We start from the raw sequence: 139,839 nt of genomic DNA, 5'->3' as shown, positions 1-139,839 counted from the left end.
TCCCTGCCTGCCTGGAGGCAGGTTTTAGGACAATTAAGGGAATTCTATGGGTGGTGAAGAATGTGGAAAAGCATGCTGTGCTGAAACCAGCGAAGTTACACCCCAACATGTCTTTTCCAATCTCAGTGACCTGGAGTAAACGATGTCCCATTGTTATTTGACCCCTTTCTGACCCATCTTTACCTACTTTAGGCAGAGGGACTACCCAAGGTATGGAAATAGTTCTGATACTTGGTGTTGCCTGCTAAATAGTAAGTGTGTTGTGCATAAAACTGATCCAGAATGAGGGCCTGAAAGGGCATCTGTAATGCATGATTATGTGACTTCTAAATCTTTGGCCAAATTGTGCCAGCCACTTCTTTTGCATTAATTCAAAGCAGAGCTGTCTAATTCTGCAAAGACGTGCCAGAGCAGCTGCTTAAACAGCTTTAAGGAAGCATCATTTTATAATCTCCTGAATATTAGCTGTTAATTTGTCACTTTGTGCCACAGTAGCTGGAGTAACTGATGAACTTGGACAAGGTGGTCACTGTCACAGGCTGCTCTGGGTGTGCTGGTGGCCGTTCAGGTGCTTGGAGCAGCACCGTGACAAGCGTGGACATTGCAGAATGGGATGAATTTTACTCGTTTCAGTTCCCAGGGAATGATTTGCTGTGGTGGTGCCTGAGCATTGGTGCTGGCAGGAGAGAAATGGAAGAAATTTCTGGTGCTGAGGGCAGGAGGACAAAACGGTCTCATTTTGGACATTAGTGTTGGAGTCCTTGTAGAACCTCACCATTGGGATACTTGTGGCAAGGCTTTTTCACCCCCACGTGTAGAAGAATTTGGTTGTTTTCCATGTAAGTGGCACAGGGCTCTCCAAACCCAGAAGGGGCTTGGGCTGTCTCCTCTCATTGGTTTATGCCCCCTGAGAGGGGAACAGGCCAAAAGACATCCACTAGGCCTCATTTTAATGGGGCTATTGGTTGTGTGAGGAGCACTAGGAGGAAAAATAATCCTGCTGTGGACAGGAATCTCAAAGTGCTGCTGTGAGAGCCTTTGGCAAGTGATGGTAGGGCTGCTGTTGAGTGAGCTGCTGTGCCAGCAGCCTCACAATCATTGCTGTGTTTATCCTGGCAGGTGTTCTCCAAGGTGACCCAGGGCAATTGCCAGGTCTGAGATGGTCAAGGGGTTCCCATTTGGTCCTTAAATTAAGTTCAACCCGTAACCTGGTTATACAATTCAGTTCTGCCCTAATTCAGGTCAAAGAATACGAAAAGTACAATTTCGCAGCAGTGCTGAGTTTGGTCTATTTAAAAGAGAGCTCAAACTGGGTCCCACCTTTCACAGGGTCCCTAAGATCTGCTCTGGGTGGAAACACCACGTCAGCGAGCAGCCCTGGAGACTGAGCATCCATCACGTGTCCCACGTCCCAGATTTCCTTTGGAGCTGCCGACAAGCCTCATTTTGGGGCTTCAAGGCTTCTTATGCTTCCTGTGCCACTGCAACTTCAAACATGTTCTTTGCTAAATCTCTGCTAGGACACCAAGATTAGAACTCTCTGCTCCAGTTATTAATCTCTGGAATACTTAATGTGCTGTGTAAGACAGCATCTCGGAAGAAAGAGAAGATGCCCGTGAACTGTCACTTAAAATTTAGGATTATCCCTCCAGAGACAGCCCACAGTGATCCTCTGGCAGTCAGTCATAAACCACAAGTTTTGAAGCTTGTGTGGGATGAGCAGGGGAGAGGAGAATGCTGTAATGGATTTAACATTATCCCCAAAGTCATATGGTGGGATTTCCACCCCATGGTGGGGAACGCCAGGCACAGAGCAGCTGTGCTGATCCCACTGCTCACTCCCACTGCTCTGTGCAGGGGATGAGCTGCTCCCTGAGCATCAGCTGCAGCAGAACTTGGTTTTAAATGGCTCAGACCCTAAGCATGGTTTGCCAAGAGTTTTTCAGGCTCCTTTCATTCATTTTCAGGCACTCAGCTTCCTGTGTGTTGTTGACAAACACATTTTCCTCCTCCTTGTTCACATGATCTCAGCCCTCATGTTAGCAACGTGTCATAGTTTCAAGGGATTCTTTTGTTGTTTATTTTTGAGTTATATTGCTTTATTTATACCCTTAGAGGTCTTTTCTTTCTCTTTTTGAGCACTGGACTTGGTTCCCATTTTCTAATGCAGCAGAGGCCATGATGAAAGAACCATTTTCATGGATCCAGCTCATAGCAATGTCTGCTCATGCCAATTCACAGCTGTTGTTCTGTCTTCAGTTCTGTGTCTCAGCAGAGCCAGCCTGAGAGTGGTGCTGGCTGAGACTTTCACAGAATGCACAACTCCTCTGGGGAAGGAGGGAGGTCAAGTGAAATGATGGAGACTTGGTCCATCTGTGCTCAATGCACAGTGTGCCAAGGGGAGAAACCTTCGAACCATTCATTTCCTGAGGCAGCAGAAGTCTCAAGTATGGTAAGGATCACTCTGTGCAGGTATGCTTTTATTTTTAACCAATTGCTCTTCCCAACTATCAGTATGAAGCAAGCTGGGTTTATGGTCTGGCTGAGAAACTTCTGTGCTCTTAAAATTCCTGGGTTTAGTCAGGACAGCATTTTTTTAGCTTTTAAATTACTTCAGAACTGAGGGGAAGTATGAAACAGCTTCTCCCTCCATCTGACAGGAGGTAAATATGCAGTGCTGATGGAGAAAGCATTTTTATGTTGTCAGTGATGTTCTGTGGAGGCATCCAAGTTCCTGCACTTCCAGTAGTCAGGCTGTTACATCAGCTCATCCCCAGGGAAGCTTGTGGCAGGTCTGGCTGGGCAAATGAGCATCATAACATGCCAGGAAAAAGTGTGGCTTTGTTCAAACCTATGTCAAGTGAATTCCAGAGGAGAGAGACCTTTGGAAAGCTCTTCCTGTTCGAGCTTTTTGGGAATATAGTGGGTGATGGACTATTGGATAGCAGGGAGACCATGGTGCCTTGGGTGCCTTCCTTATTTAGGTGGAGGGCAAGGATGCATGGTGGACCTCTGGGTGGGAGAAGGTTTGAGGGATGTTGGCAACCTGCAGCCCCCAAAGCCTCAAAGCTGCTGTGGTGACACTTTCCTGAGTGCCCTGGTGCCCAGGAGGGTTGGGAGGCTGTTGGCTGCAGCAGAGGCTGATTTTCCTCCTCTCTAAATGATCACCCTAAATGATCACCTGCTGTTTCTGCAGCTCTCCCTGGAGTGTGTTCGATGCTCCTAAAGGCTCCTTATGCCAAGTGCAAAAAATGTCCTGTACAAGCTTGGGAGGCTGGGAGCTCACTGCCTTGTCTGAGCTTGCTTGGTAGCGAGTTCCAGTCTGGGCAAACAGTTTTTGGGTGGTCTTATCTTTCCACTAAACATTTTGTGGTGTTTTTTTTTCTTTGGGATGTTTTCATACCCTTCAAAGGAGAATAGTAATGTGTAAAACCATCCTGCCTCACTGACACTTGTTTCTGCCCCTGAGCAGCAGCCCCACTGCATCCAGATGAGGAACAGTCCTGTGGGTCTGATCTTCCTGCTCTGCTCTGAGGGCTTCACAGGGTTTCCCCATAAAAGTTTAGAAATAACTCAGCTCCTGCTAGAATGACCAGAAGTCCCCTGTGGTACCCCCTTGAGCACCAGCTGCCTTTCAGCATTTTGTCTGCTACACTTAGGTGAATCCTCCTGATCTAGAAGCCATCAACTGATAAACTCCCAGTGCTCCAGAGGCAAAATGCCTTAAGAGGGTCCCAAGGTGCTTTCTTGAGCACATCCACAATGACACATCACCCTTAAACTCAGTTTTGTGTTCTTTGTGCATTAGCACATTTCTCCTGGCTGACATTGCTTCTCAGCTCTGGGAAATATATTTCATATCCTCATCCTTAGATCAGTTTGTTTTTCCCACTCTACAACTTGGTTAAAATATACCCCACTCCTCCTCTCACCCCAGATTCCTGCCACATACCTGGCATTCTTTCATCCTTAATGAGATGAAGCAGTGGGGGATTTCAGCCTCCTGGAATTTTAGAGGAATACTAAGTGGATTTCTCATGAAAAGCCCCATTTAGGATATGAGTCTCCCTTGAAAGATAGTCCATGACAGCAAACCTTGCTTTTGCTGGTAATGGTGAGCAGAGTTTTTACTTCCCTATTCTATAAATACTTTCTGCTTGGTTGTTACAAGTATTGTCATTGATGGAGCAAGCTCCCAGTGGATGAAGCAGATTCACATCCTTGCAAAGGTAGATGGGGAGACCAACAGAACTCAGGCTGCAAGGTGGCCAAACTCTCCATGGAGACAAGACACCATAAAGGTGGTTAAGTCAAAACAGTTTCATCCAGACTCCATCATTAAGTTCTATTAATAAACATAGAGGTTTGTTGGATCGAAGGTTCCTCCAGCCTGGTCCTGGAAGTGACCTCCAGGAGACGTTGAGGGGGAAGTACAGGAATAGGAGCAGTGTGCTGTGTGTGTCAGACAGGGAGAGGATGGTAAATCACCCCAGCTGGTCAATGCTCCACAGCCAGGGACACAGAAACACAGTGCTCCTGGAGTCGTTACTTGAGATCCATCCCGGAACCTGTCCTCTCACACAGTACATGTGAAAGCATCCCAGTTACAGAGCTCAGCAAGGATGATGAGTTTGGAGCAGCGACACGAGGCTGGACTGAGCATCATATGGGGACTGCTGGACTGGGGATGTTCCCGAGCCTGCAGTGAAGCAGCTGTGCCAGCCCCAAGCTGTGCCAGCCCCAAACTGTGCCAGCCCCAAGCTGTGCCAGCCCCAAGCTGTGCCCCAGCAGTGAAGGGCTGGGAGGGGTCACAGCCAGCCCAGCTCTGTTCCTGCTCTGCGAGAGGGGCTTTGCTGCAGCTCCGCGGGGCAGAGACACAGCGGGACGAGCCGCGGGTCCCCTTGCCTGGGGGCTGCGGGCTCCTTTCATCCAGCGTTGCTGTGGCAGAAGGCCACGGGCTGTGCTGGCCGCCGAGGAAACAATGGAGAGGAAGGCTTTGATTCCAGCAGTGATGGACACCCTCCTGCTCCAGGGTGGTGCCGATGGAAGGAACTGGGGGCTCGGTTATTTGCTTTCATCCTTTGTTAACCGCTGGTAACTTCTTGTTGTCGGAATTGCTGTGACTCCTCTGGAGGATTTATTTATGCTTTTTGGCTGACGTGGTTCGCAGGAGGCCTTTGATATTGAGCCCCGGGAGTGTCCCCTGGCCTGGGAACGGGAAGAGCTGAGGCTGGCCGGGCTCGGGCAGCACACACCGCCCTGGGGACACAGATCACCCACAGCTGTCCCCAGGCTGGTGATCTGTGCCAGCGCTGCCCTCCTGTGCCGCAGCAATGCCCCTTGTCAGCAGCAAAGGCGACCGAGAGCTGCGGGCGGTGCTGCGGTGCCGGCAGGGGGAGAAGATGCGATCGGGCACTTAGGGGAATTTGCAGTTTTTCTAGGGAAGAACCAGGAGGATACAGAGCTTTTAGCACTGGGTTCGTGCTTCGGGTATATGCCTGGGAGAGGTGGGGGATACCCAATGTGTATGACCCAGGAGAGCTTTGCCCAGCCCTCCTTCCGCAGGGGCTGCACTGGATCCGGGCTGCAAGGGATGATTCCCCAGCCCCTGGGGATTGCCTTGTCCCCGAGCTGTAAACCTGACACATCCACACCTTTTACCACAGTTCCTGTTTACAGGAGGCTGCTTCTGCCCCTTGCTGCCCAGACCCATTTGTCTGGGTACTGGGTGAAAACAGCTTTTATAATGATGCAAAATGGAGGGAATCACTCATATTTATACTCCCCCTGAGCTCAGTCGCCTGAATGCATGCTAGAAATCTCAGTGAATACTGTTTTTCACCACACAACAGATTCCCCAGGCAGCAGAGATGGCAATTCCCAGGAACCATAAACCCCTTGAGTGTGTTTACCCAACTCAAAGTGCACTTTATAACATTACATCACCTTCAACCCACTCTGCAATTTTACATGCTGGGATTTGAAATAGGTACAAGCACTGGTTGTGCTCTGTGTCTTACAGAGAGCTTGGAAAAGTGTTTTTAATTGTGAATTTAGGAGCTGTGGATGGGAGTTTTACAAGCAGTGTCACTTCAGTCACAGGTGCCAGCAGCCACCAACAATTGATTTTATCAGGTATCAAAGTGCACCCTCACACTGTGGGAAGCAGGGCTCAGAGAGGGATTTTATCTCAAGCTCTGGGCTTTATGGGGAGAGGTTAAGTAGGTGGTCACTGTTTCAAGGAGAACTTTAACTTCCAAGTGCTCTCCAACACCCTCTGCACGGTCTGGCAGCAAGGACTGAGCTACAGAACCACGTGGGAAGGGGAGTGGGTTCACGTGGGAATGTCCCTGCTCTGGAAGAAATAGATATTAAGAAAACATCAAAAAAATCACCTCTCCAAACACCACTGTTGTGATTTTGAACCCAAAATAGCCATTTGGTGTTTCCCTTAGAAGGAACCCTCCGTGACTCGTTCTGAGCAGCCCCACTGACCATTTCCTATTTTTCTTCCTTGTAGGCGGCTGTTGGAGCAGCTCCGGCTCCTGAATTGAAGGAAGTGTTTTCCTGAAATGCAGACAGAAATGCTCCTGGGTTTTCTGGCTCAGGAAATCAGCCCTCAAATCTGAGGCTGACTTTGGAGCCACAGGCACCAGCGGTCCCCACCAGGCTGGTAGGAACCCAGCGAGTTCAGCCCTGCCAGAAGTGACAAATTCCAGTTCTCCTGCTTTGCAGACTTCATATGTCCTTGACATATTTTTTGTTTAATGGGCACTGTCAGAAGATGCCCAACCAGGCTGCCCCTTCCTTTCAAATGAAGGCACCACGGCTTAAATCTAAGCAAAAAAACCCCAGGTATTTTATATTATTATAAATATATACATTATTTCAGATCTTCCTGGAAATTAAAGCGAAAGTATGTTTCTTTTCAAAGTGTTTTGCACCTTCATGTTTCTGCTTGAAAATAAAAAGTTTGTACCTCTCTTAATGTGGCATCAGTTTCTTCTGAGATGTACAATTCAAACATTTTGAAGTTAAGAACAAGCCTTTAATGCCACAATTCTTTAGTACCACTGCCATGACTGTTTAGACATAAAAGCCATTTGATTACAGCTTTATGTTAAATGAGGAACCATAATTAATATGATCATGTTTAATTTCTTCCTTATTGAGCAGAACGATGGAATAATTTCTCCAGAGAGAAGAGAGTTTCCTCAGATGAGTAAATGACAAGATTTAAAAAATAATTTAGCTATTGGAAAGAGAAGTTTAAGACATTAGATAGGATTGATGCAGGATATAAAATGGAGCATGCATTTTATATTGAGATGTGGAGAGAGAATCCCAGGGAGCATCATTTCATGCCCACAGCATCCTCCCTCCCTGGTGCTGTGGTTTAAATTCAGCCCCATGGAGCCACTTGCTCGCTGCCCCAGTGTGGGGGGTGAGAGAAAAGTGAGAAAACTCGTGGATTGAGATAAAGGCAATTTAATATGGGGAGCAAAAGTCATGCATGCCAGCAAAACAAAACAAGGAATTCAATCCCCACTCCCCCTGGGCAGCAGGTGTTCAACCCTCCTCAGGTGAGCAGAGCTCCATCACGAGTGCCTGGGGAGGACAAACACTCCAAAAGTTCCCCTTTCCCTCCTCTCCTCCCAGCCCTGTGTGCTGAGCATGAGGCCACACGGTCTGTGTATCCCTGGGGCCAGCTGGGATCAGCTGTCCCACCTGTGTCCCTCACCCACCTCTCCAGCACCTGCTCGCTGGTGGAATAGGAAAGTCCTGTTCAGCAGGAACTGAAACATCCCTGTGTTGTCAACACTGTGTCCAGCACAAACCCAAAACAGGCCCATTTCAGCTGCTGGGAAGAAAACTAACTCTATCCCAGCCCAAACAAGTACACGCAGGTGTGGGTGGAGCAGTGGGATTTTCCAGAGTTCTCCCTTTTCCTCTCAGCGCTGTTCCATGGAAAACAGAATGAAAAGCCTTTGGTCGTCAGAGGTCGACAAGACATGCTCTGTTTTCCACTCCTCTCTCCAACTTTTGTCAAAACTACATTCCCTGGCCATTTTGGGAAGCAGCACATGTGTAGAGAAGCAGCAACGACCCTGCTGTCGTGCCCAGCCCTCCAGTGACCCTTTCCAGAGAGGCTCATAAAGGTTTGTAAACCGTGGGCCTGTGCACACAGAGACATTTTACACTGGAAGGGGGTAGATTTGGATTCAATAGAAGGAATACACTCCTCCCTGTGAGGGTGATGAGGCCCTGGCACAAGGTGCCCAGAGAAGCTGTGGCTGCCCCATCCCTGCCCAGGCTGGACGGGGCTTGGAGCAATCCGGGGTTGTGGAAGATGTCCCTGCCCATGGCAGGGGGTGGCACTGGATGGTCTCTAAGGTCCCTTCCAACCCAAACCATTCCATGACTGGATGAATTTCATTCATCTCTAAGTCTCTGCAGATCACTGTGGAGCACACTGGTGTGGGGGATGCTCTGGAAAGGTGCCCTGGTGTTACCTTTATAATCTGTTCTTGTACTCCAGGGTTTGCTGGCTCCATGCCTGCCCTGCTGTGAGTGAAGCAGCACCTGCAGCTGGCACTGCTGGCTGTCCCTGCAATGCCCTGGTGCATCCCACAGGGATCACAATCCCGGCACTGACGCCTCATCCCTTTATCTCTGTACAGCACGTTCTGCCATCAGGTCCTCGAGCCTGGGCGCCTTTATCTTCTCCTGGTGGAGATCCAGCACTGATGACTTCAGCAGCAGCAGAGTGATGCAGCTGGAATAGGCTTTATCCACACTCTGGTGCGATGTGCCACAGCCTTGTTCTCACATCACTGTTCACCTCTGAGCCACCAGCCCACGTTTTTCGTGTGATGTAAATACAACTGTCCTTTTTCCCTTCCGCACGGCTGCATGCTGACACCCACATGTCCAAGGCCACCGTTACCCTTGTGTTTCAGGAATACAGCTGGGTGTCACTCAGAGGCTCTTGGAACACCCTGGTGCTCCAGAATACGACCTTCAAATTATTTGCTTAAACTTCTGAATGCAGAGGGAGGGGAGTGAACGTCAAGCTCTCCGTCGCTGCCGGGCTGAGAGAAGAAATAAGCGCTTATTTCTGCCTGCAGTTCCTCCCAGAGCCGTTCCCCGGGAGTACTTTGATATTAAGTATCCCTCCCAGCTTCCTGGTGACAATTAGTAGCCACGATGGTCAATTAGGTGCTCAGGGAAGGGAGGAAGGGTGATCAACTGAGATGCCGGTTTCAACACTAGCAGGACAGAAGACAATTAATGTTTGCTGGGCAGAAAGATTAAGATCCTAACAGGGAAGGGAGGAGAAGAAAAAACTGGAAGCCTTTAAAGAAAGAGCTGCAGAAAATATTTAACACTGCTTTTTTTTCAGGCTTGCAGAACAAGACAAATACATTTTCACCTGCTGGCTAAGATTTGACTTTTGATTCACAATTATATAATGTGTTTTGAAGGACATATTATAAGCAGGGCCTGAAGGTAAAAGGATCCAGAGGCCACTGTATTGTCAGGGAGAGGAATGTGGTTTTGTGATAGAGGTGGGAATTTGCAGCAGGTCAGGTCTGGGCTGCTCAGGGATTAGGTCAGTATCAGCTCTCAACACTGCCTTAAGGCAAATTGAATTTTTCACAGAAGAGTGAAAGATTAAGAAAGAAAGAAAAAAAACCCCAACCCTGTAACTTAACTAATCACCTGCCACTAAATAAGGCACCATGAACTATTCACCACCTCCACTCGGCTTTCTACATTACTGCAATAATTACACGGCACATTTGGTTGGAGCATTTCTAATCCTTGCAGAATAAAAGGGATCCTGCCCAGCTGTGCCTGTGCTGTGTTGGTGGGTGCATTTGAGTGCCTGGTGGTGGGCTCAGTCAGTGGGTAAGGTGTGGGCAGGCAGGAGATGAGCTCAGAGTGTGGAGGTTGTCCAGCTGGGAATCAGCTTTATCTCACAGGGGTTTGATTCTCAGCTGTGTGATTTCAGAAACTCTGGGTCTGTTGGTTTGCACTGGTGGCTGCTGTTAGAGGGGAGGCAAGCAGGTCTCTGTGACTTGTTGCTTTTCCTTCTGTAGTGGAGCAAGCCCAGTGAGATCCCACCTTAGGTGTTCCCGAGGAGTCCTGTAACTCCTGTTAGACCCCTGGCTCAACTCCCTGCTTGGTTTAAGCTTTGTGGGATGGGTGGGTGCTGAGGAAGGGATTGGAATGGTATTTCTGCAGGACAGGTGTCTCTGGCCTCTGTCTCCTGGTGAGCAGAGCTCTTTGCAGAACCTTTGCAGTGGTCACAGGCTCCCTTCTGCTTTGCTTAAAGGAGGCTTACTCTAGGTAGAAGAGGTCAGTTTTCCCACAGTAGACAGGGAAGAAAGCTGTGGATATACCTAAGATAATGTTCTACTCTTGAATTAAGAGACGGGTTAATGATGGCTCTGAGAGTGTTTCCTATGCAGCTGCTCAGAGAAGCATCTCACCAGGGATCACCAGGACTGTTTTCCCATTTCACTGCTGGCTGAAAAGAATCTGTAGCATGGATTACGCTTTGCTTCTCCTGCTCCTGGGGCTGGGACTCTCTCTTTCCCAGATCATTTCTGCCATACCTGTGTACGGCCAGGCTGGGCACTGGGGGTGACTGGGGCAGGATGATGGAAGGGAAAAAGCCAATTGCCACCGTGGACAACAGCCTGGTGGACCTGCAGGGAAGCAAAATCTATTGCAACACCTTTGGCAGCACTGCTGAAAGCAGAGCCTGTTTCCCACAGGCTCAGAGCCAGGAGTCAGGGGCCTGTCTCCAGCAGTGCTGTGGGTATGCTCAGGGCTGAAATGAAGGATTCAGGCTGAACAAGTTCATCCAGGTGTGCCAGCAGCACTTTGTGGTCCTGCCAGGTTTGCTGGGGACTGGCTGAGCTGCAGCCTGGCAGGGCTGTGCCACTGCTGAAGGTCTGGGACTGTCACCTGTATGGTGGAATGGGGATGCTGCAGAGGACACAAATTAACAATTTGGGTTATTCTCCTGCTTGTGGTCTCTGTTGGTGTGTCTGATCCCAGGTGGTTTTGGTGACACTCCTGTTTGGTGGCCGCTTTGGCACACTGTGGAAGGCATCAGCTGGTTGGTTTGAGGGGAAATAGGTGATGCCCCCAGTGCAGAACAGGTGGAGGGGTGTTGGCTGACTTCTTGAGAGGGTCGTGCTGCTGGGGGTTCATCCTGTTGTGTGCAGTGCCAGAGCCCTGGGAACCTGGGCAGGAGCGGTTTGGGTTATTTTTAAATTCACAGCAAATGGAGGTGTCCAGGAGCGCTGGGTGAGTTGGCCAGAGGACAAACAAGGCTGGACCCCGGGCAAGGTCCCCGTCTCCAGTGTGCCTCTTCCTGGGATTTCTGACTGCTCCTGCAGCTCCTCTGGACGGGGGAAGGGCTCCTGCCTGTCCAGAGGTAATTGAAGGGTTCTTGGTGATCTCTAAATTTGGTTCCCCAGGCCATGTGAGAGCCCTAGGACACCACATGGACTTTTCCCTTGGAATGCTGCTGTGTGCCTGTGCAGGGCAGAGGCAGTGGAAGCATCAGCTTTCCAGTAATAAGGAATTTATAGCAACCCATTAACTCCATTAATTCTTGTCTTAAGAAATGAAAGGATCTGCCTGCATGAATCAGTAGAACCAGGCAGGAGAGGATTTTTCTCTACCCCTCCCACAGGTGTGAATTGGGAGTGGTGCACCTCAACCCTGCTGTCCCTGTGCTCCCAGGGGAGCACTGCAACATCTCCCACCTCCCACTGGGCTCTGCCAGGCAGCTTCCAGGGCTTTTCCATGGATGTTGCCAAGGCCTGACCCCCAAAGTGAGCTCAGGATCTCTGTGTTCATGAGAGCTGCAATCTGAGTTTGTTTTTATTTTTTTAATAAGTCGAGACCTGAAACTTCAGTTATGCTCCATGGATATATGCATTTTATTTAGGTATACACACCTGAGTGAGGACTTACAGCTTCACCACCCAGAGGAAAAGGCAAGATTTTGCCCCTTGCTCAGCAGGATTTTAATTTCAGGCATTATGAGGAGATTTGTAAGTGTTCAGCCTGATAACAAGACAAATGTTGTTATCTTGTTGATATCTTGGGAGCAGACTTAACCAATATTCATTGCTTTTGGAAACCTTTCTTTTTCCTACTGCATTTCAGATTTAGATTTTTTTCCTCCACTGTTTCATGGTCAGGGATAGGAATATCTCCTTGATATAAAGTAGTGATATTTAAATACCAAACTGCTGTAGTCCAGGTATTAAAATTATTTGTTAGAGTGTGATTTAAGGCACAGCCAAGAAAATAATTTTACTGTGAATACTCACTGCAGCTGTGAGATTTAATAGATATAAATCTGTATTTCTGGTGACTTCACTGATGCCTCATCCCCCCATATACCTCTGAAATATTATTACCAAGAAAATTTAAGACCTTACCAAAGAAACTTGGCCACAGCATTCTGTGTTATGTGTTATTTAGTGTCCTGAGCAGGGGTTTCTGAGGAGGGGATGGGCGGTTTAATCCCACACCTGAAGGCCTTGGTGGCTGGTTTGAGATGGCTTCATCCCAGCTGACAGGCCTGGATGCAGAGTCTGCTGGCACCAGGCAGACCAGAAGTCTCCCACTTTGACCATTGCCCCTCAGGAATAACTTAGCCTGGGTGCCAAAGCAGCTTGTCAAACCAAGGAGCAGCTTCTCCATCTCCAGCCTGTTGTGAAACAGCCATGGAAGCAGCCATCCCTAATTCTCCCTGCACCCAGATCTGCAGAACTGGATTCCTCTTCGAGTGTAAAAATACTGTAACTCCTTAAGAAATCAAGACTACTCAAGTTAACCATCACAAATCCTCCCTTCTTTCCTCCTCCTCCAGAATAATCCTTCTCAAAAACCTTTAGGAAATGAGTGGGGTGAGGCTTGCAGAGCAGTGGGACAGCCAGGTACTGCTGTGAGCTGGCCCTGTCCCTTTTGGGTCTGTTCAGTGCCACCAGTCCCCAGTTCAAGTTCTGCTGGCAACCAGCCCTGAGTCATTACAGCATTAATTCTGCTGAGCCTTCAGAAGTGCTCATTTCAAACATCAGGGCTTTATTCCTTCACCTGTGGGAGGAATTAAAAAAAATTAATTAATGCTAAGCAGTTATCAACGTTTAGCAGTGTCTTGTGTGCTTTGGAATAACTTTATGCAGGGTCCTCTTACATTTCTAGAACGGCATCTTCCTTTCTGCACTTGTGTTTTCCTGGCAGCTTGAGCAGTGTGGTAGCTCCGTGTTTGTCCTCACTACTGAGCCAACACCTGTGATGCTTTCAGACTGAAATAACTGTTGTTTATATAATGTAAGTGGCCAAGACTCCTTTTTGATAACTTTATCCCCAGTGCTGTGAGTTTTTATCCATCCAGTCACCTTTAGAACAGCTGAATAACTGCATGGTTAAACGTGGTTATTGTTAAACAAGCAGCAGCAGTTGAAGAGGGGATGTTGGGCAGACATATGAACCTGAATTTAAGCCCTCTGCACTCTGCCTGGTCAGGCACCAAATCTTCTAATGGGAACTAGAAATCGACAGGTTTATGTCTTATAAAATGGAGAAGTATGTGAGCAGAACTCATCTGTGAAGCAACCGTCATCTTGCTCTTTGTTCCTTTTTTTTCTTAGTATTTATTTTTCCTGGAAGTTCATCTTTGTGTCAAGAAATATCAGACAAACTCAGTGGGGCAGTAATGTCCATGATCAGACTAGGTGGTACAGCTGTGAACCAGACTTTTAACAAGCACTCAGAGCATCAGAGCAGGAAACTTCCAATTAATATTGATTAGAATCATTTTTTCCCCTTGTTTTAAATACTGTAGGACAGTGCATGTTGTCATCATCACTTTTCCTGTTACAATTGTCGCATTGATTTTTTCCTACTCATTAGGACACAAATGAAAAAAATGTTCTTTCATTTGCTCTGTAACATGACCAGGGCTGGTTAACTGGAATACATGTGAAAGCAATTAGGAATATCTTGACCTGCAATAGATGCAGAGCCAAGCCCAAATGAACTGCTGAATGTGCTGGGAAAGGAAAAAAAAAAAAAAAAAACCATTCATCTGCTTTGCTGAAAGGTCGATAAAAGTGGGAAAATCTGGGGGATTGCAAAATAAGACCCAAGTTTGGGGCAGGAGCGACTTATGTGTTCCCATAACCAGGGCATGGGGTCTGCCCTGTGTGCTCTGCTCTGTTGGGTTGTCTTGATACATCATTAAACCAGGTCTCAATAGCCTCGAGGGGAGAAAAAAGGATCCTGATGTTGCTTTTAGTGCTGTGTTCGTTGTGTAATACTGAATATTCAATTAAGGCTGGATACCTTAACCTTGAGTCTGTATTTCTAATGTCAAGGAACTTTGATAAAGGGCTGAGTTTCTGCTGTCTCCTGATGCGCCTTTTGGTGTTGCTTTGTTCTCATTCTCATTGTTCTTAAATGCTGATTATTTAAATGTGAATTCCTGGATTTAAAGAGCAAAGGCATTATGTTCCCTTTTGGAAACAGTGGGCATGAGTGACAGAGGAACTCTGAAAACATAACCCAGGTTATTTGAATGCTGCTGCTGCTGCAGAGCCCTGTGTTTGCACAGCACCATCACTGTCAGGGCAGCTGACCAGTAAAGCCATCCTTCTTACGGAGGAGAAAGTCCTAAGCATGGAATATCTGTGTTTAAATCCCTATAAACCAACCCCTGGCTCTCACAGCTCTAAGCCCAAGCTGCAGCTTTCCTTCCTCAGGCCCTGCTAAAACTCACAGGGGGACTTTCATCAACTGTAGAAACTGGATCTGGCTCTGAAAGATGGACAAAGGCTTCTGACACTCCTGCTGAGGCTTTTATGCCTTCAGCTATCAAATGTGTCCTGTGCAGAGAGCATCATTAAAGATGCATGGCCTGTCAGGATCAGTTCCCAGCAGGGCAGCAGTGCCCGGGCTGGGAGCAGCAGCTCCAGCATTCACAGTCTCCTCGTGCTCCTTTGCCTCACAGATGGACAAACCCTGCAGAACTCGGGGCTGGCCCAGCCAGGTGCAGCTGTCTGATGTGAGGGCTGGCTCAGAGCCAGGGAGGCAGTGCCAGCCTTTCACAGGCTCCTCTGGGGTGCTGCTCCAGGGGACAAAGAGTGTGGTCACTCGTGGGAGAGGAGCAGGACCCGAGTGAAGGCACCAGGTCCATGGGAATGGTTGGAGAGAAATTCCTGTGAATAAACCCACCTGGAAACTGGAAGATGAAGCTCCTCAGACAGCAGAAGCTGAGGGGACTGAGCAGGCTGCAAGGCACAGCATGGCTTGGTCATCCCAAGGGTTAAGTGCCAGAACAAGCCAACGTTTGTGGTTATGATTCCAGAAACGTGTTTGCAGTCTTTCTGTCCCAGAGGGTTCTGAGGCCAAGTTTCTCTCTGAGCTTGGATTAAAAAATACATTGCACAGTTGTATATCTAAACAGAAATGCCAGGCACACCCTTAAACCCTCCAGCTTGTCAAATACCTGAATGCCACAGGGTATTTGTGGCTAAATGTTCTGTGCACTTACTGCAAACCAGATTATTGGACAATATTTACTTTAACTGGGGAGAAAGCTCACAGATAATGACAAAGCACTGATGAGTTTCAAGTCCAGTGCACAGGAGATATTTTAATTAATTCCAATCAATGGCTGCCTAATAGAAGGTGGAAGGCCCTTTAATGGGACCAGTGTGTGAGAGCTGTGTAGAAAATGTCATGGTTTTTCCTCTGGTTGTGCCCTGACCTTCCCTCTAAACCACAGCCCTCTGCAAAAGTGACATTTCCTTTCAAAACCAGTGTTGCTCTTTGTATTTGCCATTACACTTAATCCTGTTGTGTTCCTGTCATCAAGGGCTATATTCTCAGGTCAGGACTTTTTTTTTAACAGATTAAAGAAACCAGAAGTTAGAGAAGTGAGTAGTGCTGCAGGTGTTTGAGGGTGGTGCAGACCCCATTCTGCAGGTGTACCAAACCTGGCAGCACAGCTCTGCCCTGGGTTTCTGGGTGAGTCTCTGCTTTGTCTGGGCACAGTTCCCAGGCTGGAGAACAGGAGCATGGCAATTATTTTCCAAATTCCCATCAGCTTTGTGAACTACAGGTGAAGGCCCACCCTGTTCCACAAGTGAATTATGGACTGGCTGGTCTCCCCAAGGCCAGAAACAGAGAAATTCAAGGATGCTCTCAGGAGTGATAGTTGCAAATAAAATAGCATTGTCTCATCTAAATGCTAAAGCATCTCTCAGTAGCCCAGTGCTGAGATGTTTTAGGAGCATCCTGCTTTGCCTGATGTGATATTTTCTTCCTAAAAGCCTTCGTCACTGACACCAGAGCAGTGCAGAAAGGCCTGATTTCAGGTAGCCAGAGGGTCTTGCTTCTGATTCACTCTTTTCAGAGACTCTGTTTGGAGGTTCCCCTCCTCATGAGTAGCTGTGACCTTTAAACTCCCTGACATGAACTTATTGCCACTGTGTCAGTGCAGTGAGCCTGTGCAGCACCAGCAGTGTTGTGCTTGCGTGTTTTAGTCTGTAATAAACATAAACCAGCAGACTGCTGACCTTCAAAGTTTCCAGCCAAAGTTTCCAGTGCAAAGTTTGTACCTTGAGATGATCTTTGTGATTAATCTCCCCAAACTGCTGTGAAGAAGGAGAGTAACAGGTATTAAAGTGCCATGTGAGGGTGAGAGGAAGGAAACTACAGTAGTACAAATGGTTTTTGTCTCCCCAACTATGGACAGAGAGAAATGCCTGGAGCTGTCTGTGTGGTCTTCCCCAGAAACTTCTGGAGATGGCACTCACCCCACATGTTGCTCTGCTGCAGCAGGAGGGAGGCCCCAGCAGGGATTTGAGGCTCTAGAGAAAAGGTGGGGGGTAGCTGTGAGATGAAAGCAGTGCTGCTGCAGGTCTGCTGCTGCTCTGGAGGGCTGTGCTCCCCTGCAGCTCAACTCCTGCAGGCCGCTGCAGCACCTGTGCAGGGAGGGGGGAGGAAACCACCTCCAGAGCAAAGCCCCTCAAAGCAAACCCCACAGGATTTCATGCCAGGCACCCAATGACCCCACAGATGTGCTCACCTGGCACCAGGGGACTGGCTCTGGCTACAGGCATCCCTGACAAGGTGAGGCAGCCAGAGGATGAGGAGGAGCAGGCTGCTAAAAACTGGGATACAGTTTCACCCTGGGCAAGCAGGCAGCTCCTAACCACAGGGATTTTGACTTGTGGATCTTTGCCCACCAGCCTGTAATATTTCTTTCTTGTCAAGGGTTGAAATCTTCCATAGGTCAGCCTGGTCCTGGCTCTTGGTGGGTTTAGAGAGGTTTTCCTCTCCAGACCTGCTCTTGGGGTTTTGTGTCTGGGAAAGTCCTGGATGTTACACTTCAGCTCTCCCTGCCTTGCGTGAGTGCAGGGGCTGGTACTGAATGTTCTGCCTGGCGGGAGTTGGCCTTTGTGCCTGCAGAGGAGGAGGAATGATTGGCAGCCCGTGATAAGGGTGTGTTGTACAAATATTGGGGATTGATCAATTAATCTTTTTTCTTCTTTTGCTCTATTTACAAGGTATAAACAGCCACTGGCACCATCCCACGTCTTGATTTTTCTGCAGTGGTGAGGTTACACTTGGAGAGCTTGTTGGTCTGTTGGGAATTCCTTGTGCCAGGTTGGTGTGGACTTTCCTGGTGCAGATGGAGTGATGTCCTCAAGGTCGCAGCCCCTCCCACCAGCCTTTGCTAAGCTTTTTACTGATCTGAAGCCAGAGTATGAAATATCAATTACTTTTTACTTTTCTTCCCAGAGCACTTTCTAATTCAGCAGTACAAGATGTATGTACCTTGTTTTTGCATCCTGGTTTATTCTTCAGCTAATCCCTGATATCCTCTCCTGACCTTCTACTGAAATCAGCATGAATATCCCAGATCTACTCCTCTGTCCCTTTTAGTTCCTCAGTTCTGCTGCTACTTTCAGCTTTCCCTTAGTGTCCTCCCGTGTCCTCTCTTTTCTTACTGATTTCCTTCATTTAATCTGCCTTTTTAAGTCAGACTCTGGTTATTCCACGTGTAAGATATTTGAGAGCCTTCCCATGACATCAGCACTTTTCAAGCCCTTGAATCTATTGTTTGTTTGTTTGTTTTACAGAGAATAATCAATGTCAGTGTTTTTACTCATGAATCTTTCTCTAAGATATCGTTTCAACACTGGCAACTGCCTGGTCTGAGCATCATTTCCTTTTCTTGTCCCTGACTTGCCTTCTGGAGAGCCCACACCCCACAGCTGGGTCACTCCTGCCCTCCCACCACCCCGCAGTTCCCCTTGTGCTGCACCACTGATCTCCTCCCACTATCTCCGTTCAAAGCCTGCCCTCACCTGCAACTTTACCCATTTCCTTCTGTTTCCCCATCTCTGTTTTACCCACCTTCCTTTCCAGCACCCTCCCAGTGCCTTCTGTGCCTCCTTTGCCCAGCTGGCTTCACCTTCTGCCCCAGGTGAGCCCCAGCGTTTGGAGCAGCCCGTGGCCACGCACTGTGACCAACTTCTGCCTCCATTTGTTGTCTCACGACTTGCTTCTCCTCCCCAGCCCTCACTGTGCTGCCCATGGGCATTCCCAGAGGTGTTTGGATGTGCAGGGAGGAGAGGACGTGTTCCTGTGCTCTGCAGAGGCTCTTGCTGATTTGCAGCAGGTTGAAGTGAGGACATGGTCTGCTCGCTCTCCATCAGATAGCAGCTCTGAGCTGGAGTCACACAAATACACCAGGAGACCTTGAAACACCACGGAAAGAGAACTTTGCCAGGGCGCTAAAACTGCAGAGATTGGGAGCACAAACTGACGAGGGGAGAGGAAAACACAGCAGCACCCTCAGCCCTGTGTGGCTGCAGCCCAGCTGCTCCCAGCCGTGTGTTTGACGGGCTGACAGCAGCACTGCCCGGTGCAGCGGAGACCACACGAGTCCTGCATGCCTGCAGGGCAGGGCAGGAGTTCTGCTGTCACCTCACTCCTTCACTTTAAACTCCCAGCACGGCCCAGGCGGCTCCTTCTGTGCATCCAAGGCACGGGGACTGCTCAGTGCCCTTCAGCCACTGCAGCTTTCCATCTGCTTGTTTAATCCAGGAGCTCATCTGACTGCTGAGCAACTTGGGGATTATAAAAGCACAAGAGAAAAATCTCCTTCTTGGGTCTGAGTGAAATCTTTCCAGCAAATAGTGGGCTTCCTGAAGAAAGGAATTTGAGCATCCAAAACTACCTGTGAAATTGAATTGAAGGCTGGATGAGGAAGAGAAATCTAGGAACTTGGTCTTTGAAACTGCTGGATGCTTTAGCGGTGCTTTTTCATGCAAGTTCACCTTTGAAATGTCTTTTTTTTTTTTTTTTCTTTTCCTTAACTTAGGCCTCTGCAAAATTTTATTTGTACTGGAAAAGAAAAAAGAAAACTTGATGCAGTGAATTTTGACTGTATTAGTAAACAAACATTTTATTTCTCTTCTAGCTCCAAATCTTTGCATTGGCAACTAAAGCAAAGGCTTTGATTTGCCAGCAAAAACGAGGATGATGCAGATGCCTGCGGGCTCTCAGATGAGCTCAGCCCTGAAGGTCTCCACCTTCTCCAGTGCCAGGCCCTGGGCACTGCAAGATCCTGCTGAGGCTGTAGCTGTCCTTATCTTCCCAATCATAATGCTGATACCCAAATTTGAACAGAAAAGGGAGAGGTAGGGGTGTTGGGGAGCATTTTTGGGGATATTTTAGGTTTTGGGGGTTTTTTTATCTTGTAGCTGTTAAACTGCATTTTGGCTCTTTACGCTGACTCACTGGTCTGGCACAGAGCCAGGGAATTTATGAGACTCCCCCTTCATTTCCATACGTGCCTCAGAAAGCAGCTGTGCTTACAACACAATTTCAATAAACAGACAACTGAATTATGGACTTCAGAGACTGATGTAAAGTTGCTGAGCTCTCCAGTGCCCTGGGCGAAGGCTCCTGCTGCCAGACTCAGGCTTTGGAAAGCCGCCCCCACCCTGCGCAGCCCAGGGCTGCCAAGGTCCTGGCTGCTGATCTAAGTCTAGTCCCAGAGCTGTAATTAACCTCTAACGTGGCTAAAACTTTTCCCATTCCATCCATCCTGCACGGTAGATCCAGTGAGGAGGAGAACACAGATGTGCTTCCTTCTCACCAGCTTTGTTTTCAGATGTTTGCACATACAGAGGCAGCAATAGGACAAGTTTTACAGTTAAGCCACGTCTCTTGGGTCACTTGCTGACTCTCAAACTGTGGTTCTGCCATGTTGCAGTAGTTGTGAGTTCTGGACAGAGCTCTCAATCACATGTCAGAGTAAGCTCCCACTTTGGTCAGACCTTCACCCTGTGGATGTCTCTCACAGTCCTGTCCAACTGCAAAGATTCAGGTTTATTACCTGTGAACACTTACCTGCACCTTGTCCTGTTTCGAGGAGTGACTCACATTTTGAACCTAACGGCTTCTCTTGAGCAGGAAGGGTTTCACTGGAACCCCACACCTCGGTGTCAGAGCTGCTCCCCGTGGATCTGTTCAGTCTGGGAGGAGGCTCTTTCTCAAGGAGAAATAGAATCCATGGTGATTAATCCTCCAAACCTTCTGAAACTCATTTCACCCTGGAAATGGCAACTGATCCCAGACACAATATCTGACAGCAGCATGAGGAATCTGCTCTGCTCCCAGTGGATGAGTGTGGGCTCCCAGTGCCACTCCCTGGCCCAGGAGGCTTCTTGGCTTCTCTCCCAGCTCCAGTGACTGGTTTGACTCCTGGCAGGGGCTCTTATCTGCCTATAAAATTGGCATAAGGCACACTTCGGGAACTGCATTTAGTTTTGGTATCTGTCACTGTGTTCAAAAGCCTGATGCAATGTTACACTGCACTGGGGGGGGGATTTTGGTTCCTCCCAAAAAATTCTCTAGGACCCCATCCCTCACACCAAACCACTCTGTGGCAAATAGGGACCTGCTGCCAGGCTCGGATATTTATGCCAAAAACCCTGGCAAAGCAGTTTCTAAACCGCATATCCGCCTTCCAGCCTCAGTGGGGGCAGCAGCATCCCTCACCTTGTGCCTAGCCAGAAGTCGGGGTAAATCTTATCCACAGGCAGCTGAGCGGGCAGGCGGGGGTGCGACCTTCCACAGAAATTCAATGAGTTGGGTTTGGTTTTTTTAAAATATTTATTTATTTATTTATCTCAATTACCCCTGCCGGCGACACAAACAGCCCCGCCCGCCCCACGCAGACGAGCCCTCGCCGCCCCTATCCCGCAGCGGCCGCTCCCGCAGCATCCCCAGGGATGCTCCGCGCCTTCACCTGCGGGGCGGGCGCCGCTCCCCGCCCGCCCCCGGCCCCGGCCCCTCCTCGGGGCGGAGCTGCGGCCGCAACCGGGGCCGGAGGCGGGCGGGGACCGGGTCTGCGCGGCGCCGCTGCCTCCCTCCGCTTCCCTCCGCTTCCCTCCGCCCGCTCCTGCTGCGGGAGCGCGGGGCCGGGCCCGCTGTGCGGAGCTGCCGCGGTGAGTGCGGGGCCGGGGCCGGGCGGGGGGCGAGCAGCGCGGCTGGGGGCTGGCCCGGCTCGGATCGGCTCGGTCCAGCTCGGTCCGGGGATGCTGAGGGGTTGGCCGGGGTGCCGCGGTCCTGCCGAGCCGCGGGCGGGCGCGGTCCCCGCCGCAGTCACCGCGGAGTTTGGGGAACTCCAGCCCCTCCGCGGGCAGCCCGGCGGCGGCTCGGCACGGCCACCGCAGCCCGGCACATGGGTGAGGACGCGGTTCTTGCCCCGCTCAGGGCCGTTCTCACTCGGCGGGGCTCTCGTCGCTGGTGTCGGAGCGCCGTTCGTACCGCGGGGCACCGTGCGAGAGCCAGCGCGCCGTGGATCTGGATGTTTGGGGCTGTTCGTGGGTGGGTTCTGCTCGGTGCGTGTAGAATTCCTCTCCCTTCTGGCACGAGAGGGGTGTGGATGAAATTTGCTCGAGGTGGCACAAATAGAAGGCACCGTAACTCCTGAGATGGGGCTGCCGGTGGCGGTTTCTGTGTGAGTGAGGTAAGGGCTCCTGGGGACAGTCTCCTTCAGACACCGGGAACTTCGGGCTGAACTTCAGCCCCTTCTCCAGCTGCGGGGCCTGAGGTATCACTGGTGGCAGAGATGCTCTCGGTTGACTGGCAAGCCACCAAATTCTGGTTTATCTCTCTGCTCGCTTATCATGAAAAGATCTTTTCCGCACGGTGAAAACCGCTCGAGGAGGCGGAGGAGGAAGATGGTTCAAGCTGCAGTAGAGTAGCAGCAGGAAAAGTGGCTTTTCACAAATTGTCAGGGGAAGGAGACGGTTCCCAAACGTGGAAATAAAAACCCCAAACCCATCTCTGAGCCCCCCTGGTCCCTGACAAACCCTCAGGGACCCTCGGGAGCAGCGGCTGCCTGGGCTGCCCTCGCTCTCACCTTGACCCGCTGTCCTGAGCCCTGCCATTACTGTTAAGTGGTTTTTCACAGATGGAAGGGCCAAGTGCTGTTATGGCAAAAAGCAGAAGGGTTTTTTTCTGGCTGGAGCAGAACTTAGTCTGGAGGTGGATTGTGTTTGTTGTGCAAGATGTAATGTATTAAATCCTGAAAGTGAAGGATACTTTTTCATTCATGTTTTTTCCTTCCTTTTCAGTGCTATGGGTTGGATCAAAAACTGTGGATGATATTAAAGTACTCTTATTACAGTATTTTCATGGGGTTTGCTTCATGTCTTGAGAGCTCTCATGAGGTTGGAATACAAAAAAAAAAAAAGCTAATTTTCCTTCTGACTGGAAAACATAAGAGACTATTTCATAAGAAAAATAAGGTTTAAAGTGTTGAACTGCAGATATGTGTGATGGATGTGATGAAATGCTGAGATATCACATCTTCTTTTTGCCATCAAGACCACGTGTCCAGGATATGCATTTCTAACAATGTCTTGTTGTTGAGTCAGTTGTTGCAGGAAAAAAATGACTCTGTGTGAATGTGCTGGTACCAATTGTACCAGCTCCATGGTGCTGCTGCATGGCTTCTGCAGTCACTTTGTTGGAACCTTATTTTCCCTTGGTTTAATAATTTATAAAATGCCTGTTGCCTCTAGGCGCATTTCATCCAGCAAGAAGAAAAACATCAACCAGTGTTTACTGGTTACAGAGCCCGAGGTTGACAAATAATGAAGCTTTTGTGGATGAGGGGGTGTCTCATTTTTATCTTATATAAACTCGCAAAAATGCAGGATTTGTGCTGAAAGTCTTGTTGGTTATTACTCTGTTCTTTTCCCCATCCTTTAAAAGGTCTCTTACCTGCTGGTGACAAAGTGGGCTTTAACTGTGACTTTCCTTACCCTCATTTTGGGTCTTCTTCTCCTTTCTCCTTTTACCTGTGCCTGATTTAAGTTTAGCAGCTCTTGAGTATTTAACAACTGTCAAGTAAGATGGCAAAATCAGATCCTACATCTTCACCAGCTGAGCTGCTTTGGCTGAAAGAGATCAGCCTCTTTTTGGGCAATAAATTACTCTCTCAAATCCTCTGCCAGATACTTATGAGCCACTATCATTAACTGCATTTTGAATCACTCATTGAGCTGGAGGGGGGAAATTGGCCTGCAGTTCATCTCATCTCCTTTGAAACTGCTAAATGATGATTCAGTGACCTCAGTGGGCAAATTATATCAGCAGCTAATTGGCCTAAGAAGAAAAACTTGCCTGATATCAAATAAACTGGCTGCTGCTGTTCATTACCTTGAAGAAGATGCTCTAGGTGAAACCTCCAGTTTCAAACGGTGACAGGGTTTTGTTGTGGCACTGGCAAGGGAACACAGTGAGCTCCTGCTTTTGGCCATACCTGGCTGTGGTGTCCATTCCACCTCCAGCAGGTGTTGAAGGAATTGTCCTTTGAAGGATAAAAATCTTAACACTAGAAGCTTGCCTCCCCTGTGGATAGCCCTCTCCTCTTCCTCCTCAGAGGGGAAAACTGCTCACTGGGGTGTGGTGTTTTTGGAGGACTTGGCTCAGGGGGGATCCCAGCAGAGCTGAACTTAGGAAAGAAGAGGAAGCATTATGCAGGGGCCCTGCTCATCACCTTGTCATTCCCATCCTTGCTTTGGCAAAGCCCTTTCCAGGAGCCGTGTGCCACTTCCCAGAGATGCCTGGAAGCTTTGTGGCCCCACCCTGGGGGCAGGGGTCAGGGTTACCCCCTCGTGCTGGGTGGGCAGCTGGGGAGAGCAGGACACTGAGCTCTGCCCGTGCTGGGGTCAGCCCCACCTGGCTGCTTGTCCAAAACAGTTCAGGGCCAGGGGCTTCCTGCAAGGAGAGCTGGAATTGCGGGTGGGTGCCGGGGTAGAAGCATCCAGGTGTGGCCTGTTCAGCTTTCCTTGCTTAAGGAGCTGCAGGAGTGAGCTGGGATGTGTGAAAGGGGTCAGCTGGTGGCTTTTTACAAGGCTGTTAGTCGACTTATACCACCTCCTAGGATGGTCTTGCCAGCTGGCTCATCCTTTAGGGAAGTTTCAAGAGGCTTATCACAATCTTACTAGAAATCTGTCGTCTTCTATTAATCTGCTTGTCTCTCCTTGTCTCCTTCCCCAGCGCTCCCCTGCACATGCATCTGCACAGCCCTGCTGCACTGCTGCTGGCCCACACCAGCTCTGCTGCTGGCCAGAGCCTTCTGCAGGGCATGCACAGTTGGGGACTGACTTTTTACTGTCCAACATGGGGTTTTTTTCTTTATATACAGAGAGATAGTACATTTTAAAATGTCTTCTTTGAAGGTGACACTGCTGAAAGGACAGAGGAGCCGGGGTGCTTTGCAGGCTGGGTGGAGATGCAGGGTGGTACCAGCAGCAAGCTGAGTCCAGCTCTGGTTAAGGCAAAGCCCACTCCTAGGTCAGGTCCTGCTCAGTGTGGAGCACGGGGTGCTTGGCCACCGGCAGCAGCACCAGGGGTGGGTACTGGTGGTGGGAATCTCCTGCACCTCATCCCTGACATCGGGGTAGTTCCTGCTTTGCCAGTGCTGGACTTGGCTTGAGTGAAGAGCAGCAGAGAAGCTGTCAGACTTTGGGAGATGACGGGAATTAATGCAACACCCCGGGTCTCACGGCAAGGTGGGAAAGGGTTTGTCAGTGGAGCTGCTGACACGGGACTGAGTCAGAACTCGGCGCTGCTGTCTGGGGCAAACAACACCTGCAGGGTGATGTGGCTCTTCCTGACAGAGCTTTTCCTTGCAGCTCTCAGGAGCGTGTCAGCACTGGGGTTAACAGCCACGTAGGCACTGAGGAAAAAGAATGAATAGCTTGAGGAAGGCTAAGCCTTAATACCCAAACAAAGCAAAAAAAAAAAAAAAAAAAAAAAGGTGTATCGTTTGACGGGGATTAAGTGAGCTGTGAGATCTCTGGCTCTAGAGGCCCAGCTAGGAAATACACATCCTTTGACAGGGGTGGCTTGGCTGTCCCTGCTTCCCGAGACAGCATCCATGTGCTGATGCAGGTGCTGGAGCCGCCCATCTGCCTCTCCCCTTGACTTTCACAGGGATGCTCTTTCTCCTGCACAACACATTGTTTGCTCTCCTTGAATGTTGCTAGCTGGCAGGGAAAGAGATCAGTCTGTTTTTTTCCAGAATAGTCAGCTGATTTCATCCCTTGGGAAGAGGTTGAAAAGCATGAGACAGGTGGGTTGGCATTCCTGCTTTGTAGCCCTCCGTGATTCCAGCAGGAGAAGGAAAAATGGGAGAAGTGCAGTTGCTGGGTACATTTCCGTGTTTGCATTTGAAAGAGCTTGATAGGCTGTGATTAACGGGGCTAAATGGAAGCTTGATAAATGGTAAGTTCAAAGGAACCTCAAACAAAAAATGGCTTTCCAAGGAGGCCTTGGGGTGTGTGTAAAGGGCAGGCTGTGGCTCTGGTGTGGTGCCGCTTGGTTCTAGTGGGCAGAGAGCACTGCAGGGCCTGTCCCTGCCCGCGTGTGTCCCCTGCACCTGCTGAGGGACAGCCCTGGGGCTGTGCAGACCCTCCTGCAAGGCCGTTGTTTCTTTCTTGGTTTAAGTTCATGTGATGTTCCCAAACTGAGACTTCCACATCTGCACCCCGGAGCTGCCCGTGTCCCCATAGCCAGGCCCCAATTAAGGATGCTCTAAAAGCAGCAGGCCAGCTACCATGGCCTTGCAGATGAGAACCATTGGCCTAATCTATTTTTACAGTGAATTAAACTAGGAAAAGGTACTGCCACTCTAGAATAAGAAGCCACCTGGGGAGTTAACCCAGAATAGTCGTTCTGCTTTGAATTTGCGCCCTATCTCACTTCAAAATAACTTTCCTTCCACATGTGCAGGCCCTGTAAATGCAAAAAATACAGGGCATGGCTTAAGCAGGGTCCCCAACGGAGCCAGGAAAACACCTTCTTTTTCCTGAGGTCTTCTCTGCATCCACACACACTCCTTAACTTAGGCATCCTTCCCTGTCATGGATCTGCCCTGTTTCATGCTCGATCCCCTGCAGAGGACTGAGCTCCTTTCCCACCCCTGCTCTGAGCTCTGCTCCAACACCCTGAGTGCTAGCTCCCACAGCCACCTCTGCTGTCCTCCCCTGTCCTCATGCAGCTCCTGAGCAGGTCACACACAGTGAAATGAGCATCCTGAGTGCTCAGTCCACGTCAGGATTGCACAAAGAGCTTTTCTCAGCCTGGCTGGGGCCTCACCACCTTCCTCAGTGAGTCAGTGTGAGCACCAGCTACAAGAGGCAGCAACAGGTTGTTTTTTGGAGCTGATAACTTGGGCTGGGCAGGGGTGGCAGGTGTAAATTATCTGCAGTGGCCAAAGGCTCTGCTCTGGTGCTGCTCTGGTCTTGTGTCTGTCAGGAGGAGCAGTGGGGATGTTAGCATGATGGTTTCAGTTGTGCTGAGACATTGCTCCTCTGGATTTGTCAAGCTCAAGTTAAATGTATGTAATTTTAACATCTCCTGATTCTTCGGGGGCTGACTCATGCTTTCTTGGCCTGAATGATTCATAGCTCTTGAACTCCATTGCTAAATTCATTATGCAACAATTACAGGGTTGGAAATGCCACCCTGAGTGCACACAAACAAGCTGGCAGCAATCCCCCCCTCCTTTTCTCTCACCCTGAGTTGCCAAGAGACCTTCCTGGTGAGTTTGCTCTTGCCCCTGCTTTGTAGGTGAGGGTCTGCCATGTCTTGCTGCTCTGCCCTTGAGCTGGCAGGGGCCGGAGTTGCAGGTTGGGTATTTCTGGAAGAGAGGAGAGCCTAGGAGGGGAGGATGTGGAGGTGCACAGCTTCATTCATCAGGACCAGTTGCCTTAATTTTGTCCCAGCTGCTCCATGTGATGTTCTGGCATAGCCTAATGGTCCAAATGGGAAAACCCCAAGTCTGAGGGTTTGCTCTTAGGGGGCTCCATGTGGTGATGGTGGATTTTGGCAGCATTTCATGGGCACAGATTCTGGTTGATGACTGCACAGCAGCTCAAAGGTCAAATACTCATCCAAGGAGAAAGACCAAGGAAGGCAGGAGAGCCCCATGCTGGCTGTGAGGTGTCCAGTAATACCTTCATTTTCTGTCCCTGGTGGTGCTGAGATTTAGGGATTTGTGTAGGACTTGGCTTTTTATTAATGAGGTCTTGAGCAGGAGTTCATCTGGTATGTGAAGTTAAGTGTGTTCTGTGCTGGGTGGGCTTTGTTTGCTGCCCTGCTTAACCCCCCAAAGCAGTGGGTGGGAGCAGTGCTGTAGGGCTGTCAGTGGGATGCAGAAGGGCCATCCCCACCATCTGCTGGATCAGATGAGAATTCAGGCTTTAAGGTGCCCCTGCTACCTCAATTTGGCTTCTACACTGGTTTTTCTGCCACCCAAATAACACTTCTTCTCAGGACAAACATTCCGGTGAGGTATCTACCGAGTGGCAGGGTTGGCATCTCTGCCCAGGAAGCCCTGCAGAAAGTCTTCCCCAAGAGCAGCCATTCTTCCCAGCTGAGTTCTGGCCCTTAAATCTTGATGTCTTCAGGAAGAGTCTCTCCTGGGCAGGTCTGACTGTTTGCACATTGGGACTGCAGAGAAGAATGGCTGAACGCTGGGCTCATGAGTGGCTGAGGTTTTTCAAGGTTTTCCTTGGATCTCCTTGGCCTGTGGCAGCAGACCTCTTGTGCTGGTAATCCCAGAAATGGCAGAAGCAAAGAACGGGACTGGTGAGGAGGAGAGCTGTACCAGCAATTCTGGTTCCATGCTTGGAAGTCAAGTTAATCTAAAGCCTCCAAAATCCCATTTTCAAGCTAGTAAGTGGTAAATATTTGATTAAAGTGGATGTCAGAGCAATTGTATTGTCAGAGCAGCAAGTCAAGCCAACAACCACCCCGACTGTGGCCAAGAGGAGATGCAGAAAACACAGAAAGTAGGGCATGTGTGGTGACGTGCGGGTTGATAGCTGCGCCTAAAAATAAGGATCTTCAGAAACAGAAAATCTGCCTTGCAAGCAAGGCAGTGGCAAGCTGCTCCCAGAGTCTGATTTCAGACTGAAACTGGCGATGTTGGCGCCGCAGAGAGCTGTGCTAACGTTTTGTTAGCATTCTGCTAGCAAAACATTTCATTTCAATCTCGTGGCTTGCGTCTGAGATAAGGCGAGTTCCTCTGGAGCAGGGCACGGGCAGAGGTGGAAGTGAGAGGTGGTGATGCCTTTCCCGTGCAGCCTTTCTGCTCATCTGCATCTTAAGGAGCCTTTGTCCTCTTCAAGTGCTGTGATTCCACTTTCTAGAAGATGCTCTTGTGGTATTCCTGCAGGCTTCCAGGGAAAACAGCCTGGATTGCCCTGATCTGGTTTGTGCTGATCGTGGCTGCTGCTGTGAGCGGGCTGGCCCTGGTACCCTACCCTACTGCAGGGTGCTGCAGGAGGCCTGACCCGGTCTGGAAATGTTGCATCAGCAGCCTCAGGGCTCCCTTCTCGCATGCTGGTGTCTAACCTTGACCTGCAGAATCTGGGGGCACCGGAAAATGAATTTTTTGGTGACATGCGCGTGGTTTAGCCGGTCAATAAGTCATCATGGAGTTCACCAAGGTATAAGGGCTAAACCCTAGACAACAAATCCAGATGTTTGAGCTGTCTGGAGCAAAGCATCAGGCACTGTGGCGTGGATAATTAATTGCTCCTGAAGTTTCACCTCTTTGCTCTCCCAGCAGAGCCTGTGGGCAGCCTGCTGGTCTCTGCACAGCAGAGGCAGGAGGGTAACACTATCCTGAGTATCTGTACGGGCTCCCTGATGGATGCAGGATGGGTCAGAGGGCATCTTCTTATGTTATTTTGTTAAGGCCTTTTGAGGATTATTGGAATTGTTGTAGATACGCTCAATAATGTCCATAAGCTTTAGAGCTGAAAGCATTTTGTTAGCAGTAATTAAATGCAACCGCTGCTTAAAACGGATGGATCAGATGGTTGGGAAGAGAATCCTCTCATAAATCTCCCACAAAATCAATACTCCTCCTGTCAGGTGTGTAGCAAACGCTTTTAAATTCTGCCAATCACTGGCTCTGTCAGCGTGATGCCATAAAGCTGCCAGAATCACACCTTTGCCTTGGAAAGAGACGAGCAAGGCAGGACTTTCTTTTGGTGGCAAAAACCCCCAGAAAACAAATAAAAATTGAGGAATGTAGTCCTGCTGGATGATAACTCCCTGTAAGAAGGCACAGCCCCCGGGGTGCACAGCTGTATGGGGCAGGTGGGATTCCCGGTGTGGGGATTCCCAGGGAAAGGCACATCCCTGTCCATAGCTGGGAGCCTGTGTGAGCCGCTGCCACAAGCCACGCTGGCACGGCCCGAGGTGCCTAGGAGCTGCAAATGGAAAATCCAGGCACTTATCTAGCTTGTTGCTGTGCCAGAATAGGGCTGTTCCCAGGATTATTTTATTTTTTGTTTTCCGTGGGCCAAAATATGTGTAAATGGCTTTAAACAATGGAAGGATTTCTGTTAAAAAGAGTGGGGTGAGGGTGCGAGAAGGGCTTTAATTTATATCTTGAGGGAAGGGTGTGGGCTCTTCCAGTGGTGTTTTTTGAGATTCTGTTGGAAATTAGCTTGGGGTTTGCATTTTTTTTTAAATTTATTTTTTTTTCCCCATGTCTTATTTTAAAGCCTGTTTTGAGGGGAAAATTGTTTTCCAAAAAAATTGTTTTCCAAATTACAGATCTCTCAATGCGTAGCTGAAAGTGTCAGGAAGAGGGATGGAGTTTTGGAAGCCTGCACACATCTGTCTGTGGAAGGGTTGATAAAAAATGGAAGCTCTAACCAGAAAAACAAATAAAAAGAGGTAATATCACTGTCACAGATGGGTCGGGCTGCTTTCCCTGCAGGTGTCTGCATTGCAACCCCCACTCCCATATAATGTGCTGTGGAAAAAATAAATGGAGAGCCCAATTGGAGACTTATGCCCTCAATTAATTTTTGTTCCACATAATCGGAGCTGCTGCATGCCTTTCCTTCAATATTTAACTGCCTGGCTCAGAGGATGGGGCTGCTCTCGTGCGAGGGAAGTTGGGATTCGCTTCGTGTTTGCACAGAAATCCCATTCTGATCCTTCTTTCTTTGCCTAAGGGCAGGGATCCTGCTGCTCCTCTGATGCCAGAGATAAATTTTGTTAGCAGACACTTCTCTGCTAAGGGGTGCAAAGGGGAGGAGAGGGGAGTGGTGTGTGCTGGATTCTTGAAGGAATAAAATTTCCTTGTCTTCGAGCATCATCTTCCCTGGAGCCGTCAGTGCTGTCTGGGGCACAGTCAGAGGGGAGCAGGGGAGAGCTCTGCTCCTGTTCTGTGTGCTCAGCCCTCAGCTCGGGGGAAAAAGGAATCAGGACAATTAGTGAGTGCTGTCTGCAGCTTCGCACGCTGTTGAGTGAGGTTTCTCTGTGGCACTGGGTTAAAGGAGAATTCCTTGTTCTGCTGTAGTTTGAAATTGAGCCCTGAACTCACCTTCTGATTTTTAACTCGACTCGAAGTCGCCGTTAAGGTTTTCATGTCCAAGCTGGCAGAAATGCCCCTCTCCCTTCTCCTTGTGGAATTTCATGGCCAAGAGCCCCGGGTGTCTGTTTTTACTGATTCACTGATCAACCTGAAAGAAGAGGGGAACCCAAGGCTTCCCCCTTGGGAAGTACAAAGGGGCTGAGCAGTTTTTACAGCTCCAGCACATCCTTCAGGTTGTTCCCAGTGCCTGGTCTAGGGCTGCACCTCAAACTGGGGCTGGAACTGCCCATTCTGCCCATGGATGTGGAGGAAGAGCCAGTGAGAGTGGAGCTTGGCTGGTAAGGAAGATGATAGGGAGTCAAAATAGGAGAGGGGAGAAGAAACCCCCAAGTATTCGTGAGTGGGAGAACCGTCCACATGGAAGTTCTAGAGCTGAAAATTTCCCCATGCGAGGGCAGTTTAATGCAGAAAGGTGGCAGCTCTGGAGTGCTGTGTTGGAGCAGGAACACAAAGGTGCATTTGCTCTGCAGAGCTTTTCGAGGAAGGTTTGTTAAACGCCTCCAGGTCCTGCTGCCGTGCGCTGGGAACGGGCTCCGGGAGCAGCTTTGCACAGGAGCCACGTGGAGGGAAGCGAGATCTGAGCTGGTTTATTGAGCTTTAATGCTCTGGCTTGCTCCTAAATCGTGTGTGAGCTGTGCTCAAAGCCCTTCCCTGCTGTGCCTGCTGAGCCCCCAGACTGAGCTCCCCAGCCCTTCATGTCTGGGGATCACCACCAGCCTTGTGTCACCTCGGTGCACGCTGGTGTGGGGGAGGACTGCTTAGCACAGAAGGTTTTTTTAATTTTTTTTTTTTAAATTTTCTTAAGGAAGCCCACGTTGAAATATTGATAGGAAAAAGAATGTATATTGTGCTGTGTTGGGTGTTTACAGGAAATATATAGTGAAAATACTGAGGGGCTTTCCAGAAACTGCCAGTATTGTTATGAGTGGAACAGTTGGGAGGACAAAAGAAAGATGCATTTACATTTTCTGTTGGCTCCAAAGAGATTTTTTTGACTTTCTGCTTCACCTTTTTTTTCTTTCTTTTTTTTTTTTTCTTGCTTGTACTTTATTCCTCCTGCTGGGAAGGAGCTCATTGAAGACAGGGAGATTATCTGGAATTAGAGATAAAGCAGCCAAACCAAAATGTTTTTAATTCTCTGGAGAAGAATTTAGCTTGGAATTTTGAGCTTTCTGTCAGGCTAGAAAAATAATTTACAATGATACACCTTCACCACCTTTGCAGCAGGCAGCAATGAAAGTTCCTTTGCTGCAGATGGTAAAACAGTATCTTCACTTTAAGAAGGTAATTGGGACACAGATTAAGTTACTTACTTTGCATACAAGAAACCTGTGGGAAAGCCAAGAATCTCTCCTGAATCTCCCAATTTCTGATGAGGTCTTTCACCCAGCATATTTCTGTGCCTGCTCTTCCCCACCAGCACTCCAGGGCAGATGTAGGAGTTGTGTTGCCTAAGGGGTCCTGGCTGAAATACATGTATATGTATGTATATATATATATGTGTGTGTGCGTGTATATATATATATATATATATATATATATATGTATTTCTTTTTTTAAGTGATGTTTCCTGCCACTTTCCCTGTCATTCCTTCAGGAGGAACCATTCTTCTGGTAGTGCTGAGCATCTGATGCTTAAAGTGTAGCTGAAGCCCTGAGTGAGGAAAGGAGCTGTTTACTTCTGAGATACCAGTGAAATTAAATCAGGCAGCGACAATTTTCATAATTTTCACTCCTCTGTGTGGTAAACCTGTGGGTGCTGTGGGACTCACAGCACAACACAGAGAGAATAATACGGTGTGTGCAGGAAGAACTTGCCACCAGAAGCAATAGCCAGAGCTCTCAGAGTAGCACTGAGGGACCAGTAGGTTCCACCAGCACCTTGTGGCAGGAGCACAGGACTAGAAATAACAATCCTGAGGTGGTGGTATGGCTCTTGCAGTGAGTTTGCTGCCCAGGGAAATGCTAGGAGCCTTGATCTGTGTTCATCTGCTCACCTGTGGATGCCCTTGAGCTCTGGAGAAAGGTTTGTTGCAGATTATTGTGAGGGCAGTGGCTGAGGTGTGTGTCCAGCTGTTGTTTGATGTGCTGCCTTGGGCTGCATTCAGGATTCTGCCTTCAGCCTCACCACCAGCCCTGATGTCCAGAGGAGATGGTGGTCAGTGCCCACCTGTGCCACAGTCCATGCACAGACCCACACAAGGGAGATGGTACAACCTGTGTGGCAGGGCAGTATTGGAGAAATAAAAGTTTAGGCTTCAGAAAAAAAGAAAACACTTGAGGAGGCTGGAAATGCTGCTCTGTAGGAAAAGGGACTGGGACACCACAGGTGAAAATGGGGCTGTGATTCTGTGGGGGAATAGCTCTTGTGATTTGAAATCCCTTTCCCAGTTTGCCATGTGGTCGCTGTTGGTGTCCATCCATCTGTGTGTCTTTGAAAACCCAGTGGCCAGGTCCCTGTTGAAGGAGTGTGACCCTACAGGTGGGGCTTGGTGCAGTGCCCTTACTGATGGTGCTCTGATGAAATGTTTTCCCAAAAGGCAGGAAGTGACAGAGGCAGTTTTATAAAAAACAGCTTTAGGCTGTGGTGGTCTAAGCATGAAAGACCCTCTTGATTGGATGCACTCTCCACTAATTAAACAAATAAACCACAGAAACCTCAGGAGCTCCTATCCAGCACAGGGCTCCCTGTTCCCGTCAGTAGGACAGGAGAGGGGTTTGTTTCCCATCCTGCTGAAGGTGCTGCAGATGAGAGCAGCCCACGTGTCAGTGCTGGGGTGGGGAGAGCCTTGGCAGAGCTGCTCGTTCTCTACAGGGACAGGGCTTAGGAAATGACTTGGAGCATGTCCCTCAGGGAAGGGTGGGAGAAGGGTGCTGCTGCCCTTCCCACCCAGCCTGGGCCGTGGGAGGGAGGGAAAGGACCTCAGCTCCTGGTGTGGGGTCAGCCCCAGGGCACAGCCCCTGAGCCCCCACCTTGTCCTCTCTTGGGGGTGGTTGAACTCCTGTGCCTGCCTTTCCTGCTGCTCCTGCCTGACCCTGGGGCTGTCACCTCCTCCTCTCAGTGGCTTTGTGGCTGCCTGTGGATGGTGTTTGGCTTTTGGGCTCAAGGGAGCTCCTGCCTCATTGGGGACCGAGTGCTGAAGAGCTGCTCTGCTGCTTCCTGCAGCGCCTGGGAGGATCCTGGCCAACAGCAGGAGCACCCATGCAGAACATGGTTCTTTGGCTGGTCTGCATCCCTCGGCAGGGACAATGCTGAAGGTACAGTTTTCCCAAAGGAAAAGCCTGAGAATTCCTCCTTGGTGCCTGTTGCCAGAGGATGGGTCCAGCAGAAGGGCTGCAGTGGGCTGGTCACCTTGCATTTCATGGTGCAGGAACACACAGATTGCCCTTGGCCCTCACAGGGAGCAGAAGAGGTGAATTTGGCAACTCCTCACCTTGCCATGGTGCAGGAGTTGATGTTAATGAAATAAATAAATCAGGCACCAGCTCCTCTGCTGGCTGCTGATGCACTCAGATCCCTGCTGCAGGCTTTCGTGCTTGGTTTCCAATTCCAGTGGGGGGATTAGCTTGGCGTGGGGAGGAGAGGGCTATTTCTGTGTCCTCATGACACTGACTTGACTTTGTGCTGCACACACCTCACCTAATCATCCTGGCCTGTCCTGCAGGTGTCTCACCGTGAGCAATCCAGTGGCTGGAAATGATCTCCTTAACTTCAGAAGTGGCTGCTCTGGGTCTTCCTGTTTTCCCTTTGCTTGAAAGCTTTGAGAAATCTCCAGTCTTTCACTTAGAGGTGTCCCACTCAAGGGTTGCTCTTCTATGGTTTGTGTTTGTTTGGGTTTTTTTTAAGTGGAATAAAACTGAAATCAGTTGATGACACTTAAGTGAAGGACTTCTGTGAGTGTTTGTGTTCTGCATCAGTGTCATGCTGTGCTTTAACTGCTGCCTTGGGAAGATGTGACAGAGGATTTGCAGGTCTCAGCTCCAGCTTCATCCTCAGATGGGGAGATGAGGAGACTCCAGCCTCACTCAGCAGCATTTCTGCTTTAACAGATCCAGCTCCAGCCTCAGCACTGTAATGGCAAACTCTGCAAGTTGAATGGTTTGTAGGAAGGTCAGGGGCCAGCTCTGAGTGTGTGCTGGTGGGGGAAAAGGTTTTCACCTTTGGTTTTCACCTTCGAGGGAGGCAGGTGCCAACCTCAAAGTGTGAAATGGGGAGGACTGTGTGTGTGGGAGACGCCTTCAGACAGGGTTGGTGGCACAAGGTGCAACCCCTGAGTCAGTCAACTCTCACTTCACAGTGAACTGCTGTCTCTCGTGCCGTCAGTGAGTAACCTTGCCTTGAAAGCCCTTTTGGGTTTAGTCAGGTGGGAAAAAATACACAGGAAATGCAAATTTACAAAAAAGCCCCATGATGGTGTTGGCCAACACTTGTGCACCCTTTGCAGGAACCAATCTTTGTCCTGGTCAGAGTGAGCCTTGCCCTGCTGCAGGGAGGGAGAGGGATGGCACGAGTGCCTTGGCTTCCATTTGACCCCTGAAATATCCCCAGTGTCCCTGCAGGGCCAGGGCCTGTGTGTGTGTGGCAGGATGTACTCAGCACATCTGCTGAGCTCATGGAAACTGCTCAGCTCACTCCAACACGAGGAAGGTGCTTTTTCCTCTGCCCCCTCTTCTCTTTAAATAAAACGGAAACCAAAATGTGATGCCTTGCAAGCCACAGACACCCACACAGCCACTTCTGTGTCACTTTGCAGGTAAACAAATGCTGGGGCCTCAACCTGTGCTATAGTTAGCCTGACCTGTTTGTGCCACAAGTCAATGTGCCATTTCTTTAGGCACAGGGAAGGAACCAGGTCACTGGAAAAGAGGCAGCCAGAGCAATGGGGCCAAAGTCATTTCTGGGGCTCTGGGGTCCGTGAGAGTGAGAGGAATTATGTCTGGGAGAAGTAGAACTGTGTCCACTTCAGGAGGTGCTCTCAGGGTGACCTTTTAGTTCCTCCAGAAGTTTATTTGGTGGTTGGATTGAGGACATGCTGGTGTTCGGTACTTCCAGAGATGTCTTGATGTCCGTGGATCTCCCCTCTCCATTTCACTCCCCTTTGCAGAAATCTCCCATTTCTTCTGCTGTGAGAGCAGAGGAGCTGCTGGGGGACGAGGTGCATGCAGGAGAGCTGAAACATGGGCAAGCCCAGCCACATTTGTCCTCGACTTATAAATCAACGTCCTGTTGCTCTTTCCAGGGTGCAGTCCTAAACCCACAAGAAAACTTCCAGCCTATCTTGTGAAACGCTGAAATAAACTTTCCTGCTTTAATAATCCTGCAAAATTAGGTCCTCATTTCTACTCCAGGTGTGTTTTGGAAAATATTTGTTCATCTTTGAGCAAACAATGGCAGAAGTGGCCTGGAAAAGGAGCGAGGTGGGAGTGCCTGTGCGGTATTTCGAGAGGCATTTCCTGCCCTTATCTCCCCTCCTTCGAGGTATTGTAACTGGGGCTTCAGATCCGCAGGCTGTGCTGCTGCAGCAGAGACTGAGATTGCCAACAAAGATACTTCCCAGGAATGCTTGCCAGGGGCAGGAGCTGAGTTCACGGGAGGTGCTGAAGAGCTTTCCAGCCGAGCGCCTGCGCTCGGGAAATGCGTCTGTCCCGCGTGTTCCCAAAAAGACAAGCTTTTTGGGAAGGGCAGTCGTGCATTTGCTGCGGGGTTTCTGGGGACTGTGGTGAGTCCCAGCCCTTGGGGGCTATGGGCAGGGGTCAGGGAGAGCTGTGAGTGGCTCTTGTGCTGTGGAGGAGCCATGGCATACTTCCCTTGCTTTCCGGTGCCGTGCTAAAGCCACGGGTTGGTATTTTCCATCTCAAGCAAGTGAACTGAATTTGAATTTTGAGCTAGTAGCTCCCTTATGAAAAACTTCGCAAGGATTTGGGTTTGTTCCTGTGTGGAACTAAAGCGTTTTTTGGCACCCTTAAATTCTTAAGGGATTAAACAGGGTTTTTGTTTTTTTGTTTTTTTCTGTTCAGGTCTATCCTGAAGTCCTCAAAATAAGGTCTGCAGGTGCTGCTGAAGCTGTCCTTGGCCATTTGCTGGATAAAGCAGCTTCCTGGACCTGCCTGTGTGCTCTGGCTGAGTTTGTTTGTTTGCAATTATCTCTTGGAGGAAATGGCATGTCTCCCTCTCACTCTGCCCAGATATTTATAGGTAAGGTCAAACCCCTGTGGAAGGTCTGTGGCAGTGTTTAATAGGTGTGGGTGCCTCAGCCTTGAGGGTTCCCTGGGATGTGGTGGATGTGCTGTGTGGTGTGGACACTGCCCTGCAGCCCCTCAGAGACTCTCCTTGATGGGCAGCTTTGCCCTCTGGGAGGGATGAGCTCTGACTTTTCCTGCCTCACCTGGATGGGGTAAGGTTTGATATCCTCACCATGGCTCTCAGCTGGCTCTAGCTGCCTCTCTTCGGCTACTTTTCTCATAGATTCTCTGCATCCAGTGCTTACAAGGCTGTTGCTTCCTCTCTTCTGCAGCAGCACAGTTGAGCTTCAGCTGTCTCATTGAGGTTTTCTCAGCTGCTTGTGAACACTTAAGTTCTACAGTTGCCCTTTCTCATCAACACTTTCTCTTTCTTTTTTCTCTGTCCCCTCCAAGCTGGCTGAACGTCACGAGCTCTCATCTCATACCTGGTTATTTGCTGCTTACGTGGATTTTGCATGAGCCATTCAATGTGGCTCATGCAAATTTGCACAGGTCTGTTTGGAAAGGATTAATTCAATTTGCTTGTGAGGTTGGCTTCATTTCAAATGCACTTGTTGGACATCTCCTGAAATCTGGGGTGTGTTTCCTCCTCCCGTGCAGCAGGTGACTGGCAGCTGCCCATGGGTCACTGACTGGTCACTCTGTGGGCAGCCCTGCCCAGAGGTTTCTGTTGTGGTCACACTGAGGGTCAGGAGCTGTGAATTGACTGCTCTCACTGCTGTCCTTGTGGATCCTGAACAGCAAAACCAGAGTGATTTAGTGCGTGGTGAAGAGAAAACCTGAAGGAAGAGAGAAAGGAACACAACGCGGGTGTTTTTGAGAGCTGAGGTTGTTTAAGTGTTTTTAATACCTGGGAGCCAGGTATATCCATCTGTCCTCAGCTGGGGCTGGATGGATGAGGCAGAGCAGCACAGATGATGCTCTTGGTGGGTAGAGTTCCTCTGGGAATGCCTGCCTGGCCTCGGGCACCACAGGTAGCCCCAGATATCTCCAGCCTCTGGCTTCTGGGTCATTTGTGCTGGAATGGCCTTGTCTGGTGTCTGTGACTGCCCTGGCACTGCAGCCTTGGTTCCCTCTGACTGAAATGCCTCAGGGAGGTGGCTGCTGGTGTCCATCAGAGCAGGACTGGGGTGGGGACACCTGGAACCAGGGGTGGTGGAGAGGACCAGCCCAGGGAATGATGGGGCTCTCATCATCTCAAACTGCTCCCAAATTGTCTGACAAATGGTATGGAACATGTGGAGGATCTTTGCTTATTAAGACTTTGTTCTGCTCCTAGGAGAGGGTTAATGTGAGCAATAGACATGAACGAGCTGCATGGTGGAACTTCTGCTTAATCAAGAGGGTTTTGCTGGGATGTTTGGAGTGGGGGAAGGGTGAAATCACCAAGGCCGGTAAGAACAATTAAAGCAATTAGAGCAATTAAAGCACAGTTAACTCAGCTGCCTTTTGAGGTGGTAGATATTACCGGTTGTGTTTTCCAGCAGGCTGAACTCCCAGTGCTTGATGATACCTGACCTCTCCTGCTCTTCTCGTCATTCCAGGTTCCTACCACATCCTCATCCTCTGCCATGGGCCCTCCCCAGCTCAGCCTCAGGATGTTGGTATAGCAGCAGGTGGCTGCCATCCAGAGGACCTGTGGTGGGACACCCCTTCCCACTGGGACATCCTCCCCCTCCCCTCTGTCAGCAGAAGCCATGGATGCCCACGTGGACCTCCTGACTGAGCTGCAGCTGCTGGACAAGGTGCCCACGCTGGAGAGGCTGCGGGCAGCCCAGAAACGCAGGGCTCAGCAGCTCAAGAAATGGGCCCAGTATGAGAAGGAGATGCAGCACAAGAAGAGGAAGCACGAGAAGAAGAGAAATGCTGTGAACAGAAAGAAAGTGTCTTTTGAGGCCAGCGTTGCCCTGCTGGAGGCTTCTCTGAGGAATGACGTGGAGGAAGGTATGGCGCTGGTGCCTGGCAGGTTTTGTCTGGCTGCCTGTGAGCTCCATGTGGTGTGAAGCCCTCTGTGGTGTGCAGAGGCATCTGTGCTGCCATCCATGGACTGCCCTTGGTGTGCTGTTGGCCTTTAAAGTGTTTCCATGTCTGATACAGCTCCGAGGTCCTCAAGGCCCTGTGTGACACCAGCGTTACCTCGGTTGGCATCAGGAGTGGGTGCATGAGTGCCAGGATGGGGCAGGAACTGTGACTGAGGTTTGGGTGAAGCGAGGCAGTTTTCATCTCTTCCCTTCTCACACTTCCTACTTACAGGAGGTGTGAAACACTTCTTTGCCTTCTGGGTGTGCCTCTCAGTGGTTTTATGGAAGTCTGTCGCAGGGATTTACATGTCAGTGTAAATCTCTTCAGCTTCCCTGCTTGAGGGCATGGATTCAGAATACATAATTTTTTTTCCCCCCAAATACTGGGAAGCATGGCTTTGCTTAGTGCTTCCTGAAGAACAGAACTGCAAATCGTTCCAAAATTGGTTTAATTGCTCAATTTCAAAGTGGATGAAAGTGCTTTGCTTCTGCTACCAAATCTGAAGGGAGGAGGGAAAAATACGTCTTAAAGTCAATAACCATTAGCCTCAGCACAGCACGGGGGAAAACCTGTGAGCTCTGGGGAGGCAGAGAGTGCTTCTCTGCAGAGGAGTAAAAATATCTCTTGCAGGAGAGCTGGAGCAGCCTTTGGGCTTGGTGCTCTGCAAGGTAGTGAAATGATGTGACCTTCCTGATGCCTTGGCATGGCAGAGGAGGGTGCTTGGGAACCCTGGCCGGTGGAGCATCTCTGCTAGAGAATGTTGCTCTAGTTTCCAGCACCCTGTACAAGAGGCAGTGTATCCTTGCCTGGTACGTGGGTGCAAGGCAAGGACCTCATCTTGTCTCGTGAAGAATCTCCCCAAAGTCATGTCCCTGTCTCTGAGCAAGCCTTTTCTGCACTGTGACTTGTCCTTGTGTGTGTGTGTTTTGCTCCTGTTGGGAAACAGAGCGTGGACAGTGGTGACCCTGCCTGGGCACTGTCACTGCATTTGCCGAGCCCTGCCGTGGCTCTGGTTCTTTGTGCCTTTGTGACCTCCCTGGGACAGCAGACCTGGGATAATGCCCTGGAACTGCAGGCCTTGATTCGTTCCTTCCTTGCTTTAGAGGTTTCATAGCTCGTTCCAGCTCTGTGCTTCAGTGGTCCCGTGTTTCTCACTGTGGTCTTCTCAGTGGGCTCCAGCAGTGAAGCCAGCTGTGAAGTTGTGACGGCTGGCATTGCCCGAGTGGGCAGGTTTGTGACTTGTGTCACCTCTGCCTGTGCTGGCAGCTATTGCCAGGTTGTGGTTTGGGTTTCACACCCAGCTGTTCAGCTGCCAGTGGCAGTCACAGTGCTGGGACAGATGAGAGTTTGTGTGGTGCTGGTGCCTCTGCTCAGCGCTGTGGCTGTGATGGGTCTGCAAGAGGCCCAACCTCATAGTTTTGCTTTCGGCTCCTTCTGGTTTGGGCTCTGGGCTGTTGGGAAAGAGGAAAGCTCCTGACTGTCTGTCCTACAGATGCTTTCCCATTTTGTGGGGATGCAGGGATGGTGGTGTTTGTGATCGGGGCCCTGGTGAAGGGTGGCTGTGCTCCCTGAGGGCAGCGAGCAGGCAGGGCTGGTGTGTGTCCAGGCTGTGACACCACTGTTCTGGTGGCAGGGTCCTGTGGACAGTGGTCTTTCACCATGTGTGGACATGGATACTTCACTGCTGAAGCTGCAGAGTTGAGCTTTCAGCTCCCAGCTTCACTCTTTTCCTCCTGTGAGGGAAAATCCAGCACTGCAGGTCTCTTTTGGCACCATAACCCTGCTGACCTCTTTCCGTGGGCAAGCCCAGAGTTGTGGGCCTGAACCAGAAGCTGCTCTTTCCAATGTGATGCTGGTGATAAAACCCAAATGTTACAAAGCCACTTCCCTGCTGACAGAAAATCCATCTCCCCACCCTCTGCAGAGGACAGGGGACAGTATTCCCTGGGCACAGGTGCTTCCCAAGCAGCTGGATTTTTCAGGTGCCTCAAGTTTTCACCATGAATTTGTTTCTTGCTCAATTAATTTGAGTCCTAAAAGTACTGTGTGGGCAGGTTCTGTGCCTGCTCTGCCCCCTCTGTGCTGTGGGACCAGGATAAAGGGAGGAGGGGACAGAGTCAAACCCGGGTGCCAAACTGGCAAAATTCCTTATCAAGGCAGTGCAGGAACTCGTGGGCTTTCAGAGGTCCCAGGTGATTATTTTGATACGTGAATCATCTTTTGTTTCCATGTGGGATGTGGAGGGGGAGGTGAAATATAATTGATTAAGAAGTGGATAAGTCAGTGTGAGGAAGGTTGGAGCTGGGGGCGCAGCTGGCACGTGTCACCTCTGAGCTGCCTCTGGTGGCTGTGCCATCACCATGCCTTGGGACTTTGCTGTTTGTTTTTGTCATTCCCACCCCCAAATGGGAGAGGGGATGGTGGTAGGTGCTGTGCAATGAAATCAGGGAGGAGAAAGTGGAGTTGGGTACTGGGTTGGCTCTTTGTCCAGATGATGTCTGAGGCTGTGGGGTGTGTAAACACCTCCTGAGGTGGTAGTTAAATGCTGTAGGATGGAGCTGGTGGGTGCAGAACCCAGCCCTGCTCTTCAGGGGTTCTGGACATGCAGCTTTCACTGTTCTTTGCCTGCCTCTTGCCCAGGTGTATCTGAGAGAGCTACTGTGTGCCAGGTGACATGTGAAAGGCAAGAGGAAATGGCCTCAAGTTGCACCCCGGGGTAGGTTTAGATTGGTTATTAGGAAACATTTCTTCACCAAAAGTATTGTCTGGCCCTGGCACAGGCTGCCCAGTGCAGTGGTTGAGTAACCATCCCTGGAGGGCCTTAAAAGGTGCATCCATGTGGCACCTGGGGACATGGTTTAGAGGTGGCCTTGCAGTACTGGGAGAATGGCTGGACTCGATGTTTGATCCTGGAGGGCTTTTCCAGCCTCAGTTGTTTTGTGGTTCCATGGCCTCAGTCCAAGCAGGACTGAGGGCAGGGGCTCCTGGAGACCCTCAGCCCCGGGGTGGGCAGGAGCTGCGAAGGGGTGATGGCTCCTGTCTGCTTGCTCCTCACATCTTCTGCAACACATCTGTCAAAACATCCCAGGTTTTACAAACAAGCTGCTATTAAAAGCTCCTTTGGATCTCTGCTGGCAGAAGCGGGGTAGGGAGCACACTGCAGACACGCTGGTGGCAGATGTGAGCGGACAGTCAGTCACACTGGGCACAGCGAGGGGACAGGCAGTGACCCCAGACTGAGGGCAGCCGTGCCCCTGGGCTGCAGGGTGCTGCCTGGACCTTCAGTTTGGCAAGCTGGGAAAGCTCCAGGCAGCCCATGGGTGAGCCCTGAGGTGGGAGAGCAGAGCACTCCCAGCTGCCAGGCTGGACCCGCTCCGTGCTCCTCTGTGGGAATGGATGCTGGGGAGGGGCACCACACACCATCACCATTTCAAGTGGAAATGTGCTCAAGCCCTCACCCAGCTCTGGGCTCAATCCGAGCTGGTTTCAAAGGGATGGTGCAAAAGGGAGGGCCCTCAGCCCACACAGAGCTTGCAGGGAGTGTGGTGCTGGATGCAGCCTCTGGGCTGTTCCGACGGCTGCGAAGGAGTTGCTTATAATGCAATAAAGGAATGCTTTATGAGCTACTCTACTGATTGCAAAGGATTTCAGAAGATAAGAAATTGCTGAGGGCTGTGGCCCTCTGAGGCTGTTCTGTGAAGTGATGGACTGAAACCATGGAGAGGTGGCTGGTCCTGCCATTCCCAGGGCAGCACCTTGTCCCCAAAAGCAGCCAGGGCTGTCATGTCCAGGTCTTTCTACATCACTGAGCTTTTCTAAAAGTAGCCCCAGAGCATGGGGAGACGAGCTGGTGTTGTGTAAACTGAAAAACAGATCCCAGGGGTGGGTAAAGTGGCTGCTTGTACAGACGTGTGGCATTTGCTGTCTGGGAGTCCATTTGCACACCTGGGCTGTTTGCAGTGGGAGCTCCTGCTTGAATGACACAAACTGCGGGTTGTTGGCACTGACTTCAGGGTGAGCTGGGCTCCTTGGAGGAGCCAGCAGAGAAGCAGAGACCCCGAGGATTGATTCACCTTCCAGCGGTGCCAGAGGTGCCCTGGTTTCTCCTGCTCTGGGATGAGAGCTGCCTCCCACAAGCACCCCCCGGCGATGGCATCTCTGCAGAGTCCTTCAGCTCCCACCTCCTGCCACTTCATCCTGCAAAACTTCATCAGAGCCAGAGTGTTGCATAAAGCAGAGCTTCTGCAGGAGTTTAACCATGCAGATCCTTGTGGCTGGTGAGCCCCAAAGTGAAGGAATGCTCAGGCTTGGTGACCTTGGACTTGGCATTTGGCAAAACAGTTCCCAGTGACAGAGCAGAAGGCATAAGCTTGGAGCTCAGTGTGTGGGGAGGATTTCCCTGGGGAGAAAGCAACTTATTCCTATAGACAGGCGTCTCTGCTTCTCTTTGTGCCACCCCTCAAATCTGTCCCTGTGCTGTGCTGCCCAGCATGGTTCACGCACCTTTCCAGGAGCATCCCCGAGCAGCTCCCACCATGCTCCCTTTGCATCTCTCTGGAATAAACCCAACCTTGTCATTTGCAAAGACTTTTAAAAGAGGCCCTAATTAGTGTCTATAAATGGCTTTCTTTAACCTTTCCAAGCTGATGTGATCTGTTCCCTTGTTACTTCAAACCCTTTATGAGGTGCCTTAATTTTCCACCCACATTATTAATCTCCTGAAGCTTTTTTTCATGGGGTTCCTGTGTCCAGGTCTGTGAGTAAGTGCATTTAGCTGTCTGAGAAGGTTTTTCCCCTGGGTTTTGTGCCCTTTGAAGGGCTCTGAAAAGAAAAGATCTCTTATCACCATCAGTCTGAGAGTATATCTGAGTATTTGGGAATGGCTTGAGTCAGAAATTAAAAGTTTCTTTTCAATAACAAAGGCATTTCTTGAGTTTTAAACTCACTGAGTGTGGAAATGAGAGCTGTCCTCTTTAGGAAGCTGCATGTGGGAGCCCTCGGCAGTGATGAATTTTGTTAATTTTGTTAATGGGGGTTGGTGTGTCTTCCAAAAGCAGACTCACGGATTTGGCCACATTTTAACTTGGCTTTTTCGTGCAGTTTGGATGTGGTGCCAACGCGGGGTGATTTGCATATGGCAGCTAACTAGAGGCATCTGGGAGCGTGAGCAATATTGAATCAGCAACTTTCTCTGTTGTCATAACAAGTAAATATTTTAAATTTTTTTTTCTCCCCTATTCTCTGAAATTCAGTCAAGTGGGGTAATTATATCCATAGGAGCTTCAAATGCCAACTTTCCTGTCTCTTAACACTGAAAGTCCACCTAAGGTTTTCCTGGGACGAGGCCCTCTCCCTCCCCAAATCTGGAGTCAACTTCAACAATTCATTTGACAATTTTTCTTTAAACAAAGAGTTTGATTAGAAATACTTCTTTTATTTCTCAAAAGTTCGTCATTTCCACATCATTTCATTTTCTGGCTTTTACACTTGTGCTACCTCCCACCATTTCTGATACCACTGAAAATATTTCTGGTGTGTTTTGTAATAGGATTACAGGGTAATGAATAAACATTGGATTCAAACTGCTTGTCCTGCCAGTAAGAATGGTCTGTTTGGGTTTAAAGTGTTTTTAATCAAACAGGGATTGGCCAATCACTGTCGTCAAGATTTTGTTTCTTACAGGAGGTAGCTTAAATCACTTAATCATCATCTAACATTTGGCTACAGTGTGTTTTGGAGGAGAAGCTCAGTGTCTCCTTGGTTGCGTGTGCGCCTAAATACAAACTGGACATTTCCTTGGTTTATTGGTTAACGTGGCCGTGTGTGAGGAGTGTTCCTGCCTCCAAAGGAGATCTGGGCAATAGGGAGGAGAGGCTGGAACTCCTCAGGTTGTGCCTGCAAGGTGCAGTAGGTAGGAGATGTAAGGTCACCATCTGCTCTCCAGCCCTGCCCGGCCAAATCACGGCAGGAAGGGCTCAGGCTGCAGCCTGTACTGGGAACGTCAGACTTTTGTGAGCCCAAGGCAGATTATCAATGGGACCTTAATTCAACCAGGAGCCTGGAGATGGCCCTGCCTACAGGTGCTAAATCAGCGGCATTTAACCTTTCCCTTCCCTGTCCTGGCTGCTCTACTTCCCGTGACGTGGAGGCAGCCCTGCATGCCTGCCTGTTTCCTGGTGTCTACAGAGCTGTCAAATGTCCGAGCCAGGACTCCCAAGTCTGGTACTACTTGCTGACATGTCAGTGCCTCTTTCTAGCCTGTACCTTCCCAGCTTGGTTGTCCTTGTGTTTTCTCCTGAGGGCACCACTGCCTGCTGTGTCCAGGAGGGGGGCCAAGGCATGGCTGTGGGTGGATGGAGCACTGGGAGCAGCGCACCTGGCTCACTGGGATAACAGCTGGAAGGGCTGCTGCTACAGCCCAGCCACAGCCTTGCCCTAGGAGTGGGGTTATGGGTTTTTTTCTTGTAGGCAGAGGGTTTCTTGCCTGCCTGGCTGCCTTCCAGGTGAGTGTTGTTGCCTGTGCTCCGATTCACCCTGTGGTTTGTCCCGCTGCAGGAGCGAGGAATCGGAGAGCGTAAACAGCAGCTCCCTCGGGGACCTCCCGTGTCTTCTGTGTATTGAACAGCACAACCCAGAGTGAAATTTGGTCTGCTTTCTCTCCCTGGCTGGGAGCTCTGAGAGCCAAGGCTCTATCCTGCTGTGGGGCTGTGTTGCGGGGTCTAATCCAGGATGTAGAACACGAGCCCCATTGCTCCCGAGAGCTTTTTGCAGCATCATTCTGTTATCAGGTGTGTTTTGTAAAACAGCCCCCTGCAGAACAACCCACAACCAAAACCGCAGGTCTGCAGCCACCCATCTGATTGTTCCTTGCAAATGAATGTTGGTGGGGAAATGATTACTTTTGGGGGTGAATCCTTCTCGCAGGGTGAAAGCTGATGTTGCTGTTTTTCCCCTGGAACAGCTGAAAATGCATTTCCTGTGAGGAAGAACTTGCCTGTAAGCTGTGGTTGCAGGCTCTGCTTTCTGCTCCGTTCTCCTGGTCAAGGAGAACTTGAAAAGTGGATTAAATCTATTTTTTTTCCAGATTTAAATTCCTGCCTTTCTGGAGTGAGGCCAGCTCAGCTCAGCTCAGCTGGTGTAGATTTCTCCCTCCTAGAATCATGGAAAATAGAGGTTGAGAGGGCCTCAGGAGGTCATGTAATCCACCTCCTGCCCCAAGGCAGGATCAACTGTATCTAAAATGCTTGCTAATGAGGGTGGAGTTAGGTATCTTGGTGTATTTATAGGCATCTCCACAACACCAGAGCACATCTACCTGTGCAAGCAGCCCTGCTTCTCATTCAGTTGTGCATATTTTCCCTACTTGCTTATATTTATCCTCCTTTTTATTTTGCTTTGCGTCTCATCCTTACACTTACTGACTGGGAGTTTTCCTACTTCCGTGAAGAATGCTCTAATTCTTTCTTTAATAGCAGTTGCTATGGCAGCTGGTTCAGGCAGTGCCTTATAGCCTAGTGCAGAGCTGCTTCTACAGACGCTTCCACTGCTTGTTTTTTCCTCTGGAGCTTGGCCAGATCTTTGTGGAACGTTATCATTCACTGCAAATGTCTTGAGAAAAAAATAAAATTTAAGAAAAAATCAGATGCTGGTATACAAAAAATCCCCTAAGCCTTGCCCACCCTCTAACCCAGCACTAAAGGATGCTAAATAGGCCAGGAAGCCAACTGTTTAATTCTGGCTGCTGGTGCATTTGTAATCAAGAGCCAAGATGCAATCAAGCACCTTGCACTCCCTTTTAATTCAGGGAACGAGAGCCCGTGTGCAGCTCTGAGCTCAGATGCAGTTTCCACTGAGGTCCTTGCAATTTGCAACTCTGTTGTTGGATTTGGCCTCTGGATTCCCTGGATAGCATGAGGTAGGCTGGCTGCAAGTGCCACTCATGTGGGAAATGGGCTTTAGTCACTCTGGGGTGTTTCTCCTGCTCTCAATACATTTTTATAACAGTTTGCAGCATTTCTCAGTTTGGCCAAGGTTTTCAAGCTAGGCCTTAATTCACATTTCCCTGGTGGTCTTGTCTGCTGTGCTGGGCTCTGCTTTCAAAGTGGCAAAAAGGTCCCTGCCTTGAGTAAGAGCATCAAGCTCTGAAACATAATGGGAAACTTCCAAAGTGTCGTTTATCTGCCTTTACCTGGGCTGACAAGAGAAATCCCATTAGTTAAAAAACCTACAATCCTCCTCCATAATAAAACCCCAAGCAACCCACCCATCAAACTAAACAACACATTTTTTTTGTCCTAAGGGCTACTGCTATAGAGTTCACCTCTAAAAAAGGGGGACTAGGGCAGGAATTAACCTCTAAGTCACTGTCACACCATTCTCCTTGCCTGCACCAGCCCTGTTTTAGCCTGGTTGGCAGCTGATGGTGCCCAAGGCAGAGTTACTGCACACAGCTTCTGTTTAGTCCTGTGTTACACCTGGACATATCCATGTTTTGAGTGGGTAGGGAAGATGGTTGCACCTTCAGAGTCTTTCCATTTGGAGCAGCAGGAGTTCGAGGTGAGGTGCTGACACTTCCATGGTTCTGGTTGCAGTGATGAAGACTGAGATAGGATGGCTTGGTGTGTTCGTGGTCTTTTAAATTATCTGATCTGAAGCATTCTCTGTGTCAAACCCATCCTTATCAATAACAGCAAATTTTTATCCCATCCAACAATGTTGAATGAAAAGTACAAAGGCCTTGGACAGGAAGGAGCAGCTCTGCTGCACCAAGGTTTCATTGCTGCAGGGTGTTTGTGGTCTGCCCAATGACCTGGGACAAGGTGTTGGGTTATCCCATTTTCTGACCCAGAGATGGGGCTCCTGAGAGGAGTTTAAAGACTTTTATTCCATTTTCAGTCTCATGTGAAGGGTGAGACAGTACAGATGTTACAATTCACACCATCACAATCAGAAGCCAAACTATTTTCTAATTACAATACATTTTAAGTGATTTTTGGCCTATCAGCTTTTGCCACACGATGCTGTTAATGCCTTAAAGCCAATCATCTGAAATTACCCCTCCTGGGTCCTACTACAGTATATCTGTCATAGTTCTCTTTCTCCAAAGCATCTGGTCTATTTGCAAGGCCATCATTTGAAACTTGTTTCTAGTTCCATTTCTCTCTCACCACTGTCTGTCCTATCCCACGGCATTTCTAAGTCAGCACACTTTATCTCAGAGTTTGCATACAGATGCACAAGGCTATGTGAGCCTTCTGTCAGGCTTTGAGAATTCTCTGCAAATCCATTCCCCACAACAAGGAATTCACCTGGAAATCCATCCCAGCTCTCAGCCTCTTGGGGCTGGAAGGGAGCAGTGACCCTGCAGTGCAGAACAGCCACTCCACTCGTGTTAGGGATGTGGAGAGAACTTCCCGGATCTGTCTGCCCACACTGGGCTCAGATCTTACCTGCTGCCAGAGAAGACAGGTGAGATCTGCCCCGGGGTGCTGTGATTAACCCTCTGGAGAGCTCCACAGAGACCAGGACCTCCCTTAGGAGCCTGGGGCTGGGCAGCACACAGTGCTCCCACTGTGAGAGCAAGTTTCAACCTACTTAGAGCTCACACTCGTCCTGTGCCTCTCCAACTTTTCAGACCTGGTTTATTTTATCATTTCAGATCCTGTCAGTTTGTCTTTAATTAGCAAGGCTAGAGCAGGGCTCCGTGGGAGCTTAAATGGGCTTCTTGTTTTAATTAAAACTTCGGTGTAACAGCCTGAAATAGCAGGTGTTAGAAAGAGCCAGAGCTCCAGTGAAGGAGGACAGTCCCAGTGGACCTGCAGTGACATCCTCCTGCCTGTCAGGCACTTATCACAGGGGTTTCTTTCCTCCTGAAGCTGATGCTGTCACAACAGTGATGCAAGGCCTGAAAGGGATATGAAGCTCCAGTCTAGGCTGTAACCAACCTGCTGCTGGATGCTGTGCCAAAACCACAGCGTGTCTGGTTTGGGGGGTGACAGTGGGTCGTGGAGAGGTGCTGGAAGTCCATTTTGCTTTTATTAGAAGGGCAAGTGAGTTTAAAATTTCATCTGAAAGGGCACCTAAGCAGGGTTCCTTATGCTTTCATGGGAGATATATTTCTTATAACTTCAGTCCTGCAGTTGTGAAATAGCTGCAAAAAAGCTGCTGCTCTGTCCCCTGACCCAAATTACTCTCATTTGTGGCAATTTTCTATCACTCTTCTGAGCCAGGAAAGCTGTCATCTGAGTGCAGGTCAGCATTGCATCTGTGGCATTAATTCCAGACTTGGGTCATCATTGCACTGTCTCAATCAGTGCTCCAGGATTTGCCACGTCTTCAGTAATGGGAATGTTTGCAGCATTGGCCTCTCAGTTACCCTACAGGGAACAAGTGAACAGGAAATGTTTCTTGCTTTGCTTACATCCAGAGGCCTGTCTTGTAGCTCAAGGGCAATATTTGTTGGCTGATTTTTCTCCTGTGAGGTGGGATTGCCAGCTTGGGTTGCAGGTAGAGGTGGAAGGAGCTGTGCCCAGAGCAGGGCAAGGCTGCTGAGCCAGAGGTGTGGCCAGCTGCCTTTGCTTGATCTTTGTGCCACTCTCGTGGGGCTCAAAGCTTCCACAGGCACACTGCTCACTCAGCTGTGCTGGGCCAAGCTCTGATAGGAGCACCTTCAGCCACCACTGACTGGGGGCTTGCTGTGAATCCCTGGGCATTTTGGCACAGACCTCTAGAGGTATTTGGGTATTTTGCCTTTATTGCAGTTTGATTTGGTCACCCAAAGCCCTGTGCTCCCTAGGATACAGAGTCCATGTGAAGAACACTCAGCTCCTTCCTGCTGGGTGCTGCTGTCCAGACCACCCCATTCAGCACTGCCCCATGGTGTTAAAATATGTTGACATGGGGTCACCCTGCTCAGAACCAGGAGTTCCCAGCAGCAGTGGAAACATCTTGTGTGTGCCATGGGGAGAAGTGGTTCCCTGGGACAGCCAGTTCCCACTTTTGGAAGCCGACCCCAGTGCTGTGGGCTCCCCACCCTGCTCCTTCCCTTCCTGCAGGAAGGGCCTGTGGGTTTTCCAGCCGTGGAACAGGAAAGAAGTGGGGATCCTGTTTACTCAGCCCCTGAGCTGCTCACATCTGGTTAAAGCTCATGGCTGTGGCCTGGTTTGCCATGTCCTGTCTCTGCTGGACCCTCTGCTGAGTGCTCCTCACGGAGAATCCTGTGGGGAGTCCTGAGGTGCCCCGGCTGAGTCGAGGGGCTGAGCCCAGCACCGGTTCATGTGTGACTGGGCCATGAGAGCAACGGCTTGGTCACCCGGGGATCCTGGGCTGCAGGGCACAGGATCCGGGCTTACTGGCACTGCAGTGGGCAAAGTTGGTTTTGTCCTGTCCCAAAACAGCTTCTGTGTTGGATCCTAATAACGTCCAATGCAGTATCAGCTCCTTGGGAGGTGTAAGATGGTATCTGACACATGCTGGAACGTGGAGGTTTGGTGGGACTCGTGCAAAGTCTCGGCCATGTTTATCTCTCACTAAAATACGAGAGGACTTTGGGCTCTTTTATTATGGGCACTCCTTTGCTCTTGCTGGGATGTCTGAATTCTCCCCAGCTGGGGTAGAAGCCAGGAGGGTGAGACATGGAGCTGTGAGAGGCTTTGCTGGTGGAAATGCTTATGGAGTAGGTGAAAGGGAGGCTGGAGGTGTCAGTGCCAGAGCAGGAGGCACGCGCTGCAGGAGCAGGGTGAGTGGTGCAGCCTGTCCTGCCTCTGGGACAACAAAAACCTCTCTAGACTGGGCACAATTTGTGGTGTAGAGTGATGGTGTAAACGCTGCCCTGGGGGCATAGGTGTGTCACCTGAACAAAAGCGTCACAGGCTTGGTAGTGTGTTTGCTTTGGAAAAAGCTGTGTACCTGTGCCCGGGCATCCCCTGGGACATGCTCAGCTCTGGAAAGCAGCAGGGCTGCCAAGAGCATGCGGGGACACAGCCAGGGTGGCCTTCCCTGAGACTGCTGGTGGCAGGGAGCTTTTGTGCTGTCATTATCTCTGGGCAGTGAGTCGTTCCCCTGGGGTTTGGGGACAGCAGGAGTGTCCTCATGGAGCTTTTTACCCTGGCAGCAGGGGGGGTGTTGCTGCAAAGGCACTTGCCCTGGGGATAAGGAGGAGGCTGTGGCTGTGCTGAGCATGGCACAGGGTGGCTGATGAGGAGCCCAGAAAGTCACTGAGCAGCTGCATTCAGCTGAAAGGAGCCCCTGGACAGGACAGGACAGGACAGGACAGGACAGGACAGGACAGGACAGGACAGCAGTGCTGGCACCTCTGGGTAGCACTGGGCTCATCTCAGAGGCAGGAGGTGATGGCTGGTGCAGGGTCTGTGGGAGCCTTGCCTTGGGAAGGCAGGCACATCCTGGGGTGTGTGCTGTATTCCTGCAGAGTTCAGTGCTGCAGCATCCCAAGAGCAGCCCTGCCGTGCCCTGCCTGCTGTCAGCGACCAGGGAGCCACTCTGGCCTGGCTGCGCAGGGAGCTGAGCATGGCCACAGCCAGTGCTGGCAGCAGATGTGGTGCTGTGTGGAATGGGCTGTGCCAAAAGCCAGGCTCTGGCCACGCATCCCTGTCCTGCTGCAGGCAGGACAAGGTGTCCTGAGCAGGAGGATGGCACTGCCAGCAGGCACTGACTATCACCTACTCTATTTAATTGAATTTGGGAGGCTTTTTTTTATGACCTATTTTAATTTTTTTTTTTTTTGGACAGTTGCTTAACTGGGAAAGTAAACTGGAGAAGAGAAGCTGTCCTTGTTTAAAAGGGTCTACCCTTAGCCCATAAATCTGGGCCAGATCTGCTGGTACATGCTGATGCTTTCTGCAGCCCTAGAAAGGAAAACAGGCATAAATATCACTTTATAGCTGTTCTGCTTTGCTCCATGAATCTGGATCAGTGTCTCTCTCCCTCCTAATCGGGTTAGTTTTCTTTTGATCTACCTCTGTTAAGGAAATCTAAACTGATTTAGCTATTGCCATCCATTTTCCATTTGCCTGATGGCTCTTTCCACAAGGCTGTCTCAGCTCTACCCTAATTACTTCTGAGTTGTCTGATGCTGTAGCAGGTGACACTCCGCTGTAGAACTCTGTAAATCTTAACCAATATTCACTGGGAATTTTTTTGGCAGATGTTTTGTTTCATTTTTGGACAGATTAGTTTTAAATTGGCAAATGCACTAGGCTTAAGGAGAAGACAATTGCTACTAGCTGCCAAAAAGAAAACACTAATTATCAATCATGTTTTATTGAGCCTCTGTTGAACGGATTTGCTGAAGAAAACATAATTTTCTTGTACTCTAGCTTCAGGACATCTGATTTTTGAGAGTTCTGCTCTCTTGATAGCGGTGATGTATGATACAGCATAGAAGAGAGGAGAAAATTAGCTCAGGATTAAAATCTGTGACATCTTGGGGTTTTAATCGCCTGCTTTTTGGGACATAAAACCATTTTCTATGCTGATGTGCCATAAAACCATTGCAGACACATCTTCCTTGTCACTGCTGCATGAAGAGCCTGTCCCTGCACGTGATTGACTGCAGAGTTCAGTGAATGCCATGGCTTGTTTGTTTGCTCTCAATAGGTCCCAGTTTTCAGTACTGTGAGACCAGATAAGAGCAGCTGGGGGAAATCTCAGTGTTCCAGCCTTGCTGTGGGGCCTGGCTGCCCTTCCTGTGGCTGGGAGCGGCAGCAAAGCCCCGACTGCCTCTGGAATCACCCACGTTGTGCCAGGCTGCTGCTGCAGTCATTAAGCAAATCAGGTGTTTAGTCAGTTATTATCCATTGTGCTTACATGTGATGGCTAAAACCTCTCTCACTGTGCTCCTGCTGTCTGTAACATGCTCAAACTGCCCACTGGGAAAGGCAGGTGGGGGTGAAGGAGCATCTTCTTGTGGGTTTTTTATCTTCTTTTCTTCTGTTAGAGCCGGGATTAAATGCTCAGGAGACACAGTTTCATGTTCGGACTCAGTTGTTTATTAATTCTTATCTATAGTACAGTCTCACAAGTTGTGAGTTCCAGCCAACAAGGTAGAAAATGGCTCTAATGTCTCTAACTCTCTCCATAGTCTCTTAAGCACAAATTATCCAATAACCGGATGCTGACTATATTATTTATACTTTTAACCCAATAACCAACCATGGCTGGCAGTGTGGACCTTTTCACCCAATTACAATACACAACCCAAATCCATGAAGAAGAAGGTGAAAGAAGACGAACTTAGCCTATGCCCTAAATCCTCCATCTTGCTTTATATATATTACTATATACTAAAATCTTAAACTCTAAGTTTTCCCACCGTGTAATATTACACACTTCTATTCAAACTACACACCCATAATCCCAGTGCTGTCACTCAATTTTGGAAGCCGTTTCCATGGCCTCAGGTCAAATGCAGTGCTTGCTTGAGGGTCAGTGCCTGTCAGCACAGAAAGCCTGAAATTCTCAGCCTCCAGGGTTCCAACATCTTCCCAACTGGCTCATGCAGCCCCTTCCCCACTGCAGACTGGGCTGGTTTTTCTCTTGGGATAAGTCCAACAGGGCAGCTTTTCTCCAGCTATTTTTCTTGTGAGAGGGCAGTGTCATCTGTGAGGGGAGGTGCTGTACCCTGTGTGCCATGGACACGTGGGAGCTGGCCCAGGAGCGTGGCCAAGCAGGACTGGTCAGTGGGTCAGCACAGCCTGGCCGCTGTCCATCTCTGCTGGGAATGTGCTTCATCAACAGCACATTCCCCTCATTTCCAGCAGGACTGTAGGAAAAGAAGGGATTTCCAGCCAAGGAGCTTGTCATTCAAATCTAGTCCACTCTGAAGAAACTCCTTGGTTTAAATACGCTGCATGGGGAAGGAGGAGTCAGATGGTTCCAAAGCATCTCAGAACTGCTGACAGCGTCAGGACCTCCTTATGAGAGCTCCTGTTCCTTTCACAGTCCCTTGAAGAACCTCCTTTTAATGCTTTTTGGAATTTTACTGCAGAATAGAAACCCAAGGGGAGGCTTGTGCATCTTGCTGAGCTGCTCTGGGACTCAGGTCTGTCCAGATCTGGGGCTGTCCTGGCTGGGGTGGAGGAGGACTTGGCTTTGCCTTGCCTCTTGTCCCCCTCCCAGGGTGACTTGCAGTTCCCAGCTGCTGCGATTCGCCTGTGTGTGCTGAGCTTTCATCTCTGCTTTTATGGGTGCTTTGTTTGTTAGACTCTCTGGTGCAATATATTCTTCCTCTTAATGTCTTTGCTGCCGTGCATCACAGGCACAAAACACCTCAAACCAATCTGGTTTGTTGGCTCTGTGCAGAGAAAGAGCCCTCCTGAGGAGCTGGAGGTTGCACTGGAGAGCAAGGCTCCAGCAGCAAAGAGGTTAAAGCTGTCTGTCCCAAAAACTCTCAGTGTCACCTGGTTGTCACCTTGGTCCTCTGAGGCCACACAGCTGTTGTGTCCCCAGAGCAGGCTGCTCACCCCACCAGGGATGTGTGTGCTGGGGAATGGTCCCTTGCTCCAGGGCTGCTGGTGCCCTGTTCTGGTGGTCCTTGTGTGTCCTTCAAGCCAGCAGTGGGTGGTGATGTGTGGAGAGCTTGGCCACCAAAACACCTCCATCCCTGAGCTGTAGGTTATTGCAATTTATGCAACCAGGGCCCATTTTAACTCACTTTTTGCTGGTGGTCCTCTTCCTCCCAGCTCTGCTGGTAGCAGTCCTGTTGGGATGTGGAGCCAGGCTGGGATTACAGCTGTGGGAGGTGGCAGCAGCCAGGGCAGGAGATGTGTGCAGCCCTCACGTGCTCACTTCTCAAAGGGGAACAGCTAGAATTTGGTTCGGGGTTTGTAGGTCAGGTTTCCATTATACAACTGAACTGGTTGCAGCTGCTCGTGTGAGATCCAGCCCTCGCTGGGTGCTGCTGGTGGGGTGGGCTCCTTTCCCTGGGAAAGCTGCTTTGTCATCAGATGGACAGAAAGAAACAGGATTTCTCTGTTGTAGCACTGATTGGGTGCTGATGGAGGGTTGGAGTGAAAAGTGGGAAACATATCAAAAACATTTTTTACAAACAACTGACTGGAAAAATAATAATTTTCTTTAACCCTGTGTTCTTCCCAAACAAAGGTGAACCAAAAGCAGCTGGGCAGTGATCTTGTGCTTGATCACAGATCTGGCAGCGAGGATCAGATTTCCTGCAGCTCCCAAAACAGACACAAGTCACACTGAGCATGTGGGGGTCTCTGGGGTCTCTGCCCATGCCTTCAGGACAGGACTCCTTGTGTGAGGAAGGTTTAGTGAGGGAGAGTACAACCCTCCCACTTCATTTCACAGGAGATTAAATGGTCCATGGTGTCTCCAGGAGCCAGAACACATGGATTGCTGTCCTCGTGAGGGTCTCTAAGGGCCCTGTCACCTTGGCTCGCCAGCCCTGCTCCTGTTAATGAAGGGCTTGCTCTCAAAAAAGTGTTCCGGAGGATGCTCCACGTCTGGCTGGGTGTTGGTCTGCAGAAAACCAGCAGAAGCTGCTGGAGTTGCTCAGTTACACTCTGTGCTGGAGATGCGGAATTTTGGGGTTGAGAGCAGGAGGAACCAGGGCAGCGCTGGGTCCAGCCCCAGGGATGGCACAGGGCTGCACATCTGCCCATTTCTGTGCATTCCCAGCCAGCTCCTGGTCCCCTTTGCTGTCACTGGGATCCACCTCTGCAGCCTGTAATTAGTGCTGTCAGCAGAGCAGTGTAAGCAGCCACTTCAGCATTAATTACTTTAATGAACTTATCAAGGTGGGTTGAGCTACTAAAGCATTTTGTTGTTCCTCTGAATGTTCAAGTCAAAATATTAGACTGCAGGATTGATGGGGGATGATGCAAAGCTGGAGCCTGGCTTTCCTCTTGTCTTAGTGTTCAAATTCGGGGTTATTTTATATATTATTAATATATATTATTGTTATTAAAATTATATATTATATATTTAGTTATTTTGCTTATAAAATTATTATATTTAGTATTGTTATTTATATATTACATATAATATATGCTCTATATATAATATATATAAAATTTATATATTTATATGTATAACTTATATATCTAATTATATATAGATTATATATAATTAGATATATAAATTCTATATATCTAATTATAAATAGATTATATATAATTAGATATATAAATTATATATTATTATTATTATTATTATTAATAATAATAATAATAATAATAATACATTTAAAAAATTTAGTTGATTTGATCCTGTAGTCTGTCCTCCTCAAGCAGCATGGCAGGTGATAGTAGGGCGGCTCTCTCCCCCTTTACTCCTCGGTGTAAGGGGTGCAGTGAGCACATGGCAGTCTTGCTGTTCAAGCCCAGAAGATGGATGTCACCATTCCTGCTCTGTGACAGCTCCAAGGTGGTCCATGGCACTCAGGCTCTTGGAGTGTTAAATATGTAATGAAAAACTCCCCGATAAGAGGGATCTGCTGGTGAGGGAGCTTTCAGAAACAAACAGGATGGGATAAAATGGCTCATTAACAACACTGGGTTTACTACAGAAATAAGCCGAGTTTTCACTGCTGCTGGGAGGAGAATTGTCCTGCTGCTGCTGGTGGCAAAACTTAATGGGGAATTTTAATGGCTGTTAATTATTTTGGAAACTGCCATTTTATTGGGAAATGTGATATACTTTGGCAAACTGAAGCTGTTCTCCACTGGTGCAGAAAGGAAAACTAGAACTCCTCTGAGCTGCCTCTTGCTGCAGAGGCTGGGGGAGGCTTTTCACTTGCAGTTCTGACGTGGAGACTTGGTCCTTCATCCCAGGATAAGAGTCCTCTCACAGGGATGAAGGGAGAGAAGTCAACAGATGGTTGGACTTGATGATCTTAAAAGTCTTTTCCAACCTTAGCAATTCTATGACTCTAAGTGGGATGTATTGTGCTCTCTCTGCTCCCTGCTGTTGCCTGTACCTCCTTGTTCCCAGCATCAAGGAGCTGTGGCTTCAGTGTTCAGAGATACTGCTCTGATAAATGGGGTGCTTTAAACCCATGGAAGAGCTGCAGGAATGATGTATTTTTTAATCTGGTGGTTTGAACTATGTATTTTGTTAATATATATTACAATAATATATTCATATTACACATAATACATATAATTATAATAAGCTCAGCGTGTAAACACAAAGCAATGAATTAAAAATAAATCAGTGTATGCATAGAGACTGAAGTGCGTGTCTCACGTCAGTGACCTGGCCTGAAGCTCTAAGGCAAAGCCCTTTCTGAAGGAGACTTTCAGTTTTTTCCTCTTTATGTTAAGTAAGAAGTTCTCAGACTGCCCCAAAGGCTGGCAGAGTCCTGAGCTCAGAGCTGCAGTGTGAGCTGCTGTAGGTTTGGACCCCAAACCTCTCCTTCCTCGAGGGAGCATCCTTTTTGCCCTGGCAGGAAATTGAGAGCTTTTCGGTCTCTGCCCATCACTAATCTGAAGGGGATTGCTGAGTTCAGGCTGCATTGTGCAGATGAAAGATTGAAGCCGATGGAGATGGCTTTTGAAAGTGAGGTGAAAAAGGAAAGTGCTGCCAACCCCGTGCTCAGTTCCTTTCTTTTCTGCATCAAAGTGCTGGAAGCTCAGCAGAGGAGAGCTGGCAGCAAAAGCTGTCCTGAGTTCACATGAGGCTGCACTTTGGTGTCTGTGCACAGGGCAGGGATGGGTGAGGACAGCCAGTTGGGCTTTTTTTTTTTGCCTTTCTAAGGTCTAAATGACCTGTCAAGCTCTGGGGCTGCCTCCCTGTGGGCCTCCCAGCAGTCACAGAGCTGTATTGCATCATCCTGCCTGGGAATACTCAACTTCTACTTCTTGAAGTGCTGGCAAGCAGAAGTCACGTGGAGCTGATGGTAGAAGTTGTTTGAGAGAGTTTTCAACTTTGTGTGATGGAACAGATGCGATAATTATCAAATCAAGGTGATCTGTGTGCACAGCACTCAGGTTGGAGACCAAGCCAGGTTGTGTGACTGTGTGCCTGACCAAATTTGAAGGCCTTTTTGCAGCCTCTGTCTCATTTATTGTAAGCACCACTGTAGCTGTGAGAAACCTGCATTTCTGCCAAGCTCCGGTGCTAGCTTTTGATTCCACTCTCACATGGATGAGCTGGTTTCCGTGCAGTCCTGAACACCTTTGGTGATGATGTGCACAGATAAAGCTGACTTCTCTGACAGAAGTTTGTTGGTAACCAAGGGACACTGGACTTTGGGGATTGCTTTGGGATTGGAGGTGTTTGACCTGGAGGGCAAATTTGAATGCATTGCTTTGTTAATACAGAGACTAAATTGTGGGCTGTGTGATTTGTCTGTGTGACAGGTGCTGAAATGAATGTTGAAAGAGCAGTGGATGGAAAGTCTGGGGGAATTGTGAGATTTGATCAGCCCTTAAAAACTGCAAACTTCTGGGACTTGGGCATGTGAGAGTAGGGATAAAAGATTGCTGTTAGCACTGAGGCTTCAGCTGCTTTGCCCAATTGCTCTTGGTTGAACAACAGAAAGGATGAGGGAGAGTAGAGTTTTCTCGTGCTTAAAGGGCAGAGCTGGGACCTGGGCTCAAGGGCAGTGTCACAGCTGTGTCATGGACTGTCACTGTGACCTTGGCAAAGAAAGGTCCCTGAGCCTCCAGAGCCTTGGTCTAACTTGGGCTGAGATGTCACAGCTGTGAAACGAGGCAAAAACTGATTGTAAAATCCCAGGAGATAGCCTGGAGCTCGCTCTACTAACAGCAGCTGCATGTTGGGAGATCTCTGGATGGAAGGTGCTGCTGAAATTCAAATCTCTGAAACGTGTAAGATTTCCTGCTGAATAATTGCAGGTTACAAAAGCAAAAGGGTTGCTAAGGATTGCCAGTGCTTCTCTGATGAACTTCAGTTGCTGCTAAACTTGCATGACAGTTTTTTTCTGTAATGTTTGTGTTTTAAAATGAAATCATATTCTGTCTTTATCTGATATTAAAAAGGGGGTGTAATTTTCTGCCTTTATTTCCCTTTCTGCACTGCACAGCATTTCCAGTTAGAGGCCGTGCTGAGGAGCAGAGGGTGAGGTTTTAGCAGATCACTCTAACTGCTGGCATGTCCCTGGTGGTGTCCCAGGTGGGTAATGGTGTGGGACCCATGGGGGCTGGCAGCTGTGGCACTGTCACACAGAGCTGGGCTGCTGGGCTGCTCCTGGTGTGTGTCCTGGCAGGGCTCACACCACAGCCTGGATCAGCACTGCAGCCATCCATGGGAGCAGATCCTGGCCTGGATCTGTAGCTCTGAAAGATCTCCATCCCCAGTGTGCTCATCTTAAACCAAAAAGAGGCAAATTTGGAGGTGGGGAGAGAAAAAACAACCCAATAAGCAGTGTTGATTGAGGTCAGAGTGGAGAAGATACTGGAACAGACAGAGCAGATGGAGAGAACAGACCAGGGCTCTCTGCAGACCAGGGTGTAGTTAGAGAAAGAGGACACAAAACAAGTCTCTGAAGTGGGGCAGAGGAGGAGAGCCCAGCCTGGCCTGAGCTCCTGGGATGTGGTCAGCAGGCTGTCACTGCAGGGAATCGTTCAGTATGAACTCAGGGCAGCTTGAAAAGCAGATCTGTGTTTCCCCACCCTCCACCACGACCTCTTTTCCGTTACTCTAAGTAGAAAGTTTCCTGTTTTATAATTGAAACTCTTAAAAACATTCATGTGGTTCAGGTCACCATACAGCTGCTTAGCTGAGGCCATAGGATGCCTGAAACACGAGCTGGGGCAGAGGCTGTTGGCTCTGGAACCTAAGAGCACTTTCAAATGGCAGCAGGAACTATTTCCTGCTACATGGAGCACATCAGAGTATCCTCTTGCAAATCCTGACAGTCTGGCTCTGTGTGGAGGGGGCCTTTGCAATCCTGCTCCTCTGATCACCTGTTGGGTTGTTGTGTTAATGTAGCTGGGGAAGCTCTTCACAGACTCAGACAGCTGCAGAAATTTCCCTCCTGACACCATTGCTCCCTTTTATCTAAACACTTCTCAGGCTGTCATTTCTATTAAAGCAAATTAACTTTTATGATGCATTTTCTTTTTGGTTCCCTGAAAGACTTAATTTCTAATAAGCTTAGTGCAGACAGGCGCTGAGTACTCCATGTCTCAGTAGATGGATCTTGGTCCAACACATCAAAAGTTGTTTCTGAACACGTATAGAAGTGAGATCCTCTGTGCTGCTCAGATAAAAGGCACATGTTGTGTTGATTTTGTGTTGTCTGAATGGATTTGCATGTGCTGTCATGACTTCCAAGAAGTGTTTTTTGTAGGAAGAGAGCTGGAAGTAGCCAGAGGAGTAGGAGAACAGGAGGTCCTGGCTGAGTTACTGACTCTGTAGGTGCCCTTTGTCTCGCTCTGTCTGAAACTCAAAGAAAAATGAGATGTGTTGCTCAAACCCAAAATTTCAGGTGTGAACTCAGGAGATGGGGGATGCAGGTGCCCCTGGAGCTGCTGCTGGAGAATGTGACTGTCCATCATCCCTTGCTTTGTGTTGCTGTTCCCTGCCCAGGCCACTGTGGGACCATTCCCTTTGTGAGCTCTCACACCCTAAAAGCCAGCACTGCTCTGCTGGTGCCAAGCTCCTGAGTCATCCTTGGGAAACTTGGCCTTGGGCTGCTTGGTCCATGCCTCCCAGAGTCTGAGTTAATATATTCTTTTTAGTACTCTTTAAATCAGGACCGTTCAAATAACTACTCTGAAATGCCTCGTAAAGAGAGAAGAGGCTCTGTGGCAGCCCAGGTGTTTCTGTCACAGTGATATTGGGGAATCTGCTTTCCTGGCTTCCTGCCCACAGCAATCCTGCTGAAGGCAGCTGAGCCCAAAGGTTATATAAAACACTCATCCCTTTCAAATCCCATCATCTGTTAAAAACCATCCCGAAATGATTTATTTATTCTTCCAAGACCAGATGACAAATGGGAAACCAGGGAAGTAATCTTTGACTTTCATTTTGCTTTATGTATTTAACATTTCCAGTGTGGACCAATTTCACTATTAGTCTGGCATGAGAAGAGGATCAGGATACCTTTGAACATGACACTACATCCTTAGAAAGGCGTGTCAGACGGCAGCATCCTCTAATTTTTCTTTTCCCAGTTGAAATAAATTTGGCTTTGTTTCTGCTACGCCGTTCAAGCACTGTGGCTGCAGATGGGTAACTTGCACATTTCCTTATCCCAGTAATCCAGGTGGATGGCAGCCATTAAAGAAAGATGCTTTATCATCACTGGCACTAAGTGGATTATCAGAGCTTGAAGTCCTGCACAGAACAAGAAGAATATGGGATGCAGAGGGGTGTGGGGGCCAGGCTGTGGCCCGTCCACCCAAGAAGCAGCTGTAGGAGGTGGTCCCTTTGTAGCATTGCTCTTGTTGCTGTGATGCTGCAGTGATGGATAAGGATCAAAGCATAGAGCAAAAATGGATTGAAATATGCACAAACAGGGGGAGAAAGAATTGACTCTATGCATTAAATAAATGTATGATTTGTTGACTTGCTGTTGTCAGAATAAAACTTGTAAAAGCCAGGGCCCCAGCCCTGCAGGAGGAGCCTGCTGTGAAAAACATGCTCCTCGGGGCTGAGGAGGGCTGTGCTCTCCTAAGGAAGAAGCCTCAAAGTCAGAAATAGATTTTCCTTGAGAGCAGCAGCACCTGGGCTGAGTGTGGCTGCGTGCAGTGTCCCTGCCCAGTGAATGTGGCACGAAGCAGATGGGCCTCTGCTGGCCTCTCTCCAGCCTTCCCAGATTTTGTGGGTATATCAGAAGCAGTGTGTGTGCCTGGCTATGAACTGGGTGGGAAGTGTTTAACAGGCTTTGAACCTTCCCAGGAAAGCTCAGTGATCAATCAGGAGGGGCTGTCTCGGTGGCTGGCTCAGCAGGCAAACTGGGCCATATTTATTTTTAGGTGTACTATGTGTTTGAAGCTGTCTGAGTGCAGCATTTCGCTTTCTGTGGGGTTTTTCTGTCTTTTCAGAAAGCTTTAGGGAGCTGTAGAGTTTATCAATGGACCAGCATGGGCTATCAGTTGTACATTGCAGGGAGTGGAGGATAAGGCTGAGTGAGTTTATCCTGTTATTGCTCAGAGTTTAGATATGCTGTAAAATGTCAGTATCATTGTATGCTGGGCTAGGAAGCTGGCAGAGCGCTCAGAGCTTCAGCGCTGTTTTCCTGGCATTGTTTCTCCTGTGTAATAAATATCCCTGCAAAACCACAGCAGTAAACATGCAGCTTTGAAGTAGCTGAGTCCATCCACAGCCCCATGCCCGGCAGGCTGGGATCAGTCTTTGCAGACATTTGCCAACATCCCTGCGTGTATGTCACTACAAATAATGCTGGAAGGTGCTTCTTCTGCTACACTGGGTCTCTGAATAAAGCTGCATTTGAGTGAAAGGGACTTGGAGCAGTGTGTAAAAATGTTTTATTAACCCCAGTGAAACTTCATTTTATGCAGTGGAATCATGTAATCATAAATTATTGTACTGTCATAGAGACCCCAGCTTTTAAAGGTGGCCTGAAAGTGCCTGGTTCACCAAAAGGTGAACTTGGAGAGTTTGGATGATTTCAAAGAGAAATTGTTGAGAAAAAAGATTGAGACACACCTGGATTTTTAAAAAGTAATGGCCTGTCTCTGTGTGTAAACTTGGAGCACACAGGTAAGCCTGCTTGCCAGTAGGGGCAGTTTGCCATTATATATTTTGGGAGGAATCAGGACCTCCTATCAGGAAGGTGTCTGTTGGGGTTTTTTTTATCCCTCCATGGTATCCATATCAGTTCCAGTTGGCTTTTTCTCTTATGAGTTTTTAATGCTTGAGGTATGCAAGTGCTTGCTATAGATGGGAGTGTAACAGTATCCAGGATTTTATGGTGTAGCTTATTGACTTAGGGGAAACTGCACTTACAAAGGGTTGTGGTTTTTTTTTTCTTCATCTGGTTTAGGAGCTTTTCTGGAAAAGCTGCTTCTAGTGCAAACGCAGTGGGAAGTCACACCAATAAAAAATGATAGCACTGTAACACCTTTTCAGGCAGGAGAGTTGATTGCCCCATGTTGAATTTTCCTTAGGACCTTTGCAGTGTTCTTTTTGCCTTCCCCCTGCCTTTTAGTTTTTGGGGAGAAAAAGTGAGGCTGGGAGGACAAGGAGCTCCTGAGAAGTGGTTTGCTATGTTTGGGGAGGAGAATCTTTCTGAGGCTGCCCCAGGACATCTGATGGAGGGCGGCTTAAAACCGAGGCTGTATTTTCACAGCTGTTGTGGGAACTTTTGCCTTTTAATACAGCACAGATGTGAATGATAAAATAGAAATTGAAGATTAATGTACACCATCTTGGTGTGTGAGAGCTTCAATTATAGGCAGAGCAAGGAGAATAATGGAAAATACATTTGAGCGATCGCTCAGTTAATATAATTTGCAATGAATTATTCACAACAATTTGTTCACCCAGCTCTTATTGTGATGGTTTTCATTCCTTCATTTGCCGTGTGCTTGGAGCTGCTTCCCACAACTCCTGCTCGACACGTACTGAAGGATCTCCACGCACCCAGCCCCTGCTCCCCACCTGCCTCCACCTACGTGCCCCGCACAGATCTGACACAGCTCAGCCTTTTTGGCACTGAGCTCTCTAAGAAGTTAATCGTGGTGTTAGTGCGGAGCCTGATGCTGCTGAGCACGCTGGTGTGACCCCAAAGAGCCCCTTCTGTCGAGCTCAGGGGCTTGCAGAGGGCTCATTTCTGTGCTGTTCCATATGGGGGGATTGTCCTTCCACCAGCGGAGGCTGAGGCCTGAGCCGACAGAAGGAGATCAGCTGGTGCTGGGTGATTAATCTGTGTCCTTGGGAGCTGAAGTGTTTGCTTCCTACCTGTACAGCATCAGTCATGCCTGGAGGTGGGGGAGAAGGTGTTGGGCTCTGCAGAGGAGCGTGTGACACCGGCAGGGCTCGAAGAGAGAAGCATTTTTCAGGCTCAGGTCCCTGTAACTTGTGCTGTGGGTGAAGCAGCAGAGCAGGGCGCTGGCACTGCCTCAGGTGAGGGGCCAGCTTCCAGCACTGCAAAGCATCACAGGTGTGCCCCCCCTCTCCTATTCTTAGAGCACTGGATAACCCACAAATGCACATTTTCTCCTGAAGTCTGTCAGAAAGGAGGACTTGTTCTTCCTGGCTGTTTGGGAAGGGCTGTTCCTGGGGAGTGGGCATGGAGAAGGTGTCCTTGTCCTCCCTCCATGTGCCACTGCAGCTCACAGGGAGACGGGGTGGTGGAGCTGCTCTTTGCCACCCCATGCCCTGCTGCTGGGCTGCTGGGTAGGAGTGGGGCTGTGTTCTGCTATGAACTTGGGCTGGTGAACAGGAATGGGGCTCTGTTCTGCTGTGAATTTGGGCTGGTGGGCAGGAATGAGGCCTCGTTGCTCCCTGACCCTGTGCTCCCCTGCCGAGCCCTGAAATGCAGCCTCCAGTTTAGGACAGGACAGAAAGGAGTCCGATCCCTTCTTTGTACCTTGTTTGCCTGGACTCAGTGGCACCACATCCACACCTCGCTTCATTTTCTGGCTTTTCTGAGCCCTTTTCTGGTGTCTTGTGGCTGTCAGTCTTCAGTGTGTTGGGAGACACTGGGAAATAAGGTGAGCTTGTCCCGAGGGCAGAAGGGAGCCAAGGGGAGGTGCACTGGGAACACGAGGGCTGCTGCAGGGGTTGGTGAAGAATTCAAAGCTTCTTTAGGCTAAGATTAAAACTTCTCTGAATCTTAACCCTTCAGGGCCTCTTACAAGCTCTGCCAAGCCGTGATCACAGTGCCTTTGACACAAAACCCTGTAACAAGCTAGGATTTATGCTGCCCCTTCTTCCCACGGAGAGACAGCATTTACAAGGTTAATTTGCCAGCATCTACTTGTCCAAATCTCCATAATCGGGCCAAACATGATTATGGAGCTGCGTGTCATTAGTACACAATGGCACTTAACTGACTTGAGATTGAATTAAAACCCTAATGGCAGAGCATCCAAAGTAAATAAGAGACAAGCAGACCCACTGGTGAATGACAGTCTATCACTCAGCTTGGATTAGGAGAGCTCAGGGATGGCCAGAAACAGTAGAAGCAGAGTCATTAAATTGGATATACTGGCTGAGGTTCAGTGCTCTTATTACTGTTAAGCATGCAAGTGTTGGGGCTGTGAGTCCAGTGTAGGCGTGGGCTTCCTGCACTGGCCTTTGAGCTGGAAAAAAAAAAACAGAGGCTTTGGATTCACTGTGGTGCTGGATGAGTTTTTGTCTTTGCTGTGTTCTGCTTTTTTGCAGCAGTTTCATCAAGCAGGTGTCAATGCCTTGAAATTATTTCCAGCAAAAGTAAATCCAGGCATTCATTCTGAGTTGGGTGAAACCACTCTGTGATGTGTTTTATTTCACTTCTGCCTGGTTTTGCCTTCCTTTGTGGTAACGTCAGAGCAGAGGTTTCCAATCAAAATTTCACTTTGCTTTCGATTTGCCTTTCTTGCAAGTGCGTTTTCCAGATCTTTTAAACAAAGCCTCATAAATCATCACTGATGTCATGGTGGGTGTGTTTTCCATGTTCTGTTTGGCGTGCCAGAAGTGCTCTGTCCCCAGGGACAGCCCTGCAGATGGTTTTCCCAGTGGATGCGCTGGGGAAAGAGCTCCCTCTGACAGCAGGACAGGGATCAGAGGCTGCAGGATGCTTTGGAGTGAGCAGCCTTGCAGTGTTTTTGATTGCCAGCTCTGAGGATGGTTATTGCCCTTTTAGCTCTGTCAGTGTTCCTTATTGTGCGGCTCTGGTTCCACTCAGTGCTTGCGTGCCTGCCATCAAATAAGATGTGACGTGAATATCTGTTGCTGCTCTGGCCCTGGGGAGATGATTATGAACCTCTGGCTTGTGCTTGTACTGTCAGTGACATTTGAGGTAGGAAAAGCATTAGGTAGTGAAATCTCTGGAGAAAAAGCAGGGAATGAGCAAGAAAACAACAGAAAATGGGCATGGATCATCAAGATCTGTCAGCAGTGTTGAATTTGAAGAGTTTCTGGTGTTGCTGTTAATTTATGCCCTCTGCCAACCTTGTTGCTATTGCCCTGTGTGAGTTTTTCACCTAGGGGCTAATGACTTTTCATGTGTTTCAGGAATCTGCATTTTAATAGAATAAATGTTACCCTTTCCCCCCAAAGCAGTGATTAAAAACTAAAGCCTCTGGGAAGCTTTCTCCAAACACCCAGCACCTCAAGTGAAGTGTCCAAAGCAACCCTGGTGTATTTAGATGTGGCAGGGCCCTGAATGTATTTGATTTCTCATCATGGGTAGATTACTCCTTGAGGCAGGACCTCATCCCTCTCATGGTGGAGGGATCTCTCTCATGGTTGTAACTCGGGACCCCAAAATCCCCTTTGGGCTCTCCTGGGCCACAGAGTGCAGAGGTTGCACTCAGGCATTGTGAAGCACACGGCAAAAATGGAGACTGTTCCAGCACAACTGAATGAAAAATTTGACTGTATTAAGAGTCTCCTTTGGAAGCAAGTTGGGGGAAAACTGTGTGCTGGTGCTCTCTGCTGGATAAACCCAGGAAGGCTCTGCTCTCACTGCGGTGACAAGGCAGTGCTGGGCTTGAGGCTCCCGCAGCTCTGCCCTCACTGATGGTGTGAATTGCCCTGCCTTGAACTGTCCAGAGCTGGCTGAGAGCATGTGGCTGCTCTGACTCTCCTCTGTCCTTGCCTTGCAGTGTGTTACTTGCTGAAGAGCAACATCAGCCCCGACCTGTGCAACGAGGACGGATTGACTGCGCTGCACCAGGTGAGGCGTGGCAGGAGCTCACACCCCGTGTCCTGCTCCTGTCCACTGAGCCAACCTCCAGCTTCAACAGGGACACCTCTTGGATTTCCTTTTTTTTTTTTTTTTCTCAGTTAAAGCAGTGAAACTTCACCATGTTGTGCTGGCGATCTGGTTTCTTGGGGAGCAAACTGAGATCAAATCCTTTTCTTGCTGTATCCCAGGCTTTATTCAGTGATAACGAGAGCTCAGGAGTCAGGGCTGGACTTCACATGTGAACGGCATTTCCCCCACCCTTTCATTTTTGTAGGACTGGCCTCTAAACTCTTACAGCAGATGAACTCAAACTTAGAGACTTTGGCAATCCAAGAGTTTTGATGATGCACAATGTGGAATCCACTGCTGCTCCTTGTAGGCTCAGGGCCTTCCAAAGTCTGTATGACATGGCAGTAGCTGGTCACCAGTGAAATAGAGACTTGCTCTAGTGGTGTGTAGGTCTGTGGCCTTCCCTGGAGCCTCTGTGCTGTTTCCACAAGGGTTTTTCTATTCTTTCTCAGGCACGTGGGACTGGCCGTGCCTGGCAGCTGCCGCCTCCACTGCCTGAAACAACAGTGGCGTGGTTGTCACACGAACACTCAGGGTTTTCTGGCCGTAACTCCCTGCTCTGAATGCTCCCATTGACTTGGGATTTTGGATTCTTTTGCCAGTCGCCTGCTCTCTTCAAAGCTGGGTGAATGTTTAAAAATGCAAACTGGCTCCTGGAAGAACGAAAGGTGCCCACCACCTTCACCTCTCCAAAGAGATGTTATTCTGCACTCAGAGAAACACTGACAGCCTCCTTGCTTTCCCAGCCAGACTCTAAAGCCTGGAGAATCCCACCTTGCCCAATGAGAGGTTGTAAAGGTGCATTTGGGGGTTCTGATGGGAGCTTTGTATCCAGTGGAATGAACTGAATCCCTGAGCACAGAGAAGCCCCTCAGTTGGGCACATTAGCATTCCTTCCAGTGAATGTGACTTCCTTCCACTTCCCTGATAACTTGGCTGTGTGACAGGCATGGCTTTAACCCCACTTTCATGTACAAATAGTGAACAAAATAGAAATACCTGAAAGGTCCTTGTCACTCAGCTGCTGAAGTGCTTGTTGTGTGTTGGAATTGAGCCCCATTAACAGCCCCTACTGTGTGCTGAGCTGTGTGGGTCTGCAGCAATGCACACACCACAAAACGGCTTCTTGCATAAGAATAAATCTTATTTTAATGTCTTTATCACATGCACGTTCATGTCTAGAGGTGAACAAGAGGTGGGTCAAAGAGCAAATTCCACCTTCACCAAAGGAAAGAGGTCGAGGCCCTTCTGGCCTGCTGGGCTGTGCTCTAAATGCAGGAAGGAAGCTGGGGTTTTTTTTTCAGGAAATGAAAAGTGCCCTGCAAAGTGCCTCATAATTCTGGGATTCCAATTTGTGACTCTCCAGATAACTGTGGTAGGTAGCCTGAGCTCCTGAGAAGGCTTTTGCTCATCACATGTCAGTGTGTGGGATTTTCCCTAAGAACAGGGAATGTCAGCTTGTCAGCTCATCCCTTGGTATGTGGTTATACTGGTTACATTGAATTTCTGCTATGTTTGCTCTTGAATATGGAAGACCCAGTGGAACAGAAGCTGTGAGCTTGTTTGCTGTTATTCCCTGCTGGTTCTGCCCCCATACCAGAAGGCCTTGGAAAACCCCAGTGACCTTTTGGTCTGTCCAGTGTAGGTGCTCTGCCTTTTTGACCTGCTGGTTTTCAATTTGGTGTTAAACTTTGCTGGAGATGCTCCTTGCCAAGCAGTGCAGGATAAAGTAGCTCTCCATGTCCAGGTGCCCTTTATTATTTTACAGCTGAGCAGGTATGAACCCTCATTTTCCCAGAGTTTAAAAAAAACCCCAATCTGTCTGCATTTCTTCCTCCCCAGTGCTGCATAGACAACTATGAGGACATAGTCAAGCTGCTCCTCAGCCACGGGGCCAATGTCAATGCCAAGGACAACGAGCTGTGGACTCCACTGCATGCAGCAGCCACCTGTGGTCACATCAACCTGGTGAAGATCCTCATCCAGCAGTAGGTGGCTCTTTTTGTCTGTCCTTCCTTCAGGTCTGATTCTACCCACAGCTTCTGTGGATGGAAAGTAGGACTGTTTAGTACCTTGGGAGATGGCAGCAGTGGTGGTTATTCCCTGCTTTCAGGCTGCTCCTGGGGGTCCTTCCTGCTTGGGGGAGAAGGGGATGAAGGAGGAAGAGCAGCAAGGCTGAGGAGACAATAAAACCCTAGATGACTAGGCTCAGTTTCTTGAAGCTTCTGGAGGCTGGGCCAAGATTTGCCTCTTTTTTTGCCTGTTTTCAGGTGTGGCTGTGTGTGCCTGTGGAAGTGTGGTCTCTGTGGGGGTAGAAACAGGAGCAGGCCGCAGGCAGCGGGATGCACCCTCAAGCTCCTAAACACTACTTCAGATCTTGCAGCCAGCCCCTGCCAAGCAGACACCAGTGCAGGAGGGCAGCAGTGTGTTTGTGCAACTCAGACAGCTGGGTGAACTCTGTGACCTGTCTCATTGGTCTTAATTAGTGATCAGTAAACTTCCTGCAGTGTTTGATCTCCAGTGGTGACACTGTGGGGTGCTTCACCAAGTCCCTAAAGCTCAAGTCTTTCTAGACTTGCCAGCAAGGAAGAGGAAACCAGGTGTGTTTTGAGCTGTTTTATGAGCACCTGTGGTGAATCCTGCCTGCAGCAGATAGTTGTGCCTGTGTCTGGAGCCCTCTCCTCCCTTTCCCAGAGCTTTGGGAGTGTTAACCTGCTGCCTGGCACAGCCCTGCCTGCTGCTTCTTCCTCAGGGAGGGAGACTTCTCCCTGTGGTGCTGTCATCTGGGAGATGAGCATTGAAAACTTCGCTCTTCTTTGACTGTATAATGAAGGAGAGAAGAGGATGTAGTCAAGGATCCCTTGGAGGATGTTCCCACTTGGGTAGGGAAATTTTTGGATGAGGGTTATAAAAATGGAGCGGATGTGGGACGCAGGGCATTACTGACTCAGGAAGGAGGTACAGTGTGCTGCCTTGCATCCACTTCTGGAATTAATCTTCTCCATTCATAGCTCCACAGCTTTGCTTCAAGTCTTTCTTATCTCATACGTACTTTGGTGGCATTTGGGCAACTGTCAAATCTCAGTTAGTTTTTCCTCAGCATTTATCCCAGTGTTTGGCACTGTCTGCTCTGGGATGTCTGAGGTCCCTCCTGGTGTAACTCAGTTTTCCCCTTGCAGTGGAGCAGACCTGTTGGCAGTCAATGCAGATGGCAACATGCCATATGACCTCTGTGAGGATGAGCCAACCCTGGATGTCATTGAGACTTGCATGGCCTATCAAGGTAAGGAGATTGAGTTTATGTAAAATACAGAAATGGGTCAACGTGGTACTAAAAATTACCCTGTTTCTCAGCTCTTGATTTGCCTCTGGAGAAAAGCAGAGAGCTGCTCCTGGCATAATTTCTAGGGACCTGATTCCTAAAGATCATGAGGGTGAAGGATGTGGGGTCATATCAGCCAGGATCATAAAGTCTTATTTTACTCACCAGTGGAGAGTTTTACTCAAGCCTTCCAACTGTCCTCTTCCTAACTGGAATTTTAACAGGGATTACCCAGGAAAGGATCAATGAGATGCGAGCTGCCCCGGAGCAGGTCATGATCTGTGACATTCATGACATACTTGCAACTGGACAGGACCTGAACAGGACTGATGCCCAAGGTGCTACACTGGTGAGTGAAACTGCAGCAGCTTCAGTTTTGCTTTCCTTCAGCTCAGAGGTTATGAAACCTGCCCTGGAGCAGGAGTTATACAAAAAGAACAGGTGCAAGTCCCTGAGAGGAGAAATTCCACAGAAAATAACACATCAGCTGACCTGCAGGGAACTGGGCCTGGAGGACCTCCCAGTAACCTCTTGCTTCTCGTGGACTGGTTGGAGTCCAGTGGAGGAGATGTGTGAGCCCTCTGGTTTTCACAGGTGCAGGATGCAGTGCTGAGAACCCTGAGGACTTCCTGCTCCTTCTGCTCTATGTGGGATCTGGCTCACAGAGTCAGTGGCTGCTGTGTTTTTCACAGTGGGTGGCACCTGCCCCTGGGCAGAGGTGGGCACCCAGGACAAGTCCAGCACAGAGCAGCCGACATCTGATTTGTCTGGACAGGGACTGAGGAGGCTGAACAATCCTAGTTCTTTTTACCCCACAAATGTGTCTCCTAAATCGTGGCAGGCCCAGCTTAGGGATTGTTCAGTAGTGAGGTCGTATGTGCTGGGAATTTCACACAACCATGGTCATTTAATGCTTGGGTCCAGACATAACTGATGTACAGGCACTTGGCTCATGTGTTTGAGGGCCAGGCCACGGCAGTGCATTCCAGTTTCTTAATTTAAATGTCACCTTTAGCACACACCAGAAATGTAAGGGGAGGGCAGGCTCCCTCAAAGGTAAGCTTGGATGGTTGAAGTTTTTATTGCAGCTTATTTTTTAACACATTTTTTTCCCTTCAACCAGGATTATATACCTACATTGAAGCAGACTTCTTGGCTCCCCCTATTGCATCACCCCCAACTGATTCCTTATTAATTCACATGACGTCTAGAAAGTGGCATAAAATTGATGTAGACATTAACTGAGTTGCCAGAAAGCATCAGAATTTATTTCCAGATGAAGTTTTAACTCTGTGTGGTGGCATCCTCATGAATTTTTTTTTGAAAAGAAGTTTTGATTCTCCCCTTTAGCACAACTGAAGTAGGAGGAGCTCCGAGTGGAGTTAATCCCTTCAGAGCAGTGCATGGGTCAATGTTTTGCTCAGAGATGCAACAGCAGACTGCAATTATGAAAATCTTCAGAGACATGAAGTTGGGGGACTAAAAGAGACCATTCCTGATTGTCTCCAAAGTGGTGGCTGTAGTTGGAAGCCAATATCTAAAGATCATATTCCCTTAAGTTAAAGTAGCCAAGGTTTAAAATGTTTTTGACTTTCAAATGGTGAAAATAATTATAGTGTGATTGGAAGTGCAATTGCATGGAGAGTCCTGACTAGAGCAGGCTGTAAATTTGACTCAAAAAAATCACATCCACAGCACTTTAGTGGGGAAGAGGAGATGTTCTTCTGGCATGAGGAATGCAGAACTTCCAGTGGATGATGTTCTGCATTGCAGGCTCATGTTTTGATGGTGCTTTCCCTACAGATTGGGAAGCACTTAAAAGCCCTTGATTTAAAATGTGAATACATTATTTTTCTCATCCATACAGCTAAGTTATTCTAAGAAGTGTTAAGCAATTTCCTCTCCAAACAGAATTACATGCAGGCAATGCTGAGCTTTAGCAACAGGAGCGACCTGCTTTTGACCTGGTGCCATCTGCCCAGTGTGAAACGTGCTGCTTGTCCAGCTCTAGGCTCAAACATTAGCCAAGAAAATCCTCTGAAACTCAGTGTATGAAACCATTCATGGTCCTTGCAGGTGGCTCATGCTCTATTCCTTATCTCCTAGCTGCATATAGCTGCAGCCAATGGTTATCTGCATGCAGCTGAAGTGCTTCTTGACCAGGGGGCAAGCCTGGATGTTAAGGACTGGGATGGCTGGGAACCTCTGCATGCTGCTGCTTTCTGGGGACAGGTAAGGATTTCACTGTGTCGTGTGTGAGGGTGGCATTTCTTTCTGCCTGGACAAACTGTGGAATACTCTGCAAATGGAATAAATCTGTGCTGGGGCTGGGCTCTCTGGGCAGCATCAGAGCAGATCCCCTGGGCTCCAAAAAGAACTGGTTGCTGAGAAATTTCAGGCAGAGTATGCCTGTGCAGGTGGATGGTGGGAACAGTGTTTAACATCACACACACACCAGAGTTATTTGAGGCAAGTTGAACCTGTGTGCCACTGCCTCTCACCTTATTCCAACCTTTCAGCTTTAGGGAGGAAAGCTGAAATTGCCTAAAATACCTCTATCAGCTTGGCTTTCTTTCCATTCTTTAGATGCAGATGGCTGAATTGCTCGTGTCCCATGGGGCTAGTTTGAGTGCCAGGACATCTTTGGATGAGATGCCAATAGGTGAGTTTATGAAGCTTAGAGAAAGAAATGGCTAAGAAATGGCTGGAGTCCTCACGTGGTGCTTTCAGAAGCATTAATGTAATTTTTTAGGTATCTTCTTAGAATCAAAGTTGAAGTTTCTTTAACTGGGACTGAAGTTTTGTAGCACCTACTTTACTACAGAAAATGCTTCTTCCTCCTCATTAAAAGAAGGAAGAAAGCATTTCCCAAGCACCAGTTCTTCCTGCTGCGTGTCTTCTTTGTTATCCCTTGTGCTTGGGAGCCTCCCTGCTGTTGTGTGCAGCCCTAAGACCCGGGTGTCTAACTAGGAAGGCACAATTAGTAACAAGGTGCTAATGATAACTGTCGGACAAAGGGCTTGCTCTGTGTGTGCCACAGATCTGTGCGAAGAGGAGGAATTCAAAGTGCTGCTGCTGGAGCTGAAGCACAAACACGATGTGATCATGAAGTCTCAGATGAGGCACAAATCGTCCCTGAGCCGCAGGACCTCCAGCACGGGCAGCCGGGGGTGAGTTGTGCTGTTGCCTGCAGGTCACTGGGGCACTGGCCTGGCCACCCAGGTGTGGCTGCAGAGCACCCTGAGGTCGGTGAGAACAGCCCATCTGTCCTTTCTGAACGAACTCATGAAAGGCAGTAGCTCACTTTGGTTGCTGAAAGCAGAGCTCCTTTGAAGAGTGGGTTTTTCACTAGGAAGAGGTGCTAATTCTTGGGGGGAAAATGGTTTTGTGCTGGTGTGGTTTAAGAGTGCCCTGAGCACAGGACTAAATGGTGAGAATTTACCCTGTTAAACCACTGAAACTGGTGCTGGAAAATCAGTGCTTCAAGTGGATTAACTTGAGCTTTTCAGTAGTATGTCACATGGCCAAGATGCAGTGCTGAGGAACAGTTTGCAGATGATTTATGTTTACTAGACACCAAAGCAGTCCTGGACACCACAAAGCTCCCTAAACAGCCCGTGGGCTGTTTCCCTCTACATTTACTCCACTGGTTGCAGAATAGGTCCATAAGGTGACCTGCATGAGCTCTAACACAGATTGGCAGTGCCACTTTAGAGCTCCTTAAAATTCCTCCCACCTTCAGTATCCATCCAGTGCCTTCGCTCTGCGTGGGTGCCAGGAAGCTGAATCCACTTTCCATTCCAGAGGGAGAGGCTGTGAAGTGTGAGGAGGAGGAGGAGGAGGAGGAGGTTAGAAGAGCTACAGGCTAAGAGGAAATGTCCTGTCCTGCTCACAGCTTTGATGCCTCTTGTCCCTGTCCCACAGGAAGGTGGTGAGGAGGGCCAGCCTTTCGGACCGGACAAACCTTTACAGGAAAGAATGTGAGAAGGAGGCCATGGTGTGGCAGCAACTGGGGGCAGCAGAAGAAGGAAGAAACTCAGGTCTCGTTGGAGAAATTGGAGAGACTCGGTCTGACCAGGAGAATACAGACCCTGTAAGGAATCTCTTCTCTTTCATGGGAGTCACTGAGGAGGGCTGGTGGTGTGGATTCAGTAGCAGTGGGTGGAAGGTGGCTGAAAAGTTTGTAGACCTCATCCACCAGGTGTAAGCAAAAGAAACTGGGATGTCTCACTCAAGTGGAAAGCCTGTTTTGGATTTACAGCTGCATACACAGTTTTGAGATAAAAATGAACCACGATGCTCCAAAAAATATAGTGTGTGCCTTTCATTCTAAAGCTCACAAACTGGTAAGCACAAAAGAATTGTAATCTTGCTTTGCAGTTACTTGTTTTTAATTAAGTTATTGTCATGTTCTATAGATAAGCATATTATTTGTGTGTGTGTGTGTGTGTGTGAGGCCTTCCGAGTTAAGGTTCCGTGTCCTGTTTGGGAAACAGTTCCTGGTTGGGGCTAACAGCATTAGTGGGGGAATTCAATGTTTGTGCTGCAGCACCTGTCTGGTAGAAAGGCTGAGTGTGAGCAGACTGAGGAGGTTGTCCCAGGGATATGAGCCCTGCTGTGGGGAATGGGGGAAAACACCCTTTCATGCCTTGTTGTTACAGAATTCAGTACTGGAGAACTCGTCCCTCCTGCCGGAGCTAGCAAACAAAAGCACACAGTGTGACACAGAGATCCCCCTGCAGAACGGACTGATGGCCTCTGCCAGCCCTTACCAGTACAGCTTTTCCAACGGGGACATTTGGAGCCTGCACGCCGACCCCGACAGTAACCCCGGGCACGTGCTGCCCTACAGCAGCCCCGGGCTGCCCGAGGCCCCGCAGTTCTGGGGCACCTACAAGGAGCACAACCACCAAACGCTGTCGGAACTGAAGCGGCAGCGAGCTGCAGCCAAACTCCTCCAGCACCCATTCCTCAGCACCCACTTCAGCACCGGCATGGCAGGAGTGGCTGAGAACGTGGGCGAGGCCAAGTCGCACTTAATCGAATCCAGGACTTCTCCCTACAGCTCCAATGGGACCTCAGTGTATTACACAGTGTCCAGTGGTGATCCGCCCCTCTTGAAATTCAAAGCTCCCATGGAGGAAATGGAAGAGAAGGTGCACGGGTGCTGCAGGATTTCCTAGTCTGGCCTGTGTCTCACCCCAAAGGAAAGAAGACGTGGGTGGGCTGGTTGGATCTATGGCAGTGGCCAGGTTGTTTGCATTCCAGAGGGAGAGTTTGGTTATGGACATCCTGACTGTGGCAGCCTCGTTCATCTCAAGTTGTACTTTACCCTGCCGATTACTTCCATTGCAGCTGGATGAGTAATGCAGGTGGAGCAAGGCTCTTAGGAGAGGAAGGGATGCACATCAATACGATGTCAAAAGAGTCTCCTTAGTCTTGCTCCCTGGGGAAGAAGGTATGGTGTGCTGCCTCCCCATCCACGGGAAGTCGTGAGATGCCTTGGAGCAAAGAAAGGATCTGAATTTCACATCTTTGTGTCTGAGCCTCTTGCTGTAAGTCACCGAGCAGCTGGAAGGTGACAGTTCAGACCTGTGTTTTCACTCTTGGGTGATGCACATATCCTGGAGGGGAGGTCAGCCCCCACCTGAAGTTTGCAAGAGTGGACAGAGCTGTTTTCCACACAGCTGGATCCAGCACTTCCTGGGCCAGAGCAACAAGCAAACACAGCTGCTGCACTTAGGAAGTTTGCAAGGTGTTACCTCCTTGCAGTGACAGCTCACCATCACAAACTGTGCACTGGCTGGGTCCTGTTCTGCTCATGTCAGCTTGTCACTGCAGACTGCCATCAGGTTTGAAGCAGAACTTTTCCTGGAACAGGCTTCACTCAGTAGGCTTTAAAACTGATGTTGCAATAAAGGGGCCCTGGCAATAGAATTTTACTGCAATAAAATACTGACAAAGGTCTATATTGGGATAAGTAATTTAAAAAAAAAACAACCTTATTTGTACTATTTAGACTCTTAATTTGTTAAAACTGAAAAGACTTTTGTTGATCTCACTTTCCTATTGATTCTGTTTGTTTACTCTGTATGCTCAACACAGATACTAGGGGCAATATGCTTTGAGTTCTGATTTTTTTCTGAATTTCCAGAACCACAGGACTCAGGAGGCATGGGAAGGAAAGGCTTGCCAATACTAACCTAGGAACACCATGAAAGCATTTCTAATCCCGTAGATGTGATGACATTTGCATTAACCTGCAGTCTTTGGCTGAGGAATACGTTTAACCATTGCTGCGGTAGCTGAACACTGCAGCAGGACAGGAGATGTTTTGTTCTGTTTTCCAGCTCCCTTGCTGAAGCTGACAGCAGTGGGCAGCAGCTGGCAGAGGAAGGTTTAAATGCCTCAGTGTCTGTGGGAGTTGCCTGACACCGTCAGTACTTAACAAAGCCTCTCTGCTGTGGAGCAGCTGCAGCGCCAGCACTGTGTCTTGGTGTGGTTCCTGTGAGCTCCGAGAGCCCACCTGGCAAACACTGGCACGGGGTAACCTGGGGGTTTGGCACTGGCTTTGCAGCAAGTTCAGGCTTTGTGTCCCTGGGGGAGGTGAGAGGAGAGTGTGGGACAGCTCTGAGGAACTGTAAATCTTTAACTCCTCTGCCACACACGTAACTGTTTGCCTGCATGAATATGTGTCTTCTTGGGCAGCTTAAATTCCAAACTCTGAAGACATAAACCTGTTTGGGTCTCTGCAAGCCATCAGTGGATCAAATCCAGCTCGTGTAGTTGTGCTTCAGCCAAGCAACAGCAAATGCAGCTTCCACCCATCTTCCTTTTATCTGGCGCCTGTTAGACATCAATATTCCCCTTCCCATGTACTCTCCCTCTGTGGGGATCCTCACGGCCTTAACTTTTTTCTAGGCTATAAAAAGTTCACTGAGGCTGCCAGTGACTGTTAAGTGCTCCCCTCTGCTCCCCACGAAATCCACCCATTGCTGGTGCTGGATGCATTCCCACACAGGGCTCTGGGCTCCTCGAGGCTGCAGAGGTGGTGGCTGTGTGTCACCACCACTGCCACGCTGTGCAGGAGACACTTTTGGACCTGTGAGGTACCAGGCTGACAGTTTAATGGTTTGAATTAACTAGAAAGTGGTGGCAGTTGATCTGGTTCACTTAAAATCCCAGTTCTGCTAAAGGCAGAGTTTGAAGCATTCAGAGAAGTTGCGTTCCCTCCATTGTTGTAACATATGGTAATTTCAGCACTAGAAGATAGTTCTGGTGCTTGACCTTAAGGGATTTTTAAAGTCATTCTCTAGTAGTAAGAGGATGATTTGGTAGCTGGAAAGACTTTACTGCATCTGTGTGTGGTTAACAGTGCATCTTCTGATTACCTTGAGTAAATATTCTGGGATAACACCAAGTGTGGCCTGGCTATTGCAGAACAGGGGAGATGATCTTTCAGGTGCCTCTCTTCTCCCATGGTGGTGAGGTTTGTCTCTCCACATCCATCCTAATGAGATTTCTGAACTCACTCTAACAAATTTTGGTGCCGCTGTCTACCAGGTTGTATATGGTGCAAAATCTGGGCCCAGATGTTGCCTTCCCTCCCAACAAAGGAGGAGTAGGGCCCTTTTCCTTCTCAGAACAACTTTGTGCTAGCAAGTGAATCGAACCCTGCCTAACTCCAAGGAAATTAAAATGAGATCACTGAACGCAATAGTGTAAAGTAATTTGAGGCTTGCTTTCACTGAGAGCTGTTAATACATGAAAACTGCAGGAAACCAGTCCTTTATAGACAAACAGCTTTTTGGCTTCCATTGGTATTTCACAAGAGTAAAACTCTGGGAACTCATCATCCTGGCTGTGAAGTCTAGTGGTGTCTGGTCAGATGTAATCCATTCTTCATCAGACAAGAGAGTTATTAATGGTAAGAGGCAGTAATGGATAAATCTTGCAGGATCTGTTTCACAGCCCTACCAAGTATTTACCTACCACAGGCTTTGGGCTGAAGTTGCACCAGAGCGTGAGCTGGAAGGCTGTTGAAGAATAGCCTGGAATGGATTCATGCTTCTGTGTGGTGACATTTGGGATATAATGGTCACTGCCTGTGGAGCACTGGAGCTGTTGGTTGTAGGTCTGGGATGAGGGATTCTGTAAAGTGGATAATTAACCTGCTTCTGGTGAACTATTTTGTGGAGAAAAACAGGATTTTCGGGGAATAAAAACTACATAGATTCTCCTACATGGGCATTATAGAAGCCTACCTCTAGGAATAACTTTTCACTGTAAAATTTAGCAGTGTTACAACAATAGAGGGGGTTTGATATCTGTGTGCTTTAAGGGTCATCCCAGAGGAAAGCTCTGAGGTACAGAGCAGAGGGCACTTAGCTGTTTCATTGGATCTTAATATGGTTAAAAAGCTGTAGAACCTAGAAATCATGTTGTGACTGGCATATCTTAGTTTATTAGAGGAGCATTTGAGGTTTTTATGATATACTGAATGGTTTTAAGATCAATAAATATATAATTACAGATTCAAGGGCAGGTTAGAGTCCCAGTTCAGTTACCAGTGAGCCGAGTGAGGCTGTAGTTGTTCATGGAGACTGTGCAAAGATCTGAGAATGTGAATGTACTGACAGGTCTGTTGCAGGCAGAGCTGCACAAGAACAACCCTTCCTTCTCCTCACATTTTCCTGTGTGCTGAATTTGTACTGTTTCTAGCAAACTAAGTGGCTGATGAGAGCAGCTTTACATTCCATGTTGAAAGAAATTTATTAGATGGAGAAAAAGGTGTCTTTCAAAACAATGTCTGTACTTTAGTGAGCTCAGCCAAGGAAGCCCCAGCACTGAAAAGTTAGATAAGGGCTTAAGTCCCATTGCTGGGATCTGTTTGAAATCAGACCTGGATCTGTATTTCACATACCACATGATGCGATTTCAGCCCACCTAATTTCACTTCTTTGGTGCTCCTGAATCTTAAAACCCTCCCAATGTTGGGAAGAACTGACTCTAGCTGATGTGATCCTGTGCCATCTTGGAGGTGGGGGTTGAAGAACCACCTGGATGAGGAACTCCTGGTAGGGAAGGAGAAGAGCATGGCAGGGCAATAGCAATAATGACTCAGTGCAATACTCAGTGGAGACAGTGAGTTCTCGAGTTTATTGAGCAGGGTCTTACTTCATGGGGTTGAAATCCCTTAAAAGCTCCCAAATGGCATTACAACTTCTGTCTAGTGTCCTTTTTTCTTCAGTCCTGGAGCTCTGATTACCCACATCATCCCTGCTGGAACAAAATCAGTTACCATGGAAAAGGGAATACCCTGAGAAAGCAATAGCACTGGTCTCCAGTGAGCCTCGGATGAACTGTTGTCTGCTGGAAGGTTTCTCCCTACACCTGGGTTATTTCTGTGCCTTATACTTGCTAAAGGTAACTCGTCTCTGGAAGGTTTTGGTGACTATACAGTTCTTGCTGATCTTTAACTTGGAGACTTTTGCCAGGGGATAGTAGTTCAGAGCATGCCAGATTTTGACATTTTAAATTATTATTTGCTCTTTTGATTTCCCTCATGATCGCCACTTCTCTCTTCCTAAATACACAGAAAGGAAATGCACAGGGGCTTCATGTGTTTTAACAAATCACATTGACTGCTCTGGTGTGTCAGTTCTCTACAGGCAGAATCCAGAACACACTTGCAGCAGCAAGGTCTCACCTCTTACACATTTACATTTTTTGTTTTGTTTTGCTCGTGGCTGTGCGACAGAACAATTCTCCCTGGTTGTTCTCCACCTTTATTCTGTTTTCAAGTTGGCCAAACTGGAAATGGACTTCTCAGTTCCCTCTCACGAGTACCACTGGGCTCTCTGGGCAACGTCTGCCACGGCACAATTCTGACCTAGAATATTTTGCTGTATTTCAACCATGGAAGCTGTAGTAGAGGAGACTCTGCTCAAGATACCTGTTCCCAAAGCTACACCAATGCAATGATCTCCACCCGCAGCTGCAGGGGAGATCCGGGTTTTTAACCAGTGCAGATGCAGCCTTAGTATTGCCACCACCATGTCTTCAGCCTTTAGATTGCAGTGTGGGGTTGCAGGAGTGTGAATAACCCTGGTACAGGCGGGACTGCTGCGTGTACAGGATGGTGAGAGATGATGGCAAGCCTTCTGCAATAACTCATAATTTCATTGATCAGTAGTAAGCGATGTACAAATAAAAACTTGATGAAATGTATTTTATGTGAAAAAAAATAATGTAAGAACTGTATATTGTATTAGCAGCTTTGTGTATAAAATGGCATTTTGGCAATCAGAGTCTAATATATTTAAAACTTTTTTTTTTAAAAGGATATTTGATATTGTATGGAATTGACTTTATTGCTACTGTAAGTATGAAGATGGTTTCTTAACATGTTGAAGCAATGCATAAAATCTTAAACTTTATGTAAAACTCATGCCAAAAGCGTGTTTGACAGTATTAGCACCTGCCTCAGTGTCTTTAATAGAGAGATTGAATTTTTTAATTTAAAAATTATATTAAATTTCTTTTAATAATACAGAAATGCCACTGATTTTTTTTTAATTGGTTTAAGTTGTGTCACTCCGTTAAATATCTTTGTCTCTCAGCTGTCTACAGCCAGGGAATGTCTAGAAGAGGAAATCTATACGGTGGGTGGGTGTAACTTCTTGTTTCAAATGCAGAGCTCTGTAAGCGTTTGGACAATGCTCTCAGGCCCATGGTGGGACTCTTGGTGTTGCTCTGTGCATGGCCGGGAATTGTGATGAGGCTCGGGGACCCCTTCCAGCACAGAATATTCCGTGATTCTGTGAAGCGACGGCAGCTGGAGCTGAAGACAAGCCAGAAAAGCCAAAGCCGTGCCTGCCTTCCGTGGGAGTGTTCGAGGCTTTAGCTCCAGCATTTGTTAGCACGGATCACCACGAGCGCCCTTCTCAGAGGGGTTTGATTCTGTTCAGGGCAAAAGCTCCGCGATCCCTGCCCGCCCTCTGAAAGCCGGCGGGGCTCGGGCAGGGCTCGGGCAGGGCTGGGGCAGGGCTGTCCCGGCCCGGGAGCTCCATTGAAGGCCGGCGGGGCTGGGGCAGGGCTGTCCCTGCCCGGGAGCTCCATTGAAGGCCGGCGGGGCTCGGGCAGGGCTGTCCCTGCCCGGGAGCTCCATTGAAGGCCGGCGGGGCTCGGGCAGGGCTGTCCCGGCCGCGGAGCTCCGTCCCGGTCCCGCCCGGCGGAGGCGGTGCCGCCCTGCCGGAGCCAACGGCGGCGCGGGGCGGGGAAGGCGGCAGCGGCGGCCGCGCTGTTTGGATTCAAACTCGCCACAAAGCGCTCGCCGGGGCTCGGTGGCACGCTCGGGCCATGGCCAACGCGTCGCAGTGTCTGGAGGAGGGCTCGGGGCGCTGGCCGCCGCCGGCCGGGCCGTACAGCGAGGCGCAGCGCCTGGCGCTGGAGGAGCTGGTGGCGGGCGGCCCCGAGGCGCTGCGGGCTTTCCTGCGGCGGGAGCAGCTGCCGCCCTTCCTGTCGGAGCCCGAGGTGCAGGACATCGCTCGGGCCGCGCTGCCGCCCGCCGCGGGCCCGGAGCCGGCGGCCGAGCCGTCGGCCGGCGCCTCGCTCGACGCCTCGTCGCTCACCTACTTCCCCGAGCGCTCGGACCTGGAGCCGCCGGCGCTGGAGCTGGGCTGGCCGGGCTTCGCCAGCGGCGCCTTCCGCGGGCTGACGCGGGTGGAGGCGCATTTCCAGCCCGGCTGCGGGGACAGCATCTACGGCTGCAAGGAGGCGGTGCGGCGGCAGATCCGCTCCGCCCGGCAGGTGAGTGAGCGCCCGGGGAGCGCCCCGCTCGCTGCCCTGCCCGAGGCCCCTCTCCCCTGGGTCTGACACCACATCAAAAATCGGCACCGGCACCGCTAAGCGTTGCCATGGGACACCGAGCAAAGCCAAGTGGCTTTAAAACCCTTGTCGAGCAGACAGTGTGTCATTAAGGAGGACAAGCTCGAAAATACAGAAAACGTGCCTCTCTCTTTGCCCCATCTGCGGGCCCTCCCTTTCCCGGGTGCTCTGGGGGTGATGCGCCAAGAGCTCCCCGCCCCGCAGCACAGCCGCTGTATCCAGCCGATCCTGCTTTCACTCGGAGGAAAAGGTCTCCTATGAAAGATTCCCCACTGATGTGCTCTGCCAGACACGTTCGCTTGCAGGAACGTCCTACCGTCCTTTAAAGGGTGTGCCATAGAAAAAACCTCTTCTATAACAGAAGGTTACCTACAGATATAACACCGTGATTGTATATCCCTTACAGAACTGCTTTTGACAGGATTTTCCTCCTACAGGAGGGGACGCTTTTGTTCTGATGCACAGTATGGCTTGAAAATCACGTGGCGTAGTAACTTGTAACTGTTCCCTGTAACTCATTGCATTCCCGGAGTTTATAACCTCCAATTGTAATCCCCAGCCGGGAGCCACCCTTCTCTTTAGCAGCCATTCCATTGGCTCAGCTAAAATTTAAATGTCTAGCTTCCTTTTTGGGTGGCCAGATGAAGCAAGCCCTGTCTCTTTGTGTAACGTGCATGGCACACCCTGAATTAGCAACCCAGTTTAGTCTCTACCCTTCTGAGGGCAGAAGCTTAGGGAGTGTGTGAGGATGACATGAACGATGGGCTCCTTGCCAGAAACGGTCACAGAGGAAACCCAATTCTCAAACCATCCCTGCGGGTATATGAGACCAGTCTGGTAACTCGAGTAAACACCATAAAGACATTTATTCCCCCCAAAAGCTGTACTTGTTTGTAATATTGTCCCTTGCAGCATCCTGACAAACCCCTTTCCTCACACTGAGCAAGGCAAGCTGCTCCTGCCCCATTTGTGACTGTGCCTGATCCAGGGAGTGTTTTGGTGGACATAAATGGATGTTTTTTACACCCTAAAATTTCCTGAATGTCAGATTCTGTGTGATACTTCTCAATCATTTCTGAATTCCTCAAGTTAATGTGAAGACTGGGAAAACTTCAGATGCTGCATTTCTTCTCTAACTAATGCACTCAAATGCAGTTCAAGTGACTGTTGTGATCTTCCCCTTGCTATCCTGAATGGATGAGTAGAGAAAAGGGTTTTCTCTCTTTCCTCTAAACATTCTGGGCAAGACTATTTCATTGTCAGCTGCTAATTCTGGGACTAGAACTCAAACGTGCTGTAAAATGAGTTGTTATGTGTGAAGGCATCAGTGTTCCCAAGGATTTAGTGTGAATTGTTTTGTTTCCAGGGGCGGTTTTCTTACTTGTCTGGTCTTGTCCAAAGCATCTTACTGGTTTTTTAATCTTCAACACTTATCTAAGTGATTGGGTGGCAAGAAGCTCAGGACACACGCAAGAGGCACCAACATAAAGTAACTTTATCTAGAAATACCCATGTGCTTGTGCATGCTATGTGTCAGAACTCAGCCAAACAGCACCAGTCCCTTAGGGAGTAGGACAGAGGTGGGAATGCAAAGCTCAGCCTATTCCTGTGGGAAAGGTTTCCTGTGAGTACAGGCCATGCCACACACAGAGCGCAGCTGTGTAGCGTGCTTATACACCTTGGGTGTGCTGCAGCAGCCTCCATCTGATAAGGGCAGGTGCCAGGTACCCACTGCAGTTGTACTATCATTGTTCTTTATGCTGGTTTAATAGAAAAGTGGAAAATTCAGTCAAAGCTGAATCCCTTATGCCTTTGTGTCCCTACACAGAAGTGGTTTTGAAGGATGAGAACTCTAGCTCCAAATCAGCGTGTGAGATGGCTCTGAATTAGCAGGAGAAACAGTTCATAAATGTGATATTCTCATTTTAGGATTTACCTTTTTGAAAGAACTGTTGGGTAAGTGGAGGGATTTCCTGTGTAGGTAAGGGATAGAAGCTCAGTAAGAATATAAAAACCAGGAAGAGTCTGGAAATCAGCTGGGGTTTGTGAGATCTGACAGCAAGGCGGCCACTGGAGCTAATTCTCCTTTAGCTGCTTGAAACACTGGGAGAACAGGTGTGGAGATGGTTTGTCTGGAGTCCAGACCCTGCTATGGCAGCTTCCCCAGTTTGGCCACAGTACAGGGGACTGTGTAGGAAAGGAGGATGTGAAAGTGTATGAAAGCTGCAGACAGAGGAAAAATCTCTTCAGGCCTATGCTTTGCATGCTGGGGTACAATGAATTTACAGGAGTGCTGTGGGAATATAGAAATCTTTTAGAACTTGCCAGGGCCTGTGCAGCAGGACAAGGAAATGTACATGAGGCCCTGATGATAGCAGCAGGAGAAATGGCTGGGGGAGGCAGTGGCCTTGTGTAAAATAAATCCCTTGAGTAAATGTTGTGACTTTCCTTGCAGGTGATTGCCCTTGTGATGGATTCCTTCACAGACATTGAGATCTTCAGTGACCTTCAGGATGCCTATAACAACCGCCAAGTCCCTGTCTACATCCTTCTTGACCAGGACTCTGTGCCCCATTTCTTGGAAATGTGCAACAATTTGGGTGTTTGTCCTGAGCAGGAAAGTGTAAGTACTAAATTGAGATCAGTGTGGTTTGTTTTTATTTTTGTGGTACAGTTTATGCATATCAAAGAAACCTTTCTATAAAGCATCAGACTGCCTTGAAAGGCTAAAGCAACCTCTCTGTTGCCCATATGTAGGAGCTACAACCATGATGTGCACCACCCCCATGTTCAGTGTGCACTGGGATCCCTGTCCTGAGGATGCAGCAATTTTCAGGGATCAAATTGTGCAATATTTAAATAGCTTTATTCTTTGGCTCAAGGAACTGCTTGCTAAGGAAAACAGAAATGTGGGAAGCTAAAGGGTGGTACAGTTCTGGAATCATCTGCTTTCTTTCCTAATATTTTCTTTTAAAAGGGTTTGCATGATGTGAACCAGGTGATTTGCTTAGCTGCTGTGAATATAAATGGACATGGCTGTGTTTTGGCTTGGCTTGGATGGACTTCTGTTCATTGCAGTAAAAGTGTGTCTTTAGAGAGAGAAACACTCCTGCCTTCCTGGGCAGTAATTAATTGGAACTGACTCTTCTCACCTAATCTAACAGCAATTTAGCACTGTGTGACTACAAACACTCGTATACAGACTGTATATATATAAAAAGTTAACTTCATTTCATTCCTATCTTCCACACTGTGTGTAGCTGCTTTTAAGTAGAATTGCTGATCCAAAGTTTTTGGAAGTTAACTTAAATCTGATGTTACTTTTTTCCTTTCTTTTCTGAACCAGATGATGAGAGTTCGAACTCTCACAGGGAGCACGTACTACATGAGGTCAGGTGCCAAAATTGTCGGGAAAGCCAAGGAGAAGTTCATGTTAATTGATGGCATTAGAGTGGCAACAGGCTCTTACAGGCAAGTATTGGGGTCTGCTGGTGCCCAGTGAAGCTGTAGAAATGGGCATTTGCTACAAAATGATGTATTAACTTTGCTGTTTGCCTGCTGTTAATGAGTGCCAGTGGCACATGGACTAGCTGACTCAAAAGTGAGGCTGACACAAATCTGAAAACACCTTTGGAAAAGTGGTTTGCACAACATGTTGCTAGCAGAGAGCTTGGCCATGGCTAAATAGAGTTCTTCCTGCAGAAATGAATAGTTTGTTGACTTCTTACCGTACCTTCATTTTTAAGCTGACTCTTGCTGTCTGTAGCTGTATTGTTGAAATGCACTGGAGATTAACTGTGAGTCTTGGTTTGTTTTCAACAGTTTCACATGGTCTGATGGGAAGCTGAACAGCAGCAACTTGCTGGTGTTGTCAGGTCAAGTGGTTGAACACTTTGACCTCCAGTTCAGGATTCTTTATGCCCAGTCACTGCCCATCAGCCCAAAGCGACCGTCCAGCTGCAGGAGCAGTGGCATGTTTGATCACCTGCTGACCAGAACAGAATCCTCTAAAGAATATACTGTGGAAGGCAACTTGAGAGCAGAATTTGCCAGACTAGCTAGCACTCCAAAGAAATTGCTGGAAAAACCAGATCAGACTGAATATACTCCTGCAGGAAAGCTTTGTAACCTGGGGCATTCTTGCCTGTGTGAAGAGGAGTCGTTCAGCAATCAGGTGGCCACAGTGGAACAGAAAAGTGCATCAACTCAAACTGGCCCGTGGGATGAGATGGCAGCTGTGACCAAATGTAACGCAGCCACTCAGGCCAGCCCTGCCACAGCAGACACTAGCACTCAGGCTTCTGTCATGGCCAGAGTGACAGGCACTCAGACATCAATTTTGCTGAAGACTGCAGTGACACAGACAAAGGAAGAGGAGGGCACAGAAACACCCCTCCTTCCCAGAAAGTTGTCAAAAGAAGAGTATTTTCTGCCTGGAAAGGCTGTATCCAGTTCTAGTCTGCAATCGTTGTCTTCATCATCGTCCCAGTGCTCTCTTGCAAGCTCTACAGGCTCAATATCCTCTATCCGGTCCTTCGAATACTCCAGTGGTCACAGGGCACAATATTTCCAGAAACTGCACAAAGAGAGGCAATTCCACTACTCCACCATCAGGTCGAAGCTGAGCCACATGGTGGATGTGCTGTCGCGGCGGGGCCGAGTCCCTGCGAGCTACGTGCCGCAGTTCCCTGGCAGGAGCAGCCTCAGGCAGAGGCGGGACATGAGCGCCAGCCTGCGCAGCCTCCGCGACGCCTCGCTCTTCTCCCTGAATAAATGATCCCTGCCCTGGCCATGCCACACACAAAGCCCGGTCTCAAGTTGCTGTCACTTTGTACCTAAAGATTCTTCCACTACCATCCAGCACTTTCACTTTTTTCATATGCATGTACACCACTCTCCAGCACTTTGTTTTATACTATGCAATGTAAGAGATGAAAAAGAGGTATTGGATAGTAACTACTTACAGGTTCCTCTTGTATGCATTAGTCGTGAAGATCATTTTAATTCTGCGTATTTGACCTCAAAACTGAACTTGTTACTGCTTTCTGAGCTTGCTAATGCCCTAGTTTTAATTTATGTAAACTTGGAAAAATCTGAGTCACACTGAGATTGCTTGGAGTGGCTTTGGAGATCTATCTTCTATCAATGAATTCTCTGTCTTTTTTTTCCAATATTGGCTTTTATTTCTACTTTGACAGGAGAGGAATCATCTTTAACCGAGTCATAAAGCTGATTTTATTCTAACTTCGGTGATATATATGTTACTCTTACACTAAAGTTGCAAAGAGTCTGTTGAAACAGTTGCAGGTTATCTTCAACTGTATCCTTTATCCATTGTTTAAGCCTTCTGAAACAGAATGAGCTAACTAGCCCTTTAGTTAGATCATGCTCCTGATATATCTCTTTAGAGATATATTTATATATGTGTGTATGCGCTTCCTTCTTTGCAGTGAACTCCAAGGCGAGACAGTCACTGGAGGCATGTGACAAAGCCCCTGCTCAAAAGGAAACTGACAAATGCACTACAGAATGTTATGGGTTATGTTGGGTAATGTTTATTTACAAGTAACTGTAGGAGTTAAATAAACCTTTTTTCTCTTTTTAACTGTGCTGTCTGAAATACTCTTTCCTGCTCTATCATTTTTCCACTACTAACTTGATTTGGGGAGCTAAAGTGCCGCTCTAGTTTTTGAAGATACTTCCAGTATTGAGTGGACCTGAGGTTCGATTGCTTTGCAAAGCCTTTATCTGAGAATTTGCAGATTTCTGTGCATGTCTGTGCTCGCTGGGTCTCTTACCTGAGCAGTGTGTGCAGTCTCTCCCTGAGATCTGATCTGTACTGTTTTTCTTTAGACATGCATCTCAGTACTTCAGTGACCAACCACACTGAATTCTGCCAAATCAAATCAGAGTCTGGGTTATGTATTTTTTTATTTACGGGCATGTGTGTCCAGTAGATGGCACATTTCAGCTGTTGGCTTGAATGTTGAATGAATGAATAAAACTATCTATAACTCGAAAAGGCTGCAAGTGTTGAGAGCAACTAACTTTCGCATTTCTGCCTGAAATCTCTAGGGACAAAGAGGCTTAGCTACTTTTATTACTTGGTTTTCAAAGCAGCCACTCCTTCACTAAAGCTGGAGGTAGGGAAAAAAGTTCTGTCTGCACTTGTTCAAAACGATAAGGTAGTTTATTGCTTGATTTGTGGTTCTGGAACACTGGCAGCAAACCAAGTTGCAGGGAAGGAGCCGACATTGCACCTTCAAAGCCAATATGGAGTTGTGTGGAGCTCAAGTCCTGCAGTTCTTGAATGTACGTAGTTACCTTGTTCTATGTGCTTTTAAACTTTATTATACTGTGCAGTTGTTAAGGTACTCGAACAGGAACAAGAAACAGTTTACAAACAAACTCCTTTTTACCATGGGGTTTTCACCTGATCATGGCTGAGCTTTGTTTTGTTTGGCATTTTAAATCGGGGTGACTAAGTCACTTCGTCGGGCGCTCTGTGCTTTCCTGCTGGGGCCATTTGCCCTCTCCGACCTCAGGAGCAGCCTTTTGATGCGGGCTGGGCAGCAGCTCCAGGGGTGGGCTGATCATTCCTCTTTAGAGGCTGGCGCTCCTGCGGGCGCTTCCCTGGGCGTGGGGAAGGCAGCGGGCTGTGCCAGCCGTGACTGTCCCGTGGGCGAGCGGCCGGGAGGAGCGGAGCCGGGCGGGAGGCGCGGAGGAGCCGGCGGAGCGCTATAAAGAGCCGGGGCTCGGTGGCACGCTCGGGCCATGGCCAACGCGTCGCAGTGTCTGGAGGAGGGCTCGGGGCGCTGGCCGCCGCCGGCCGGGCCGTACAGCGAGGCGCAGCGCCTGGCGCTGGAGGAGCTGGTGGCGGGCGGCCCCGAGGCGCTGCGGGCTTTCCTGCGGCGGGAGCAGCTGCCGCCCTTCCTGTCGGAGCCCGAGGTGCAGGACATCGCTCGGGCCGCGCTGCCGCCCGCCGCGGGCCCGGAGCCGGCGGCCGAGCCGTCGGCCGGCGCCTCGCTCGACGCCTCGTCGCTCACCTACTTCCCCGAGCGCTCGGACCTGGAGCCGCCGGCGCTGGAGCTGGGCTGGCCGGGCTTCGCCAGCGGCGCCTTCCGCGGGCTGACGCGGGTGGAGGCGCATTTCCAGCCCGGCTGCGGGGACAGCATCTACGGCTGCAAGGAGGCGGTGCGGCGGCAGATCCGCTCCGCCCGGCAGGTGAGTGAGCGCTCCTGGCTTCCCGGGGCCACCGCGTCCTTCCCCGCTTCGCTTACTCTTACGTAACCTTCCGTTTTTAATTACTCTGCTGTTCTTTATTGTTTTATACCTTTTCCACAATCTCTCGTAGTTATTTTATAAACAGGTTCATTATTTGCCAGTTTTCCCCCACCCCGCCCATACTGCTGAAAGCCGAGTCCGGGCTCTCTGGGTGCCGCTAAGTTCTCTCAGGGAGCTGGCACCTGTGAGCGATACATCCCCAGCCTGCCCATTCCCGGGTCTCTGAAACAGCTGTTGATTCCCCATCCTGCGGAGGATCCACCGCAAACCCTGGGGTTCAGCCCATGGGGAAGATCTGCGGGGGTAAGAGCTGGCTCTCAAGGGATGTTTTACTCAGATCTTGACGTGAAATATGAGAATCTGAATAATAGGGTGAAGATGAACCTGACTTTTATCTTAAACAGAGAGGTGAGATGTAAAGAGCAGTCAGACACTGGCTGTTTGGGGTTTTCTTACTGTTTCATTTCAGATTTGAAAAGTTGAAAGACTGGAGAACTGTAGCATTGGAAGGGAGCTCACCTTTTTCTTCTGGCAATGCTTTTGAGGAAAAGATGTCTGGTCTCAAGAAAAAAAAAAAAAAAACCAAAAAAAACCAAAAAAAAAACAAAAAAAAAACCCCTCTTGCTTAGGAAGAGATCAATTTTGCCTAACATAGGACAAAAACAGGGGTCTAGTTCTATCTCAGGATGAGGAAAAATACTCTGTATCACAGAAAACTGTAACGTGTTCCATAACCACCTGAGAAAAAAGGCAGGGGAGAATATTTAATTTGAAAGTCAATTTTCTCATGTGCCATCTCCCTTGCGATGCTGTGGAAACAGCCTAATGGTTTCTTCTGAAACTCCTTGCAGATGATTGCCCTGGTTATGGATTCCTTCACAGACACTGATATCTTCACAGACCTCCTGGAAGCCTGTAGCCAACGGCAAGTTAAAGTGTATATCCTTCTAGATCAGTCTTCCTTTTCCCACTTTCTAAAAATGTGCAAGGATCTGGGAGTTGACCTTGAGCAGGAAAAGGTGAGCCTCATCATATTTATAGGGGTAGGGAACTGTTCTTCTTATGACTGTCTTGGAGCTGTCAAAAGAAGAAATTATTACACCTGTTGCCACAACTTAAAATGGGTGTTAAGTAGCTCCAGCTCTATCTTGGAAGATTTAACTAGTCTTACATAAGACAGCAATTAATAGAAAATCTGAAACCTTTGTAATTGGATGTTACAGCTGCTTTCTGAGCACAAATACTAATTGAATGTTCAAGGAAATGCAGGGGGAGTGTCCAGTTCCTAATGCATGACTGAAGTTGCTTGGGCTGGCCAAGACTTTGAAGGCTGAGGGAGAAGCAGGTTCTCAGGAGTCTGTGGAATTTGGATCCCGATGATTAGGTGACAGGAATTTTCACAGTCACATTCTGCACAGTCAAGTTATGGGTTCAGCCCTTGATGTCACCTTATTGCCTACAAAAACAAGACCAAATCCTCACTTGGTTCCTAGCGGGTGACCCTTGTGGCAGTGTGCAGTTCACCAGGGATGGTTATTTCTGTGTTAATATTTTAAATGCAGTCTGAACTTTGCAGTCCCCCTGACTCCTGCTGTGTCTTTAACAGCTGATGAGGGTTCGGATTATCACGGGGAGCACATACTGCACCAGGTCAGGCACCAAAATCATTGGAAAAGTCCGTGAAAAGTTCATGTTAATTGATGGCATCAGAGTGACAACAGGCTCCTACAGGCAAGTGCCAACTTCTTTCTCTTGCTTTAACATGATCTCCCTGAATGGAAAATAAAACCAGCTGTGCTGCAGAATTGTATTCCTTATCAGATTTTATGACAACATTTATCCTTTAGGGAACCCACTGCTCAACAGGTGGGTTGTAAGAACAACATAACTAAATGTGATGAAGGAGAATTTTCAGTGAATACTTTCTTCACTGATTGTTTTGAATTAACTCATGATTTTCTCCCTCTCCCTCTGCTAGCTTTACATGGACAGATGGGAAGCTGAACAGCAGTAACATTTTGATCCTGTCAGGCCCCGCAGTTGCACACTTTGACCTGGAATTTCGGATTCTTCATTCGCGGTCAAAACCCGTTAACCTCAAAGAGTTTTCCAGCTGCAAGAAAAACAGGGTGTGGGACCAGCTGTTCAGGATAACAGTGGCTTCCAGAGACGTGAGCAGGGAACACTTCCTGAGAATGGAATTTCTGTACCTGAGAGCGTTTGTAGGAGAGCTGAAGAGGAAGAGGAGCTGGCTGCACGCCTCCAGGGAGGCCGTGCACAGCCCGAAGAACACAATGCACACCTCTCCCCCGCTGACTAAGAGGAATGGCTCCCTGGTTATGGGGCCACACTGGATCATAGAGAGATGAACTGCCTGGCCCTGCAGAGCAGGGAGCAGAACCTCAGGAACCAGCTCTGTCCAGCACTGCCTTGCAGTGTGTTTGTGAGGGCAGCTGGGAAAGAAACCTCAGACTGAGAGAAAGTGAAACTGAATTGTGGCTTTGTTTGAAGAGTACTGTAAAGCCATTATTGACTTCTACTATTCTGTTAAATTTTCATTTCTTGACCTGTTCATGCATGTTTTAAGCTGATGGGTTGGCAGCGTCATAGCTCAGTAGCTCAAACCTTTTTTAAAAAAGAAACCTAGGTATTGAACTGAATATTGCTTGAAAGTTTGTTCCAAGATGAAAGCAGGCTCTGAAATCATCCTTGGTCTTGTGTTGTACAAATTCTCTACCCACTGGTTCATGACACAGAACAGGAGTAACCCTAATCTAGAAACCAGTAGGTCAGTACCACACTACTACTCCTCAATGTTACATTTTCTTCATCCAAAGCTGTGCTGGCAGGCAGAATGAGCTCACGTGTCAGCAAACAAGGCTTTAGCAGTGGCTGAATTTCAAATGGCCTTTGTGTTAGACTGTTTGGATTGCTGGGCGTCATGCAATAAATGTGTGCAAGTGATAATATCCTAAAGGACCCACTGTGTTTGTAGGAGAGGCAAATGAGACCAACTCCTTGGCATTACCAGACAGACTTTTTGTTTTCTTTGTGGCTGCTGCTGCTGTCTGACCTTGTGGGGAAAGCTGAGTAGATCTGAAATCTGTGAAGCTGCTGCCTCTTCACAAAACTCCTAATTCCACCAGAAGTGCAATGACACAGAAGTCAGCAACAGAACCATTATTAAGGTCTCTCGGAAGCTCAATCTTTTATTATTTTTTTAATCCATTCATTTCTGCAGGGGGAAAAAAAAAAGCACCCTCAAATGGATAAGCTGTTCTCCCAAACAGCTGCACATGGTGGCACTGAAGTTCCAGTAGCCTGCCAATGCAGACCCTCATTAGTCAAAACAAAGGTTTTGACTAATTTCTTAATTGTTCTTGTGGCTCTTCTACTGCAAAATACTCAGGAATGTGCTCGTGTGAGTGTCATGTGGGTTCTGGGCTTCAGAGGGGAAAGTTAAAACTTGGCAGGGGAATTTCACATGGGTTTCAGCCAAGCAGCAGCAAGGTAACATTAAACTGGACAGATGGGTCTTACAGGAATGGACATTGCAGAAATGTACTGATTAGTATGCAACTAATCTGAGCCCTCTTTCTTCTGCACTTACAATCATGGAAATGTAATCATTCTGGCTCTCCTAAACTGTAAATATTCAATAGTTTATAGCTTTGTACTATTAACTTCCATCCAGATGTAAAGAAGGTTGAAATATGTATTTTTATTCTTAGCTATATTTTCCATAAAGGCAAACCCCACACAGGGTTGGACTCTATGCAAAATACTGTTTGTGCAATCTTATTTTCATAATTATCTGGATATATTTTCCACTTTGTTATTCATCTCCTTACTTTAATAGGCAGCTCTGTGTGGGATTTTTTTCTCAACAACTACTAATACATTGATGATACAAAATACTGTGAGTTGTGTTTATTTTTGATAGTGTGGATTTAATACCAAAGTACATTGAAGCATACACTTAGAACTTTAAAAACATCATAATTATAACTTAAAAACCTCTTTAAAAACCTCTCATGTGGTTACTCAGCAGAACAAATGACCATGGAGGTAGAGTGTTGTGAGGTGCAGTTTGTGTTAATCACCATAACTGCACTGCTAGCGTGGGAAGTTATGAGAATATGTGATTAGATTTTTATTTTCCCATAAGCATGAATGTATGAGAGTATTACTAAACTTACTAGGAGCAGTTTGGGCTTTCTATTTTTTTATATTTCCTTTAGCTTCTGCTTAATTAACTCAAAGCCTACATTAAGTTCGATTCAATAATAACTTCTGTGGGCTTTCATGGGTCTGTTTGTGGTTTAAACAGGCTGTAAGTAGCCTGTAGTGGGGCACAGGCTATTCACTATGAGTGTGATAATTTTCTTTCTTGTCCTTCAGCTTGGTGTAAAGTGCAGCAATTGTAGTGTGGGTAGTGTGGAGGCATCCTTCACTGGAGAAGGAATCAGCTCTAATTAATTAACGAGCAGGGACTTTTGGACAGTGATCTTTTGACCTCGTTAAATCCTGTGTGCTCCTCCAGGTGACCACAGAACGGGCTGGGCTGGAAAAGACCTCAAAGCCCATCTCATCCCACCCCCTGCCATGGGCAGGGACACCTCCACTACCCCAGGGTGCTCCAAGCCCTGGTGTCCAACCCGGCCTCGGGCACTGCCAGGGATCCAGGGGCAGCCACAGCTTCTCTGCGCCAGGGCCTCACCGGATCCCAATTTGTACCCTATTCCCTTATATTCCCTTGTGCCTCATTCCCACTTTTCCTCGGACAATCACTGCAGCGCTGCCAACGCAGCCATTCTCCCTGCAGTTTGCCGACCACGGGACGTTTCTAAGCGATGAGAGCGGCTCGGTCGTCTCCTGTTTGCAACCCTCGGGCGCCGTGAGGGGAGAAAGGCGCCTCCGCCGCTGGCGGGAAACTCCCGGGGCGGCCCCGCCGCTGGGGGGCGCGGTCTCCATGGCAACGCGGCCGCGTCACGTGGGCGCCGCGCGCCGCTTCCGGCCGCCCTCTCACCCCAAGATGGCGGCGCCCGTGGGGCCGGTGAAGTTTTGGAAGCCGGGTGAGGCGTGTGGGGGTGCGGGCGATGGAGCCCCGCCGCGGGCTGGCCGCGCTCAGGGCTGCGGGGAACGGAGCCCCGCCGCGGGGAATGGAGCCCTGCTGCCCGTGCGGAGGGGTGTGGGGGGCGGAGCTCCGAGCTGTCTGGCCGCGGTGAGGGGTGCGGCGAAAGCCGGCGGCGCTGCCCCCCTCGGCTCTTTGGGGTCGCTGGAGCATTTACACTGAAGGGCAGCAAGGCTCTGAAAGGATTGGAGAACGTGTGTTGTGAGGGGCGGCGGGGGGAGCTGGGTCTGTTGGTCTCCAGAAGAGGAGGCTTAGGGGTGACCTCAGCGCTCCCTACAAGTCCCTGCGAGGCTGTGCTGGGCTGGGGGCCGGGCTGTTCTGCCTGAGAGAACCGGGGAAATGGCCTTAAACTGACACGCGGCACATTCCCATCAGCTGTTATAATTCCTTATTTCACTGTTCGGATGCTCAGGCATTGGAATAATTTCCCCGGGGTGGTAGTGGAGTCCCCATCCCTGAGGGTTTTCAAGAGGCGTCTGGATCTGGCGCTGGGTGATGTGGTTTAGGGGTTACAGTGGTGGTGCGGGGTTGGTGGTTGGACTGGACGATCTTGAAGGTCTTTTGCAGCCTTGCTGATTCAGTGAGGACAGTGGGGGGATGGCTGTGCCCTCACTGCCAAAGCCCGGGGGGTGTTGGTGGCTCCAGCTGGTGCTGCCCGGTGTTGGGTGGCAGGGGAGGGGATGGTTTGTGGGGTGGGTGTGTTGCCCTTCGCAGGGGTCTCCAGGGGATATGAAGTGCACAGGGGATTCTCAAGGAGGTCTGAGGGAGGAGCAAAATCCTGGCCACGGGTGGGAATAACTGTGGTTAACACCAGGGAGAGCAGCTCGGTGGAGAAGCACCTTGGAAACGATATTTGTAACAGAGTAATTGTTGATTTGTGGTAGAGCTGCTTGGCAGTTCTGAAAAGGACTAACCTTTTAACAGCGGGAGAAGGGCAAGCAAGGAAATCCTACAAAACAGGAGAATCCTCCTCTTTGCTCAGACTTTCCCAGCTGAATCTGCAGCTGGAGATGACACATTCTGTTATTCAGATGAGTTTTTGTTTCTAGTTCACTTGCATGATCGCACAGTTTCAGTTCCCAGCAGTTTTGTGATAATTTGCAGCAGGAATAAATCAAGTTTCAGGTCCTGAGGTAAGTTGAGCTGAAGCAAGGGGCATATCCCTTGTTTATTGTTAGGTAATACTTCGTCTGCTTTCACAGGAAACTTGTTTGTTTTTTTAAATATGCTGCCACCCATGATTCCTATTTGTCTGAACCATATTTATTTTGGCTGTATGTGACACACCAGGCAGAGGTGTATTGTTGCAGCTAGAATTCACTGCTGTTGTGCAGGCTCAGAGGGTCCTGGTGTCAGTGTCTCGGAGGAGAGGCAGAGCCCTGCTGAGAGCAGCGCTGTCACTGTCATCTACAACCCTTATGCTTCCCTCTCCATTGAACAGCAGAGGCAAAAGCTGCCTGTTTTTAAGGTACAAAAGTTCTTTTTGATGTATTAAATGTATTGTATGATGTCTGGTTCTTGTGTCTTTTTTTGGGTTTTTTTTTTTTTTTGAAAGAGCAGTATAAAATCACTTTGCAACATAAATAATGATTTTATGACTTTGCTCTCTTTTTATTGGAATTTATTGTCCTGTTTGACAGCTGTAACTGACAGTTCTAAGGGCTTTGTTGAAGTATGTTATTTACTATATGCTGTACATGTCATGAAATCATTTCAAAGGACTGTTTAGCTTTTGGCAGTGAACTCCATGTAGTGAGAAGTTACTGTGTGTGCCAGATATGTAAATATTGTGATTTTAATTGTTTTCTTATTTTTGTACAGTCTACTTTTTATGTCTAAATCTCATCTTCTCTTTCAGCTAAGAAATCACATACTTTACCTGGTGGAGAACTACCAGACTCTGGTGATCATTGGGGAAACAGGATGTGGGAAATCAACACAGATTCCACAAGTAAGTATCTGTTCAGGTTGGTGAAATCAGATGATCCCTCAGGGGATTCTACATGGGATATTGAGCAGAACGAGGTGAAAACACAAAGCTTGGTGTAAGCACAGCATGACCAGTGTCTCTGTTGTCCCCTCTGTTGTTTGCAGTACCTGGCAGAAGCTGGCTGGACAGCCGAAGGAAGAGTTGTTGGGGTGACACAGCCTCGTCGGGTCGCTGCTGTCTCAGTGAGTGTCCCCATCTCCCCAGTCTGTTGGCACTGTAACCTCCAGTTTATCAGCAGGTTTAGCTGAACAGCAGGAATCTGGACCAGCTCCTGAATGAATAGATGTTTCTGCTTATCTTTCTCGAAGAGCTGCTGGTGTTGCACACTGAATTCAACCTGATTAGTGGGTCTGGCCAAACATTCCAGCATTGCAGATGTAGAAGCTTTGAAGTAAAATTGACTGATGTCAGCAGAACTGTGTATGGAAGTTAGGGCTGAGCTGTGATTGACTCAGGACTAGATCTGTGCTTGTGTGACCCTCAACTTCTTTCACAAGGTGAAACAGTGATGTAAGTCTGTGTATAGCCATGCAGCCAGTGGAAGAAACAAGAGGTTGTGTAGCTCTTCCTAGCAATTCATAACTAGGTTTTTAATCTTTTATCTGTGTTTGTTTTTGTTACGGCGTGTGGGATTTTGGTTTCCCCTTGTAAAAATGTCAGGTAGAAGAAGAAACAGTTTTATTGTGAGAAACATTTGAATATACATATGACATCTTGGAGAGCATAACATCATCTGGATGTGCTGTGAGGGGGAAAGGAGACGCTGAGGGCAACGACTTCTCCTGTCTGGTAGCAGCATGCACAGAAAGCATCCAGTGCTTCTTTGTCTTCACTGCTGCTGCCAGGCACTGACTTGGGTGAAGTTTCTGCTGCAGCGTTCTTTTTATAGAGAGAGCTGAGGTGCCACTTTATAACCCTCATTTTGCCTGTTTTCTGTAATATAGTAGATGGTTTCTACAACATATCAGCATCTACCTGGGTGAAACTGTAGGATCCAGTATTCTCTGACCAGATCCAGGTTGGTTAAGGGAACAGTCTCTAGCAGTGCTCTGCATCTTGTACTTTGGGCAGTCTGCCTGCAGTGTCCTCCCTTTTCTCCTTCATAGGGCATCCAGCTGACAGAGCACAAGTTCTACAGGAGATGTTGTGAGTGCTGCAATGATTTCTCACAGCAAACTCACTTCTCTTTTCCCTTTCATGTCTCAATGCGTCATTTTTAAGCCTAAAATAGAAAGATTATTCCATTCAGGCTTAGTACATGGAGACAGCGGGGCTTTTCTTTGAGACTGTTCTTGCAGACTGCCTGCACTGTGGCTGTTACAGGAGATGAGAAATATAACTGATGATTTATTGCTTTCTCTTGAGCTGAAAATTATATTTTATTTTAATGGATGACTTATCTGCTCTCCCATCTAGAGCATGGGGGTTGTTAGAAATAAAGATAGGTAGTTGCAAAGATATAGGGCATAGTTAGGAAATTCCTGAACTTCTGCTTGCATTATTCAAGAATTCTGAATCCAATTATCCTGAATTCTTGGGCTGAAAGTGATGGGGTGATGAGGTTCCAACTGAAATCATGAATCCACTGCCTGTAGGTATGGGTTAGAGTGTCACTCAAACCACTGACAGTAACTTGTTGGAATTCTACAGGGATTAGTTTACGTATTGTGGAGTTTTATGATGTCTTTAGATGTGTTTGTAGTTTGTGATGACACAAGGCTAGATGCTGAGCTGTTTGTAGCTTATGAGGATCTCTTTTCTCAGGTTGCAGGCCGGGTTGCTGACGAAAGGGGCGCAGTGCTGGGACATGAGGTCGGATATTGTATCCGCTTTGACGACTGCACAGACCCACAGGCTACCAGAATTAAGGTGAAACACAAACACTGTGTGGTTACTCTGAAGGGATTAGTTGGAACTCTTCAAGTATTTTTGCAAAATTAATGAGAACCTTTTGATGCCCAGTCAAGAGAATAGGTAACATTTCAGTTTCCCAGGTGGGTACCCCAAAATTGTGCTTGAAATGGCTTTGGCAATCCAAACCTTAATGAAATGAGTACCTGTTCTATTCTGATAATCTGACAAGCACCATTTTAAATCTAGAGGACAATTTCAAGGTATGGCCAGCTGTTGGTGCAGCACTGATGTGACCTGGGTGTCACTCGAAGTCATAGGGAAAGGCTGCAGTGAATCACAGATTAAAAGTATCCTCCCCTAAAAATAGATTTTGATTAAAAACACAGATGAAACCCAAGATGAACAGGCTGAGAGATAATTCGGTGGATTAAATAGCAACTTTGCAGATGTTCTTCAGTGCTGTGAGCAATGTTAGTGTTGCTTCTGTTCCTGCAGAAGAGGATTTGCTTTAGTTGTGCAGGAATAGCAGTGATGATGGATGAGACAATTTGCTTTGTGATTTTTTTTTTTTTCCAGAGGCTGGTGTTCCTTTTACAGTGAAAGAAATGGAGATGTTTATTCATTAAATAGAGCTGATTTAATTTTTTTTAAGCATGATGATTATTTATTTAGAGTTGGAAATTTGGAGGGTTTTGCCATCAATTCTTGCTTAGTTCAAGACCACAGTTGCAGTCATGGTCTAATTTGTTAGATCATTAGAAAATTAAAGGCAAGGAAACATTCAGGCAAAAGCCTAGAAAATCATCTTTAAAAATCACAGTTAGTTGAGACTATATGATAAGGATTTTTTTTTACTTTGGGTTTGTTTGGTTTTTTTTTTTTTTTGTATTCACTTCTAGTTTCTAACTGATGGTATGCTGGTGAGGGAAATGATGGCTGATCCTTTATTAACAAGATACAGGTAAGAAAACACGGAATGGGTGCTTGCTGTGTTGCAATTTGGTAAAAACCTGCTGTTTTCAAGCTATTATGATAGCGATTTTTATAAATTATTAGTGGCTATTATAAATTAAATACCAAAAAAGTGAAAATTATTGTAGAAGTCTGGCTTCCTAATGTTGTAAAAACAACACTGTTTTTAGCAACAACATGTTGTTAGTTGATCATTGCAACACCAAAACCAACGGGATTCGATGCTGTAGTTTTGAGAAAAAAGCTAAGGGGGCCTTATGGAGTCTGAATTGTTTAACTTCCTAATTTTAATTTTTTTTTCTTCCTTATACTAATAAAAAAAATCAACAACAAACAGGCTTTTCTGATATCCAGAAAACCTCTGCAGTACAGTAAACATAGACTTGTTTACTTCTACCCCTTTCCAAAAACCAGCCTGAATAGAGAACAGTGTGTATGTCCCATGTGATTTCAGGTACATTTTTCCCCCTGCTCCATTGCTGCAGATTTTTTTTAACTTGCCCAGTTCTGTAAGTGGCTGTGAACAGTAATAGTCCAGCAGCAGATTTCAAATAATGGTCTTTCTAGAAGACAGGCAGACACTGATTCTAGTGTAAGTCAAGTTATTTCTGAAACCTTACCTTTCTGCTTTTTTCACAGTGTCCTCATGCTGGATGAAGCTCATGAAAGGACTCTTTATACAGACATTGCCATTGGCTTACTAAAAAAGGTAATTCCTTTTTAATTCACTGTAATTCTGTGATTTTAATTTGGTAATTTTAATACAGTTCTCTGTAGCTGTTTTAATTTCCATCCTTTTCATTCAACCTCTGATCCTGATGGCTGGTAATTGAGGGAGTGTGATTGCTGCTTCCTCATTTAGGGAGTGTGATTGCTGCTTCCTCATTTATCTTGCAGCCTGTTCTTCATACCCAGCTATTTACTTTGGTCATCTGACATTCAGGATCCTCTGTTTCTTCCCCCTGATGCTGAAATCTCTCCTTAGCTGATAGTACCAAAAATACACTGTTGATTCTGCTGCTGCTGATCATGTGAAGTGGTCTGATAGGGGCTTGTTGCTGACTTTCAACCTACTAAAGACCTGACTCCCACCAGAAATTAAGAGTAGATTAAAATAACTGACTGAATGCCCCTCAAATAAATACATAAGACTCCAAACAGTCATTGGGTGCTTAACATCAGGGCGATATGGCTGCTTCATTTATCATCTGTCTTGTAGTTTAAAGTAGTTTTACAGAGAGCTTTCTGGTAATCTGGATTCTCTAAATCTTGGTTCTAGTCCTGTATTTCAGCAAACAGTTTTAACTCTGGGTACTGTTGGTCTCTCCCAGGTTCAGAAGAAGCGTGGGGATCTTCGCCTGATCGTGGCTTCAGCCACCTTGGATGCAGAGGTACTGCTCAGAGATTTGGGTTGAAATGCAGTGACATTAGCTGGCAGCTCCACTGCTGGTTCTGTACAACTTATCCTCTGTGCTGCTTGAGTGGTGGCAGGAAAAAATCTCCTGTAGTTCAGTTGCTCTGTTTGGTTTTCATGTTCTATTGGCAAACTGTTCTGGTTGTGAATTTAAAATATGAATCTGCTTTTTATGTATCAATATCTTTTTTCCTCCTTATTTGTATTCTTTAAGAAAATATGTTCTCTTGGCTTAATTTATTAAGAGGCATTGATTTAGCTCAGTTTTGCTGATAGTAATAATCTGAGGCAACTACAGACAAGTAAAAATAAGTGATAAATGAATAGATTTAATTTCAGTGAGATCTTACTAGATCCCTGATTGACTCATGGCCTGTGGAGACCTATGTAAACTTAATAAAAACATCATTAATTTAATTTTGAGTAGGAACAGAAGAGGAACTCTCTTAGAGTCAAGCAGTGTTTCACCCAGCCCTGTGTTCTGCTTGTAGCAGCAGCAACAGGAGATGCTGTTTAGGGAGAGCACGTGAGCCTGTGCACCTGCTGTGGGTCTGTTCTGTCTGAGCTGCCTCAGCATCTGCAGTAGCTGTAGTACAGATATTAGCCTGCACCTTCCTGCTGTTTCCCTCTACTGTGTGTTTATGGACCTGCTGTTTGTAATTTGTTTTTGAATCTGCAAGTCTCCAGGACACCATGAGTAATTTTCAGGAGTTTGCCACCTGCTATATAATGAACTACTCGGTCTAATCCTTTCAAACCTGTTCGTTTCATCAGGGGTCTCCCAGTTCTTGCACTGGGGATTTGTGTTTTAAGAAAAACAACCCCCCAAACCAGTTTTACATTTACGTTGTGACCCGTAAACCTCAGCTGTGTCTTTTTAACCTTGTACTCCCCTTACTCAGCCTTTTCAGTCCCTCCTCATATGGCAGCTATTCCATCTCCTGTGTCACGTTCATTCCTCTTCTCCACTTTTCCTAACTGCTCTGTCCTTAATAAGATGTGGTGGTGAGAGTTTGCACGTGGCACTGAAGGTGTGGGCACACAGAGATTTCCTTCAGTGACAAATATGCCATCAATGTTGGTGGTGTGCTGTGCTTTGGTGGTGTTTGCACTGCTGTATATTCTGCATGTTACTGTGCAAAATTTTAACTGCCAAAAACCACATTTCAAATAGATGACAGTTAATCAAAAATGAGTTAATATGAGCAAAATGATTGGTGTGACTATATAAACATTTTTTTTAATACAAAGAGTTGATGATTATCTCTACAATGCTCATAAAAGTGGAGATGAATTATGTGGGTTCTTAAGTTCCATCTTGTGCTGTTATTTATTGAAAACACTTCATGACAATAAATCTAAATTTATGAAGGTGTTTCACAAGGCATAAATCAAAAACTCTCATAAATCATGCCTAACTCTGCTTTTACGAAGTGAGATCTTGGTGTTCAGTAAGGGCTGTAAAATTTACTTGGTCATCCACAAATGGATGAGAATATGCAGGCCCTACACAAACCTTTTTGCACCAATTATTTCTAAGTTCTTCTTAACTTTGACTTTGCTAATGTGATAGATCTAGTTAAAAGTTTCTTTATCTTCTTTTTCCAAATGTATCAGCTGATATAATTCATTTTATTTCCCTTTCCTTTCCCTTTTTTACTTCTCAAAGTAATAAACATGCTACACTATTTGTGCTAAATGCCTGGACCCCAGACAGAATAGAAGGCAACAAAATCAAACTTTCACATTTTTTAATTGGCACTGTCAAATTGATGAAGTAAACATTCAAGTAGTAGTAATTTAACTTCTTTGTGTTTTTATGTTTTTCTCTCCATACCTTGAAATGCCAAACTGAAAGTGTTTGTTCTTATTTTAATGTAGAAATTCAGGGATTTCTTTAATCAAAACGATACCGGTGACCCCAGCAAAGACACCAGTGTGATCCTCACTGTCGAGGGGAGGACGTTTCCAGTGGACATCTTTTACCTGCAGAGGTGTGTTCCTATCTGCTCTTGGCAGTAGTGAGACTGTGCTATCAGTTTGTCTAGGTTAGAGCTCTGGTGTCCCAAAGCTGCTCTGTTTGTCCCTGCTGGAGGAGGAATCTGTACCTATTTTTCTGCTCATGTCTCTGCTGTTTTCTCTCCCCACAGCCCTGTTCCTGACTATATAAAGTCAACTGTGGAAACTACAATGAAGATTCACCAGATGGAGAATGATGGTGATATACTGGCATTTTTAACTGGCCAGGTATAGACATAAACAATTTTTTTTTTTTTTTTTTTTTGCTTTATAGTGCTGTATTGTGAGCTTTGCAAAGCTGCCTCAGTCTCCTGAGGCTTTCCTTAGTTGTGCTTACTTTATTCTCAGTAAAGAGGACAAACATTTCTGTATTGATGGGAGCAAAATTAGGCCAGTCCCAAAGATGTGAAGACAATATATGGCCTGAATTTATCAAAGTTAGTGGTGGATGATAGTTTTTGTCATTTAATGCTGTACTTTCTCAGCCTTCTTAGTGAGTGGAATATTGTGTGGTTTGCTGGTGCAAGTCATACATACCCAGCTGTTAAATTGACAGTGAATCATCATTAATAGTTAAGAGAAATGGAATTTCCATTTGTTAGGCTTAACATCTGAAGTGTTTGACAGAAAAACAAATTGCTATGAGATCAAAATGTACTGGCCTCCTCTGCTCTATTTATGCTTGTCAGCTCACTTTGCAGCTGGGATGAGCAAATGGGAGGCAACTCATTTCTCCAGTGAGGAGCTACCTTGAAGAGCTTCAAGAACATCTTGTATATTTTCAAAAGCAATTTCTCCTCCCCTTTATTGATTTAACTTTGGAATAATGAATTTGGTATTTCATGAGGCAATGTTTGAACCTTTTGTTTTCTGTCTTGAAGAGTGAGATGCCACAGCTGAGATTAAACATAAAGTTGAGCAAGAGTTGTGAATGCTGTTCCTGTGCCATTCCTGATCCAGGCCCACTGCATTCTGCACTGCCAAAATATTTTGGCCTCCCATTTTGCTCTCACCAGTTGAGATAGACAGGAAAATGAACCTGCTTCCTCTTGAGCTTGGTTCAATCCTGCCCTGTGATTTTTGCTCATTTGTGGTATGACATTGACTCAAATAGCACAAACATGTATATAAAGCTTTATTATTACTAGCAATTTGTCTTAAGAATATTGCAGCATGGAGTGAGCTGGTCAAAGTCCTGGAGTTTGGACAATTACAATGATGTTATTTGGTGCAGTTTTTTATATCTAGGTGACAGGAATGTGCTGTTAAAGTGCATCCTCTCTCACTGTGTGCCCTGTGCTGCTCTGGCTGCAGGAGGAAGTGGAGACTGTTGTTTCCATGCTCATAGAGCAGGCTCGGGCCCTCGCTCGCAGCGGGATGAAGAAGCACCTCCGTGTTCTCCCCATGTACGCTGGGCTGCCTTCCCCTGAGCAGCTCAAAGTGTTTGAGAGGGTCCCTCACACTGTCAGGAAGGTGAGCTCTCCTGTCTGTCTCAATCTCCACCACCCAGAAGGGTGTCTGCAGCACACAGGGGGCATTTATCAGGCTCACGTCATGGGGCTATTGCAAATGCTGCTTTGAGGGAGGCTTTCTGCATCTCCCAGCAGTGCCTGTCAGCTTTCAAACTGGGAGCCAAGAACATGTTCCCTGGCTTCTCTTTTCATCTTTGATCACTCCTAGACACGTCAATTCCAACTCTCCTGTCTGCCTTATCAGCTCTGCAATTTTTAAGTGTCTTCATACAACTTTCTCTTCATTCAGTTGCAGCTTCTTACACTCTGAACTCCTCTGCTTTCACCTTTTCCTTTCTTTTTGTGATCTAAATGTCCATGGCTGTTTCCCACCAGTAGTGGAAAAACTAGTGACAGAGTGGGTATGTGCTGTATTTTCATCTGAAGAACAAATTCAAACTTACTTTTTAGTAGATTTTAGTGGAAAAAAAGCTTTGTTTTGACTTCTGTGAGTCTTGTTGGGACATTTAATGTCACAGAAGTATATAATTGGATGTGATTAGTGCTTTCTGCTTATGCAGAACCTGTGTTGGGGCTGAAATAAGCTGATAAAACTCCACCAAGGTGACATGTAATTCTTCTACCTGCTGGAGTTTGACAAGTGAAATTGTTCATCTGGCATTGAAGAACATTCCATATAAATACTTCTCTCCGAGATATGGGATTAGTCAGTTAACTTCCAAAATTTACTTTTAATTTCAGGTGAAATAAGCATTAGATTTCCCACTGTTGTCTGGGAACAATTATTTTTTAATATTTTAGATAAGTGAATCCCTGCAGGAATGCTGAATGGGGAACTCTTAATCAACTCTGTTCCCCTCCTATCCCCGACCTCCTTCCAGTGCACAAAGAACAGCTCAGTGTAACTGAGGAGCAGAAAGAAAATATTCTTTGTTTGCTACATAAGAACACTTGATTTATAGTCAGTTAATCTTTTTCTCTGCAAACGCTGCCAATGATTTTCTCTGCAAACACTGCCAAGCTCTTCCTTTATGAAGAGTGAATAAATTTGAATAAGAAAGTGATTGTGAAGCTGTGAGAACTGCTGTGCAAACTGGGCTTATTGCAAGCTGACAGCTCCTTCTGCTGCTTCTACTGTATCTTTTTTTGCTCCTGAGTATGTCCTGGGCCTGTCATGGCTGAGATGTCTCACTGGCTGCTTGTGGGAAACAGAAAAAGCAGAAAACCCTCCGAGCTGTAGATGTAGATGCAGGCCTAGAGACAGAAAGATGCAGGAACAAGGACATGCAATAACAAAACTGTGTTTCTGTGCTGTGTAGAGGTAGGCCTTAGCAAGAAGAAAAATATGTCAAGCAAGATAATAGGAAAGTTTAATAATGAAGCTCTGTGCTTTGTTTATAGAAACAAATAACACTTTATAGTGTAAAAAGTTTCTGAATAGCAAGAAATATGAAACAAGCACCTATTGTTAGATATAAGTTACATGTGTAGCTTTAATGATTGATTTCTGCAGATGTCTGTGAGCTCTTAACAAGTTGCTGTTGGTTAGAAAACTTTTAAAAGGCCTTGTAACAAAGAGAGCTTTGGCTGCTGTTGGCCAGACGTGAGCTGTTGCCATCTTTCAACTGTCTCACCCTCTAATGAGGCTGATGTTGCAATAAAAGCTCGAGGAACGTCTCCTGTCGCAGTATTGGACGCACAAAGGATGAGGCAGGCAGCAGAAAGTCAGGCAGGAAAACTCCCATCCTTTTATTTGGAAATATAAACCCAACAGCTGCCGTTTGGCTGATGGGGTCACTGAGACCGGGGAGCTCACGGGGTCCCCTCTGTGCCTGTCCCTGTGCCTGCAGGTGATCGTGGCCACCAACATCGCAGAGACCTCCATCACGGTGCACGGCATCTCGTTTGTCATCGACTGTGGCTTTGTGAAGCTGCGGGCCTACAACCCCAAGACGGCCATCGAGTGCCTGGTGGTAGTGCCGGTATCCAAGGCCTCCGCCAACCAGCGGGCGGGACGCGCCGGCCGTAGCCGCTCCGGGAAGTGCTACCGCCTCTACACAGGTCAGAGCTGCTGCCCCTCGGCCCCCTGCACTGGGGGGTGTCTGGAGTGGGGTCATGCTGTTTTGTACCACAACACAATCACAGAATGTGTAGGTTGGAAGAGACCTTCGAGATCATCGAGTCCAGCTCAGCCCTAACACCTCAACTAGATCATGGCATTGAGTGCCACATCCAGTCTTTTTTTAAACACATCCAGGTGGCTCCACCACCTCTCCAGGCAGGCCATTCTAGTATTTAATCACTCTTTCTGTGTAAAACTTCTTCCTGATATCCAGCCTATATTTCCCCTGACTCAGCCTGAGACTGTGTCCTCTTGTTTGTCAGTTGCTACCTGGCGAAATGACACAGACTCCGAGATATAGAAGGCTGAAAATGACTCCTTTATTTTTGGGATGTGTTTCCTTCTTACACTGTTTTACACAAACCAATTTGATTGGTGAAACAAAGGCAAACTTCTTCAATCACATTGGTCAGACCAGAGGGACATCAAGAAAAGGTCCCTCCTAGGAATGACATAGGTACAGTTACAAAAACATTTCTCCTGTTTACAGAAAATTCCTTGGGAAAAGAATTTCAGAAAACTAAAATACTTCAGGCATGGAACCAGGGCTACAGTGGGAGATTAAGGAGAAAAAGCTGTGTTTGTGTTCTTTCATCGAAAGAACAGAATTTCCCTTTGTTGTTCCTCGGGCTTGTTTAGAAATGCCTTGTTCTTATGTGTTGGGTGTTAGAAATGGAGTCTCTTTGTGAGTCAGAAGCACAATGGGACAGAGTCAGCAGCTGCAAACATGAAATATTAATGCAGCTCTTAAAGCTTATTGAGAAGTTTGTTCTTTAAGGATTTTGGTTTCTGAGCCGTTTCAGTTTGTAATACTTACCAGTATTAAAATACAATATTGTAATACTTACCAGTATTGCAATACTTACTGTCTTCTCTGACTGAAGTCTTCAGAGACCTTGCATTTAACAAAAAGGCTCTGGAGATCCTTTAGGTAACTCAGAGAAAACTTCGTGTCTCTTTTTTTCCTAGGAATAGCTGCCAACCCCAAATTCTTCCCTTGAATCACTGACCTTGGCAGTGCACAGAAATTGCTGTTATAAATAAATCTATTGGCCACCTCACCCTGTCCAGAGAGCTGCAATCAAAGTGTGTGTTCTCAGCTGCCTAATGAGAAAAGGCTTTGCAGCGGAACACTCCCATTGCTGATGGGCTTCAGGTCCCCTCCAGTTTTACTGGAGCTCTGAGACATTGGAGATGAAGCGTTTTCCTTTCAAATGTGCTTGCCAGCAGTTGCCACGTTAAACTAAGCCATGATTTATGGTCTGAATTTATATGTATCCAGTAAGAATCAGGAGACAATATGTGCTACACAATATCCCAAGCTTACATAGCTTTTTGAGTGTTTTACTGGAGAAACCGTGACTACACTGAAGATATTTTTGTGTGCTCAAGAGCTGGTCTAGGGAGTGCTTTAAGAAGTGTTTTAAAGGAGAAAAAAAATAAGAAAGAAAAGAAGAAAGTGCGCAGAGTGAACAAGAGCAGAGAACCAGCACTATCTTTGTCCAAGGGAAGGTTTGAGATAGAAAAGGGTTCTGTAAAAATGAAAATAGTTTGGGTGAAACTAATATAGAATGTGCCTTTTTTTTACTGCAGAACAGTTGGTTAGTGGAAGGTTACAAAGGTTTTATCCTTACCTAGAGTACTTTTCCAGACTTGGACTTTATAGTGAATGTGATTTCAAAAAGGCATTGTTAAATAAATTGTTTTTCCATCCTTAATCTTTATTTAAAATATATATTTCAAACCTCCATTTGTTTGAGTAGTTACAAAAATAGTGTTCTTGTACTGAAAGCATGCTGCTTTGGAACTTCTCCATGTCTCTTTAAAAATGCTTTTTTTCTGTAGTATTGCACCCTGCCTTTTATTTTCTGACAAAAACATTAAACAGAAGAGAAACAAAACATTTCCAGATTTCTGTGAAGAATTTATAACATTTCAAATTGAAATGTGGGTGGGTGAACTACAGAATCAGCACTGTAGCCAAAACCATTGAATTTCTATTTAAATAAAAGTAATGTAAAATACAGTAATTGGAAAAAGATCATCTTTGGGTTAGAGATCATCTTTTAACACCTGTTCAGCATCCATATGTGATGATTTGAACTTGAAGTGGGTGTGATTCTGCCATGGTGACTGCACAGAGTGGGAGTTGAAGCTCAGTCCCCAGGTGTTTGTCTCTCCCCCCACAGAGGAGGACTTTGAGAAGCTGCCCAAGTCCACGGTGCCAGAGATGCAGCGCAGTAACCTGGCCCCTGTCATCCTGCAGCTCAAGGCTTTGGGCATCGACAACGTGCTCAGGTTCCCCTTCCTCTCGGTGAGTCCCAAAGCCTCTCACCTCTCCTTGGGCTGGGAGAGATCAGTGACAACCCACAGAATCATTCAGCATTGCCCTGCTGGTCTGGGAAGCTTTGTCCCCTTCAGGCAGCAAAGTGTGGTCCTGGGAACCCACAGTGCAAATAATGTGCGTGACCGCTTAGGGACAACCATTTGTATTCCAGAGTTTGATGGTAAAATTGTTGAGAAGTCAGGAAAGTCTTCAAAAGACAAACTGTGAGATTCTGTAGAATTGTAACTGCAGTCCCTTTGCACTGGATTTGTGAAGAAGGAAGGGTGTGAGAGCTCTTTCTTCATTTTGCAGCAGAGAGTAGGTAGTAAAGGATTTTGCAAAAGAGGAAGATCTATGAGCTCATGTTCTATGCTGATAACTTCAATCAATGCACATTTTGTCTTCACAGCCACCCCCTGCACAGTCAATGGTGCAAGCTTTAGAGTTGCTGTATGCTTTAGGAGGTGAGATTTTAATGTTTACTTTATTTGTAGCTACGTAACAGGAGTTGTGAAAATAAATTGTAATTTGTATTTGGTGATTGGATAGACAGTAATAAAATTTGCATATGAGAACTGTGCTCTGAGAAAGAAGGAGAAACACAGCTATGACTGATGGAAACGTTTTGTTGGTGGGTTTTTAGAGTGTGCTTCAATCTCTTCTGGATTTACTTTCTTTTCTTTTTGTTATTTCAGACAGGTAAGCAATCAAACAGCAGCAATAGAGTTTAAACTAGAATTTAACTATTTAAATTGGGTAAATGAGTATTTTATAGCTATCTTGTCTGTATTTTCTTGCAATTTCGTGGGAGCAAACCAGCTATTTGTCCTTGCTAGGAACAGCGCTCTGAGCTGATGAGGGTGTTTGTTGCCTGGCAGATCCTCTTTGTGTTCCTTCAGTCCTTAGAGAGTGGTATGAAGATAAAAATGGAGTTTGGACACTAATTAGGCCAGTAGAGGAGTCAGACACTAAATTCACCTACATCCACTTAGATAGTTGTTACATACCTAAGGCTTGATGTGGTGGTGTTTTATTTCATGTGACTGTGCCAGGAATGGAAAGATGTAACATTTGCAGTTATAAACAAAAATGTTGTGAGCAAAGGTTTCACTGTAATAACCCATAATTTATCAAGGCTGATAAGGTGCTGATTGCAGCTTTGTTGCTTTAAAAAGCATAGTGCGTCTATTGTAAATTTTCCTGTTAACACATTGCAGTCATTACGTGATCCTGCTGTGCGTGTGCTGGAACTCTGCCTGAGTTCTGAGTGAGTCAAATGTGATGCCTGAATTTGGGAGAGCTCAGCCCTGGAGGCTGTGCATGAAACCCCACAGAGTGTGATAGTTTTCAAACTGCCTCCTTGCTAGGATTTTGAAGGTTTGACTGACAAAAGTTACTGAGAGCTGATTTAATTATAAATTTTAAAATTAATTCCGGTCTGTTGTCTGCTCTGGATGCAGAATGGGCTGAAAGGCTACACCTGCTGTAGTGTAATGCTCTTCATGTTTGTGCTGTTGGTCCTGCAGCTGAGGCAAAGTTCAAACCCACAGCAAGTCAAACTGTCCTGATTCTATTAGCTGTGATTACAGGAAACAACCACTAATGAAAACCCCTGATCATCCCTAAAACCAGCACATTTTTTCCTGGATGAACTGCAACTCAGTGTCTCAAGGCAGTGTGTGTGATTCAGTGCGCAGCTTGCTGGCTTTTCATGCTTTGATGTGTTTGCTGCTTGCAAAAACTCTGCTCTAGTTTTAGTATTGAACCTGCCAGTTATGGACAAGTCAACAGATACACACAAACTGGTAATGAAAAGAAAAGATTAGTCTGACAGATCTTGAGAACATAATTCAAAGTATTTTTCTACTATTTAGCTACTTAAAAGAGTAAATTTTTTTAAATTCTGTTCTCTGTATTACTAATCACAGCTTGTTGTCCAATTCCTTGGAGTCTGAACAACACTGTTGGCATATGGTTTGGTTTTAGGTGGTTCTGTGAGGAGCAGGGACTTGGATTTGAGCCTTGTGGGTGGGTCCCTTCCAACTTGAGATAGTCTTTGATTCTAAGTGTGTTCGTTCTGGTTTCATTCATTATGCTGCTGTTGGATGTTTTTAACACTCAGATCACGCTGTAGTAATATGTTTTTATACACAGTTTTCAATCCCTTTTTGTGTGGTGAGTGGGATGTTTGCTGCCTAATTTTGTTTATAGGAAGAACTGTTATAGTGTTGAGTTTTTTTGACAGCTATTTAATCTTTTTGGATGCAACAAACTAAACAAAACAGAAACTTGATGTGAGGCCAAGCAATCAAAACTAAGTTCTGTTTGACTTCAGCTCCTTGTTTGTAGCTAATTCAGAGCTGACAATGTTTGCTCCATAACGTAAACACGAGGCAGCATAAAGGAGATTGTGTAAGTTTTGGAAGCTTCCAGAGGTTTGTGGCTGTTTTTAGACCACTCACAGATGCTGTGCTGTAACTTGTGGCAGTGTACTCTCTTTTTCTTCTCATGGAGCTGTAACTCTGCTTGGCCAGGGTTTTGCCCTGTGCTGGTTCGGTTCCATCTCACCAAGGAGGATTTCATTTAAGGCACTTGGCTCTTGGCAACCTCTGCAAGCTTGGAACAAGGACCTTCACAGTGGCTCAGGAACGTGTTGCAAGGATGAATTCACAGCCAAAACCACCTTAGGGGAATGGAGAGGAAAGTTCAATAAACTCACTGATTAGCTGGGTGATGTTTTGGCAGTAGTGTTCTGCTCGTGTAGCTTCAAAGAGCTCTTATTCTCTTGGCTGCACAGCTTGGTAGCAGAGCAGAGAAGTGCTGATCTTGGTGTTTCAGATGGAAAGAAATGTGTGTGCATGTGTGCGATACATGGATTCACTCTTCAGTTTTTGTGAAGTTTAAGGTGAAGTTAAGTTTTAGGTGGCTTATTACGAAGATATTATATAAGGTGCAGAGGTGAAGCTGCCCAAACATTTGCAGGTGCAGTGAGGATTAAATTCCTCTTGTGCAAGTAGGAACATGAATTTTGTCACTGGCATTGCAGTCACATGCAAAAAGGCAGTTTGGGGTCAGGCCCCTGTTGTGGCAGCGTGGTGCCAACTCCAGCTGCTCCTAAGGCTGAGATAGTTGTGTTGAATAAACACATCACTGTTTGTAGAAGGATTATTTTTACAGTGGTGCAAAACTGATTACATCAGGAGTATCTCTCCTCAGCCTTTTCCTTTGATGCCCTTTTGAGAGTCTGAGTTGTCAGTTGGAGTTTATTTGTTTTAAGCATAATTTAAGAGGTAAATAAGCAGGTAAAAAGTGGCTTTATTTTTAGCATTATTTCAGGTCTTTGTTGAAGATCTGTTTGTGAGTTGTCACCTATCAGAAACAGCCACTCTACCTAAGTTTAAAAAGGATAGTTTTAATCCCTCAGCCTGTCACACACTAGTGCTTGTTACTTGAAACATTTTAGTGCCATTATTCTTATGGTACTTGAATAATCTCTCCTGGGCAGGTTTAATTAAAATCTTTGTAATATCTTTTTCTAAGATCTTTAATTTCCTGTATATACGTGGATTCAGTGGTTGGTTCCAAGATTATTTAAAGGAAACCTTCACCTATTCCAAACTAGTATCCATTGCAGGCTATATTCAAACTTATTACTACAAGTGCACAACCCATATATAGATCATGCAAAATTGTATTGACATTTGTTGGATGCAGCAGCAGCCAAAAGGTTTTGGCTTGATGCAGCTGTAGAAAGTGGTGCATAAATATATGGAAATTTCTCCTTTTTCCTACTTAGGAATGCAGTTGTCTTTCTGTAGATGGAAACCTATCTAAGCTATTAGTTGTGGTAGAACTTAAACTTCTCATATGGTATTAGTCAAATGAAAGCTATCATACCTAATTTTTGCAAGTGCTGTGACTTTGTGTTTAAATAGATTAGTTCACCATTGCACCAAAGCTGCCTTTGGTACCTGTTTCTGAGGAAAACACTGTGACATTATGTGAAAGGCCTGGTAGGTTTTGTTGGACAGTGCAGGGGTGTGTGAGTGAATTACTGCATTGTCATGAGTTGATAGCATATCAAATGATAAAATAACCACTGACTGGAGGGATCTGTGAGTTCAGATATGCTGACATGACTTACAGGAGATCTCATTCCTTGACCTGATTTGTGGTTTTGCTTTTCTCTGTGAAACAGAGCTGCAGTGCAGCTGTGACTGTGCTACCAGCAAACAGTCTGACAAACAATGTGTTTAGATAATGAGCCATGGTTGTGTTTCCTCAGGTCACTTTGCTGTGGTTGGTTATGCAACCTGCAGTGCTCCAAAGTCCTGTAATTGTGCTCTCACTCACCCTGCTTGTGTAGCCTTTCCCTTGCGCTTTACCGCTTCATACCTCATGCAACTTGAAGTTTTCTCTTTCAATTTTGACTCTTTGCTGCCTTTCATAGCATGCTTTTTGTCTTATTATTGTTCCCTGTGTATTGTATTTTTTAATTCTATGTCCTCTTGCAAAGGAAAGGCTTTTCCATTAAAATCTTTCCCTGAAACCTCAGCATAAAGCTCAGAGTTAGACTGTGAGCTGGTGCTTTTCATGGCTCACCCTTGCTGCAGGGCTTTGACTGGAGGGAGCCAAACCTCTAAAATGGTAAATGTTCAGGGTTGCTCAGGGAGAACTGGGCATCACAGATCGAGCTGTCAGGGCTCCCTCCTGTGCCATCTCCAGGGAAAAGGCTACAGCTGGAACATGACTGGCAGTTGAGTTGTTGGTACAGGAGGCAGACTAAACTGTAGAAAACCTTCCTCAGCTGTGCATCTCTTGTTTAGATAATAATAAATTCTTTTTCTCCATGACCTAAGTAGATGTGCTTAGAAAAATGACACCCTACTGTCAGCAGTGCTTCCTGTTTCTGCAATAATGCCTGTTCCATGTTTATCCTCATTTTCATTCTCATCTGCTTTACATCCCCATGAACAAAGATGTTAGTAAATATTTAAACAGGGATCAGAGGTCTAACAGCTAATATCCCCTTTGGCCATGGCACTGACTTGGACTGCAGGTTTTTTTAATTATTGACAGTAGCAGTGAAACTTGGTCAAAATTAAAAAACTTATGTGTTCAAATATTTTTGGATAAAAAAAAATCTGGTGACCCATGGGAGAGTAAATGTGTATCATGGATTGCCTCTAAACTTAGTGTTATATACATTCAGCAACTCTAAGGTGCATTTGCTATATTTTAGCTTGTAATTCTGCTCTTTAGTACAGTTTAAGTCTTAAAAGAAGCCTTGCTGTGCTATTTTGCCTGTGTCCCAGCTGCATTTCTTCATGTGCTGCAGGTTTGGATATGCACTGCCGATTAACAGAACCTCTTGGGATGAGAATAGCAGAGTTTCCTTTGAATCCTATGTTTGCAAAGATGCTTCTGGAATCAGGTAGGAGAAAAAAGATCAAAGTTTATTCACAGTCATGTAATTTTAATGTGTTGCTAGACAAGTGCTAAACTCAAACTATGGTTCATCTTGGTGTGGTCTGCAGTGAAAAGAATTGGTTAAAGTCTCTATTAAATAATTAGTCCTAAGACATTTCACAGCCTAATAAGTCTAACATTTGCCTCTTAAGTTTTCCACTGAACACATTCACTCTTATACTAAAAAAATCCAGGAGTTTATGTATTTTTGTTTTAAATACTATGAAAACATATTCTACTTTTTCATTTTATTCTCTGTGGGGGGAAGTTGAATGGAAGATTTCCTTTATTGAATTTTTCCATTTACTCTTCAGGAAATTTTGGCTGCTCCCAAGAGATTTTGACAATTGCTGCCATGATGCAGATTCAAAACATCTTTGTGATCCCTCCAAATCAAAAAAACCAGGCTGTAAGTTCAGTTGTGTCTCCTTTTCTGTTTGTTGGTTCCACATTTCTGGATTTTTGGCAAGTATTTTACTGGTGCCTATTACAGACTGCAACTCTGTGTGAAAATAAAATAAGGTCTGGAATTGTAGCTGTGTGTTGCAGGTAAAAGAAGAAACCAAATAACAGGGGAACTTTAGAGTGCTAAAAACCTCCCGAGGGCCAGAAACATGAAAGGTTATAAACCAGTATTGGTCAGTGTAAGGGTTTTCAAAAAAATCCCCCAAAACCTTGGCACACACCACTTCCTTTTGAGATGAACAGAACAGGAAGGATATAGCAAATTCTTAATAGGTAGCAGGAGCCTAATTTTAATGAATGGAGATTGTTTATCTCTTCATTTTTCTAATTTCGGTTTTAGAAGTGTTCCTGAGTATAGGGGGGTTAGTAAAGTGTTGCTGTTGCCCAGAGGAGCTGGAGTAAGAATTTTAACAGTCCCCAGGAAATACAGAGCTGAAGGGAACTGGGCATGTCAGACATGATTTCAGCAAAAATCAATCTGCCTATAAAATGATATTTTACTTGTTCTGCAGGCCAGGCAACACAGAAAATTTGCTGTGGAGGAAGGTGATCATCTGACCATGCTGAATGTTTATGAAGCTTTTGTCAAAGTAAGTCAGTCCAAGTGGATGTGGATTTGCAGGAATGGAAGGGAACTGGAGGTTCTCACTTCTGAATCTGGAAGTTCTGGATACAAAAAGTTCTCAAAGCTGAGGACTTGCCAAGCCTATCAAGTGATAATTCTACATTAAAAGACTCTCTGGTCACCATTTGCCACAGACCTTCCACAGTTCCTCTGAACAGGGAGTAAAAGACAATCTTGTTGTGGGTAGAGCATGGAAATCCAGTGGGTAGACAGCTGTGTTTTCAAGATGACAGGGGTTTTGTCTTGGGACTTGGGGAACACAAATGCCCAGATTTCCAATGAAATTAGTATTTTCTCATGATTTACTGATGATAATCTGTATTTAAATCTGGCAGTCTTTTTTCTGGTGTTAAGTTAAACTCATTGATGATCATACTGTGTTTTTCACTGACCTTTTGTCTTTACCCTGAGGTCTAACATCAACCTTAGTACTGCTCTGTAAGCTGAAGTTTATTTAATAGTTTTGAAATTGCTACGCCTATTTGGGAGAAGCATATTTTGCTGGTATAAAGCACTTCTGTAGTAAAATACTTGCATGCAGCAGTGCTGAATTGAAGCAGTATAACCACCCAAGTGTTTAAAGATGGCTGTTTTTTTCTCCAGCCACAAAGCAGCCAGGCAGGCACCGACTGAAATGTTGCCCTTCACATTTTGTATCTGTGTAATTCTCTTAGAAACAGTCAGATGCAAAAGCTCTTGGAGGGATTGTTGGTTTCTGGAGAAGCAGGTCTTTGCAGAGAGAAGACCAATGAAAACAGCACTGAAAAGGTTGTTTACATTTTGAGGTTGAAAACAGAAGAGTTTATCTCAAGAGAGATCTGAGAGAATTAAATGGAATGGCTAATGCTCTTTTTTCACCACATATGAAGAAATGAAGCACATCTGTTTGAAAATAGCCCATAGCATTTGATCTGCTGCTATTTACAAGTTGTTTGAGACATGTTTTTTAGTTATTAGTGCTACATACCCTTGTTAGTTGCTCTGTAAATAGGTAATTTTCAGGGAAAACCACAATAAATGTGTTGTAGGAGGCCAGAATTAAAACAGAACAAGGCAATCCAAAAGAGATTGGGTTTGCTTTGCTGATGGTATCTCATTGAGATTTTTTTTTCTCTTCTCCCTGTACAGCACAGCAAGAGCTCCCAGTGGTGCCAGGAACACTTTCTGAACTACAAAGGGCTTGTGAGAGCTTCTGTTGTAAGAGAGCAGCTGAAGAAACTTCTCGTCCGCTTTAAAGTGCCAAAGAAGTCCAGTGAAGGTGATATTTTTTTTAAGCTCTTGTCCAATACATAGTGAAGGTAGTTTCCAAACTGTCAGTCTGCTTCCTGCTTTTCTTGTACCCTTTGGAGTATTTTTATCCTGGCCTCAAAATAACTTTAATTTAGACCAGATTTTTTTTTCCTAAAAGTGGCTGCAGAAGAGCACTTTAGCCTATTTGTACAATTAAATTTTAGTCCAATCTTCATTAGCTGAGATTTCCAGCAAAAGTTACAACCACTGATTATCTATTTAATGGACAGATTTTCCAAAAGGCTCATAAATAGGTCACCCTGTTCCCTCTTTGTCTTTTCAAAAAAACCGTTTTTGTTCAAAGTGCTGTTTGGTCTTTGGAATGAGATTTCCAGCTGTGCTGTGTGTGCATGGGTGCCAGGACTGGTTCTTAGCACTTGTCTCTACCTGCTCTGAAAAATCAGCCTTCAATGCTCAGCTGTCACCCTGGGCTGCTTTAGGGGCTGGAACTCTTCATGGAGACACAGGTGGCAAGATTCATTTTTTAGGCAGCAGTTTTTGCTTTGCTGTGAAATTGAAGTCAAAAGGAATTGCAGGGTTCATCTGCTCTCCTGCCCTGGCTATCAAAGCCTGATGCACTCTGAAAAGTTGTTTGAGATGATTAAGTGGTATTTTAGGGATTTTTGCCCTTCCATTGACTCATCTTACAGAAAAATTCTTCTTTCCAGGTGATCCAGATCCTGTTTTGAGGTGCATAGTTTCTGGATTCTTTGCTAACGCAGCTAAGTTCCACTCCACAGGAGCTTACAGGTGATTATATACAGCTTCACTACAACTGGTGCTTGGTTGGAAAGCTCCTCTGATGAATAAATCTAAGTTTAATCAACAAGCAGATGTTTCTCCTAATTTGCAATTAGGAACATGTGGCAATCGATACACTAAATATTTAAAGTTCTGTATTTGCAAACTGCCTCAGTGTTTATCTCTTCTCTTTGGCAAATATAACTAAAATTATTGATAGTGGGAAGCTGCTACTAATAGTCATTAGATTGCTTAAAGTTAAGCAAGTCCAGTTGTAGTACAGTAGTTTTGTAGCACTCCCAGAGCACTGAGTAAAAGCCTGAAATACTACTTTTTCATTTAAGAGAGATAAAACTCTTTTAGGACATTAAATTATTGATTATTCCTTTGACCAGCATTTAAGCCTGGTTTCATCTGTTAATTAAATGCAAATCTTGTTAATTTACTCCAGCCCTTTCATTCTTGCTGTTTTTAAACATTCATACTGGGGCAGAAAGGAACCAAATGTTAAGCAATAAAGAGTCTGAAATAGTGTCTTGCTTTCAAGGACTATCCGTGATGACCACGAGCTTCACATCCACCCCAGCTCAGTGCTGTATGCAGAGAAACCTCCACGCTGGTAAGTTAGAGCTGCTTCTTCTCTGGGGATTTTTTAAGGGATTTGCAGCATCCAAATTGAATTGCGTCTCTCCATCAGTGCGGGAATATATGTAGAAGGTCATAGTTCCCACGGGGAGAATCCAAATGCCATTTCCTTTGCAACATTTTGTAGGGAGTATCGAAACAAATGGGGGAAATGTTTAACTGTCAGAGAGACCTGCAGAGGTTGGAAAGCAGAGCCAGGTGACCCTGTTTAGTGGGCATCACATCTTGCACTGCATATTGTTCTCCAGGTAGTCTATGTACCTAAACAGAGCTAGGGTTAATTTATTAAGCCTGTTAAGGAAATGCCCTGTCAAACGTGCTGCAGAAATGGCAATGGATTGCAAGGAAAGGGCTTACACATAAAATGCATGGTGTGAAAAGTTATGGCTGTCCAGCAGATCGAGGAAAGAACTGGCTGTACTTCCCATTAGTTGGGATGTGATCATTCCATTTGCAGGTCAAAGGTCCTCAGGTGTGTGTTGAACTCTCAGGTCAGCCTGATCAACCTGAAGTATTTGGATTTTCATCCTTCACTGCCTGCTGCTGAGACATGGAAGGATAAGCTTGGCCTGGTGTCATGGCATCCTGTCAAACATAACTTAGCAACCTAAATTTCAGTGCTACTGCAGCCTGGGCAACCATCCTCTATTGAGGGCTTCAGTTCTGTCTCTGCTACAGGTGTTTAAGAAATGTGTTTTCATTCTGGTTTGTTTTCCTCTGATTTATTTTTAGGTGTGTCAGTTGCCACGTCTCGGGACTCATTTGGCAAAGAGAATTTTGGACTCTTTCCTCTTTGCTTTTGAGAGCTAAATACCAATTAATGAGCAACCACAAACCTCAGGTGTTTGCAGCTCTGCTGTGTATAGAAGGCAGAGAGTGACTTAAGGATTTGGTAGCTGCCCCTTCAGTGCAAGGGTTTGCACCTCCTTGGGAAAGTGACCTTACCTGCCAAAGGTGATCTCAGAAATAGATTGCCCATGCTGGCAACCTGACCATGCTGGCAGTGGGGATGAGTCCACATCATTGGATGTTCCTAAATCTCTTCCCAGGAGATGTTCTGGCAGGAGTTAAAGCTGATTTCTTCCTCTGATGCTTATCTCACTTGTCTGCAGACTGGCGCCTGGGATGGTCATGCCGGGGTTTGTGCCCTCCTTGTTGTGGGTGCAGGGTTTTGGTGCTTTGGACATCTTCCCTTATCACGGAGTAATTAATATTCTGTCTTCCAAAACAGCAGCTGTGAGTCCCCCTTGACTCATTATTATAAGAAACAATATTTCATATATTCCTTGCACCCATATGATCTGGTAGTATGTGAGATAGTTTCCATGGCGTCTAAAGATTTTCTTAATGTGGAGAACTCTGACCAACTCTGAGAGAGAAAGAGGCTGAATTACAGCTTAAAGACTCTCTTGTCACTCTGTAAGTGCCACCTCTGGTAGCATGTATGCAAAACTGCCTAAATATGCTGTAAATCAGCTCTCCCTCATTGCCTGACAGCAAACACTATTCATTTTTGTCTCCTTTCTCCCAGGGTAGTGTACAATGAAGTCATCCAGACTGCTAAATACTACATGAGAGATGTGACAGCTGTTGAATCCTCCTGGCTCCTGGAGCTGGCACCTCACTTCTACCAGCAAGGAACGGTACGGAATCGGCATAAAGGCCAAACGGTACCAATGCTGCACCAGCAGCTCTTGTGTCTGAACTTTCTAAGGGTTTACGTTTTGGTCTAATGGGACAGAAATTAAGTTGGCTCTGTTCATTGTAGTGGATTTAATATAAGGGAAGGGGGTAATAAGTTGATGCATGAAATGTTTTTCCCTGTTGTCCAGCCAATGGATCTCAGAGTTACAGAATGAGATCCGTTTGCTGGTAAAGTTACGTTTACCATCATATCACTTTGGGAAGTGAAGCCTTCAGCCATTCTGCACTTCAGTACTTGGTAGCACTTCCTGAGCAGCACTCTAGGTAGGCAGTGGTCACACTTTGCATAATAATTTTAGGAGAGCCTTTGCATGGTTTGCAAATGTTTGTGAAAATCCTGAGACTTTTTTTTTTGAGCGTTAATTATGTTTATTACAGAAAAATCAGTTCTGATCTGTTCACATGTGAAAAGGCAAAGAACAGCTGCTGTTTGTGCAAACCTTTATTGCAAATTGCTATGTGTGATACAGATATCTTTTATTTTTAAGTATCTTTTAGTAGTTGTCACCAACCTTTATTGGTTGTCCCATGTGAATCTGTCAATCCAGACTTACTCACTGGTCACTCTGAGAACTGAATTGGTATAAAATATTATCTAAATGTCAGTTCACCTGGAGCTGTTGGTACCACATAGCCTATAAATACTGTATAGATTACCAGATTTGTCTTGTATTTGAATTTCCCATGGGACATTAATATCTAGTGAGCTTTATATTTTAAATTAATGAAATATTTCCAAAATCTGAGTGAAAAACTGCATTCGCATATCAGACCTATGAAAAAGGTGGTCTGTTTGACTTCTTGGAGAATCTGATGTTTGTTTTCTTTCAATTCCTTGGGGTTTTGTCAAAGTGGAGAATCCTGTGTTGCATGGAGCACCTTAGGACACCTCTGTGGTTATAGTTCCCAACAGTCTGTTCATGTGATTGACTTGGGAGAGGAGTTTTTTATGCTCATCTTGGATGATTCATCTCAATTATCCAGACAATTCCCATCTATAAATGGACTTACTAAGCTGAGTATTTTCTGCCTTTTTCCTGTAAGACATTTGACAAAGGCAGTGATGACCCCTGTGGGGCAGAGCCCTGAGCCTTCAGCTGCTGGGAGATGATCTGCAGACATGGTGTAAAAGGACATGGTTGTATCAAATCTGTTCCTGCAATGATTAGTCCTTTGACTCACATATTTACAGTTGTCACATAATTTACATTTAGCAGCCCACACCCACACAAAGTCCTGTTGTGACCTCTCCATGGCTGAAGTTGGGGATGAGGTTTTCCTTTAGGTAGATGGTAGCAAAGAGGACTTGTCTTGAATTGTGCTGCCTGCCTGACTGAGGGAACATGTTTTTCAGTGCTACTACTGCTGTAGATTTTCAATGAAATTACATCAAAAACCTAATTTTTACCATTGCCATCCTTCTGATTTGATCAGGTGAAGTCCGTTTGCACTATGACCTAATCATTGCTTTTATCCTAAAATAAATGGTAGCTCTCAAGGATGGTGCTGGTTTTGAGGAAAATTCTCTCTTCCAGCCTGCTCAGTTATCCATATCAGCCAAAAGTCTTGGGTGTCCTTATAAAATGTTTGAAAATTAGAAATATTTCTCTTGTATAAAACTTTGAGTCATAGGTGTGAAATTTGAATAAGTGAACTGTTGGAAATTACACAGGTTTAATGTTAATTTATAGATGTCCAGACCCTTTTTCTACTGAAGGATACATCTTTGTGCTAGAAGGGAAGGTTTTATTCCTTTGTCAAAGAGAAAACAGATTACCATTGAATAGGACTCTGTGTTAAAAAATGTTCTTCTATAGCTTGATCTTGCTCAGTTATTTCTCATTCCAAGTTTTGCAGAAGCCTTTTCATATTTCATTCCACATTTGTAGGTCTGTAAGGACACAGAGGTTCCAAAGATCCAGTGCAACTTCAGGATGAATACAGTTGTTAAAATCTTGTCCTTCACGTACATTCTCCTGGAGTTTTTTTGCAGATGAATTGTTGGGAGCACATCTTTCTGTGCTTTTTTACACCTGGAAAATCACTTCCAGTGGGAAATTGTTCATATGCTTGCAGCTAGTACAGAAGAATTAGAAGTTATTTTATTACAGAACAGAATATCACTTTGGGGTACATGTGGGTTTTTATTTATTTAAATAACTGGTTTATTTCAGTTGTGTCAGTAACAAGCAGAGCTTAGATGGGTACAGATATTTGTGTTAGAATTTATTTAAATTGTCATTAAGGATAGAATTGTGGTTGTAGCTGATTTTTTTTCTAATTTTGTTCTATCTGCTAAGCAGTTTTTTGTTCTTTTCTTTTCTTGCAGCATCTTTCCTTGAAAGCAAAAAGGGCTAAAGTAGATGACCACTGACATGACTTGAGTTGTTGTGATATCAGAAGCAGAACCTACCAGTGATTTCTAGCTGGCTACAGTCCATTCAGCAGTCAGTTCATTAGCAATTTGATCTTCCATCAACTTAAATGTTTAAATGCCTGCCAGGATCTGTAGGGGTTTATGCATGACCAGTACATTGTAAACATAGAGCTTGCATTGTGGACATTTTAATCTTTGCCTACTTGACCTCTGTTGTTAATCTGGGCATGTTGCTCCTTTTAAATAGGTAGAGAAAACAACTTAAAAAGTAAGAGGACATACAGGACCACAAAAAAAAAAAAAAATCTTAAACCTTCAAGAAAGAAACAGATTTCCTGGAGTGGTACTGCCTTATGAGCGTGGGGAGTAGGGTACCCTGCCTCTTGTCACCCAGAGCACTGTGACTTACACCGGCCAAACTGAGCCTGGCTCCTGCCAGCAGGAGCTCAGGGCAATCAGCTACCCCTGGAAATGCAAGGTGCTGCCATGGAAACACTGGTTTCCTGTTGGACCATCCCAAACTGGTGCAGCTTGTGCTCCCAAGCAGTAAAAGTGTCCTGCCCAAGGCTGAGCTGGCCCAGCTCTCTGTGCTGAGCAGTCCCTGGGGACTGACATCTCTGGGTTCTGCACAGGGGAGTTGCTCTTTGGGGAGGGGGAGAAAGAGCAGCTCAGTGTTCTTAAGATGGATTAATTTTCTGCTCAATCAGGGGACTAAAGATGTGTGTTCACAATCAATCAAGTTCACAGACAGAGCTTTTCTTTTCTTTTTTATCCTATGAGAGAAAAAATAAAAAAAATGTTCACCTTCTGCTGGTTGGAAATTCCAGTAAATTTCATCTGGGGAATATCATGGAACTCTGTTTTTTTAGCCAAGAAGGAAATGTTCTATACTTTCCTTTAAGGAACACAGTGCTTTATATTTCTTTTATTACAAATCTGTTCTTTACTGCTTGGGACTCATTTTCCTCTGTTACTGAGGAGAAGGATGCTCTGAACAGTTGCTGCTTTAATTGGGATTCCGTGGCTACTTTTCAATAAGGAATTATCCTTGTTTGTGTATTAACAAGATAGCTTGGATACATGTATTTATTTATTTCCATTTTCCATTTTTACGTATTGATATTTATTTTAGAAAGACATCACTTGAAAATTTTATTTTTGTAATTCAGCTGATTTGACGAATGTGTTTTTTGGCATATTAACCGTTTTATTTTCTTCTTAAAAAAAAAAAAAAAGGATGTAAATAGGCAAAAATTTCTATTGTTCTACATAGAGCAAATGCCTTCCTCATCACAGGACTGCCTTGAAAACTTTCTTGAGAGCTTCTTTACCTTGTCCCTTCCAAATACCTGCAGAGAGAACACGCTGTGCCACGTGCAGTGTGTGGTCTCCTCAGTGTGTGTGTCCTGACTGCCAGCACAAACACATGTACCAGTCTCCAGGAATGGCACCAGCAGCATGAAAACTCTGTCACCTTCCTCCTCGTTGACCCTGTGACCTTTGTATTTCTCTCTTAGACTGGAAGCTCCTCGGGGCAGGGACTGTCTCCTAGCCAGAGCTGAGAGCAGTGTTGGAACTCACTGAAAAGATTCAATTTGCAGGTTTTTTTCTCTTAAAGGATCGGAGAAAGAACTGAATGTGAAGAGTTGTCAATTGTCTGTGTTTCTCTGTCCTCTGGAAGTATTCTTAAGAAAAATAAAACTGTTGAATTGAGGAAGCTTGGGAATGCATCACTTCAGCCTGAGCAAGGCAGAATTTATTTAAATTGTGATTAAGGATATGATTTCTGGGTGGTTTCCCAGGGTGCTGGGTGAGTGTGTTGGGCTGAGCTGACAGTGGGTGGCAGTGGGCTGAGCTGCCAGCTCTGAGAATTTTGGGTGGCTTTGGAGACCTGTCTTGTCCAGATGTTCTTTTACCTGGCTGCACAGCTGAAAAATTTCTTCTAAGAATGGTTGTGATTCCCACTGAGGTCAGAACCCAGGGATGTGCAAGCTTTGTCACAGGCTGCAAACCATCATAGTTGTGTAAGAATGAGTGCAGTTGGTCTTTATAAACAAAAAAAAAGAGAAATTGAGACTTGTTTTTTTAGCAGTTTTACAAACCATTGACCTTACACTAGAGATGCAGGCTAAGAATAATTGTTATTAAGATGCAGACTAAGGTCAGTCTTAGAAAACATCAGGGGTGAGGATCCTTGGAAGGTGTTGGAAGACAAAAAACTTGAAGAAACCTTGAAAACCTCTTTATTTTGTAGAGCTTTGGCCTCCATCTCCCTGCTAGATTAGTAGAGAGCATTCTGCTTTAAATAGCTTTGTGTAAGGAGGTGGCTCACTGCCTTGGTGGTGGCTCTTGGCTGCATTAAGAGGCTCTTGTGGGGGAGGTTGGAGTCGTTTGAAGATGGTTGTCAGGAGCTGCAGAAACATTTAAGGATTTGAAACCTGGCTTTTAGAGAAGGAGGTTAAAATATCAGCCTGTTGAATCAAAATAGTGCTTGGGATAGAAGTCATTCCACTGCTGGCAAAGAGACAGATGTTTTCAAAGGTAAATTTACTACCCATTGACATCACAGATGACTGGGGTAAAAAAAGGTGCACTCCTCAAGCCCCTCAGAAAGTGCTGTCAGTGTTTCTACTCAGGACTTCAGTATTGTCAGCTCTAGAAGAAAACAAAGTTAAACTGGAATAAAGATTCAGCCAAGAAAATATTAATTGAAATACATTTCCCATCTTATGGATTAAAAGTCAATCTGATAAAGTAATGGGAAAACAGTCACAACCCTTTCTGGTTAATCTGAAGAAAGAGACAAGTAATTAAAAGTTGGAAGCCTTGGTTGTAGGGAAGGAGGTAGAGAAGAGAGCAGGGATGCAGAGAGCCTTTCAAAATCCCTTCTTTTGGGAGCATCAGTGTCATGGATAACTGTGCTCACCCCAGGATTCTGGTAATTATCACTGGGCTCAGGCAATTTTACTGAAAGCAGCTTGGAAACAGGTTTATTACTCTAATTTCATAATGTTTATTAAGTGATAATACAATCAACAATTGGCAAAAAAAGGCAACACCACAACTCGGTATTTAGAGTAAGTGACTCTCCTGGGGCTTGGAATAAACAAGTTACAAGATGAACGTAAGTAACTTGTGGAAAAACTGTTCTTATATCCAGTTTTTGGCTTAAAACTGGTTGCATTTTGAGAAAAGTGCCAGTAGATGGCAGGCACCGGTTTCAAGAAGTATCTTGGGGAAAAACTGATGGCCCAATTCTTCTAAAGTTTCCCTTATTCTTCAGTTTTATCATTTAATTAGTTTAATGGTAAGTGAGATGAGAAAGGGTAAAGGAAAAAGCTGTCGGTGGCTGTGGGGTAAAGGCAGTACTTGAGGTGCAGAGATTAGTGAAAAGGGCTGAATGTCCTGCTGGTTTAAATCAAACAAACAAAATGCCCTGAAAAATCCCCAAAATTCCCAACCAGGATATTCTGTAGTGGTTCTTTCACTTACACCCTGAGTCATAAGAAATGGCAGTTTGTCCACACTTCACATTGACTACAAAGGAATCTTTGAGCTGTGTTGGCTTCTAGCCACTATTGCAATAAACAAAATTAACAGTTTAGTGAAAAAAAAACCCCAAAACCCCAAACCAAAAGAAAAAAAAAAAAAAAAAAAAAAAAAAAAGAAGAAGAAGAAGAAGAAAAAAATCCCTCTGTTCTGTTTGTGTCAGCATGGCAGATGTGATTTGTCTCAGAGGATGCAGGAACATTTTCCTGCTCCATTCCAAAATTGCTTTTTCAGGGCTGTGGATGTACAAGGCTGTGAGATGCTGGGGTTGTGTTGCCAATTACGAACAGTCAAAATTTGCCCATAAAAAAAATTCCCTCTTTTCTCCTTTCTAGAACAATAGTTAGAATTTAAAATAACTAAATGCATTTAACTTGTCTTTCAGATTTATTTGAACTCTCCCTTACAGTTCCTGGAGTGCACAGAGCATCAGGAGCACCACTCAAGGAAATCCCTGGTGATGTGTGGGATCAGGGGATGGCTGCAGCTGCACATCCCACCCTTGCTGCTTCCTTGCTTTCCCAGGTCCAAGGTTGCTCCCTGTGCTCTCCGCCCAGGCTGGGTCCTGCAGAAAGAGGCAGAAGGGGAGAAAAGCTGAGGTAGAAGCAGTCAGAGGAGGATGTTTCCTGTCCTTGGGCTGTTTCTGACATCCTCTCACAGATGCCTGGAAGTGGATGAGTGTCCCTGCACTGAGTCCTGCTCTGTGTGTGCAGCCTCTGCCTGCAAGGCTCCCTTCAAGGTCTCCCACCTGAGCAGGGATCACCCACCAGATCCTGGCAGACTTTCCATCCTCTACTGCTTTGCTTGGAAAAGTCAAAACTTATAGGAGAGAACAGGACAGAGAGCAACACATCGCAGCAGCTTCTTGGTTCCCTTCAGCCAAGAAATAGATTGTTTATTGCAGGTGCCTGTTGGCAGAGAGAGGATCCCATCAGACAGGGAAACATCTTTCAGGTTTTATGGAACACCTGCTGCTTCTCCCTTTGGTGTCTGGGGAGATACCAGGGTCTCATGAGCTGTGCAAAGATCCTGCTGCGGCCAGGGCAGGGAAGGGACTCTGGGAAGTGTTGGGACCTGGAAGAACCAGGATCATGTTCAGTTCTGCCCAGGGAGCAGGATCTGCCTGGCCCTGCTGCTGTGCTGGCACAGGCTGGGGCAGTGCTGGAGGGAGGCATCCATCACAGAGGCAGCTCTGGATGTAAATACAGCCTGGGACACTGTGAAATAGTGATGGCCATTAGGAGCTGTCAGAGCAGCCAGGACACCAGGAAGGCTCTTTGCAGCTCCCTGGGGGTGCTGGGCAGCCCAGCACAAGGAGGGGGGCTGTGTCAGAACTGTAGCAGCGTTGAACAAGTCTTGTCTCACTCAAAATCTGTCTTTTTGGAAATTAGAGCTGCTGCTGATTTAACCCTTGGCACCACACAGGTGGGAGAGCAGCATGCTACAGTGGTGAGGGATTGATCAGAGAAGCCTTTAAGCCTCTTGATTTAATGAGAGAAGCAGAAGGTGATTCCTCCTGCAGCTGTGTGCAGGACCTGCTGCACTGGAGCATTTCCAGAGGAGATCACTCCTGGCTCTGTCACAAACCCTGCCCTCAGAGCTCTGCCTGCCTGAGCACCAACATGGCAGGGAGTCAGTGCAGGGTTTGGACACCTGATCTGCCTTGCAGGGGTCACCATGGGGAGAAGGGGACAGTTCTGGTGGTGCGTGTGTGTGCTTCTCATTGGCAGCAGGGCACATCTGCTTGCTGTGCTGAGATCACCAGGCTGTCACTGTCCCTTGGTCTGGCCAAGGGTCCCCACATGGTGATGCTTGTAAAGTGTCCACATCCCCTGGCACTGATTTTCCAAGCAGCTGTCAAGACTCATGTTATGCTCTCTTTCTCATCCTGTCCCCAAAATATATATGGAAAAGGCTAATTTTAAGTGAATTCCAGAAATGGCAAAGGGCCTCATTCAAACCTCACAAAGCCCTGCTCAGAATGTCCCCACTGGTGTCATTTTGTGGGCAGGATTTGCAGCAGGTGAGCAGTGTGTAACCCACTCTGTGCAGGTTACTCTGTGGGTATTTGTGCAGTGTGTAACCCACTCTGTGCAGGTTACTCTGTAGGTGTTTGTGCAGTGTGTAACCCACTCTGTGCAGGTTACTCTGTGGGTGTTTGTGCAGTGTGTGACCCACTCTGTGCAGGTTACTCTGTGGGTGTTTGTGCAGTGTGTAACCCACCCTGTGCAGGTTACTCTGTGGGTGTTTGTGCAGTGTGTAACCCACTCTGTGCAGGTTACTCTGTGGGTGTTTGTGCAGTGTGTAACCCACTCTGTGCAGGTTACTCTGTGGGTGTTTGTGCAGTGTGTAACCCACCCTGTGCAGGTTACTCTGTGGGTATTTGTGCAGTGTGTAACCCACCCTGCGCAGGTTACTCTGTGGGTGTTTGTGCAGTGTGTAACCCACCCTGTGCAGGTTACTCTGTGGGTATTTGTGCAGTGTGTAACCCACCCTGTGCAGGTTACTCTGTGGGTGTTTGTGCAGTGTGTGACCCACCCTGTGCAGGTTACTCTGTGGGTATTTGTGCAGTGTGTAACCCACCCTGTGCAGGTTACTCTGTGGGTGTTTGTGCAGTGTGTGACCCACTCTGTGCAGGTTACTCTGTGGGTGTTTGTGCAGTGTGTAACCCACTCTGTGCAGGTTACTCTGTAGGTGTTTGTGCAGTGTGTAACCCACCCTGCGCAGGTTACTCTGTGGGTGTTTGTGCAGTGTGTAACCCACTCTGTGCAGGTTACTCTGTGGGTATTTGTGCAGTGTGTAACCCACCCTGTGCAGGTTACTCTGTGGGTGTTTGTGCAGTGTGTGACCCACTCTGTGCAGGTTACTCTGTGGGTGTTTGTGCAGTGTGTAACCCACTCCGTGCAGGTTACTCTGTGGGTGTTTGTGCAGTGTGTGACCCACTCTGTGCAGGTTACTCTGTGGGTGTTTGTGCAGTGTGTAACCCACTCTGTGCAGGTTACTCTGTGGGTGTTTGTGCAGTGTGTGACCCACTCTGTGCAGGTTACTCTGTGGGTGTTTGTGCAGTGTGTGACCCACTCTGTGCAGGTTACTCTGTGGGTGTTTGTGCAGTGTGTAACCCACCCTGTGCAGGTTACTCTGTGGGTGTTTGTGCAGTGTGTAACCCACCCTGTGCAGGTTACTCTGTGGGTGTTTGTGCAGTGTGTAACCCACCCTGTGCAGGTTACTCTGTGGGTGTTTGTGCAGTGTGTAACCCACTCTGTGCAGGTTACTCTGTGGGTGTTTGTGCAGTGTGTGACCCACTCTGTGCAGGTTACTCTGTGGGTGTTTGTGCAGTGTGTAACCCACTCTGTGCAGGTTACTCTGTGGGTGTTTGTGCAGTGTGTGACCCACTCTGTGCAGGTTACTCTGTGGGTGTTTGTGCAGTGTGTAACCCACTCTGTGCAGGTTACTCTGTGGGTGTTTGTGCAGTGTGTAACCCACCCTGTGCAGGTTGCTCTGTGAGTGTTTGTGCCCTTGGTGGGATTCATCATTGCACCCTTCAAGTTCAGCCCCGTTTGGAGGCCCCCCGAGGATGTGCTGCAGCACAAGGAAGGCTTGTGAAGACGAGTGAGGAGATCCAAGTGGGAAGCACTCATCATTAAACAGGGAATGAAGGCAGCAGGGGTCGGTACACGTTGGTAAGAGCAGCTGCTGCTCTGGATCTGCTCAATGTCCTCCTGCTGCTCTCCATCCAAAAGCTTTTCCCAGACACCTCCGAACTCTTGTCCCTTTGTCACAAAGTCCCCTTGAGTCTATTCAAGGGTTGTCCTGTGAGTGTGAGGAGTGGAATACAGAGGGAAGATGTATTGTAGAAGGAAATCTCAGGGTCTGGGGAGGCTGAAATATGTGGGAACCCGCTACTCAGTCATTTGAGTGAAGTTCCCATTAGGGTTTGGAAACTTCCCAGGAGCCCTTGTACCTAAGCAAGCAATAACTTCTGGCAAGACAGGAGTTTTAGGTTTGCCAGAATTCCTGCATCAGGTGCAGTGAGAGGAGAGTGGAGCTGAGCCTGACAGAGCTTTGCTCAGGGCACAGCCACAGAGGCAGGCACAGTGCCTGTCACCACCACAGCTCTTCCCGAGGTGGGTTCTCCAGGGAAAAACACCTGCAAGGACTCCAGAGGCACTATTGACCACTTTGGAGCAGGCTGCTCTGTGTATTTTTACCAAAGTTAGTAGATAAACACTGAATATTCACCTCCTCCCTCCAGAATTTTATTCTGGAATGATTTTTGGTTGGAAACAAGGGACTGGAACATGTGAATTTTGTTGTTGACTTTGTCTCTCTCTGGGTAAATCCACTTGTAGTTCATTTTACTGAAGTGTAAATACGGGTGAAATTTTATCTCCTACAGCAGTAGGAGCCTGCAGTGTCTGTCAGATTTATTGACACCCACAAACACGATGCTTTCTGGAAGGCAAAAATGGTTTTGGCAAGTGGGTTTTTGTGTTTGGAATCTTGTCGCCAAAACTGGCTGAGACGGTTTGAGAGAAAACTCTTCTTTCTAAAACTGGAGGGAGCAGATTGCTGACATCTGATATTTCTCAGTGCTGACTGATCTTTAAATGCTGTGCCTGATTTCAGTTGCACTTTTTCCCTCACTTCACTCTCTCTGGCTGAGTGGCAGAAAGTATTTTGCCACATCCCTCTCCTCGCTGTGCTTTTCCACTGCAGAAAGATGCAGATCTGCAAAGGAAGCTTGCTTCCCCTTTCTTTGTGTTCAAAAAACTGTGAAAGAAGCAGGGTGAAACTTCAAAACATGGATAAAGGGTTAGAATCCTCCTTGGGAAAAAAGATCAAAAATATTTTAGTGTAAGTTTTCAGTGAAAAAAACCCACAAATTAAGATTACGGCACTGTCTGCCACTGCCCAGCTGTTGAGGTGTCTCTCCAAGCTGTGCACACACACCCCCAACAGTCCAACTCACTGAGGCTTTGCAGTTGAAATGAAAATGCCCTTCTAGAGACTTCCAGCATCTCTCATTTCCTTCTGCAGGCCGGTGTTGTTTTGGCTGAAGGGTTGGTGTGGCACAGTCCAGGTGGGACGCACTGAGAAAGCTGCAGTCAGCAGGCTGCTGTTAAAATCTTGCTGAACAGATGATGTGGAGCTCCTCATGGAGCAACACGGGGCAAACACATCACGAAGAATGGCAAGTGAACCAAAATTAATGATTAGGAGAAGCAGCTTTTCCAGGCAGTGTCCTGTCTGTGCAGCCAGGATGGTTCTGTGGTTTGGAAGCTCTTTTAACAGCTTTAAGGATTAAATCCTTCCTCACTGTAGTGTAAACTTGTGTTAGTTATTTACAGCTACAGGCATGAAAGGGCTCTGGGCGTGAGTCAGGGAGCTCTGAGGGCTGACTTTGGGGTGTCTGGCTCCTGCAGTGGGCACCACAGCCTTGTGTGGGTGTCTGATCTGCCATGCAATGCAAAGGGACTGCTGATGCCAGAGGATAAAGGGCATGGCACCCAGTTTGCTCACTGGGATACCTGAGATAGCCAGGGAAAAGTGAGTTTGAGGTGGTGGTGCCAGTGCCAGCTCAGCTCTTTGAGGTACTGTGAAACCTCTGGTGGAACTGAGTTCCTAAAAGCCTCCCATAAAGTGATGTAGAGAGATGTAAGCCAGCTTTAAAACTGGAAACCCAGGACTCAGACACCAGTGAGGTGCTGATGGCCAGCAGTGATTTACCTGTGCAGGAGTTACAGCCCCTTCTGAGGGAGAGGGGCACAGTCCATCGCATTGGCCTTTGCCAGTAAGTGTGCAAAGAAATGTCAGGATGGTGAGTTCCTGCACCCACTGTGTCAAAACTGTTAAAATTCCAGCCATAGGAGGAGATAAGTGAGAGATTCCTGCCCTGCATGTTGACTCAGGTGCATTCACTCAAACTACAGTGGGACTTCCAAGCCCTCTTCAGCAGCAAGTGGAGGCACCCACCAGCTCCAGGAGAGACGTCAGGGTGCAAAGAGAGAACCTGAGCACCCCCTGAGCTCAGATCAGCTCCCCCTCCTCAGAGGGAACCAGCATCACAGCACCCTGGGGAAAGACTGTGGCTGCAGCTGTGCAAAAACAGCTTCACAGAGAGCCTCGAACCCTTCTGCGAGTGCTGTGGTGTGTTTGGTGTGAGAGGGATGCTGGGCAGAACATCTGGCTGGGGCTTTGGGACAGGCCGGGAGCTGGAGCTGGAGCCTGGCCCCATGAGCCGGGCACAGCTGGTGCAGACCCAGGGCAGGGGTGCCTGCCACAGGCACTGGGGTTAATGGTGAAGGCTGGGGAGCCTGGGCTGCTGACAGCAGGGCCAGCCGGGCCCGGAGGCACTCAAGTAACAAATTGAACAGTGAATATCTTAAGATGACTTTGGTTTATTGTCCGGATCAGGTCAGCGGAAAAAATATTGGGAGACTGAACAAAGAGACAGGCTGCTTTAGCAGATAAATGGACTGATCATTTCGTATTGAGGAACAATCTCTAAAACATAGTTTACTGCACAGCTGAGGGCTGAAGCATTTGCTGATGCCAAGAGCTCCTTCTCTGACCCTCGGCACGCGTGGAATTAAATGGCGCGGTGTTTTTTGATGGTTAAACTCCCCGAAGAAGACACTCCATTTGTTACCGGGGCTCTGATGAAGTAAAGTGTGGTTTATATGTACAAGGCCGGCCTTCAACTCATCTCAGAATGAATGGAGAGGTAAAATTGAATTTTACACTCCCGCTGCTATGATTAATGCGCGGGCTCCGGGCGGCGGGCGCCGGCCGCAGGAGGGCGATGCAGGCTCGCTGTGTGCAGGAGCTGCTGCCTCGCTCCTGCCCGGGAGAGGGGAGGCAGGCGGAGGGGAGCCCGCAGCAGTGGATAGCTGCCGCAGGAACAAACCTGCTGGCACCATAAATCCCGCCGGGGCCGTCCCAGCGCCGCGCTCCGGCGGCCGGCTGCACCCGGCAAAGGAATAAACTTGTTGGATGAATGAAAGAGCACGTGGACGTTAAATCAGGGTCTAATGGCAGGGGGCGAAGCTGCTCAGGGAAGGGCTCAGTGTTGGGCAGGGAGCTGCAGGTGGCCCTTTGCAGCTCCATCCTCTGGGATGGCTCGGGGGAAGGCACAGGAAGACCCCAGGGGATTGAGAGATTCTCACGGGCAGGACAGGGACAAACTGCCCCGGAGTGCTGAGTGTGGGTGCTGTTCTCACCCACCACAGGAGAAAAGGAGAGGGCGAGACCTGTCCGCGACTTTCTTCGGGACTGAGTGGCTTCTGTAGAAGGGAGTTGGGACGCAGGATCTGTGGGGCATCCTCGCGTGGTGGGAGGTGATGGCAGCAGCACTCACCACTGCACTCTTCTTCCACCCCTGGGACTGTGCTTGTCCTGCTGTGCTGTGTGCCTGTGATTCCTTCCCCACAGTCCCAGCGGGGAAACAAGCCTCTGGGAAACCCTTCCCTGGTAAAAATTGTTCCCTGGCTCTCCTGCATGTTCTGGGCAGTCCTGCTGCTCCATCCACGTGGTGATCACCTCCTTCACCTCAGCCCCCAGCTGCCTCAGTGATGGCTCATCTGGGTGGGCTACAGATAAATCCTCCTTTCTGGTCAGTTCTTGGATGTGGGAATGATCCAACCCCGCTCGTGGCTCAGTGCCCCAGGTTTCCTTGGCAGCATTTGAACCTGTGGTAGGATACTCAACTGTTAAAGAGTGGTGTGTTCATTGAAAATATACATTTCAAATGGTATAAATCAGGAAAATGTTGGGCTAAGTACTGCAGAGGACGGTTCCTATGTTAATTCAGGTAGTGGAATAGTTTCTCTGAGATCTACTGTACTATTGGCCTAAAAATGGAGCAGTTCAAACCAATGCCATACATGAAGAGTAGGACAAGGCAAACAATTGTCTTTCATCATCTCTCCAGCCCTGAGCTCAGGGGTTTGAAAGGCTAAAGATCAGAGCTGGTAACAGGGAAACAACATGGAAATCTGCTAGATCTGCTCTGCTGAAACCGATGGACTCCCACCTATGTGACTGAAAAGAGAACTATGTAAATCATTGCTTCTTTTTCTTTTGCCATAATAAAATGAACTTTCACATCTCAAGTATCAGGCGAAACTTATTTTACTTTTTATTTTTCTGTTGGAATGTAGAACCAGGAATACTGGTTAAGATTTTATGATTTATTTTTAATTCTAGATGAGTTACTTTAGTTTGCTTTTAGACATTTCTGAACTGAGGTACATTTCTGAGGTTCTCTCACTAGAAATGATTCTCTTGGTCTCATCTGAAGATGGGAACAGTATTCTGCCCTCACTAAATGTGAAGTGCACATGGCAGAAAGCCCAGAGTCCTGGAAATGAGCCTGTTTGCAGGAGTGCTTCTTCGTGGGTAAATTTCTCAGATGTTGGGAATGGAATGAGTTGATTCTTTTCAGGCAGAACCTTGCTAGTTTTGAGAACAGTTCCCTGCTTCCAGAGGCATGGCTGGAGAGGTTTGTCCTTCCTGTGGCCAGGTACAGTGGAATTAAACACTCCCTGCCCTAAGGAGGGCTCTGCTTTCCAATGTTCCCAAAACCAGCTTTGGCCTTTAAATTGATATAGTTTAGAAGGTATCAAACAGTGCTGTTCTACCTCACCGTGCAAAAATAATTCTGTTTTGCTTTCTGAGCCACGGAGCTGAGAGGAGAAGCTCTCTTGGGGAGGGAGAAAAACTTTCTGGGGTAAATCTGAGCCCTCCAGCCCAGGCTGGGTGCTGTGGCTGGGGGATCTCAAACATCTGCTTCACCTCAGCCCCTCTCTGAGCCCAGCCACGGGCACCCGCTGACAAACAATGAACGGCTGAAGGATAACAATGAGTCAGGTGAAAAAAGGAAATTGTTTTTTTGACAATCTGCTGTTAGGCAGGGGGGGAGGAGGCAAAAGACCCTGTAAGAATGAAAAGCCTAGGAGAAAGGGGATAAGTTAACATTAAATGGGCATGTGGTGACAGGGAGGGAAATGGTGGGACAGCTGGAAATGCAGCAGGAGCCTGGAGAAAATCGATACGAGATAAGCGTTCCAGGGGTAGTGCTGTTCATCAGGTGACAAAGTTAAAGGCAGCGAGACACTAAAAGTGAGAAAATATCACTGACCCCCTGCGGTATTGATCAAACAGCTGAGACACTCAAGGCCAAAGTCACTAATAAAGTGAGACGTATCAGCAAGAAGCCCATGAGAGCAGATGAGTTGGCTTCCGAAGGTCTTAAAAATAAAAATAAAACATATCTGCAAAAGTTCTTGTTAACCATCTTCTTTGTCTTGTTAAGTGCAAAGGAGACAAAGCAGCTTTGTTGGGAGGCACAGAGGAGAGGCAGCTTTGCTGTGCTATTTGAAAACTGGGTGGATTTTCTATGGAGGGGAAAAAAGGAGCCTGTGATGCTGGGGAGGGACAGCAGCTCTGCCAGGACACCTGCAGAAGCCACCTGAGCTTTGGGGCACGGCCCAAGCCTTAAATGGGTCAGTGTGGTCACCTGAGCACCCGTGGTGACACCTGTGCACATCTGCCTCAACACCCCCAGAGCACAAGCCTTGATTCAGCTCTCACAGGGAAGACCAGGGGATTTGTGCTCCTGGTTTTCTCTAATCGACCTGGCTGAGGGAGGCAGGTGAGGACAGGCCCCTGCCAGGACACAGGCATTTCAAATAGGAACAAGAATTAAGTTAACAGAAGTTTAATCCCTGCCTCCTCCCCCTTGAAATGCCTGAAATTGTGCCTGGAGGGTTTGATGCTCTCGTTTCCTGTTTGAAACAAGCTCAGGTAAGCTCGTTGTGTTGGTGTAGGCACAACCTGCAGCTATCCTTGACCATCTCATGAACTAAAACTTTCCCCAGGGCTGGATAAGAGGGTGTTTGGGCACTGCTGTGTGTTGGGAGCTGCCCGAATGTTCCACCTTCAAGAAACTTCAAAAAGACTTCTTATGGTGAGAGGGCAGTGTGAAAGGAGGTAAGGAGTTGTAAAGAGATGTGTTTAAATGTGTTTAAAAGTGTTGCCTGGATAAGGCACCAGAAGAGATGAATGAGGCTGTGTGGTTGGCTGCAAGAGAGAATGGAGTAACTTTATTTTTGGGTCTTGATGTTACATGTTAAACAAGAAGAACCCCCCTCTCCTCTTGGAATTAAAGGGATCATGAGAGCATTTTCACCTCCCCTGTTTTTAATGGGTGAGATTCCTGAGTGGTTGTTCTCTGCTGGGAAATGCCTAATTTAAAGATTTGACCCAGGTCCAGCTAGTCCCTTGCAGGTGTGTGGATTTTGAGTGAGTAATTCTTAGATATGTGCATCTGTGCCATGAAAACCCGGTACACTGGAACAGCTCCTTTTGTTTACTATTTTTATCTTTTAGCAAAATCTTCGCTGTTTCACGTGCTTCAGAAATAGGTGAGTTGGGAACTGAATGTTCTGCCTGACCTCTTCAATGCTGAAATGCCCTTTTATTCCAGCTCTTAGTGTGTCTAGGAAGGGCAGCGCCCCAGAACTAGTCAGAAACAACAGAGAGGTTCTCTCTAGGTTATTTTGTTGAGCTATTTTAGTTATCCCAGCATTTGCACTATTATCTGTTACGTGAACTTTTATCTTCGTGCACTTTTACCTGCCTTTATTGTGGTTGAATTCTGGGAAAACAGAGCTGCTTGGGAAAGAAAAGGAAAACCTCCACCCTTTTGTTAGTTTTTTTAATGAAAGATAACTTCCCCTGGCTCCTGTCTTTCCTCTGGCTTTTGCCCCTCTCCCTTGTGGAGCAAAGCAGGGGAGGAAGATGAAATAAATACTGACTTGTTAGCTGAAGGTAGACGTGAGATCCCTGTTGTGGTGATGATGTAGAGCCCTGACAGCACATGTGCTGTAAGAACTTCAGCACAGGAACTGGCAGGTCCCTCAGAGGAGGTGGTTTTGGGGGAAGAGGAGAGTCCACACAGGAAACTGACAGAGGAGAAGGGATTTATGTAGCTCAGCTGTAGGAAATAAGGATTAAAGGAATTGCTGGACTCATCAGGTCTCTGTAATAGTAGAAGCAACTGCACCTTAAATTCCTGTTTGAAGACCCTAAACCCAGAAGATTTTTATTTTGTTTGGTTTGGTTTGTTTTTCTTTTAATGGGTAGGGTTGCCATTGGAAATGTTTCCAAAATTTAATTGGGACATTGACCATTTTATAGACAGCAAGGTCAGATCAGCCAGCAAAAGAGAGATTAATTTATTAAATCAATATGTGATTGCTAAGCCTCATAATAAAATCTTAAGTAAGAACTTTGGAGGGGAAAATTGATTACATTTGCAGGGTATAAAATGGAACAACTGTTTGATCATGAAATACTTTTGCAGAGGTTTAGAAAATTAATGACTTCTTCCTCTCCCCATTTCCCCGTCCCTTTACATGATAGAACTGATATCCTGTTTGGGGATTTTCTTTTGCTGTTAGGTCTTCCAGCCTTACAGGTTTGTACATGTAGTGGAAAAAAGAGGAAAACCCCACTGCAGTCCTTTGAACCTCTGTCCCTTCAGAAAGGTACAATTGTGCTTCTTTTGGTGTTTTCAGATATTTTCTTTCAACCAGGTTTCCTAAGTCCAGAGCGATGATCAAGAGTTTTAATAAGCAAAATCTCCTGATCGCTCCATGAGTTAGTTTAACAAGTCAAACTGTTTGAAACAATAACTTTCATTTCTTGGAGCCAAAGACAATTCTGGATTTTTCAGGGCAGAAATCTTTACCCAAACAGCCGATGTAGCTCTATAACAGAGCTCTGTCCCTTGGTGGAGCACCTTGGTGGCTGCAGTAAAGCACACCTGCCCTCGAGGCACGATGGTTTTGTTAGGATATTCCATGGTCTTGTGTAGGCTGGGTGTAATTATGATGGGAAATTGAACCCTGACGCATCTTTTCTGTTTTGTGTGTGTGTGTGTGCAGTAACCTGCCTTCTGAGAGCATTGCTTGCTTATTTTTTTCCACTTGATCAAGAGGTTCCCAGAATGGTCCTGCTGACCCCCAGAGGGATCCTCCCTGTGCCCTCCTGTGGTGTAATTTGGGGTCAGGGCTCCTGTTCTGGTGAAATGTAAATATTTTGACCTCCTGGAGATTTAGAAGGGTGGGGAGAGGACAGGACATTTTGTGAGGGCGGAGAGTAGGGTATTAATTCCTACTTCACTGAGAAACACACAAATGAGAAATCTGGATGGGTCAAAAGAGGAGATTTAGCCCAGTATCGGTTCAGCCAAGCTTTTGTTAATTGAGCCTTTTTATTTGTGTTTGATCAAGTTCATTGTGATGTCTTTAAACAACGGCAACAAGTCTAAATTCCTGAATCAGCAAGAGGGGGGTGGAATTCTTTGGCCACATCCAGGTAGCAAAGAACGGTTTGTATCTTTTCTCGTAGAGTTCCCCTTGTTTTGTGTGATACTTGAACATCTTGGACCAAGGAAGCTCCACAATTTATAACCCGGCTCCTGTCTCACATGTGAATTACACACGGAATATTTATAGGTGCAGGGAAGGAGTTCTATGGGATACTTTTAGATGCAATTCAGGAATTCTATCAAGGCTCATTTTTCTTCTGTGGAACACAGAAACATGCTTTTATGCAGTTTTTCTGTTTTGTTTTTATTTTTCTACCTATTATTTTTGCCTCCTGATTCCCAAGAAGAGGTTTCTTGACCTCTGCACGAGCTCATATCATGCCCTAACCTGTGATTATGGAGAATTTCATGCTTATATTGCCCTCTGTGGCTGTGGGGGATCTTGGGCTGTTCTGACAGAGAGGCTTCCACTGTTGCTCAGAGCTGAGTTCAGTGAGGTGAGGCTTTTGCAAGAGTCCAGCTCTTGTGACCCTGCCCCAGGGAGGCAGCAGTGAAACCAGCAGCTGAGGTGCCACCCTTTGGGATGCCCTTGGTTCCTGTGAAAGCACAGTTTAATAAAACACAGAATAAAGATGTTTATTTGCTTCTTACAGTGAATAAAAAGTTGGATGAGAGGGAAGATGCTGGGCCTGGATCAAAACCAGAGGGGTTCCTGCCCCAGGGTAACACAACTTTGTTCTGGTGGAACCTTGGGCAGAAGCTTTGGGGGGTGTTTGGAAACCAGTACAGCCAAACCCAGTGTGACCAAATACGGGTTTTCTCCAGTGCAAACAAACCAACAACCCCCTCACAGACCCTTCCCTGCCTCCCTCCCCTCGGGAGCTGTGCACTGTGCTCCTTGTGACACCCTGGTCTCTGAGAACCCCAAATCCACCCCAGGGGGGCCTCTGAGGCACTGTGCTGGGGATGAGCTTGGGCAGGGCTGGGAAGCAGTTCTGTTCTTTGTCCTCTGACAGAATAATGCAGGATTATTGAAATTCATGGTGGGTAGGCATCAAAAGAGCATTTCTTTCCCTTGAGCAGCGTGTTCTGTTAACTGCTAAACCTTGTAAAGCAAAGCCAACCTTTCCTCTGGGGACAGGAAGGGTTTTGAAGCTCTGTTAGAGCAAAGGTGTATTGTCTCTCGCAATCAAAAATCAACGTGCTCAAGCATAAGATCTGCTTGTACTTGAGCATTCCTTGGTGAGTGAATTGGGAGGTTGTTGGCTGAATTTCCCAGCCATTCCAGCTCGTGGCTGAGCATCCCTGCTCTCCCCTTGCCCTGGTGTGCAGGCAGGTCCTGGTTCAGAGACCTCTGGGGCCAGGTTTAGCCTGCCCCTTGAGCTACTTGGTCTGGGAAGGAAAGAAACAAAAGATCTCCGCTCTAAAAGGCCCCAGCTCAAGCCGAGCCCAGGGCACATGATGGTAACAGCCAATTATGATGGGATTATAAAAGATGGCATTACAGCACTGGAAGTATTGATTGAACCTTTAGCCATAGAGACATTGAGAGAGGGAGAGCAGCAGTGAGGGGGAGATCAATATATGCATCTTTAGGCCTATTTATCTCTGGGTGATTTTTCCATTCCCCTTCCTGTTCGATATGGCATAATTTACCTTCA

At 47.0% G+C, this 139,839-nt stretch overlaps 4 protein-coding genes across 7 annotated transcripts; all 4 read left to right on the top strand.

Moving 5' to 3' along the window:
* The first annotated feature begins 21,509 nt into the window (after positions 1-21,509).
* Positions 21,510-81,079, top strand: PPP1R16B (protein phosphatase 1 regulatory subunit 16B). Of its 3 annotated transcripts, XM_066198653.1 has the most exons (12): positions 21,547-21,563; positions 37,058-37,235; positions 38,827-39,226; positions 67,030-67,100; positions 69,024-69,169; positions 70,361-70,464; positions 70,728-70,852; positions 72,610-72,735; positions 73,090-73,165; positions 73,544-73,673; positions 74,428-74,596; positions 75,165-81,079. In XM_066198653.1, the coding sequence occupies exons 3-12, from the start codon at positions 38,980-38,982 to the stop codon at positions 75,684-75,686; spliced, it is 1,716 nt and encodes a 571-aa protein (XP_066054750.1). In that variant the 5' UTR covers positions 21,547-21,563; positions 37,058-37,235; positions 38,827-38,979; the 3' UTR covers positions 75,687-81,079. The 3 variants fall into 3 exon arrangements, with proteins under 3 accessions (XP_066054752.1, XP_066054750.1, XP_066054753.1); XM_066198655.1 differs by lacking the exon at positions 37,058-37,235 and having other exon boundaries at positions 21,510-21,563; XM_066198656.1 differs by lacking the exons at positions 21,547-21,563; positions 37,058-37,235 and adding an exon at positions 38,636-38,676.
* Positions 81,080-81,864: 785 nt separating this feature from the next.
* Positions 81,865-88,472, top strand: LOC136298216 (protein FAM83D-B-like). Its single transcript, XM_066198817.1, has 4 exons — positions 81,865-82,314; positions 84,848-85,015; positions 85,739-85,863; positions 86,215-88,472. Exons 1-4 carry the CDS (start codon positions 81,865-81,867, stop codon positions 87,167-87,169), a joined length of 1,698 nt encoding a protein of 565 aa, XP_066054914.1. The 3' UTR covers positions 87,170-88,472.
* A 694-nt stretch (positions 88,473-89,166) lies between these two features.
* LOC136298221 (protein FAM83D-B-like) lies at positions 89,167-93,576 on the top strand. Its single transcript, XM_066198824.1, has 4 exons — positions 89,167-89,616; positions 90,528-90,695; positions 91,283-91,407; positions 91,655-93,576. Exons 1-4 carry the CDS (start codon positions 89,167-89,169, stop codon positions 92,043-92,045), a joined length of 1,134 nt encoding a protein of 377 aa, XP_066054921.1. The 3' UTR covers positions 92,046-93,576.
* A 1,096-nt stretch (positions 93,577-94,672) lies between these two features.
* DHX35 (DEAH-box helicase 35) lies at positions 94,673-124,008 on the top strand. Of its 2 annotated transcripts, none has more exons than XM_066198841.1 (22): positions 94,673-94,751; positions 96,145-96,278; positions 96,669-96,761; positions 96,905-96,982; positions 98,565-98,669; positions 99,554-99,615; positions 100,266-100,335; positions 100,958-101,017; positions 102,922-103,034; positions 103,191-103,287; positions 104,374-104,532; positions 106,382-106,592; positions 108,843-108,967; positions 109,389-109,443; positions 114,318-114,413; positions 114,763-114,857; positions 115,426-115,503; positions 116,667-116,796; positions 117,497-117,578; positions 118,117-118,188; positions 119,746-119,857; positions 122,248-124,008. In XM_066198841.1, the coding sequence occupies exons 1-22, from the start codon at positions 94,712-94,714 to the stop codon at positions 122,290-122,292; spliced, it is 2,112 nt and encodes a 703-aa protein (XP_066054938.1). In that variant the 5' UTR covers positions 94,673-94,711; the 3' UTR covers positions 122,293-124,008. The 2 variants fall into 2 exon arrangements, with proteins under 2 accessions (XP_066054938.1, XP_066054937.1); XM_066198840.1 differs by having other exon boundaries at positions 119,746-119,884.
* The last annotated feature ends 15,831 nt before the right edge of the window (positions 124,009-139,839 follow it).

Source organism: Chamaea fasciata, unplaced genomic scaffold (genome assembly GCF_029207755.1).
Source record: "Chamaea fasciata isolate MVZ Bird 193981 ecotype frontalis unplaced genomic scaffold, bChaFas1.0.hap1 SCAF_17, whole genome shotgun sequence".
NCBI lineage: Eukaryota > Metazoa > Chordata > Aves > Passeriformes > Sylviidae > Chamaea > Chamaea fasciata.
The sequence above is the reverse complement of the archived record's forward strand: the minus strand, read 5'-3'. Positions and strand labels throughout refer to the sequence as shown.

Excerpts from the sequence above, each read along its gene's own strand:
- PPP1R16B (XM_066198655.1), top strand. The coding sequence starts at position 38,980 with ATGGATGCCCACGTGGACCTCCTGACTGAGCTGCAGCTGCTGGACAAG. Across the intron at positions 39,227-67,029 it reads GAGGAATGACGTGGAGGAAG|TGTGTTACTTGCTGAAGAGC; the intron begins GTATGGCGCTGG and ends CTTGCCTTGCAG. Across the intron at positions 73,166-73,543 it reads TTTGGATGAGATGCCAATAG|ATCTGTGCGAAGAGGAGGAA; the intron begins GTGAGTTTATGA and ends TGTGTGCCACAG.
- DHX35 (XM_066198840.1), top strand. The coding sequence starts at position 94,712 with ATGGCGGCGCCCGTGGGGCCGGTGAAGTTTTGGAAGCCGG. Across the intron at positions 96,762-96,904 it reads AATCAACACAGATTCCACAA|TACCTGGCAGAAGCTGGCTG; the intron begins GTAAGTATCTGT and ends TGTTGTTTGCAG. Across the intron at positions 103,288-104,373 it reads TGGCATTTTTAACTGGCCAG|GAGGAAGTGGAGACTGTTGT; the intron begins GTATAGACATAA and ends CTCTGGCTGCAG.
- LOC136298216 (XM_066198817.1), top strand. The coding sequence starts at position 81,865 with ATGGCCAACGCGTCGCAGTGTCTGGAGGAGGGCTCGGGGCGCTGGCCG. Across the intron at positions 85,016-85,738 it reads TTTGTCCTGAGCAGGAAAGT|ATGATGAGAGTTCGAACTCT; the intron begins GTAAGTACTAAA and ends TTTCTGAACCAG. Across the intron at positions 85,864-86,214 it reads GTGGCAACAGGCTCTTACAG|TTTCACATGGTCTGATGGGA; the intron begins GCAAGTATTGGG and ends TGTTTTCAACAG.
- LOC136298221 (XM_066198824.1), top strand. The coding sequence starts at position 89,167 with ATGGCCAACGCGTCGCAGTGTCTGGAGGAGGGCTCGGGGCGCTGGCCG. Across the intron at positions 89,617-90,527 it reads AGATCCGCTCCGCCCGGCAG|ATGATTGCCCTGGTTATGGA; the intron begins GTGAGTGAGCGC and ends AACTCCTTGCAG. Across the intron at positions 91,408-91,654 it reads GTGACAACAGGCTCCTACAG|CTTTACATGGACAGATGGGA; the intron begins GCAAGTGCCAAC and ends TCCCTCTGCTAG.